At 42.0% G+C, this 144,179-nt stretch overlaps 4 protein-coding genes across 6 annotated transcripts; all 4 read right to left on the bottom strand.

Moving 5' to 3' along the window:
- Positions 1–3,601: 3,601 nt before the first annotated feature.
- LOC105018777 (gasdermin-E-like) lies at positions 3,602–18,509 on the bottom strand. 2 transcript variants are annotated; one of them, XM_010884482.3, is made up of 10 exons: positions 18,344–18,509; positions 16,955–17,215; positions 15,562–15,760; positions 13,064–13,244; positions 11,133–11,253; positions 8,471–8,575; positions 8,242–8,369; positions 4,936–5,104; positions 4,635–4,708; positions 3,602–4,422 (listed from the first exon to the last, which is right to left on the bottom strand). In XM_010884482.3, exons 2-10 carry the CDS (start codon positions 17,187–17,189, stop codon positions 4,195–4,197), a joined length of 1,440 nt encoding a protein of 479 aa, XP_010882784.2. In that variant the 5' UTR covers positions 17,190–17,215; positions 18,344–18,509; the 3' UTR covers positions 3,602–4,194. The 2 variants fall into 2 exon arrangements, with proteins under 2 accessions (XP_010882784.2, XP_019896711.2); XM_020041152.2 differs by lacking the exon at positions 8,471–8,575.
- A 12,267-nt stretch (positions 18,510–30,776) lies between these two features.
- Positions 30,777–47,896, bottom strand: LOC105009300 (gasdermin-E-like). The gene is made up of 10 exons (XM_020041153.2): positions 47,863–47,896; positions 46,967–47,227; positions 46,467–46,653; positions 44,538–44,718; positions 40,619–40,739; positions 33,413–33,529; positions 33,090–33,217; positions 31,727–31,886; positions 31,554–31,627; positions 30,777–31,344 (listed from the first exon to the last, which is right to left on the bottom strand). Exons 2-10 carry the CDS (start codon positions 47,196–47,198, stop codon positions 31,117–31,119), a joined length of 1,428 nt encoding a protein of 475 aa, XP_019896712.2. The 5' UTR covers positions 47,199–47,227; positions 47,863–47,896; the 3' UTR covers positions 30,777–31,116.
- A 13,299-nt stretch (positions 47,897–61,195) lies between these two features.
- On the bottom strand, positions 61,196–133,750 carry osbpl3b (oxysterol binding protein-like 3b). 2 transcript variants are annotated; one of them, XM_010884525.5, is made up of 24 exons: positions 133,546–133,750; positions 108,682–108,898; positions 99,516–99,632; positions 97,989–98,042; positions 97,184–97,297; positions 94,880–95,032; positions 94,256–94,382; positions 94,024–94,130; positions 91,985–92,080; positions 91,532–91,703; positions 90,425–90,543; positions 89,338–89,448; positions 88,244–88,381; positions 87,542–87,638; positions 87,240–87,364; positions 86,744–86,863; positions 85,627–85,764; positions 85,435–85,498; positions 85,219–85,297; positions 84,919–85,063; positions 65,218–65,362; positions 63,454–63,580; positions 62,937–63,059; positions 61,196–62,790 (listed from the first exon to the last, which is right to left on the bottom strand). In XM_010884525.5, exons 2-24 carry the CDS (start codon positions 108,775–108,777, stop codon positions 62,694–62,696), a joined length of 2,664 nt encoding a protein of 887 aa, XP_010882827.3. In that variant the 5' UTR covers positions 108,778–108,898; positions 133,546–133,750; the 3' UTR covers positions 61,196–62,693. The 2 variants fall into 2 exon arrangements, with proteins under 2 accessions (XP_010882827.3, XP_010882828.3); XM_010884526.5 differs by lacking the exon at positions 89,338–89,448.
- Positions 133,751–138,721: 4,971 nt separating this feature from the next.
- Positions 138,722–143,415, bottom strand: LOC114829734 (uncharacterized protein C7orf31 homolog). Its single transcript, XM_034288864.1, has 6 exons — positions 143,350–143,415; positions 142,934–142,963; positions 141,253–141,505; positions 140,148–140,328; positions 139,801–139,928; positions 138,722–139,612 (listed from the first exon to the last, which is right to left on the bottom strand). Exons 3-6 carry the CDS (start codon positions 141,496–141,498, stop codon positions 138,722–138,724), a joined length of 1,446 nt encoding a protein of 481 aa, XP_034144755.1. The 5' UTR covers positions 141,499–141,505; positions 142,934–142,963; positions 143,350–143,415.
- Between the last annotated feature and the right edge of the window lie 764 nt (positions 143,416–144,179).

Genomic DNA, 144,179 nt, shown 5'->3' with positions numbered 1-144,179 from the left:
ATAAGATGTCATTTGACACCATTTTTTAAGATGTTATTTGACACCAAGAGGTCAGGAAATGTCCAGGGTATGAAAAGGTTTATTGACAAAGACAAAAGCAAGCAAAACAGATACCAAAGCAAGCAGATAAGACATGTATGGAGAAAAATCTAGGGTGGTTCCATAATTTTTCCAAAACATACGTCCTTGTGAAGTATTGCCATAAGAACACAGAAGAGACACTTTTTCCTAGACCATGAAAACTATTCAACCACTCTATGAGACTCAATATTTTCTCAAAAGACATGATTACATTTTAGAACCAGGGCAGTCCCTCGGAATCCTGATCCCCCTGAAAATATATATGCTAGGGCCCCCTCTCTCAGGGATGACTCTGACATTATTACAGTCATGGGGCCTGGGGGTCATCCACCTTTCCCTGCGTTAGCACACAGGCGTTAGCCTAGAGTAGAACCTTGTACCAAAAACAAAAATTATGGAATATTTACAAAGAGGCACATATATGTTGTCATTGTGGTCAATTGCTCTGTTTATTGATATTAAAAATCATCATGACCCCCTCTGTCTAATCCTTTATTACATAAATGGCAATGGGAGCACAAAAATCTTTCGACCTAAGAGAGGCGAGCGTATTATCTGGCCAAAAAGCACAACTGGGCTTGCAGACCAGTGACCAGCCGCACAAAGTGGTGACAGAGTACAATGAGACAAGACAAACCTGTCTCACTGCCACACCCTGTCTCACTGCCATTCTGGGCAGCGCAGTGCCTAATCACACAGCCCTCTATTAGAGTCCCCGGCACGGTCAGTAATCAACGAACAAGATGTAAACAAGTGATCACAATGATGCCGCTCAGCTGCGGGGTAGTGACTCCCATTACAGAGTAATTCAGAAACTGTACATATTTTTAACTCCATAAACCTTTCAGATATAAAGACAATATATATTTTTGAGAATGATATAAAGAAAACCGTACATACAATATATGATTATATAATATACAGGTGCTGGTCATAACATTTTAATATCATCATAAAGTTGATTTATTTCAGTAATTCAATTCAAAAGGTGAAACTTGTATATTATATTAATTCATTACACACAGACTGATATATTTCAAGTGTTTATTTGTTTTAATTGTGACTGACAACTAATGAAAAACCCAAATTCAGTATCTCAGAAAATTTGAATATTACTTAAGACCAATACAAAAAAAAGATATTTTGAAATGTTGGCCAACTGAAAAGTATGAACCTGAAAAGTATGAGCATGTACAGCACTCAATACTTAGTTGGGGCTCCTTTTTCTATAGGGTTAAGGTCAATTAAGTTTGCTGGCCAATTACCTTAAACCAGGTACTGGTAGCTTTGGCACTGTGTGCAGGTGCCAAATCCTGTTGGAAAATGAAATCTGCATCTCCATAAATTTGGCCAGCAGCAGGAAGCATGAAGTGCTCTAAAACTTCCTGGTAGATGGCTGCGTTAACCTTGGACCTCAGAAAACACAGTGGACCAACACCAGCAGATGACATGGCACCCCAAACCATCACTGACTGAGGAAACTTTACACTGGACTTCTCTTCTTCCAGACTCTGGGACCTTGATTTCCAAAGGAAATGCAAAATCTGCTTTCATCAGAGAACATAACTCAGCAGCAGTCCAGTCCTTTTTGTCTTTAGCCCAGGCGAGACGCTTCTGACGCTGTGTCTTGTTCAAGAGTGGCTTGACACAAGGAATGCGACAACTGAAACCCATGTCTTGCATACGTCTGTGCGTGGTGGTTCTTGAAGCACTGACTCCAGCTGCAGTCCACTCTTTGTGAATCTCCTCCACATTTTTGAATGGGTTTTGTTTCACAATCCTCTCCAGGTGCGGTTATCCCTATTGCCTGTACACTTTTTTCTACCACATCTTTTCCTTCCCTTCGCCTCTCTACTAATATGCTTGGACACAGAGCTCTGTGAACAGCCAGCCTCTTTAGCTATGACCTTTTGTGTCTTGCCCTCCTTGTGCAAGTTGTCAGTGGTCGTCTTTTGGACAGCTGTCAAGTCAGCAGTCTTCCCCATGATTGTGTAGCCTACAGAACTAGACTGAGAGACCATTTAAAGGCCTTTGCAGGTGTTTTGGGTTAATTTGCTGATTAGATTGTGGCACCAGGTGTCTTCAATATTGAACCTTTTCACAATATTCAAATTTACTGAGATACTGAATTTGGGGTTTTCATTATTTGTCAGTTATAATCATCAAAATTAAAAGAAATAAACACTTGAAATATATCAGTCTGTGTGGAATGAATGTATACATTATACAAGTTTCACTTTTTGAATGGAATTACTGAAATAAATCAACTTTTTGATGATATTCTAATTTTATGACCAGTACCTGTACAGCTCTGAAAAAATTAAGAGACCAATACAAAATTATGTTTCTCTGGTTTTACTATTAATAGGTATGTGTTTGAGTAAAATTAACAGTTTTGTTTCATCCTATAAACTACTGACAACATTATTCCCAAATTCCCAAAAATATTGTCATTTAGATTATTTATAGAAAACAACAACTGGTCAAAATAACCCAAAAAAGATTCATTGTTTTCAGACCTCAAATAATGCAAAGAGAACAAATTCATATAACATTTTCAACAACAAAATACTAATGTTTTAACTTAGGAAGAGTTCAGAAATCAATATTTGGTGGAATAACCCTGATTTTTATTTACAGCTTTCATGCATCTTGGCATGCTCTGCACCAGTCTGTCACATTGCTGTTGGGGGACTTTATGCCACTCCTGGCACAAAACTTCAAGTAGCTCGGCTTTGTTTGATGGTTTTTGACCATCCATTTTCCTCTTGATGAAATTCCAGAGGTTTTTAATGGGGTTCAGGTCTGGAGATTGGGCTCGCCATGACAGGGTCTTGATCTAGTTGTCCACCATCCACACCTTGATTGAGCTGGCTATGTGGCATGGAGCATTGTCCTGCTGGAAAAAACAATTCTCAGAGCTGGGGAACATTGTCAGATCAGAAGGAAGCAGGTTTTCTTCCTGGATAACCTTGTACTTGGCTTGATTCATACGTCCTTCACAAAGACAAATCTGCCCAATTCCAGCCTTGCTGAAGCATCCGTCTAACCATTAGATGACCAGGTGTTTGGCAAAGCTGAACATTTTACGTGTCAGAGATGACCTTACTCCATTCCTCTACGGTCCAATCCTTGTGGTCTTTTGCTAACTTCAGCCTGGCTCTTCTTTGCTTCTCATTGATGAAGGGCTTTCTTCTAGCTTTGCACAACTTCAGCCCTGCCCCTAGGAGCCTGTTTCGAACTGTCCTTGCTGTGCACTTCACCCCAGCTGCCATTCTTTTTGTAACTCTTTTGTCATGCTGAATAGTAAAAATTAGTCAAATGACCTTTGAGGTACTACTTGCACTGTTTTTGCCATCCAATTGGTCCTAATACAAGAGGATAGTGATGACCACAGCAGTGGTTTTATACTTTTCCTCATTAAATTAACTAATCAGTACCTCATTAAGTAAAATGAGGTGTGCCTGTGTTGGTATTTAACAGACACTGGAATGGCATGGCTGCCATACATGTAGAGATCTGATTTAAGAAAAATTAGGAGTGGTCTCTTCTTTCCAGAGCTGTATAATACACTTTTTGTTTTTGATATAATATGTGACGAAATACCAAGTAAACCCCATCCCATCCCTTTCGGCCCTCCATTTGCATGTTCGTAAGGTAAATGAATGAGCATGTAGGGGCTGATTACATCCTCCAATGATCCCTTCAAGTGAGCGTTCATTTTTCTTTTTGAGCTATCACAATTTCACACAAAATAATAGGTAGGTGTGTGTAATTACTGTACATGACATTTATTCAGGTTTTAAAATTTGAAACCAATATAAGATTAAATAATGCCCTATATAAAAAGTATTAACTGTTACTAAGGTTGATTTCCTCTAAAAAAACAGAAGGTTGTACATTTAAATGTAATGCTTGTTCTAATATTTATAAGTGGACAATGAAATTCATTATTTAAATCATGATTTTGTGCTGAAGTTGATGGGTTAGTTGATCTCTGGATGTGATCATTTGAGTTTCTACAGCAACACGTGAAAATGGAGGGCACTCAGAGCAACTCAATAGGTGCTAGGGGCTGGTTAGGGATTCCCAGCCTAACATACTCTTTTCTCTCTACACTAAAGAGGCCAGACCTTTCACAGCAATACTCATAACAAGAGGAAGGTTTCCAGGCTGGTCCTTCATCTCTGTCTTCAGTGTGTCCTCCTCTCTCTTCAGTATCACGTTAGAGAGGTCAAAGAGACTCTGTGCTTTTCCATACACCTCCTCCTCAGTCAGAACAGTCAGACCTGCATCTGTCAGAGAGAGGGTCTCTCCACTCCCTGCTGCCACACACTGGACCTGGAGGACAAGAACAGGCAAAGTCTATGAAAGAACATTCCTTCCATGTGGAAACAGTATAAAACACAATAGATAAATCTTGAGATAAGTAATAAACAAGTAAGTCAACATTTTGAGAAACTATCTTAGCATTTTGAGATATCATTATTATTATTAACTTCTATAAAAGACTATGCAGGACTGGAGGCTCAATCAAGTTGGTGTGAACTAACCAGGATCTGTAGGGCCTCTAAGACTGGAGGACTGCAACAGGATTCCAACTCTGAGAGTCCTGCATCTGTCATTTCTAAGGGGTTAAGATTGCAAATATTTAATCACACTAGTGAACATACATCTCCGGAAAAAATTAAGAGACCACTCTCTTAATTTTAACTCTCCTATTCCTCACTTCCTTTTGACTTTTTTGGAAAGGAAAGAAGGTGCAGTGGGCTCTTAATCTTTTCCGGAGACGTACGTGTAAATAATAAAACTACGATGACTGTAGGATCCTGTGAAAAATGCTTCATATTATACCGTCCATGGCGCTGACAATGAGGTGGACGGCACTGAGAAGTGAGGATCTGAACTCTTTGTCATCCCCGACGATTTGATCCACAAGATCCACTACGGCCTGGACGGTCTTCCTCACTGACTCTCTCAGATCACCCAGGTCTGGAGTCTCACCGTCACACATCTGATCCAGCTGTGACAAGGACAGAAGGAGACAGAGGAAGTTCATTTAAGAATCCAACAGATAATCTGGGTGAAAGCCATGCATGAACAATTGGTATTTGGACACGTATTTAAATCAGCTAATATGATTAAAAACAAACGTATTAAAATCAGCTAATGTGTATCACGTCCAGGCGTGGAGGCGGAAGGCCAGAGCAGGGTCGAAGGGCTGAACAACAACCACCACTGAGCACCGTGTGCTGGAAATACAAGGAACCATAATACACTGAACGACAAAAAGACACATGCAGGAATGCAACAATATAACAATGATCGACAAGGACAAGGAGAAAAGGACTGAATAAAATACACAGACTAACGAGGAGAACAGAAACAGGTGAGGGCAGTACACAGGTGAGCAGAATATAACTAATTAACTTAAAAGGCTTTGCTATGGTTCAAGAATGATCTCCATAGTAGAACTCAGACTAATGACAGACGGTGTAAAATCGTAATCGCTAGGAAATACATTTAAACTCAGTGTTCTACTTTGGTACCTCCTCAGGTAAATATCAGGGAACTTGAAAAACCTGGAGAAAAATAGATTTTTATGCTGATGATACGGTAGGGTACTGCTCACTCAGTAAACTTGGCCACTACAGAAATCACTACTAGTGCAGAATGTGGTTTGGGATTGTCTTGCTGAAATAAGCAAGGCCTTCCCTGAAAAAGACGCTGTCTGGATGGCAGCATATGTTGCTCCAAACCTTTGTATAATGTTCAGCATTAATGATGCCTTCACAGATGTGTAAGTCACCCACGCCATGTGCACTAATGCACCCCCATACCATCACGGATGCTGGCTTTGGAACTGATTACAAGCAGGATGGTCCCTTTTCTTTTTAGCCCGGAGGACACAGCGTCCATGATTCCCCAAAATAATTTCTGTCAGGCCAGAGAACAGTTTCCCACTTTGCCTCAGTTCATCTTAAATGAGCTCAGGCCCAGGGAATGTGGCTGCATTTATGGATCTTGTTTATATGGTTTCTTCTTTGCATGGTAGAGTTTTAACTTGCATTTTTTTATGCAACGACAAACTGTGTTCACAGACAACAGTTTTCAGAAGTGTTCCTGAGCCCATGCAGTAATGTCCACTACAGAATAGTGTCTGTATTTAATGCAGTTCCCCCTTGAGGGCCTGAAAATCACGTCCATCTAATATTCGTTTTTGGCCTTGTCCCGTGTGTACAGAGAGTTCTCTGTGTTCTCTGAATCTTTTAATGGTATTATATACCATAGATTATGATCTCTAAACTCTATGCAATTTTACGTTGTGAAACATTATTCTTAAACATTATACTTACATTATTTGCCTGGTCAGTCTTTCACAGAAAGGTGAACCCCTTCCTATCTTTACCTCTGGAAGACTCGTCCTCTCTGGGATGGACCTGTTGCCAATTAACCTAATTAGTCGTGAGATGTTCCAGCAGATAATTTTGAATGTATGACACAACTTTCCGGTCTTTTGTAGGATGGGCCTCACTGTATGGAAGAAGACAAAATCTTATATTGTGTTCAGAGCCTTATGGATGAAACTACCATAGTTGCATGAGTGAAGGTGACTTCACTCATGCAACTTGAACCATGAATAACTCCTGTACTTCCACTTCACCTATGACTGTACACAGTTCCAACACCATCGCCAAGTTTACAGACGACACCACGGTGGTAGGCCTGATCAGTGACAATGACGAGTCAGCCCACAGGGAGGAGGTCAAGTGCCTGACGGCATGGTGCGCTGACAACAACCTTGCCCTCATTGTGCCCAAAGGATCTCATTGTGGATTACAGGTAAGTCTAGAGGCTCCATTCCAGAGTGTCCACAGCTGCGAAGACCTCTCCTGGACCCGCAACATCTACCTCAGCCCTGGTAAAAAAAAGGCACAGCAGCGGCAGCACTTTCTGAGGACACTGCTTAGTACCGCCTCTCAAGGACATCTGCACTACTCCCTTGTACTACTGGACGCTGACACTGCTATAAGTAAGTTCTCAGTTGTTTGAGAACCTAATTTCTCCTATCCCTGTGTTTCAGTTGTCCCTGCCACCTTGCACCTCCAAATTTCTCGATTGTACAGTCAGAATTGCCATTTGTACTTGCATTTGTCTCATCGCACATCTATTCATTTCCCACTTGTACATACATTTACTTTGCACTGTATTTGCCTTCATTGCACATCTACACATTCCACTTGTAACAAACACTTTACTTAATACTTGTACATTTCTGCCCTCTTCCATTTGCACTTCTGGTTAGATGCTAACTGCCTTTTGTTGTACTGTACTCATGCTGTTCAATGACAATAACGTTGAATCTAATAATCTAATCTAAAACAACAGTGAGTGCTTAATGCTGGATACACCCAGGGTGGCTTCAGAGCCAGGTAGAACTGCTTTTAGTTATTACGCCCCAGACAAGAGGATTGACCTGCAGGGAGTGCTCAAGTTTAAGAACCTTATGTCACTTTCAGAGACTGCTTGTGGTCTCTGTTTTTGATAGAGCAACATTTTTTTATTTGTTGTTAAACCACTGCTCCAGTCCTTTTCTCATTACTTCAGTGATTTTCTACTTTTACATCTTATGTTCAGGGCACACTGGCAATTTGGAATTCATTCACACTCAGTGTGTCTCCCTGAATAAATAAATCTGCCATTAGAGGTGTCTGCGTTGGTACATTGTATATTGCTGATTTTAATACATGAAAAATGAATACTTGAGGCACCTTGTAGTGCAATGATATTATCTCAGACCAGATATCCTTTGTTGTTTGTATACTTGAAGATGACAGTGACAAAGTTTATAGTTTTTAATGGTTGCGTAATAGAATACACAAGGCACATTACACAACAAACCACACACAATGCTACATGAGCAAACATCAAAATAATGACAAATGAGATTAGTGACAGAAAGAAGAGAACACTAAGAACAGTGCTAATTATAACCCTCATAATAATAATGACAACAGCAGGACATATTTAGTGTTCATAGTGTGTAAAAATAAATATTTAGTGTCGGTGTAATGTGTGTCTGTATGTTATGTGTGTATATGTGTTCTCAGTTAGTGTGATATCAACATATTAATGATTGTTTCTGTACATCTCACTCACCACACTCTCCAGAACACTGACTTCCTCTCTGTTCTTCATTGTGTTTCTGAGGAGCTGAAGCAGGTTGGAGCGTGTCTCAGTCGGCAGAACTGACAGCAGCTGGAAGTGATCACTCAGTTTCTCTAGTTCTAACAGAAAAACAAAAGACAAAACGTTGACAATGTCACCAGTGTGGTAGTTATACACTGGACAGATAAATGAAGACACTGCCCTCAACGGGTAATATTACCGTTGCTCAGATTCAAGGGGTTGTTAGCTCCCATAACTGCATCATGTTCAAATCCAGTATCTGACTCTTTTTCAAAGCCCCCTTTGTTAGATAAGAGGCACAGGACTGCAGGCAAGAGAAGCAATAATAAACAGTGAGTCACACGCAGGCAGATACAGTGGCTGTAAACGATACAGTACCGAACATATAAACTAGCAGGTTACTTTACTGGACTTGGTTTCTACCTTTAGTATGTCCCTTTAGTATTTCATTAAATTCCGTGTATGCATTACCAAACACAGCAGCAACACGTCCTGGGCTTCAGACAGTGCGTAAACCGGGAGGTCCCGGAACCTGAATTTGCCATGTGGTACGGATAATGTAACAGAGATTCGGGGAAGGTAACTACCTGGACAATATGATAAGCATGTTCTATTTTCAACAGGAATTAAATTGTTGTTTATTGTTATATATCTTTTCCTATTTTTGTGGTTTGCCTGCAGCTGACTGATGGTTTTTGGCTAATTCCACTTGCTGGCTTGCAAGCCATTGTACTACACTACTAAGGACATTACTCTTCTTTCATCAACTCCTCTGTGCTTGGAGGTGTGTAAATAATATCACAACATGTTCTCCTTTTGAAGTATAATTTGGCAAGTAGTACAGTACACTTTGATTGTCTAACTAGCCACAGTATAACACGAGGCCTATCATAGTTCTGTGCTGGGGCCAAACGTATACATCTGATAACTGAATCAGTGAGAAATACATATACCTTGTCAGCTATCCCAAGATTTGCTAATTAGCCATCACTTATATACAGCGGGGCAAAAAGGTATTTAGTCAGCCACCAATTGTGCAAGTTCTCCCACTTAAAAAGATGAGAGAGGCCTGTAATTTTCATCATAGGTACACTTCAACTATGAGAGACAAAATGAGAAGAAATACACATTGTAGGATTTTTAATGAATTTATTGGTAAATTAAGGTGGAAAATAAGTATTTGGTCATTAACAAAAGTTTATCTCAATACTTTGTTATATACCCTTTGTTGGCAATGACAGAGGTCAAAAGTTTTCTGTAAGTCTTCACAAGGTTTTCACACACTGTTGCTGGTATTTCGGCCCATTCCTCCATACAGATCTCCTCTAGAGCAGTGATGTTTTGGGGCTGTTGCTGGGCAACACAGACATTCAACTCCCTCCAAAGATGTTCTATGGGGTTGAGATCTGGTGACTGGCTAGGCCACTCCAGGACCTTGAAATGCTTCTTACGAAGCCACTCCTTCGTTGTCCGGGCGGTGTGTTTGGGATCATTGTCATGCTGAAAGACCCAGCCATGTTTCATCTTCAATGCCCTTGCTGATGGAAGGAGGTTTTCACTCAAAATCTCACGAAATATGGCCCCATTCATTCTTTCCTCTACACGGATCAGTCGTCCTGGTCCCTTTGCAGAAAAACAGCCCCAAAGCATGATTTTTCCACCCCCATGCTTCACAGTTGGTATGGTGTTCTTTGGATGCAACTCAGCATTCTTTCTCCTCCAAACACGACGAGTTGAGTTTTTACCAAAAAGTTCTATTTTGGTTTCATCTGACCATATGACATTCTCCCAATCCTCTTCTGGACCATCCAAAATGCTCTCTAGCAAACCTCAGAAGGGACTGGACATGTACTGGCTTAAGCAGGGGGACACGTCTGGCACTGCAGGATTTGAGTCCCTGGCGGCGTAGTGTGTTACTGATGGTAGCCTTTGTTACTATGGTCCCAGCTCTCTGCAGGTCATTCACTAGGTCCCCCCGTGTGGTTTTGGGATTTTTGCTCACCGTTCTTGAGATCATTTTGACCCCACGGGGTGAGATCTTTCGTGGAGCCCCAGATCGAGGGAGATTCTCAGTGGTCTTGTATGTCTTCCATTTTCTTATTATTGTTCCCACAGTTGATTTCTTCACACCAAGCTGCTTACCTATTGCAGATTCAGTCTTCCCAGCCTGGTGCAGGTCTACAATTTTGTTTCTGGTGTCCTTTGACAGCTCTTTGGTCTTGGCCATAGTGGAGTTTGGAGTGTGACTGTTTGAGGTTGTGGAAAGGTGTCTTTTATACTGATAACAAGTTCAAACAGGTGCCATTAATACAGGTAACGAGTGGAGGACAGAGGAGCCTCATAAAGAAGAAGTTACAGGTCTGTGAGAGCCAGAAATCTTTCTTGTTTGTAAGTGACCAAATATTTATTTTACATAGGAATTTACCAATAAATTCATTAAGAATCCTACAATGTGATTTTCTGGATATTTTTTCTCATTTTGTCTCTCATAGTTGAAGTTTACCAATGATGAAAATTACAGGCCTTTTTCATCTTTTTAAGTGGGAGAAGTTGCACAACTGGTGGCTGACTAAATACTTTTTTGCCCCACTCTATCTGAGGGAACTCCACAGGAGTCCCGAAATAAATATCATATTTTGATACAGAACATAAATAAGAAGTTCAGAACAAAGACAGAATTACAAATATAAAAAAATAGGTTATACCATTGGAATATTGTGTTCTCCTGTTATATTGTTTATTGCTGACAATGTCGTAGATTTGACCTTTTCAGTACGTGGCACAATTATTTTGTCTGAGCAAGCCCAGAAACCTTCTCAGCTAGACTGGAAAATAACATTGATAAACCGTGTTTTCCTCACCAAACTTTCCATTGCGTTGGACCTTGAGTTCAATCACACCAAAGGCAATGACAGTATGTTCAGGAATCTTCAGATCCACTTTTCCGTCTTTCTCCTTATGGACTTTCTGACTCATAGATGTCTGTGAAGAGAATTTACAATCAGTAAGGGAAGTCTGGCAGAAACAGCTTGTGTAACCAGTAAACCCTCATTTATTTTTTTAAGTATAAAATGAAAATGTTCCCGGCATGCTCTGTCTTCAGGTTGAACATTTGTATGTTTTTATTATCCTTTTTGAACATTAATTAATTAATCACATACATCATTAATTAATTTCAAAAATCATGTAGTAAAAAAATACTTTGCACTTGCTGAAATTATTGTTACAGTTAAATCACAAATCCATCTTGCTCAAAACATCATCCGGATTTCAATAACAATCACTCATTCCTTTGTTGGCAACTGCCTTGTGAAGGTGTGGCAAAATTCTGTTGAAGTTCTCCAGAAATCTCAGCAGAGGCAATTATTTATTTCTGAAGTATGGGAATTTTCTAAAGTTTATGGAAGTAATTCAACCATGACTTTGTGGCCAGTATATGTCCAGGATTTCCTTTATGTCCTGTATGTCCAATATGTCCTATATATCCTACATGTACAATGTGTCCTGCATGTCCTATATATCCAATATGTCCATGATGTTCAATATGTCCTTTGTCTGATATTTCCATTATGTCCAGTAGGACCAATATGTCCAATATGTCATATACAGTGGATATAAAAAGTCTACACACCCCTGTTAAAATGCCAGGTTTGTGTGATGTAAAAGATTGAGACAAAGATAAATCATGTCAGAACTTTTTCCACCTTTAATGTGACCTATAATGTCTCACTCTTTTACATCATAAGAACCTGGTATTTTAACAGACTTTTCATATCCACTGTATGTCCTGCATGTCCAGTATGTCCTGTATGGTTGAAGATTTGAGGTACTGCTACTACATGGTACTACATGCTATGCATTAAAACAGAGCATAAGCTATAGATTTACTGGCAGGGCCCTTACACTATTGTTTGTGTCATCCTCTGGTGTGGTCATCAATGCCAGGGTGTTTGGCCCAAGTGAAGGATTCAGCTGGCCACACCACCCTCTGAAGCTCCTGGCACTCGAGTGACAAAAATCTCAGTGAATGAGAGAAAACAACTGAAAGTTGTCCTTTCATTCTGACTGAAGCACTGTGCCAGCATCTTAAATATTAGATATTCATGTTTGGTGTTGTATGTATTTTGCTATTGCTCTGTTAAGATTGAGAAGCTATATGGAATCCTCATGCCTGTACAGACTTGCATACTTTCTCTGTTGAAGAATCACTTAAGTAGTCTCTGCATGTATGACAAATGAAGCATAATTTTGTTCATTTGCCAAGCGTTCTTGCATGAACCTTCCAGGTCGTAAATTACTGCAGAAACAGTGCAGTTTCTTATCTAAGGCTTCCATTATATAATTCTGAAATGTAGTTGTTTGTTGCAGTACTAGTGCCATAGTGCTATTTTATGTAACTAGAAACTCTAGAAAAAAAATGTACATAAAAATTCCATCATTGTTGTGGCCCACATGTACTGTAAGTCACCACACAAGAGATTCCAAAGTGACATTAAAATCTGCTTCAATACAAAGAAACACAATGGGCTTACTTAACACTTGTAGTTCACTGTAAAAATACATTATATATCTCAAATTATGATATTTCTAAAATAAAATACATTGGGGATACATATACACTGGAAACTACAACAATATATACAAAAATAAATAAATCTTTTTAGTTGATAAATAAAAACATTTTCTGATAAATAAAAACCTTCTTACTTAGAAATAAAGTAATCATGCCTGATCTGTCCTGTAGGACTTATTGCTCAGGTCTGCTTTAGTAGAACACAATCTTTGGTCCCACCTTCACAGTGGTGCTTGGGTTTGATGGGAGGCACTCTTTGGCTCCTATATCGCCGATTTTCTTAACATTGAATTTGAAGTGGCAAGCGTCTGTTGTCATAATCCTCTCTGTCAAGATGCATAAAACTGCTCTGGGCTTTGCACAGGCCTGCCGGATCCAAGGGTGGGTCATGTTCAGAAGTCTGCAAAAGAGCCAAATGAATGAGAAACTGTGGAGTGGGTAATATATATGCCCCAGTCCCAACACGTTTAAAAAAGGTTGGGACTGGGGCATGTTTATCATTGTGTTGCATCACCTCTTAACAATATTCTGTAAGTCTTTGGGAACTGAGGTGACCAATTGCTGTAGTTTTGAAAGTGAAATGTATTCCTAATCTTTCTTTGTACTACACTGAACAAACTTTTAAATGCAACACTCGTTTTTGCCCCCATTTATCATGAGCTGAACTCAAAGATCTAAGATCTAAGACTTGTACACAAAAGGCCTATTTCTCTCAAATATTGTTCACAAATCTGTCTAAATCTGTGTTAGTGAGCACTTCTTCTTTTGCCAAATTAATCCACCTCACACGTGTGGCATATCAAGATGCTGATTAAACAGCATGATTATTGCACAGGTGTGCCTTAGGCTGGCCACAATAAAAGGCCACTCTAAAATGTGCAGTTTCACTGCATTGGGGGGGGTCCGAAAACCAGTCTGTATCTGGTGTGACCATCATTTGGCTCACGCAGTGCAACACATCTCCTTCGCATAGAGTTGATCAGGTTGTTGATTGTGGCCTGTGGAATGTTGGTCCACTCCTCTTCAATGGCTGTGCGAAGTTGCTGGATATTGGCAGGATCTGGAACACGCTGTCGTATACGCCGATCCAGAGCATCCCAAACATGCTCAATGGGTGATATATCCAGTGAGTATGCTGGTGTGAGAAAGCATGTCTTTTTCCTGATATACTTTTGTTAGAGGACTCATCAGCATCTTGATATGCCACACCTGTGAGGTGGATGGATTATCTCGGCAAAGGAGAAGTGCTCACTAACACAGATTTAGACAGATTTGTGAACAATATTTGAGAGAAATAGGCCTTTTGTGTACATAGAAAAAGTATTAGATATTTGAGTTCAGCTCATGACAAATGGGGGCAAAAACAAAAGTGTTGCATTTATAATTTTGTTCAGTGTACCTTCTATTAAATATAGCGTTTAAACGATTTGCACATCATTGCATTTTGTTTTTATTTACATTATATGCAATGTCCCTTTTTTGGAAACAGGATTGTGTATAAACAGCTCTGGAAAAAATTAAGAGACCACTGCACCTTTTCTTTCCTTTCCAAAATGTTGAAAAGGAAAGTTTTCAGTGAGGAACAGAAGCATTCAATTTGTAGTGGTCTCTTAATTTGAACCCTTCTGTTCCTCACTTGTAACCTTCCTTTTCGACTTTTTGGAAAGGAAAGAAAAAGGTGCAGTGGTCTCTTAATCTTTTGTGTGTGTATATATATACAGTGAGGGATATTTTTTTTTTTTTTTCTTCTGATTTTGTACATTTGCCCACTGACAAAGAAATGGTCCCCCTGCTCAAGAAAGCACATGTACAGGCCTTGAACCAATGAACATCTGAACCCGAGAACACCATCCCCACCGTCAAACATGAAGGTGGAAACATTATGCTTTGGGGGTGTTTTTGTGCTATGAGGACAGGACAATTTCACAGCATCAAAGGGACGGTGGACGGGGCCATGAACACACGGCCAAGGCAACAAAGGAGTGGCCTAGCACATTAAGGTCCTGGAGTGGCCTAGCCAGTCTCCAGCCCTTAATCCCCTAGAAAATCTGTGGAGGGAGCTGAAGATTTGAGTTGCCAAACATCAGACTCAAAACCTTAATGACTTGCAGAAGATCTGCAAAGAGGAGTGGGACAAAATCCCTCCTGAGATGTGTGCAAACCTGGTGGCCAAATACAAGAAACGTCTGACCTCTGTGATTGCCAACAAGGGTTTTGCCACCAAGTACTAAGTCGTGATTTGCAGAGGGGTGGAATACTTATTTCACTCATTAAAATGCAAATCAATTTATAACATTTTTGACGGGTTTTTCTGGATTTCTTTGTTGTTAATCTGTTTCTCACTGTTCAAATAAACCTTCCATTAAAATTATAGACTGAATTTCTTTGTTGGCGGGCAAACGTACAAAATCAGCAGGGGATCAAATATATTTTTTCCTCACTATATATACACAGACTGTGTTAGGGTAAAGGAATAATGCTAAATGTTGCATAACACATTAAGTGATAAGAAAGCTAACATCTCATAGTTAATCTGTTGTAGGTGGATTGTTGTGTATTTGCTAAAACAGCATTTCAAAGCCTTTTCCCCACACTAGAAAAATGAAAATGTCTGAAAGCCACTGTAATTGAGTAATTACCACAGAACAAAAACAGGCAGCAGGAGCTGGTAAAGATTGCCATTGTATTTAATATGTGTATAGTCTAGGGCAACTCACTTGTCCTTTGAATGTTGTACTATCTTCTTCACCTCTACTTCTTCTTTCTTCAGTCTGCCAAAAGATGTCTCTCGTTCATAACAGCAGTCCACGCCCAGGTTAAAATTGAAACTGGCAACCAACCCATCCACCGTTCCGTCTGCTTTCATTTTGTCACCAAATATCCCTTTGTAATCCACAAAGTCAGTGTTCTTGAAAGCTGAGGGTAGGTGAATCATTATCAGTTATATCCCAAATATATCAATGCAAACACAAATACATTATGCAAACACAACTGTTGGACCCCTTGTTAACAACAAAAAGTCACATTTAGGAGCATGGTTAGAAAGGTAAATACATTCACAGAAGTTGCTAGATCTTGTGCATTTTGAATCTTGGGGTCACCAAGTCTATAACAATTAGACACTCCATGCCAACATATTTTAGTAGCATGAATAATATCCAACTGTCAGAAAGCAGAGAAACAATAAGCTAGAGTGTTTTTAATACAACCCTGTTTCCAACAATGTTGGAACCCTGAGTAAAATGCAAATAAAAACAGAATGCAATGATTTGCAAATCATTTAATCCCCATATTTAACTGAAAATAGTACAAAAACAACATATCAAAAATATATGCCCATTTAGAATTTGATGCCAGTAACACATTTTCAAGTTGGGTCAGGGGCATGTTTACCATTGTGTTCAATCTCCTCTTCTTTCATCAACATTCAGCTGCTCAACAGTTTAGGGTCTCCTTTCGTGTTTTTCATTTCATAATGCGCCAAATGTTTTCAATGTGTGACAGGTCTGGAATGCAGGCAGGCCAGTTTAGCACCCAGCCTCTTTTACTATGAAGCCATGCTATTGTAATACGTGCCCTGTGCCATGTGCACTAATGCACCACAAGACAGTTTTCCACTTCACCTAAGTCCATCTTGAATGAGCTCAGGCCCAGAGAAGGCAGTAGTGTTTCCGGATGCTCTGAATGTTTTAAATATATTATGTACCTGTAAATGATGAGATCCCTAAACTCTTTGCAATTTTACGCTGAGAAAAGTTCTTATATCGTTGTACCATTTGCCTGCACAGTCTTTCACAGAGTGGTGAACCCCTCCCCATCTTTGCTTCTGAAAGACTCATCCTCTCTGGGATGCTCTTTTTATATGCAATCGTGTTACTGACCAATTCACCTAATTGGGCATATATTTTTCAAGGAACAATTAGATTTTTTAGCTTCAATATCTGATATGTTGTCTTTGTACTTTTTTCTATTGAATATAGGGTTTAACTGATCTTTGAAATCTTTGCATTCTGTTTTTATTTCCATTTTACACAGCGTCCCACCTATTATGGAAATGTGGTTGTACAAAGAGAATACAAAGGTTTAATCAAAAGCTGGTTTGATGGTTACATGGGGTTAATGGTGGGTCTTCGGCGACTCCAGGTTCCAGCACATCACTGAGGGTAAAGCCTCTAGATCGGTATTTGGGTTTCTGCCAGAACCATTCCTTTCTGGGCCTGATCTTGACAATGACTGAGAGGAGACTCAGTTTGCCTGAGTTGTCATTCAGACTAGAAAGGGGTATCAGGCATCCCTCATTATCTGCCTCCTTCAACATGGATTTTATGGCCGTGGAAATCATCATTGAGAGGTTTTGGGAACTGTTCAGTGCTACAGAAGATGACAAAGAATACATACAAAAATATATTAAAACCAACAGAAGCTCCCCAGCTAATACAAAGTAGACAAACTATTATATGGCTATTAGAGGTGTAATGTTTCTTTAAAATACAGTACATACATTTGAAAAGTATAGTTTCACAAAATAAAACAATATAATTTTTTTATTGTTACAGCATTGAGCTTACAAAAGGGGTATTTCGAATCACATTAAATAATCATCTTAAAAAGCTTCTGTGATTCTTCATCTGGTGGACCAAAATGTATGCACTCACTATTATTATGTTACAGTACAGACCAGCTTCTATGTGGCAGGGGTCAGTGCATTTACAGTTTGGAAGGGCTTTGTGGTCAGGGATGGTGGATGGGTGGAAACATCTGCAAACCTCACTACAATGGTTGAAATCCATGGCGAGGAAAGTGCTTTAAAATGTAACTTTAACCTTAACCCCAGCACTGTGATGCCTAACCTTACCCCTTAGCTTAACTAAGCTTACAGTGTTTTTGGGGGAAATTTGCAAGTGATTACTAATTTCAATAGCATTTGTAACATAATATAATACGTTTTTGCTAATTTGTTACATATGCTATAGAGTCGCATTGTAATGTTCCCTAACATAACAGGACATTATACGAATTCAACTATCATAGATTGACGTATATAATATGTTACATATTCCGCTGATATTGGCCCACCCTTTTTAATAGCCTTTTTCTATGTTTGTTTGGTGGAAATCATTTGCACATTTAAAATGGAATATTGTATAAGGTAGACAGATTAGAAATAGAATAATTGCAAACAATGTTATTATAGTGGATTGAAAAATACTGTAGAATGTGTGAAACACTTAAAATAATATTACAGCGTTTGATTGTTAACTGTTACATTACCTAAAATAATTAAAAGATCAAAAAGCACACATTTTATGGAAACACCCACATGACCATTCTCAATCATTTAAAAAGCTTTCGAATTTTACATAGATATCACGTGGAAAGCTAAAATCAACAATGAAGACAAAATCATGTGAAGTTCACGATTTGACAAGTCAATCAGGAAGTTATTACAGCAAGTATTCAAGACCACATAATAAATTATTAACCTGGTTATTTGCTTACCTTTCTATTGGTAACAATCAGCAAAAGCATCAATGTCAGGTTCTTCTTCTTTCCCTGAGTGATCGTAGAGAAGTTCTTAAAAATGATTATACTATTATTTCCTGAATGCACTGGTAAAAGACCGAGGTGAAATATTTAACAATCGAGATGAACCTCCCCATGCTCCCTTCCGTATTTAGGGACTGGGGTAAAAGAGTGAACTGCCTGAGTGCTGAAAAGTCTGCTGATACGTGTATTATTATAATTTATTTTATAACCAAAACAAAATCGTCGTAGATCACGCTAATCTATAATATTCTATGACATTTGTTTGGTCAAAAGTTCTTAATTAATGAATAATCAATACATCTATTATATTCACTTTTATTATGTATATCTTAAATAATATTTTCAATAATTGTCATCCACACCCAAAACTTGATGCATGTCATTCTGTTAGATGGCTGTGTCTATTAACATTACTGAAAATGACATTGAAATTGTATGGATGAAAAACCGTGTTAATGATCAATTTGTGCAGGCCAAATTTATGGAGATAGAATTGCTTCTAAATTATTGCAAAGGTGCAGACCACAATTTACAAATGTGTATTACAATGTGTAAACAGAAAACCCAATTTACAAATGAATGTAACATCCACCAAAGAAGATTTCATGATCTGCAAATAAGACTTATTTGACCAAATTAGACCATCTATTATTTCATCAATATACATCCAATTCAAAGCATCTATTATCATTATTGAATTTCAATATTTAAATTATATAACTTAATATAATGAATATATTGATTATTAATGCATCAATAAAGGCCTTTTTGACCAAAAGAAAGGTTCTAGAAAATTTACCATGTGGATTCCTTAATATGTTAGGAAGCCTAAATTAGCATTCTGCTAGCAGCAGGATATTATGCTGGCAGCACTAACTAACTTTCTTTTCAAAAACATTCGTAAAAATAATTTTGAATTGTAGTCAAAAGCTAATTATATGTTATTGTTAAAGCAAAAGCATAATGATTAGAAACATTAGGCTTATTTTAGGGGTCTTTATATTAATATGAATTAGCCCCCCCTAAATAAGTCAGTATATCAGTCAATATATTTTCTCTGTGATTTCTTTTTTTCGTCAACATTTTCATCACATCTAAACTTCTTAACTTGACCCGTGTTGAATAGCGTGGTGGTTAGGGACGTGGGTTATAGAACAAGGGCCGCGTTCACCTCCCGTCACTGTTGAAACATATTATGCCTCAGGATGTGTTCAGGACAGACAATAGCTTTGCTAGCGACAACCTTCAGTAACTACGAATAGGATGCCTAAAATAAAACAGTTCTGGTGGATATTAGGATTTGTTCAGGATAGACAAACACTTCGCTGGCTACACGATTCTCTCGTCTTTTTACATGACGAAGAAGTCAGTTATTGTCCCCTAACTGCAGGATATTATGCTGGCAGTACACACATTTTCTTTATCACAATAAAAGCCATCATTGAAATGTTTAAGGCAATATACACTGAACAAAATTATAAACGCAACACTATTATTTTTGCCCCTATTTATCATGAGTTGAACTCAAAGATCTAAGACTTTCTCTATGTACACAAAAGGCCTATTTCTCTCAAATATTGTTCAAAAATCTGTCTAAATCTGTGTTAGTGAGCACTTCTTCTTTTGCCAAATTAATCCATCCACCTCACACGTGTGGCATATCAAGATGCTGATTAAACAGCATGATTATTGCACAGGTGTGCCTTAGGCTGGCCACAATAAAAGGCCACTCTAAAATGTGCAGTTTCACTGTATTGGGGGGGGTCCGAAAACCAGTCAGTATCTGGTGTGACCATCATTTGGCTCACGCAGTGCAACACATCTCCTTCGCATAGAGTTTATCAGGTTGTTGATTGTGGCCTGTGGAATGTTGGTCCACTCCTCTTCAATGGCTGTGCGAAGTTGCTGGATATTGGCAGGATCTGGAACACGCTGTCGTATACGCCGATCCAGAGCATCCCAAACATGCTCAATGGGTGATATATCCAGTGAGTATGCTGGTGTGAGAAAGCATGTCTTTTTCCTGATATACTTTTGTTAGAAGACACAACACAGAGTACTAACTTTGCAAGATATGTGCCATTTTCTTTCCTTGCATACATTCCTGTATGGGTCCAAGGAACAGAGGGAGGGTGGAACATACATTGCACTAATATGATTGGAAGATAGCCATTGTGCTATAGGTTTGTCTAGTATATATATGCTGTTAAAGACAAAGACATTTGGAGAAGCACAGAGACATCTGGAAAGACCACGAAGAGAGAGATCGGAAGAAGGCAGAACATCTAAGAAAGATATGTACTATATTTTGTGAATGAACAACAAGGAACGCTTCTCCCCCTGACTTGGATCCTTTATTGTTCTACAAAAGAGCCATAAGCCAACAGTTGGTGCCGAGAGTCCTAATATAGGCCACTGTTTAGTGCAAAGCTTCGTTATTCATCTAGGAGTCCTTGTTATTTGGATAGCAGGTTGACACGTGTGTAGTAATTGCAATAATAATCTTGTACAAGTAAGGTGAAGAGAAGAAATGACGTCTTTAATTGAAAAAACTACATTAGAAAAAAAGGGGACTGCAGCCCCGACTAATATTACAATTGAGGAAATCACTAAATCATTAGCTGATGACATAAAAAAAAAAGCCTGAAATTAGATGAGTGTCTCCAAGAGATATTGAAAAAATATGCTATTGTTCCAGGAAAAGATAATTTATGGAATCTTTCTGATATACAGAAAACATGGGGAAAAATTCAGAGAATGTCTGATGGATTACAAAAAACACGCTGGTCGTTGATTGTATTATCAGAGATAAGGAAAAGGAATGATACATTTCTTAAAGATAACCATGAAAAAGCTGTGAGAAAGGAGAAAGAAAATGTTAGGGCGTTGGCTGAACAGAAGCAGAAAAACGAGGAGGAACTGAACAAGCTGAAGGGAGAGAGAGTGGACAAAGTGGCTCCTCCCTCAGTTAAAATAACCCCCTCCTCATTGTACCCTCAAGCTGAAATGAAAAAAGCAGCCAAGGCATCAGGTATCTGGGATCCGACATGGAGTGACCTCCCTGGTTGGGACTCTTTAGACTCAGATGATGATTCTAATGATGACGAAATAAATGTCAGACCTCTGAAGTCCAAGTTAGTGAGACCAGACAAAGGGGGAAAGAAGGTTTTAATGACCTATCATAACCCTGCTGAACCAAAACAACTTGATGAATGGTCTAAACATTTAAAACATTCCCGTGAGGTGGGAATGAAGACATGGGATGCTATTAAACGCTACAAGACAATCTACAATTTGCATCCCATGGATGGAGTGCAACTCCTCGGGTTTGTTTTGACAAACCGTGAATCCATTCTGTTACAAGACAAGGTTGTTACTGTATTAGGTGAGGACGGCCAAGATAATAGAAGTGGATGGAAGGCAGTACAGGCATATGTCAAAGACTTGACCAATGTCACCACAAATTGGGGAGAGATAACCAGATGTGTTCAAAAGCCAAAGGAATCATTCTTAGATTTTGAAGAACGATTTAGGGCTGTTGTGATCAGACACAGTGGTTTACCTGGAGTGGAGGATGATGATGCGCTCACTGACATAAAAAACGGCGCTATTCTTCATCAATTGATGCAATCCATACATGAAGATCTGAGAAAAACATATGTTGCTACTACTAAAAACTGGGATAAAGCTACATATGGAGAAACAGCTGATGCTTTAGCAAGACTGGATAGAGACATGAATCAACACAATGTCACTGGGCCACCTGTCATCAGATTGATGCAGGTAGAAAACGCATCTAAAGCAATTAAAAACCGACCAAGTAAGATACAAGGGGCGTGTTACTACTGTGGAATCCCTGGCCACAGGGAACAGGATTGTTATAAGAAGAACAAAAGGGCCAAGGCCGGGTCAAACCAAGGTACTTGGAAAAAGGACAACAATCCTAATGACACAATGTTAATGCAAAAATTTAAAGAACTCTCTCATGAGCAACAGCAAAGGTTGCTGGAAGCGGTGGAGGGAAACTAACGGACCCCCTCTTACGGCTCATCTCTGCTGGAGTACACATGAAGTCTGATGGGATATATGTGAATATGCTGGTAAACAACTACCCAATTGATTTTTTAGTGGACACAGGAGCTGAAGTTACTGTGATGCCCACATCCTATGTAAAACACATACATCCTGTGTACAACGACAAGAAGATGAAAGCTACGGGTGTGTGTGTGGGGGGGGGGGGAACAGACATGCAACAAACTGAACCATTATCATTTTCTATTGGTCCAATGACGATTGATGCTGAGATATGGGTTGGTCCGTTTGATCAGCCTATCTTGGGCCTTGATGTTATCATGAAACTGGACTCCACATTGGACATCAATGAAGGAAAGGTGACATGGCGAATCAGAAAGGTTGAAACAACAAATTTGAAAGACCACCCTATATGGACCACCAAAAAGAATGAGTGTGGTAAATTGGATATGGACCCTGTACGCCTTACAGGTGAAGCACCGCCTTGCACAAAACAATACCCTATCAGTAAAGAAGCCATGGCTGCAACCAAGGTAGTTATTGGAGATTTACATAACATGGGTGTTGTGGAAAAGACACATTCTGCATCGAATAGCCCGGTCTGGCCGGTGAAAAAACCAACAGGTGCATGGCGTGTGACTGTAAACTACAGGAACGCAAATGAAACCATTTCCAAACTCACCCCACTGGTGGCAGACACATCTACTATTTTCACCTCACTGTCACCTGAACACTCTGTTTTTTCTGTGATTGACATGGCTAATGGCTTTTGGTCAGTACCATTACATCCTGATGTCAGACCGTGGCTTGCCTTTACTGTAGACGGTCAGCAGTATCAATGGACACGCCTACCGCAGGGTCTACACAATAGCCCCTCCATATACCATCAGGCGTTGCGGAAGCATCTACAAGACTTGCCTCCAATGTCCTCAGTTGTCATACAATATGTAGACGACATCCTACTGGCATCTGAAGATGAGATGACACATTCACAGGACCTCCGAACACTGCTGGACCATTTACATGCAAAAGGTCACAAGGCCAGCCCTGACAAAGCACAAATCATGCAGCCACAGGTCACCTATCTAGGGCAGCTAGTCTCACAGGGGAAGCGGGAAATGACTCAAAGTTGCACTGCGGCCATCCAAGCTGCAAAGGAACCCACTACCATTAAAGATGTACGTTCTTTCATGGGCCTGTGTAACTACAACAGATGTTGGGTGGATTCGTTTGCTGAAATAGCACAACCCCTCAATGATCTCCTGAAGGGTGACCCTGACTCATAAGATCCAGTTCAGTTCACGGAACAACAGAAAGATGCCTTTGTCAAACTCAAGATGGCACTGTTGTCAGTGCCTGCTCTGGGCATTCCTGACTCAGGACAGCCATTCACCCTTTTTGTGGCTGAAAAAGATGGCTACATGACATCAGTTCTGACACAAGACCATGGAGATCGCCAAAAGCCTGTGGGTTACTACTTTAAGAAATTGGATGATGTAGCCTTAGGCTGGGGTCCTTGTCTGAGAGCTATGCAGGCAACCTACATTGCTGTATCCCTGGTATCACCTCTTGTTCTTGACCAACAGCTTATCATCAAATGCCCACATGCTGTGCACACTCTCTTGACTATGAACCGAGCTGCACAAGTTACAGCTGCACACTGGAACAAATGGTCCACAGTCTTAGAGGCGCCTAATGTCAGCATACAGCATGGTACACCCTCTAATCCTGCCACCTTGATGCTCCAGCCTGATTCCACATTGAATGAACACGACTGTTGTGAGTTGGTTTTGGACCAGCTCTGTGATGAATTCACGAAAGTCCATCCTCTTGTGAATCCTGAACTTGTTTTCTATACTGACGGTTCCAGCATTGTGGAGGGGGGAGAGAGGAAGGCGGGATGGGCAGTTACTACATCAAATGATGTAGTGGCATCTGGTGTTTTACCAGCAGGAACATAAGCACAAGTGGAAGAGCTAGTGGCTCTGACAGAAGCATGTAAACAGGCTGAAGGGAAAACAGCGAACATCTACACTGATTCAAGGTATGCATTTGGCGTCACACATGATTTTGGAAAAATCTGGAAGAATAGAGGATTCATGACATCACTGGGGGCTCCCGTGAAGAATGGGCCAGAAGTAATGGCACTACTGGAAGCTCTCCAGTTACCAGTTCAAGTTGCAATCATGAAAACAAAAGCACATGGCAAGATTCTCACAGAAGAGAACAAAGGCAATGATCTGGCGGATAGGGCTGCGAAGGCAGCTGCCAAGCGGACACCACTATCACCCAGACTCATGAATAGATATACAGTGGACACTCTCCAACACATCAAAGAAATGCAGAACAATGCACCAAAAGATGAAGTATGGGAATGGATGTCTGCAGGATGCAAACTCAACAAAGAAGGTGTGTGGAAATACAACCTTAGGTGGGTAGCACCAAACGCACTCCTCCCATACCTAATAACTCAGATTCACTCTTTGGGACATGTTGGCGTTGACAAAATAATCTACCGTTTCGTTGGAAAATGGTGGAACACTGGTGTGCGGAAGGAAGCTGGAACTATCGTAGCAAACTACAACATCTGTATGGGAAACAATACAAAGGGAAAAGTGAAAGCTCAGACACGTCGGGCACCTGCCCCGCCAGGACCCTTCAGACACTTACAGCTTGACTACATCACTCTGCCTAAGAGTAAAGGATTTGAAGACGTGTTGGTAATTGTTGACCGTTTATCACAATGGGTGGAGGCTTATCCTACCAAGAAAGGGACAGCACAGCACACAGCAAAAGTTCTGATCCGTGAAATAATTCCCAGATGGGGATTACCGGAACAATTGGACTCTAATCAAGGAACTCACTTTACTGGGAAAGTGTGTCAGGAGGTAGCCCACCTCCTGGGCATAGACTGGCGACTACATTGCCCTTACCATCCACAATCAAGTGGTCATGTGGAACGCCAAAACCAGGTTGTGAAGAGCAGACAAGCAAAAATGCATCAAGAAGGGATAGCGTGGCCTGACGCGCTGCCTACCGTCTTGTGCAGTATAAGAGCTACACACAGCAAGACTACAGGGTTAAGTCCGTTTGAGGTTGTCACAGGCAGGCCTATGTCACTACCAGGCATGCTAGACCTGAGAAAAGCAGATATACACATCATGAGTGATACTATGCTTAATTACTGTATGCAACTGTCAGAATCAGTAGCAGAGGCAGACAAACAGGTCAAGGAAGCGTGGGGAACAACCCCCGAGGGAGGACATAATGTAGTGCCAGGACAATGGGTAATGATAAAGAAACACCTTACAGAGACATTAGGAGCTAAGTGGGAAGGCCCTTACCAAGTTTTACTTGTCACTAGATCAGCAGTGAAGGTACAGGGTAAACCAAGGTGGATACATGTTACTCATTGCAAAGTGGTACAACATGACGAAGAGCAGAGCCTTGAGACTACAGAACCAGTTGCAATAGGCAACCGGGGGCCCATCTCGGGTGAAGATGCATAGAAAGGGATCAGAATCTGATAAATTTTTATGCAACCACTGCAACCGTCATTTAGCAAAATTGAGGCTGATTATCTACCTTTTTCATAGAAACACCCATACTCTCACTTTCTCTCTTTGTTCTTTTTGTCTTTCCTGACTCTACACAGGTAAAGTGACATATGGGATCAGCATCAAGACCATCCTAATTGACCAACGGACAGGAAGAAGAATTCTTCACAATTGTTATGTGCCATATAGAACCATTGTGATTGATATTTGTGTTGGATTTAATACTAGTTAGGAATTAGTTAGCCACTAGGGAAGTAGATTCTTACACTACTGAGGTATATAGATCACGATGTTCATGTTAATTGTTTCTTTGTGTTTCCTGGTGGTACAGTGTGGTGGTGCTCTAGTCCCAAACATTGATGCACATAGACACGAGGATGGTCATCATGGTATTAATACATTTTTGGCCCTTTCCCTACAATTTGCCAGGACGATTAACCAGAGTAGTTGTTGGATTTAGGTTTTTCTACATGGTTGTCATCTAGTTTTGGTAAATTGGGAGGTTCTCTGCTGACCATGATTATGCCAGTGGTGGTTGCAGTGTTGGTCTTTTTTATCTTAATAACACTTGCCAAGTGTGCTGTCGACAGGTGTCTGTCACTCAAAGTAAGGCGCATGCTCCCACGGGACCTACACGAGTACAGGCCGTGTCCGTATCAGCTTCAGTGTGCCCAAGGTGACTGTGATACCTGTGCTGACCAACGACGTTCTCCCTCACAGGATTGTGTTGTAAAGGAAAAGAGTACCATCACTCCCACCGTCTCTCTCTAATTTTAATATGCATATATTGGTAACCGCAAGTGTACCTCTTACGTCATTAGGATGTGAGATGAATTAGCTCGCTTTATTATTTGTATTATTAGTAACTGTTTTTCTTCTCTTATTTTTACATGGGTAGTGTTCTTATTCTTTACAGACTTGTTGTTATGACATGTAAATGTAGTGCTTTAATGTCATAGGGGGGAATTGTGAGAAAGCATGTCTTTTTCCTGATATACTTTTTTTAGAGGACACAACACAGAGTACTAACTTTGCAAGATATGTGCCATTTTCTTTCCTTGCTTGGAAACTGTACAAAGGTCAATTGGTGGACATGTGGTGTTCATTATCCCACACATCCCCAAATGGTTTGTTCATACATTCCTGTATGGGTCCAAGGAACAGAGGGAGGGTGGAACATACATTGCACTAATATGATTGGAAGATAGCCATTGTGCTATAGGTTTGTCTAGTATATATATGCTGTTAAAGACAAAGACATTTGGAGAAGCACAGAGACATCTGGAAAGACCATGAAGAGAGAGATCGGAAGAAGGCAGAACATCTAAGAAAGACATGTACTATATTTTGTGAATGAACAACAAGGAACGCTTCTCCCCCTGACTTGGGTCCTTTATTGTTCTACAAAAGAGCCATAAGCCAACACTGGCCATGCAAGAACTGGGATTTTTTCAGCTTTCAGGAATTGTGTACAGATCCTTGCAACATGGGACCGTGCATTATCATGCTGCAACATGAGGTGATGGTAGTGGATGAATGGCACAACAATGGGCCTCAGGATCTCGTCACGGTATCTCTGTGCATTCAAAATGGCATCAATAAAATGCACCTGTGTTCGTTGTCCATGACACACGCCTGCCCATACCATAACCCCACTGCAACCATGGGCCACACATCAGCAAACTGCTCACCCACACGACCCCATCTGCCCTGTACACTGAAAACCGGGATTCATCCGTGAAGAGAACACCTCTCCAAAGTGCCAGACGCCATCGAATGTGAGCATTTGCCCACTCAAGTCGGTTACGATGACAAACTGCAGTCTGGTCGAGACCCCGATGAGGACGACGAGCATGCAGATGAGCTTCCCTGAGACGCTTTCTTACAGTTTGAGCAGAAATTCTTTGGTTATGCAAACCAACTGTTGCGGCAGTAGCTGTCCGGATGGCTGGTCTCAGACGATCTTGGAGGTGAAGATGCTGGATGTGGAGGTCCTGGGTTGGTGTGGTTACACGTGGTAAGCGGTTTTCAGGCCGGTTGGATGTACTGCCAAATTTCTGAAACAACTTTGGAGACAGCTTATGCTAGAGAAATTAACATTCAATTCACAGGCAACAGCTCTGGTGGACATTCCTGCAGTCAGCATGCCTATTACACGCTCCCTCAAAACTTGTGGCATTGTGCTGTGTGATGGAACTGCACATTTTAGAGTGGCCTGTAATTGTGGGCAGGCCAAGGCACACCTTTAAAAAATACAAAACTTCTTACTGACACGAAGTTCACGGTTCATTGGAAAAGTCAAACAGAATATATAAGCAGTGCTCCATTAAGATTATCTCAAGCAAATGTGACCCAATTCTTGAAGCTGAGTGTTGAAGCTGATTCTTGAAGGTAAATGAATGAGCATGTAGGGGCAGATTACATCCTCCAGTGATCCCTTCAAGTGAGCATTTAATGATGTAGCTTTCATTAAGGAAGTGAAATCCCACATTTTTCTTTTTGAGCTTTCACAATTCCACACAAAATAATAGGTAGGTGTGTAATTACTGTACATACCTCTTTACAGTGGATGCATTTTCATTGCATTTTCAGAAATGGCTTCTCAAACATACTTTAATCACCAAGTTTTTTGTAGTCTCTAAATGCAAATAGTAGCCCGGTAGTTTTAGCTACGGAAAAATACATAAATCTTCCTATCACCGGACATCCATTTTTAACAAATTTGTCCATAGACCACTTTCAGGAGTCTGAATGAATCTTTATAGGTATATACAATTGGACAACTACAGTTAGCTTTTACAACAGCATGGGTCCCATTGTGTTTGGGAAAAACATTTTGAATTATTAATCCCATATCATGGTGGTTGTAAAATGTGTTTCAGACTTCTTCCAGCCCACAACATCTTGCAATCATTGAAGGAATCCTTCATTCTGAATTCTAAAGGAAACATAATATAATCTATATGTGAGATTAACCTGAAACACACCTTGATTTTGAAGCAAGAAAATTATAAAAAAAATACACAAGCAAGTCTACAACAGAGTGGCTGACGATGAACCAATGCAACATTTTGGAATGGCCAAGGCAAGGTTCATATAACCGTTAGTTAATGCAAGCTTCTTGCCACTCAATAAAATATTAAGAATTTGTAATAAGAAAAGTATTATTGCTGATGCTTTAGTTACTCAAAAGGCTATGTAATGGCATCTTTGTGTTACTCATACAGACGTCTGTTTTACATAACGACGTATGCACTACATTTCAAATGACTTCATGTTCATGTCATTGCCTCACTATAGGTTTCTTGTGGCCTTTTCAATGAGGAGACTTATTTTCCCTGATCGTGTGGAATACACACAACATGCATACTGCTACTTTCCAAATTAAAAGTGCGTAAGCTTTTAAAATGTACCTTCCATTAAGGTCCCATTAAACATCAGCAGAAGCAGGAAGATGAATGAATGACATCTATTGTTTCAAGGTCATTTTTATGTTCTTTGTTGATGCCAAATTACTTGTATGTAGTAGTAGTATCCACTTGGACACGGTATAAGTTCCCATTCCAACCTTGAGATGTTTTGTCACATTTCTTTTAGTTAAGTCCAAGTTAAATTATCTCAAGTCTAAATACAATGCTTACAAAAATCATACATCATGTGGAAAAACTATGGAAGAATCAGTTAGGAAGGATAAGGCAAGAGTAATTGTCTGTGGCCACCACATGCAAAACCATTCCCTTTTTGGGGTTGTCTTGCTGTTGCCTCTACAGTGCACCTGTTGTCACTTTCAATTTGCACCAAAATAGGTGATTAGCGATAAGCGATTAACAATCGCTTATGCTTCCTAACTGGACAGATTGATATCCCTGAAGTTTACTTAACTTATTGTTAAACTGTGATGATTACATGTTCCCTTAATTGTTTTGAGCAGTGTATATATAAATATATATAGAGAGAGAGGGAGAGAGAGAGGGAGAGAGAGAGAAATGGCATTAATGGTTCACTATTAAAAAAATGCTCATATCTAATATACATGATTAACAACAGACATATAAGAAGAGAACACTTTTTGGATTATTGATGATATCCGGATATTTATGTCCTAGGACATTCATTTTGATGTTGGCTGCCTAGTTGATGTCATAGAAACTGCTTTAGTGTTGACAGATAATTAGAGAGACCTTGACAACAAACAATGTAACAAACTAATAGCCATAGGTGGTTAGTGAGAGGTGGTGTTTAGTGAGAGGTGGTTATTGAGGGGGGGTGTTTAGTGAGAGGTGGTTAGTGAGAGGTGGTTAGTGAGAGGGTATGTTTAGTTAGAGAGGGTGTTTAGTGAAAGGTGGTGTTTAGTGAGAGGTGGTTAGTGAGAGGGGGTGTTTAGCGAGAGGTGGTTAGTGAGAGGGGGTGTTTAGTGAGAGGTGGTTAGTGGGGGGTGTTTAGTGAGAGGTGGTGTTTAGTGAGAGGTGGTTAGTGAGGGGGTGTTTAGTGAGAGGGGGTGTTTAGTGAAAGGTGGTTACTGAGAGGGGATGTTTAGTGAGAGGTGGTTAGTGAGAGGGGGTGTTTAGTGAGAGATGGTTAGTGAGAGGTGGGTCTGCAGGGCTGTGGCTTGATGCATCTCCACCATTTGCATGTTCGTAAGGTAAATGAATGAGCATGTAGGGGCAGATTACATCCTCCAGTGATCCCTTCAAATGAGCGTTCAATGATGTAGCTTCCATTAAGGAAGTGGAATCCCATATTTTTCTTTTTGAGCTTTCACAATTTCACACAAAATAATAGGTAGGTGTGTGTAATTACTGTACATGACATTTATTCAGGTTTTAAAACCTGAAACCAATATAAGATTAAATAATGCCCTATATAAAAAGTATTAACTGTTACTAAAGTTGATTTCCTCTAAAAAAACAGAAGGTTGTACATTTAAATGTAATGCTTGTCCTAATATTTATAAGTGGACAATGAAATTCGGCATTTAAATCATCATTGTGTGCTGAAGTTGATGGGTTAGTTGATCTCTGGATGTGATCATTTGAGTTTCTACAGCAACACGTGAAAATGGAGGGCACTCAGAGCAACTCAATAGATGCAAGGGGCTGGTTAGGGATTACCAGCCTAAAATACTCTTTTCTCTCTCTACACTAAAGAGGCCAGACCTTTCACAGCAACACTCATGAAAAGAGGAAGGTATCCAGGCTGGTCCTTCATCTCTGCCTTCAGTGTGTCCTCCTCTCTCTTCAGTATCACGTTAGAGAGGTCAAAGAGACTCTGTGCCTTTCCATACACCTCCTCTTCGGTCAGTATAGTCAGACCTGCATCTGTCAGAGAGAGGGTCTCTCCACTCCCTGCTGCCACACACTGGACCTGGAGGACAAGAACAGGCAAAGTCTATGAAAGAACATTCCTTCCATGTGGAAACAGTATAAAACACAATAGATACATCTTGAGATAAGTAATAAATATGTAAGTAAACATTTTGAGAAACTATCTTAGCATTTTGAGATATCATTATTATTAACTTCAATAAAAGACTATTCAGGACTGGAGGCTTAATCAAGTTGGTTTGAACTAACCAGGATCTTTAGGGCCTTTAAGACTGGAGGACTGCAACAGGATTCCAACTCTGAGAGTCCCTCATCTGGTATTTCTGAGAATTTAGTATCCATACAACAAATCAAAAAAACACGTATGCAGTAGATAAAAGATCAAGACTGGAGGATCATGTGAAAACTGTTTTCTCTCTCACCATCCATGGCGCCAACAATGAGGTGGACGGCACTGAGAAGTGAGGATCTGAACTCTTTGTCGTCAGCATCCACAAGATCCACTATGGCCTGGACGGTCTTCCTCTCTGACTCTGTCAGATCACCCAGGTCTGGAGTCTCATCATCACACATCTGATTCAGCTGTGACAAAGGCAGAGGGAATGAAAGCACAATTTTTATTTGAGAATATTACAGAGATTCTGGGTGAACTCCATAAATGCAAAATTGGTTGTGGTAGGGGTTCTCTACAGTAGAACTCAGACTATAATGACAGATGGAGTAAAATATGAATCTCTTAAAATGCATCAAGGGGTAACTCAATGTTCTATATTGGGACCTCCTCTGCCAGAAAAATCGTTCTTGGATATTGAAAGATGCATGTCATCATCCTCTTTGTTAAATCTCTAAGTTTAACGTCACATCATGTCTTATATGAAGATATAGGATGGGCCTCTGTATGCAAGAAGACAACATCTTATATTGTGTTCAGAGCCCTATGGATGAAACTACCACCACCAGAGGGGACTTCACTAATACAACTTAAACCATGAATAACGGTTGAATAACAATGAGTGCTTAATGGTGGCTACACCCAGACTGGCATCAGAGCCAGGTAGAACTGCTTTTAGTTATTACGCCCCAGACAAGAGGATTGACCTGCAAGTTTTCCAACTTTAGAACATTGTCATTTTTACAGTTTAAATGAGCGCTTGTGGTGTTGTTGGTAGATGTATTTGTTGTTAAACCACTGCCCCAATTCCTTTCTCAATACTTCAATGTTCTTCAATGTCAGTCTATTTAAAAAATAAATCTTCTTTTAACATCTTTGTTCAGGGCACACTTGCAATTGGGAATTCATTCTCAGTGTGTCTCCCTGAATAAATAAATCTGCCATTAGAGGTGTCTGCGTTGGTACATTGTATATTGCTGATTTTAATATATGATAGTGAATACTTGAGGCACGTTGTAGTGCAATAATATTATCTCAGACCAGATATCCTCTGTTGTTTGTATACTTGAAGATGACAATGACAAAGTTTCTATTTTTTATTGGTTGCGTAATAGAATCTATGAGGCACACAACAAAACAAAAAACACACACAATGCTACATGAACAAACATCAAAATAATGACAAATGAGATTAGTGACAGAAAGAAGAGAACACTAAGAACAGTGCTAATTATAACCCTCATAATAATAATGACAACAGCAGGACATACTTAGCCTTAGTGTTCATAGTATACAATTTAATATTTAGTGTCTGTATGTTATGTGTGTATATGTGTGTCATCAGTTAGTGTGATATCAACATATTAATGATTGTTTCTGTACATCTCACTCACCACACTCTCCAGAACACTGACTTCCTCTCTGTTCTTCATTGTGTTTCTGAGGAGCTGAAGCAGGTTGGAGCGCGTCTCAGTCGGCAGAACTGACAGCACCTGGAAGTGATCACTCAGTTTCTCTAGTTCTAACAGAAAAACAAAAGACAAAACGTTGACAATGTCACCAGTGTGGTAGTTATATTTTACAATAAAAAAATATTTAAAAAGCGTGCTAGGTTTTTGCATATTAGCCAAAGAGAAATATTTAATATCCCATGCAGAGAACTAGGTCGACCACTGGACAGATAAATGAAGACACTGCCCTCTACTGGTAATATTACCGTTGCTCAGATTCAAGGGGATGTTGGGATCGTAGCCTCCTAAAACTGCATCATTTTCAAATCCAGTATCTGACTCCTTCTTTTCAAAGCCCCCTTTGTTGGATAAGAGGCACAGGTCTGATGGGCAAGAGAAGCAATAATAAACATTAAGTCACACACAGGCATTTAAACTATCAGTTTACTTTACTGGACTTGGTTTCTACCTTTAGCATGTCCCTTTAGTATTTCATTAAGATCTCTGTAGGTTTTACCAAACACAGCAGCAACACATCCTGGGCTCCAGACAAACCTAAAACATGACCGCTGTTACAGGTTTGATATGGCCGCTGCTGGGGGCGCCAAGATGGCATGAGTGATCGCATATTTATTATTATTAAACCTTTATTTCAAATAGGAACACAGACTGAGACCAAGGTTTCTTTTACGGCTGGGCCCTGTGTATACATGTTTAGGTTCAATGACTAAAACAAACAGAAAAAAAACCCAGAGAACAAACAGAACAAGACGCTCACTGGTAACACAAGACAAAGTACATTGCTTCAAACACCGGTGTTATTACCTCAGTGGCCTCAGGTTTTTAGTAGATATTGGGCCTGGCGAGATCTGCACTGTCACTTAGGTGTACTAAACAAACACAGTGCACTTGTTCTCCAAGCATACATGTATAAAATACATATCAAATACATGTAACACTCCTGATCATGTAATACTCTTGAGCTTTACATACAAGTCATGTAGAATCAGAGCATGTCTGACATACCACTCTGGAGGATTACATACGTTAGATACCCTAGCCCAGGGAACTACAGACCATGCACAAGCCCCTACAACGCATCAAAACATATATCTTCTTTTATGTTTTATACTTTTGTCAGTGCACAAAATCAAAAGACAGCTAGAACTAAATTAAAATCTGTTTAGGTAAAACACAAAACTCAAGAATCACAAACAGTTACAGGCAACACAAAAAAAAATCTGGTGAGGTAAAACCCAAAAATGTAAATCAGTTAAGGTAAAACGATCAGAGTTAACACAAAGATAGCAGCAGCTTATTACATTTACACAGAGGTTATTTCCCTGATGGCACAGACCTTGCAGTACCCAAACAATTACAAGCAACACAGAAACAAAAATTATCCAGTAAATGTTTAAAATGGACCCTTGTACTGTAGTATCCAAAAACCCATTTTCAGCTGCAGTAATGCTTGATCAGCCGTCAAAGCAGTAGAGTACATGAGTGTTGTCCGTGTATAGATTAATCTGACTCTTTCTAATCTCATCACCGATTTTGTTTATGTAGAGAGTGAAGTATAGAACCTTGTAGGGTCCCTTTAAACAACTCCAGTGGCTCCGACTGGATGCGTCTACTCTAACAGCCTGACTTCTTTCCTTACGATAGTCATCAAATCAACGACAGGCATGCAGTCCTAGTCCTATTAACGACTGCTTACTCAGAAGTATCGCATGGTCTACAGTGTCAAAGGCTTTAGACAAATCTACAAACATGGTGGCACAGCACTCGTTATTGTCTAAGGCGTTAGCAATATCATTTACAACTAGGGATGCAGCAGTGCAGTGGGCCCATGGTTCGGTTCGTACTGGGGTTTGTGGGTCACGGTAACAGTACGGTTTCAGTATGAAGGATGTCATCATGTTAGAAGTGTTTCCACTCAAGTAGCCGACAGTGGCAAAGTAATGCTTGCAGACTACTTTGTTTAAGGTCTTCTTACCCTCGTCATCATGTTGAATCAACAAGAATAGTGAAGAAAATATTTGTTAAATACCTATTTTTCAATTGCTCTCGACAAGACGATATAAATAGATCCAGAAAAAATAGTTTTTATTTTGGTTGACAGAAACGAAACAAGACAAATTGATCTTTGTGACGAATATTACTACGATAATTAGATAGGAGGATTTTGGAAAGGGAGCAAGTGTTTTGTTTTGGGCATTAACAGAATTGCAATGCTGTTATTGGTGGAAAAGAAATGTCAGTCCAGGTTATTCCAGAATCACCTCAGATTTTTCTCTAATCTGACCGCAACAGATTGATTGAGTTCATTGTGGCTAATTTACGGGTAGAAAAAAGGGCAGATATTTGGAGGCACTTTAAATTTGCATGCTGGTCTCATTGGAATACGTAGACTATTTTACGTAAATCCATGGCACCGGAAAACATATAACACATTATGTATTCCCTAAAATGTACCATACGTTACGAACACTATTAAAATGTGTCATATGTTATTTTACCTGTGTGTGTATACTGGCGCCCTGTTCTCTTCATAGGTGAGAGCAGGTTCACAATGAGCACATGTGACAGACGTGAAAGAGTCTGGAGACGCTGTGGTGAACATTGTGCTGCCTGCAACATCATCAAGCTTGACCGGTTTAGCAGTGGGTCAGTGATGGTCTTGGGAGGCATGTCCTTGGAGGGTCGCACAGACCTTCCACGTGCTAGCCAGTGGTACCGTGACTGCTGTTAGGTACCGGGATGAAATCCTCAGACCCATCGTCAGACCTTACACTGGTGCAGTGGGCCCTGGGTTCCTCCTGGTGCAGGACATCGTCCAGCCTCATGTGGTCAGAGTGTGTAGGCAGTTCCTGGATGATGAAGGCATTGATGCTTTTGACTGTCCCTTACATTCCCCAGACCTGAATCCAGTTGAGAACCTCTGGAATGTTATGTATCGGTCCATCCGCCACCGCCAAGTAGCATCATAAACTGTCCAGGAGCTCACTGATGCCCTGATCCAGGTCTGGGAGGAGATCCCCCAGGATCCCATCCATCGTCTCATCAGAAGCATGTCCAGATGTTGTCGGGAATGCATACAGGCACATGGGGGCCAGACACACTACTGAGTCACTATGAGTTGTCATGATGACATTCACGCTAGTTGGAAAAGCCAGTGATTTAAATTGCTTACTTTTATTTTCTGTGTGAGTTTGTTTCCAGCCCTCAATCAGTTGGCGATTTTGGTTGCCATTGACCGTACACTTGTTACGTCAATTTGTTCTCAAAAAATTACAGTGTACAGTAAAGATTCATTGAGCCAGATGTATTATTTAAGTGTTCCCTTAATTTATTTGAGCAGTGTACTTTAATCTTGGTTTCAACAGACCTGAAAATCATGTTTCTCATGGTCTGAGAGTCCTTCAGGCACACTCCAAGCTGTCTGTTACTGATTACTGTTATTTGCCTATTTGCCTTCCATCTGGCCACTTTATCTTAAATGCCTGCAAAGTGCTGCAGAGATGGTTGTCCTTCTGGAAGGTTCTCTAATCTCAACACAGGAACTCTGGAGCTCTGTCAAAGTGGCCATTAGTTTCTTGGTCACCTCCCTGATGGTGACAAGCACAACAACATTTGAGGGTTATGAATGCATTCTAAATGCACTGATGAGCAAAACATTTTCAAATCTTTGAATCTGTGATGCTGTATAGATAACTTAACAGAGTTTCTGGGAAACTAACTGCCTTGAACATTAAGATAAGCATGTTATGACTATTTTTCGTCAGGAAAATACATAGTTGTTCATTGTTACTTACCCTTTCCTATAGTTGTGGTTTGCCTGGTGTTAACTGATGGTTTTTGGCTAACTCCACTGTACTTCACTACTGCACTAGCGGTTCTGGGGGGCAGGGCAGGGGCGCCAGTGCCCCTGTGACAACAAGCTTGGACCCCCTTGTGGCCCCCCTAAATGTGGAGTCTGATATAAGTTTTACATAACACATTTTTTCTATTGTTCTTTTTTTACATCAGTAATTAGACAGTGGCAACGCGGAACACTAATGTAACCCACACATTTTCTAGAGGGACTGCTTTAGGCACAAGCCCTGAAAAGTGAAGCCAAAACGTCTCGATCGCCCCCAGGTGAGTGGTCCCAGTATAGGTCATAAACCCCGCCCTCCCCATGTTATACAATGGGACGCGAGACCAACTAAACAATTAAATTACCCTTCAAATATCTTTTTTCCGAAGCTGGTTTCTGTCATTTACTGTAGTTTGTATCACGCTAATGTAAATTCAAGAGTTTGTTTTTAAAATAAGTTGGTTTTTAGTTAGTTATTTAATGCTCTAAATACGGTGGTGTGATGTCGTGATTCACAGCTGTGATTGACAGCTATCTGAGCCGAGGATCAGGCTTTTTTCGCGATCTTCGGAGGACTGAGGAGATTGGAGCTTTACATTTAATCTCTAAATTTCTATAATTGATATAATTTCACACGGACATAATGGGTTGTTCTGCAGTACATTGTGCTAACCGATCTGGCATATCCAATCGATCTTTGAATTTTTTTTGGTAAGTTAAATTTATAAGCTATTTAATTAGTAAATAAATGTAATGGGTTAGCTAAAAGACAACAAGCCTCGTTAATAGCCATGTTAATAGCTAGCAGGTGATCGTTAGCTAGAAGTTACCAATTATTTTTGTATTAGGCCTATTCTAAATTAAGGTTAAACATGATGTAAGTTAGGCTATAACATATCGTCTAGGTTTAACAAGCAAAGGTTGTACTGTCCTTGTACTTGCGATTGATTACGGTATGCGCATTCTGCGAGGGAGAGTGAGGGCGGGGCACAGGGGTGGGGCCGTTGATTTTGCGGCTTTACTTCCTGCTCGCTACTGCGCAGAACTACTGCGCAGAACTACTGCGCAGAACTACTGCGCAGAACTACTGCGCAGAACTACTGCGCAGAACTACTGCGCAGAACTACTGCGCAGAACTACTGCGCAGAACTACTGCGCAGAACTACTGCGCAGAACTACTGCGCAGAACTGGTCCCAAGATCGCTATCTGCGCAGGCGCAAGTCCAAGATGTCAGCGCGGTATCGGGACACTGGTGGCTTCAGTTTTCACCAATGGAAAAGAGCGAAAGGGCGTCGTCCATTTTTTTTACAGTCTATGTATCGTACCACATGCATCTGCACGTTTTTTTCTATTCAGAAGTTGTAAGAAATGATGTGCGAATATTATAGTTCAATCAAAAAGAATAAAATATAGAGGTGAGTAAAATTGTTAATATGTTGTATTTGTATTAAATGCATTACAGAATTGTAATGTTAGATTGTAATGTTAGTCAGTTATGGTGTATAGAAATGAGTCGGTTTGTGATTTAAATTAGTTCTTATTTAACATGCTATTGGGCTTGTGATATAGATTTCTGATGGATTTCAGAATGGTTTGTTTAAAATTACCCAAATAGATACTTTTAATTCTATTTTTTCTTTGGCAGATATCAGCAAATCCCAAGAGGAACCACCGCTGCAGAACATATACTCAAGAACTCTGATGGGAGACCAGAGGAGGAGCTTCAAGGCAGTCTGGTAACATATCCACCCCTGGCTATAATATTAAAAAAAATCTGACTCTGTGTTCAGAGTCACTTTAAATGATGGCAGGAGTGTAATGATTTCTATTGAATATGATTGGTTAATTCTGGACACAGCCACATCCCCAGTTATAAGAGGGTGTGCACACTTATGCAACCAGGTTATTGTGAGTTTTTAATTTTTCCCCCTCAAAGATTTCAGTTTGTTTTTCAATAGAATTGTTCACATTATAGGTCACATTAAAGGTGTAAAAAGTTCTGACATGATTTAAAAGCTAAGCTCTCAATTTAATGTAGACTGTGTACTCAGTACAGTGGGTCAGAGTTCAGATTCAGAACGAGAAAAAGGCAGTTTTGGTACAACTCTTTCCTACCCTGTTTTTGATCATATGCTCAATGAGCATAAAAGAAGGTTCTCTAGCAAAAACTGTGAAATAATGACTGGCATCCAAACTCTAAACCCTACAATGTGTATGTGTGATGTGTTTCTCAAAGAGAAGTTTACATTTGCTAGAATGTATGAATCAAATATTGAACTACATGAACTACATCAGTTCAGAAGAATTATAAAAAGGAAAATACGGAGTGGCATGCAGAGACCCTCCAGCGTAGTAGAGCTGGCATTATTCATTGAGCCTTATAAAGAAGTTTTCTTTGAGCTCTTTAAACTGTGCAAGATAGCTGTTTAAATCCCTGATAGTACTGCTTTTTGTGAACAGAGTTTTTCTGCACTAAAGCTGGTGAAAACATATCTCACTTCCTCAGAGGACAAATTAAGCAATTTAGGTGTATTCCACATCGAGAGGGGTCAGCTGAGGTGGCTTGGGCATCTTTTTCGGATGCCTCCGGAACGCCTTCCTGGGAAGGTGTTCCGGTCCCGTCCCACCGGGAGGAGACCCCGGGGAAGACCTAGGACACGCTGGAGGGACTATGTCTCCCGGCTGGCCTGGGAACGCCTCGGTGTCCCCCCGGAAGAGCTGGAGGAAGTGTCTGGGGAGAGGGAAGTCTGGGCATCCCTGCTTAGACTGCTGCCCCCGCGACCCGGCCCCGGATAAGCGGAAGAAGATGGTATGGTATGGTAGGTGTATTAGGTATTGAGTCAAGGTGGACAAAGGCCTTGAATCTAGATGAATTTGCTGATCTTGTTGCAAAAAACACAAAAAACGTAGAATACAGTTGATGTGATTGATACTGAATATGTATTGCAAATGTAAAAAATATAACGGAAATGCAAATAAATAGTTGAATGACTACAAACATGGTATTTTGCCTGTTAATGCCTGCAGTGCAGTGAGGAAAAATGATATGACAACAATAACGTCTAATGTAACTGGCCCCTCTAACAGTACAACTGGCCCCAGCTTGGCCCCCCCCCAATTGAAATGGTCTAGAACCGCCACTGCACTACTGGGGTTAGATAAGGGACATTACTCTTATTTCACCATCTCCTTTAATTAGTGAGAAACACATATACCTTGTCAACTATGCAAGATTAGCTAATAGGCCATCTCTTATACATCTGAGGGAACTCTACTTATTACATTATCATTCCCATGCTCTACTCAAAGATAGAAATAACCCGTTTTTTTGTTTAGGATCCTACTTTAAGTATTGTAAATGAAAAACTGTTGTAACTTTGGTACAGGAATATCATATTTTGATACAGAACATAATTAAGAAGTTCAGAACAAATGTAGGACTACATATAGTAGGCTATACCACTGGAATAGTTTGCCCTACTGTTATATTGTTTATCGCTGACAATGTCCTAGATTTAACCTTTTCATTACACAATTGTTTTGTCTAAGCAAGTGCAGAAATCCTCTCAGCTATACTGGACATTAAAATTGATAAACCATATTTTTCCTTACCAAACTTTCCATTGCATCGGATCTTGAGTTCAAACACACCAAAGGCAACGACAGTATTTGGAGGAATCTCCAGATCCACTTTTTTGTCTATCTGCTTACGGACTTTCTGATGCATAGATGTCTGTAAAGAGAATATACAATTTGTAAGGGAAGGTTGGCAGACCATCTTGTGCAACCGTGCCATATAATGTACACTGTAAAACACAAATTATTTTTTTCAAGTTTGAAACAAAGATTTTCCCACTGTGGAATAATAAAATAATTCCAATAATATTGAATTATTTTATTATTCTTTTTGCATCTATAATGATTGATTAATACATTTTAGCTAAACAAACATCAATCACATACATTTAAAAAAAAAAAAAGTAGTTAAAAAATATTTTGCACTTGCTACTGATATTATTGTTACAAGGTAAATCACAAATCCATCTTGCTCAAAACATATCCTTTCTTTGTTGGCAACTGCCATGTGAAGGTGTGGCAAAATTTTGTTGATGTTCCCAGGTTTTCCAGAAATCTTAGCAGAGGCAATGATTTATTTCTAAAATAAGGGAATTTTCAAAAGGTTATGAAAGTAATTCAACCATGACTTTGTGGCCAGTATATGTCCAGTATTTCCTTTATTTCCTATATATCCTGCATGTGCATAATGTCCTAAATGTCATGTATGTCCATTATGTACAGTAGGACCATTATGTCCATTATGTCCAATAAGTCCTGCATGGTTGAAGATTTGAGGTACTGCTCCTACACGGTAATACATGTCTGCTATGCATTAGAACAGAGCATAAGTAATAGATTTATTGTCAGGACCCTTACACTATTGTTTGTGCCGTCCTCTGGTGTGATCATCAATGCCTGGGAGTTTTTAGATTAGATAAAATTCAACTTTATTGTCACTGAACAGCACGAGTACAGTACAACGAAATGCAGTAAGCATCTAACCAGAAGTGCAAAGAGGGCAGAAAATGTACAGGTATTTAAGTATTAAGTGTACGTATATTACAGGTGGAATGTGCAGATGTGCAACGAAGGCAAATGCAGTGGAAATGGCAATACTAAATGTGCAATTAAGGCAAATAGAGTACTAGGTATAATGTATGTTAAGTGGGATAACAGTAATAAAACAATAATCTAAGTGAATGAGAGAAAACAACTGAAGGTTGTCCTTTCACTCCAACTGAAGCACTGTGCCAGCACCTTCACTGGAGACAAGTTTCAAGTCGTCCATCATCACCCAGTCCCCAAGAAGCCAAGAATCACAGGACTTAATGACTACAGACCCGTCGCCCTGACCTCTGTGGTTATGAAGTCATTTAAGCACCTTGTGCTGTCCCACCTCAAGACCATCACCGACCCTCTACAAGACCCACAGCAGTTTACCTACAGAGCCAACAGGTCTGTGGACGACTCGGTCAACATGTTTCTCCACTTCTTCCTCCATCATCAGGACTCCCCCGGAAACTACGCCAAGGTCCTGTTCTGCATTCAACACCATAATTTCCGCTTTGCTTCAGGATCAGTTCTCCTAACTGGCAGTGCCCGAGTCCACATTCAGGTGGATCACAGCCTTCCTGTCCAACAGGAAGCAGCACATGAGGCTGGGGAAGCACCTATCCGAGCCCCTGACCATCAGCACCGGCTCCCATCAAGGCTGTGTCCTGTCACCCCTACTCTTCTCCCTGTACACCAACAGCTGCACCTCCAGTCACCACTCTGTCAAGCTCCTGAAGTTTGCGGATGACACCACCCTCATCTGACTTATTTTTGATGGAGACGAGTCCAGCTACAGGTGGATTGCAGCTAGACTCGTCCACCTGAAGCTGGTTGTCCTGGTGTATTCAGAACAGCTTGGAGCTCAACGCCCTAAAGACTGTGGAGATGATAATGGACTTCAGGAGAAACCCAAGATTTGAAACCTTTCCCCCCATCGCCCTGTGTGGCACCCCATTCAGCTCTGTGGAGTCCTTTCACTTTCTGGTCACCACCATCGCCCAGGACCTCAAGTGAGAGCTGAACATCACCTCTCTTACAAAAAAAGCATGGCAGAGGATGTACTTCCCGCGACAGTTGAAAAAGTTCAACCTGCCGACATCTATGATGGCGCATTTCTACCCTACGCTGCAGCCACTGCCGAAGACAAGGGCATCATCCGCTCTGCAGAGAGGGTGATTGTCTGCAATCTGCCATCTCTACATGACCTGCACACCTGCAGGATGCAGAGGTGAGCCACAAAGTTTGGGGCGGATCCCCCCTCACCCCGGAGATGGACTATTCAGTGGGTTCCCCTCTGGCAGAAGGCTGAGGTCTATTAGGACCAAAACCTTCCGCTACAAGAACAGTTTCTTTCCTACAGCAGTAGGCCTCATGAACATGCCCCAGGAACCAAATTGACTGTAGCCCGCTCCCCACATACACACACAACCCTCAACTGGACACATCTATAACCCCTCCCCACATACACACAACCCTCACCTGGACAAATATATTACCCCTCCCCACATACACACACAACCCTCAACTGGACACATCTATAACCCCTCCCCACATACACACAACCCTCACCTGGACAAATCTATTACCCCTCCCCACATACACACAACCCTCACCTGGACAAATATATTACCCCTCCCCACATACACACACAACCCTCAACTGGACACATCTATAACCCCTCCCCACATACACACAACCCTCAACTGGACAAATATATTACCCCTCCCCACATACACACAACCCTCACCTGGACAAATATATTACCCCTCCCCACATACACACACAACCCTCAACTGGACAAATCTATTACCCCTCCCCACATACACACACAACCCTCAACTGGACAAATCTATTACCCCTCCCCACATACACACACAACCTTCAACTGGACAAATCTATTACCCCTCCCCACATACACACACAAGCCTCAACTGGACAAAAGCTTGCACCTTGCATATACTTTTTAGTTATTTTTTGTAGTGTATTAATAGCACAGTCTACTATTTTTATGCTCAGTTTACTGTTCCTATTTGCTTTTACTTCCCTGTGTTGTATTAAGTGTTGTACCAATGGCCAGAACAAATTCCTTGTTTTTTGTGAAACTTACTTGGCAATAAAACTCTTTCGGATTCTAATTCTGATATATAGGTTTGGAAATCAGGTATTTTGCTTTTGCTCTGTTCATATTGAGAAGTTGTTTGGAAGCCTCATGCATGTGCAGGCATGCATAGTTTCTCTGTTAAAGAATCACATAAGTAATCACTCTCCATGTAAGACAAAACATGCATCATTTTGGTCATTTTCCAAGCATTCTTGCAAAAACATCCCAGCATATCTTAAATCACTACAGAAAGGGATAAGGGACCCATTGTTTGTTGCAGTTGTCCTCTGGAAAAAATGTAAACATAAAAATGCCATCGTTGTTGCGCACCAACATGTACTGCAAATGACATTGATTCCTAACAATGCCGTCCTACAACACTTTTAAAAAGAGTTGTTGCACCACTTACACAAATTATATTTTAGGTATCACATCAAAAAAGAATTAGTTCTCATTAAAATATAATGTACACCTAACTGTATAGGCTATTTAAATGGTTCAATACAATGAAACACAATGGCCTTACAAAACACTGTAAAAAACTTAATAGAATATCTGTGATAATTACATTTTAAAAATAAAATGTATTGGGGATAAATATACAATGGAAGCTACAACAATATACACAAAACTAAACCCATCTTTTTAGTTGATGATAAATTATAATAAACATTATATTATATTAAACAAGTAAAATAGTAACATGTGAATGAATAAAAACATTATCCTCTTACTTAGAAATAAAGTAATCATGCCTGATCTGTCCTGTAGGACTTATTGCTCAGGTCTGCTTTAGTAGAACACAATCTTTACTCCCACCTTCACAGCGGTGCTTGGGTTTGATGGGATGCACTGTTTGGCTCCTATATCGCCGCTTTTCTTAACATTGAAGTTGAAGTGGCAAGCGTCTGTTGTCATAATCCTCTCTTTCAAGATGCATAAAACTGCTCTGGGCTTCGCACAGGCCTGCCGGATCCAAGGGTGGTTCATGTCCAGAAGTCTGTATGAGAGACCCAAATAACTGACAAACTATGGACTGTATAAGTACATTCCCTATTGAAAATGTTTCAGGGTTAACATAAACATTTATGGAACATTAAAACAACCTGCAGTGGGCTGGCCCAATCAGAACCCCAACCTAATTGACAGTTTGTGGCAGTTTGTGACTTGAAGATTGCTGTCCAGTGGCTCTCCCTAAGGAACTTGACAGAGCCTGAAACCTTTTGTAAAGAATAATAATGCAAAATCTAGGTGTGCAGAGTTGGTAGAGACCTATCTAATCTGAGGTAAATAGTTGGTTTGGATTAGGGCTGTAAGTCCACCAGTATTACCTCATAAGGGTTGAGACTTATCCAATTATAATTTAATAATGGACACACACCTCAATTCACTCTGATGTAGTTACACTTTTCTATGCATTAGGCTGGGTAGTTATGGAACCAAGGATAAATTCCAGTGGGGCAAAAAAGTATTTAGTCAGCCACCAATTGTGCAAATTCACCCACTTAAAAAGATGCGAGAGGCCTGTAATTCTCATCATAGGTACACTTCAGCTGAGAGATAAAATGAGAAAATAAATCCAGAAAATCACATTGTAGGATTCTTAATGAATTTATTGGTAAATTCCTCTGTAAAAGAAATATTTGGTCACTTACAAACAAGCAAGATTTCTAGCTCTCACAGACCTGTAACTTCTTCTTTAAGAGGCTCCTCTGTCCTCCACTCATTACCTGTATTAATGGCACCTGTTTGAACTTGTTATCAGTATAAAATACACCTTTCCACAACCTCAAACAGTCACACTCCAAACTCCACTATGGCCAAGACCAAAGAGCTGTCAAAGGACACCAGAAACAAAATTGTAGACCTGCACCAGGCTGGGAAGACTGAATCTGCAATAGGTATGCAGCTTGGTGTGAAGAAATCAACTGTGGGAACAATAATAAGAAAATGGAAGACATACAAGACCACTGATAATCTCCCTCAATCCGTATATAACAAAGTATTGAGATAAACTTTTGTTATTGACCAAATACTTATTTTCTACCATAATTTACCAATAAATTCATTAAAAATCCTAAAATGTGATTTTCTGGATATTTTTTTCTCATTTTCTCTCATAGTTGAAGTGGAAGAATTTGCACAATTGGTGGCTGACTAAAAACGTTTTTGCCCCACTGTAACTTATTTGTGCGTCAATCATTTGTTGATCAGTCCACTCCGTTTATAATCAGTGTTGTGGACATTAACAACATTGCAAAAACAACAAGTTGGGAGCTGACAGGTAGTCAAAGTTGTGTTCTTTTTATCTCATGGGTTTCAATCAGACTCTAAAAAAGTGTATACATTTACTAAGGATAATATTTATAGCAGGAGTGTCAGACTACACCCATACCTATGCTGGTGACAGGTTTTAGTGACAAATATCGTATGGTAGCTAGAAACCAAAGAGAACAAACTGGTAGGACAATAGTCAGCTTCCAAACTATACCTAGAGTCAACATTTGTGTTATCAAATAGTGACACATTAAGCGATCAGAAAATCAGCATCTCAAAGTTAGTCTGTTATGGTTTGATTGTTGTGTATTTACTAAAACAGCATTACAAGGCATTTTCCCCACACTAGATAAATAACAACACATTTATTAAAAAAAAAAAATAATCTGCAAACTGCCATGTCTGAAAGCCAATGTAATTTAGGAATTTTAATCGTTGTATTTAATATGTGTATAGTATGGGGCAACTCACTTGTCTTTCAAATGGTTCAATAACTTCGTCACCTCAACTTCCTCTTTCTTCAGTCTTCCAAATGAAGCGTTGTAAGAGCAGTCCATGTCCAGGTTAAGATTTAAACCGGCAACCAACCCATCCACCGTTGTGTCTGCATTCATTTTGTCACCAACAACCGCTTCGTAATTCCCAATGTAAGTGCATTCTGGGGGAAAGTTAAGTATTATCATTATATCACAAATGTATAACAATTACACATACCCCATTGGTGGACCCCTTGGTAAAGATGAACAGAAAAAAGTCACATTTAGGAGCATGGTTAGAAAGGTAACTACATTCACAGAAATTGCCAGAACTTGTGCATTTTGAATCTAGGCGTCACTGAGTCTACAACAATTAAACTCCATGCCAACAGGTTTTAGTAGCATGAATAATATCCAACTGTCAGAAAGCAGAGAAACATCAAACTAGAGTGTTTTTAATACAAATAGAATACAAGGGTCGGTTTTGGTGCTTACTTGGGCTTAATGGTGTGTCTTCGGGAACTCCAGGTTCCAGCACATCACTGAGGGTAAAGCCATGGAATTGGTATTTGGGTTTCTTCCAGAACCAATCCTTTCTGGGCCTGATCTTGACAATAACTGAGAGGACATTCAGTTTGTCTGAGTTGTTATTCAGACTGGAAACTGGTATCAGGCATCCCTCACTATCCACCTCCTTCAACATGGTTTTTATGGCCGTGGAAATCATCTTAGAGATGTTTTGGGAACTGTTCAGGGCTACAGCAGATGACAAAGACACAAACACAAAATGTATTAAAACTGACAGAAGCTCCCCAGTTAATACAAAACAGAAAAAATATGATATGGCTATTAGAGGTGTAATGTTTCTTTAAAATACATAATTTTAGAAAAGTATAGTTTCACATAATAAAATGACCATTAATTAGCTACAACATTGAGCTTACAAAAGTTTTCATTATTGGAAATAATCCTCTTTAAAAACTCTAAATATTAATTTGGTAGATCCATTGCCAAAATGTATGCACTCAAGCTGAGATTAGTTTTTCAGGATTTTTTTGGTTCTTATTCTTTCTCTCACTGTTCAAATAAACCTACCATTAAAATTATAGACTGATCATTTCTTTGACAGTGGGCAAATGTACAAAATCAGCAGAAGATCAAGTACTTTTTTCCCTCACTGTACAGTTGTGCTCAAAAGTTTGCATACCCTTGGAGAATTGGTAATATATGTACCATTTGAAAATAAAACATGTGTGAGCAGGCAAAACACGTCTTTTATTTCTTATGGAATTCACATTCAACTGTAGGTCATAATAGAATGGCACAATCATAAAACAAAACATGTCAGCAAAGTAAAAAATGAACTGACTCCTGTTCAAAAGTCTGCTTACCTTTAGCTCTTAATACTGTGTTTTGGGGCTTTTGCTGGGCAATATGGACTTTCAGCTCCCTCCAAAGATTTTCTATTGGGTTCAGGTCTGGAGACTGGCTAGGCCACTCCAGGAGCTTGAGATGCTTCTTACGGAGCCACTCCTTAGTTGCCCTGGCTGTGTGTTTCGGGTCGTTGGAATGCTGGAAGACCCAGCCACGACCCATCTTCAATGCTCTTACTGAGGGAAGGAGGTTGTTGGCCAAGATCTCGCAATACATGGCCCCATCCATCTTCCCCTCAATACGGTGCAGTCGTCCTGTCCCCTTTGCTGAAAAGCATCCCCAAAAATGATGTTTCCACCTGCTTGCTTCACAGTAGGGATGGTGTTCTTGGGATTGTAATCCTTCTTCTTCCTCCAAACACGGCGAGTGGAGTTTAGACCAAAAAGCTCTGTTTATGTCTCATCAGACCACATGACCTTCTCCCATTCCTCCTCTGGATCATCCAGATGGTCATTGGCAAACTTCAGATGGTCCTGAACATGCCCTGGCTTGAGCAGGGGGACCTTACAATGGTTTTCTTTGAGACTGTGGTCCCAGCTCTCTTCAGGTCATTGACCAGGTCCAGCTGTGTAGTTCTGGGCTGATCCCTCACCTTCCTCATGATCATTGATGCCCCACGAGGTGAGATCTTGCATTGAGCCCCAGACCGAGGGAGATTGACTGTCATCCTTGTCATCCAACTTCTTCCATTTTCTAATCATTTCACCAACAGTTGTTGCCATCTTACCAAGCTGTTTGCCTATTGTCCTATAGCCCATCCCAGCCTTGTGCAGGTCTACAATTTTATCCCTGATGTCCTTACATAGCTCTCTGGTCTTGGCCATTGTGGAGAGGTTGGAGTCTGTTTGATTGAGTGTGGACAGGTGTCTTTTATGCAGGTAACGAGTTTAAACAGGTGCAGTTAATACAGGTAATGAGTGGAGAACAGGAGGGCTTCTTAAAGAAAAACTAACAGGTCTGTGAGTGCCCGGAATTCTAACGGTTGGTAGGTGATCAAATACTTATGTCATACAATAAAATGCAAATGTATTATTTAAAAATCATACAATGTGATTTTCTGGATTTATAGTTTTAGATTCCGTCTCTCGCAGTTGAAGTGTACATATGATAAAAATGACAGACTCTACATGCTTTGTAAGTAGGAAAACAGTGCAAAATCGGCAGTGTATCAAATACTTGTTCTCCCCACTGTATGTAACTAGGCTTTTTTGTGGCATTGGTGCAGTAAAGGCATCTTTCTGGCAACTCGACCATGGAGCTTATTTTGTTCAAGCATCGTCGTTGTAAGGAAAAAGAGTGGCTATTGTCACAAAACAAACAGCCTGCAAATGATTGTATACCAAAGCAAGAAGTAGTGCAGGTTTCATCCAAATTGACGGAAAAGGATTACCAGGATAAGGAAAGAGCACAAGTTTTGCAAACTGATGCAACAATTACTTTGGAAAAGCAGGGAAATGGGCACAATCAAATGCATCCACACAATGGACAAATATCATCAGGAGATGTTTTGGCTTTTATGCAGAAGCAGACTGAAATAACAGCAGCACTTGTTCACCAGCAGTGCTTGCTGTCTTTGCCAACAAGAGACATTCCCATATTTGAAGGAGATCCATTTCAATATAATGCTTGAGGATAATGCTAGTGGAGTTGACTGCTTGTACTACTTGAAACAATTCACAAGAGGACTGCCAAAGGAATTGGTTCGTAGCTGTCAACACATGGCTCCTGAACGTGGCTACATTGTGGGAAAGAGTCTTCTTAAAGAGTATTTTGGGAATGAGTACAAAATTGCTACTGCATATATAGAAAATGCTTTGTTATTGCCAACAATCAAGTCTGAGGATGTAAAAGCCCTCCACGCTTATGCATCATTCCTGCGGGGATGTAGTAATGTGATGGAAGAACTTCAGTTCATGCAAGAGTTGGATATACCAACTAACATGAAAGTTGTTATTTCCAAGTTGCCATTCAAGCTCAGGGAACGATGGAGAGCCAAAGCTCATGACATTTGGGAAGCCTCAAATGACAGAGCTCATTTCACAAACATGGTTGCATTTCTCGAGAGACATGTAAGAATCTTGTCAGACCCAAACTTTGGAGATATTGAGGGTGTAAACCTACCACAAAAGGCTATCGGCTTAAATGCTTCCAACAAGTTTAAACCACAGTCAACGAGCAGAATGAAAGGAAGCAGCAGTTTTGCTACTACAGTGACTCCAATTGAAAACAATGAGAACAAAACTCCAGAAAATTGCCTTAAAAAGGAGAGCTTGTCTTGTCATTGCTGTACATGTGCTCATCCTTTAGAGAAATGCCAACAATTTAAAGGTAAGAAGCACAGAGACAAGATCCATTTTCTGAAGGAAAAAGGCATTCGTTTTGGATGCTAATGTATTGGACACATAAGTAAGGATTGTGGTAATCGCTTGACCTGTGAAGTTTGTGATAAACAACATCCCACTGTGCTCCATATCTGGAAAACTAATGTGGGGTCAGAACATTCTTCTGAGCCACTTAGAGTTAAATCATCAACTACATCTCAGACATGTTGACATACAGGGGCCGGAAAGGACAGCTGTATTTTTTTCATTGTTCCAGTGCAGGTCAAGTCCACTAAAGGAAACAATGTCATACAGAAGTATTGGTTTTTGGACCCTAGGCTCAGCTACGTTCTGTTCAGAGGAGCTCATGGAAAGATTGAGCATTACAGGAAAAATGACTAATTTTCTCTTGAAAACAATGGGGCAGGAAAAGGTTGTTCCAGCATACTCTGTACATGGATTGGAGGTGTCTGGTTTGGAGGAAAACAACTTTTATCTTCTCCCAGAAGTCCTTACACCGAAGAAAATGCCAGTCACTACAGACAACATTGCTACTGCTGCAGATGTTAAAAGGTGGCCTCATTTGTCAAAGGTTTATATTCCTATCTTAAAGGCCAATGTTGACATGTTAATAGGAACCAATGCTCCCAGGTTATTGAAACCGTGGGATATTAGTTAGTAGTCCAGACCAATTACTGTAAGTATGCTTGTGTGGTGTTGGTTTGTGTATGCGTCCGTGTGTGGTGTACACGTGTGTATGTGGTCAAAAACTGTATGTGCTTCTGGGTTGCATCCTGAGGAACCAGAAATTGTTTCCTATTTATACAAAGAGCACTAATTGGCTCTTACAGTCGTATTGAAGCAACCACACTGTCTTTTTCCAGAGCAGCCTGTATTTCTCCTGAGGTCACCTGTGGGTTTTTCTTTGAATCCTGAAAAATTTATCTGGCAGTTTTGGCTGAAATCTTTCTTGGTCTACCTGACCTTGGCTTGGTATCAAGAGATGCCCAAAGTGATTGAACAGTACTTACTGGCATTTCCAAGGCTTTGGATATCTTTTTATATCCTTTTCCATCTTTATACATTTCCATTACCCTGTTATGCAGGTCTTCTGACTGTTATTTTCTGCTCCCCATGGCTCAGTACTTTTTCAGTCCACGCGAGAGCTAACAAACTCATCGACTATTGACAATTTAAAAAGTGTGGTCAATTCACAATTAATTTGAATTTTCACCTGTGTTTGTCACCTCGTGTGTCTATAACAAGGCCAAACATTCAAGGGTATGTAAACTTTTGATCAGAGCCATTTGGGTGATTTATGTTATCATAATGATTTAAAAAAGAGACAAACAACTAGGTGATAATAAATGTCTTCATATGATCACTATCCTAAAATAAATGACATTTACTTTGGGCTGATCAGTCATATATTCAATATCAATGCCAACATTTCACAATTTCTGTGTGTGGCTAACCCAAACCTTAACTCCAGCACTGTGATGCTTAACCTTACCCCTAAGCTTAACATGTATGTTTTTTTGTAAATTTGTAAGAAATGACACGTTTCAATAGCATTTGTAATATGCAATACATTTTTGTCAAAATTGTAACATATGTTATAGCGTCACATTGTAATGTACCCTAACATAATGGGACATTACACAAATTCGGCTATCACAGATTTATGTCTACTATGTTACATATTTACAAAGTACATAATCATTTATACTTTTACAATGGAATCTGTTACAAGGTAAACAAATTGAACATTATTATGAGTGGATTGGAAAACCGAATGTGTGAAACACTTAAAATAATATTTGAGCATTAGATTAAGTGTTACATAATCATTTATACTTTTACAATGGAATCTGTTACAAGGTAAACAAATTGAACATTATTATGAGTGGATTGGAAAACCGAATGTGTGAAACACTTAAAATAATATTTGAGCATTAGATTAAGTGATCTGAAAGGCTTTTAACATTCTATATTATTTACTTAAAATATCAAAAGGCACGCATTTCATGGAAACACGCACATGAACACTCTCAATCATTTAAAATGCCTTTGAAGTGCACTGTACATACATTTTGCACACATGGAAAGCTAGTAATAAAATCAACAATGAAAATGAAGCCATTGTAAAGGTCACATGATTTGACAAGTGAATCAAGAAACTATTACAGTACAAGAATTCAAAAACACATAATTAATGCTTGTTATTTGCTTACTTTTTCTATCGGAACAATCTCCAAAAGCTTCAATGCCAGGTTCTTCTTCTTTCTCTGACAGTTCGTAGATGTTCTATACTATGAATACACTGGTAAAAGTCAAGAGATTTGCGATACCAAAAACATTCACATGTGCACCTCCCCCAGGCTCCCTTCCATACTTAGGGACTGGGGTAAAAGTGTGAACTGTCTGAGTGCTGATAAATCTGCTGATACAGTTATATGATACAATATATGTATTATTATTATTCATTTTATAACCAAAACAAAATTGTCATAGACACGCCAATACACATGCTACATATTCTGTTACCTTCATTTGGTCAAAAGGTCTTGATGATTTATTAATAATCAATACATCTATTATATTATAATATTATATTTTATTATGTAGATCTTCTGTAACATTTTCAATAATTGTCATTCACACCTCAAACTGGATGCATTTTATTCTGATAATAGATGGCGGTGTCTATTAACGTTATTGTAAATGACATTGAAGATTTCTGGTTGTTAATGATTAATTGATTGCATATTAGTTTATAAAGATATTTTTGACCAAATCCAAGGTTGTACAAAGCATAATTTATTATTATTTATTACATTTATTAAAATGTTATTGAAGATTTAAAGAATAGAATTTAATATTATGAATTTATTGATTATAAATAAATCAGTGAAGACCTTTTTGACCATAAGAAAGGTTCTAGAAAATGTGGATGGCTGTCTCTCTTTTACCCTGGTTCTTAAATATGTTAGAAAGCCTAAGCAGAGGTACCAAAGCCTGTTGAATCTCAATTTCTGAATCTCAAATCGCATGCTTGTATACAGTATTCCAGATTAATTTGCAAAAAGATTAGTATGGCCCAAACCATAGTACGCTGAAAATAGTGTATCAAAAGTTCCTGGATGGTCTACTATTTGTGGTGTATTTTCTAAGTATGCATCCATATACATTGGCCTAATATATAGATCACAATCCCTTGCGCAGTAAGAAAGGAGTTCCTACGATTCTCTCGTCATTTTCCACTTGACGAAAAAGTCAGTTGTTGCCACATATGTTCATGGTTATTACATTATTGTCATTCACGTATGAAATAAAAACGGAAGTTGTTGTGCATGAAATTAAATACATTTGGCAGTGTAAAGTTCAAGGCAGGATTCTATACAGTGGCCTTTTAAATCTCAAACATTGAAACTAATTCCACCTCCGTAGCAAACGTTCATTATAAAATAGTATGAGTAACTTTTAACTTTGATCCTTTTGAGAAAACCGTGTTCTTAAACTAGCCCCCAGGGTTGGGCAGGTTACTTTTTAAATTAAATCTGTTACAGTTACAAGTTACCTGTCCACATTTGTAATTAGTAATGTAACTTTTTGATTATTCAAATTCAGTAATGTAATCTGATTTCTTTGAATTACTTTCATATTAAGTCATTAGAAAACAAATAGGAATAGCCTAACCAGTTGAATACCTTTTGCGGGATCAGTCAATGTTAGAGTTTACATAGTTCTTATATTTTAATTACTTGTATAATGTCCAGTTTGATAATATTTCTAAATTTGATCAGTTGATAGCTAGAACAAAATGTCAATGATTGGAGAAGGATAGAACTCTACTAGTGGGAAAAATACTGTTTATCATGGCTATTGCCTTTGAAGATCTACAGTTTCATCTGAGTTAGCTACATGAGATTTGCTACATGAGATTTTAATTTCTGTGCTGTTGACCAACTTGGGAGTGTGAGGTGGGTGATAAATAAAATATTTTTTAAATTACATAAATGTTCTGGTTTGTTGGTAAATGTATATACTTTTTTGCTACATATGGGGCTCTTGTATATTACAGGATATGTCATGTAATTTGCTAGGAGAAAATGTCTGGACTGATGACTGCTGAAATGTGTTGTGCACATACAGGTGCTGGTCATTTGAATATCATAAAAAAATTGATTTATGTCTGTAATTCAATTCAAAAAGTGAAACTTGTATATTATATTCATTCATTACACACAGACTGATATATTTCAAATGTTTATTTCTTTTAATTGTGATGATTATAACTGACAACTAATGAACATTCCCAATTCAGTATCTCAGAAAATTAGAATACTACTAAACTACTAAAATATTTTTAGAAATGTTGGCCAACTGAAAAGTATGAACATGAAAAGTATGACCATGTACAGCACTACTTAGTTGGGTCTGTGTGGAATGAATGTATACATTATACAAGTTTCACTTTTTGAATGGAATTACTGAAATAAATCAACTTTTTAATGATATTCTAATTTTATGACCAGGTTAAACACAAGGTTGGAGAAATCTGTCAAGAAGTTGCCTGGACAGAAACAAACATATTCTAACTGTACATATTGTTGAAGTCTAACACTTCCCCGAGTTGGTTTGTTGGAAAGGAGAATAAAACACCAGGAGTCAGGGCAAATACCGAATCATACGTCCATTTATTACAGAAGCTTCTGGAGACACGTGTCGCCGCACAATGTCTAAGGATCAACAGTCAAAACATCATTTTTATACTTCTACTACGCCCAAAAAGATAGAGGCATTAACTTACAAAGCAAGTGTGTCCTTGGCCCAATCCCAGTTCTATTCCTTATAGGATAACTGCAAGTACCCCTTGGCCCCCCTTGTGGTGTCTGTGTTGTTTGTCGACTATGTGTGTGTGTCTCTAACCTGTGTCCTGTTTCTCACAAAACAGACATACTAAATCTTTCTCTCCCCGGCAACCGCTTGAACAGGGTTTCCTATTCTCCTACTTGCTCCTTCAGTTTCAGCTCATATTACAAACAATTAATATTCTGCTTCATTGGTTACAACAGCTTATAACAGTTCACTAACTAATACAATCAATACATCTACAGTATGAATATAGAAAATGTAAGAGGAAAAGAGCAATGAATGGTCAACTGGATAGGATGCCTTGGATTCGCGATTACCAACCGACAAACTTAGAAATACCACGTTGCTACGACATGCTAGCGACCAACTGACAACGTCAATTAGTTGCCTCGTAGTGACCACACTTTTTTTTTTTTCTGGTTGTGAAAACTTAGCTGACAACGTTGCTGCTTAGCTGACTACGGAAATTTGTTAGCTGGGTCTATTGTTATGTATAGAAAAGTTATACTCGTTGATGAGAGTCGGATAGCTGCCTGTTTGACTAGAGAAATAAGATGCTAAAGTACGGTAAGGAGAGTCAGTTGGGTATTGTTGGGTCTTTTGCACCACTTTACCGGAAACACTCATCACCAAACCCCTAGACATGCGCTCCACTGTTTGGGGAGGAAAATAATGATGACAGAGAGGAAGGAGCTGTTTCCAATGTTGATGTTTTAAAAGCTATCATGGTGTTGTCAACTTACTTTACAGCCCCTGAAATTATTGCTATCCAGGATAAGAGGCAATTTTCAGCATATGTGAAGAGCTGAAGGAGTTAATATTAAAACAGGGAACAGTCAAGAAAACACCAAGTGGTCACAGAAGAGAGAATGGAGGAGGCTGAAAGATACCTAGTAGAGTTGATCTCTCTATAAGAAAGAGGAAAAACCTGAATTCCTGGTGGAAGCTGATAGGGTTGAATATCTCAGAAACAACAAAACAATACGGCCTGTCATAATACAGTTCAACCTGATTACATTCAGAAACAAGATATGAAAAGCATACTTTACTCAGAACTCCAGGAAGAGAGACAGCCCTGTGTGAAACGAGATCTGACACGAGATCTGTCAGGAGCGGAAACTAAGGTTATTAAGGCATGAAAGGAAAGGAAAATGTCCATATTAAAAGTCAACATTTTGGAATTTGAAAGCAACACAGGATGCCGTAGAAGGAGTGGCTATGGCTTTTTGTTTTGGTTCATATGTGGTGCTTTATATTGTTGAGACTAATATGTCTGAAGGTGACTTTAAGTTCAAGAGCCTAAGGTTTAGAAGAAGATGAAAGTAAACATCTACTCCAGCAAAAAAAAAGTCTGATTGCCTTAACATCAAAACCAGATAAGAATGATCTATTGGTTGAAGATTTGAGACCCTTCTAAACATAGATTGAGATATTCTCTTAGGAAATTAGGCATGAGAATCAAACTGGCTTCATGGTTAGTGGACATATTAGTTCAAATATCAAGTAGATTTTTGACCATGTTGACTATTCTGACAGTGTGAAATCTGACACTAATTGTATTTCTTGACTTCTATAAGCATGTGATACAACAGATAATCAGTTCATGCTCTTCAGGTCTCTGGGTTTAGAGAGTGGATTTAATGTCCACTGTAACAATGTTTTATAAAGATATGACAGCATGGTATTGGTTTTGGGTTACTGTATTTTCTTGACATGAATAATAGCGTTAGGATTAAGTGGTTAAAATATTTTATACAATCTCCAGAATCTTTGTAAAATTTTTAAGTTATTTGGTGGCTTACAACTTCTAGATTGAGTCATCATATCTTGTTACTTCCATTTCTAAGAGCTCCAGGTTTTTTGTGGAGCTCACGCCGTACAGTTTTTGTTGAGACTGGGTCAGAGAGGTGCTGATTTAATTCTGTGGCCATTTTTGAGTATGTGCTTTTTGGGCATTAAGCAACTATCTTGTTAAGTTTCCATCAACTTGTGAACACTTTTCCTCTTTGCCGATGCCATTTGTGGATATGCTGTCATGATTTTTGAGAAAGTCTTGCAGTTTTTGTGACGCACCTGGAATTCAGTCACCCACTATTTGGCCTCTCCGGAATTTGTTAGTTTCCTTATGTTGTTTTGAAAACTCAGATATCAAAGTACTAATTGTCAGACCAATTTTATGGCTGATACGTGTACTAATCATCAATCAACCTAATGTGACCTCTGCATCTTTTCCATGTGATGATTCTGTAATTTTGTCCACCTCCTGTAAGATCTTACATAGCACACATTTCTCCAAGACTAATCACAAGAAAATATTCCCTGACAACTTCCCCACAAATGTCCATGAACAGAGAGAACACTGCTTCACACTATTGCACTATGCCCTAACCTATGCAATGTCTAATTGGGATCTTTGGGATCTTTTCTGAAGTCCTGGAGGTTCCAATAGACACAGAACTCCAGCTGATTATTCTGAGACTTGCAGGTTCTGAAATGGCTTACCATGCCCCAGCCACATTTGAAATCTCATCTCTTTTCTGCAAAATGTTTTATCTCCATTTTTTTCAAAGAAATATTAAAGGTTGCCGCCACTTATACCATGCCCAATACCATGCCACTTGTCTGGATTTTAAGGAGAAATGGTGAAGAGAAGAGGTTTTGAAATTAAATTAAAATGCACATGGCTGCTGGTGATTAGACAGACAGTATACACTGCTTTCAGTATACACTGCTTTACAATCAGTTACATTTAAGCAATCACACTCCTCATCAGACACCTGAGGAAAAAACATTGCAATGCAGTAGAACAGGAATTGTTGGATTAAGGAAAAGCATTGACTATGGCTTAAAGAAAGTGTGGAATAAGTCTTAAAGGGCACTGTGTAGAATCCTCAAGAGATGTCAAGACAAGTCAATGCAACCTGCGAGACAGACCCGCGAGAAGATTTGAACTTAACTTAAAACTTCAGGTGCCTACTTCCTTATGTTGGATATGTGATGTGATGGATAACAAGTGATTTTAGACCAAAATCTCAATGTCCTCTGCCAGGAGGCTAAAACAGGTTTGTAATTGGGTTTTTCCAAATAGCCTCATATTACCTTTACATATGTGTAGTGTAGTGTATTTCTTTTAACAACGTCTCACAGGGTTTTGTGCAAAAGTGGTCTATTATGTTTGTTTCGGGTGGTAGAACATAAGGCATCTGAGACCAGTTACTGGATTGTCGTTGGACCTTCCAGCAGGACAACAATCTGAACCAAAAATGTGTCACTGACCACAAAAAATTTATTTTGCAATGGCCTTCCCAGTCTCCTGACATAAACCCAAATAGAAAATATGTCAGGTAAGCTAAAGAAGAAAATCCACAAACAAGGACCAAGGACTGTCAAGGGTGTTTAGAGATTCTGCATTGACTAATGGTCTCAGTTGCCTTGCCGGGTTCTCCCACCTCTACAAACATTATAGGAGAAGACTTAGTGCTTTTATCTTGGCATGAGGATGCAGGTGTGCCAATACGTGTGACAAGTATTTTAGGAAATACTAATTTACTGTACATTATTAAAAACATGTAATTTATTTGAATTTCTTTTTTAGCATAGCATAGCATAGCATAGCATCATCTTCCGCTTATCCGGAGCCGGGTCGCGGGGGCAGCAGTCTAAGCAGGGATGCCCAGACTTCCCTCTCCCCAGACACTTCCTCCAGCTCTTCCGGGGGGACACCGAGGCGTTCCCAGGCCAGCCGGGAGACATAGTCCCTCCAGCGTGTCCTAGGTCTTCCCCGGGGTCTCTTCCCGGTGGGACGGGACCGGAACACCTTCCCAGGAAGGCGTTCCGGAGGCATCCGAAACAGATGCCCAAGCCACCTCAGCTGACCCCTCTCGATGTGGAGGAGCAGCGGCTCTACTCTGAGCTCCTCCCGGGTGACCGAGCTTCTCACCCTATCTCTAAGGGATCGCCCAGCCACCCTGCGGAGAAAGCTCATTTCGGCCGCCTGTATCCGGGATCTTGTCCTTTCGGTCATGACCCAAAGCTCATGACCATAGGTGAGAGTAGGAACGTAGATTGACCGGTAAATCGAGAGCTTCGCCTTGCGGCTCAGCTCTTTCTTCCGTTCCATCCTCACTCGTGAACAGGACCCCTAGATACTTAAACTCCTCCACTTGAGGCAGGCACTCTCCACCATGGACCATGGCCTCGGATTTGGAGGTACTGATTTTCATCCCCACCGCTTCACACTCGGCTGCAAACCGTCCAAGTGCATGCTGAAGGTCCTGGCTTGAAGGGGCCAACACGACAACATCATCCGCAAAGAGCAGAGACGAAATTGTGTGGTCCCCAAACCTGACACCCTCCGGCCCCTGGCAAATAAAGGATTATTTGTCTCTCATATTTTGAGTGTATGATTTAAACATCAGTAGAGGCAGGAAGTAGAATAAACAACACCTACTGTTTCAAGGTAATTTATGTCCTTTGTTGAAGCCAAGTTATGTTGAATTAACTCTAGTCAAAATAATTAGGTAGTAGTTTAAGGACACTATTTCCACTGTACATATTCGAAAGAATAAATTAGCATATTGTTCCATGCTACCAAGATTACTGACGGACTCCACACAAGTGTCTCCACTTAGATATTTTATTAAAGCTCACGGAGCATTCAGCATACAAGCTAGTTAAAGATGCAGTCTGGGACTTTTGCAAATAACAAATAATTTTTTAAAACCTCCCAGCTGTGTAATATGTTGTGTATATGTGCATAATATATAAGTACAATCACTATCATACGTCAGACAGCCATGACATTTCACATTTGAAAGTGAGGGTTTTTTGATGACACGAGTTGCATGTACATGCACATATATGACATTGTACACCGACTCCTGGGGCACATTTTGGATTGACAGCACCACTTCCAAAACCAGTGGCCAAAAATCCCTGAACACTTCTTTAAGGCTCCATTACGGTTATCTGAAATAATGACTCTCCTTAAGACAAAGCTTGACTGTCTGGTTGTAAATAATGTTTGTCTACACCCCACATACCCCTAGATACCCTATACATGTAAGTATTGCACTACTTTAAATAACGGCTCATAGGGCTTCTGGGCAAAAGGGGCTTATCATTTAGAAAATAGGACGCCATTTGGGATGTAGGCTTTGTTCCAAATGCTGTATCTTCTGTATCTCACTGATATATAATGGAGGGGATAATAAAAAGATTTGTGTACACTTTCTTATACTGGATAGATGATAATGACCCAATTCCATTTGTCTTAATTACTACAATATAATTAAAAAAGAAAAATCCTTCTCTGAAAAACACACATGCAATAAAAAAACAACAACTTTTGTTTAACACTGAAATTATAATAAAATGCTGTGTACAGTCTTAGCCAAATGTGTTATCACCTTTGCACTTTCTTCAAAAAACTCAAATTGTCTTAAAAAAAAGCAGATATTGGCCAACGTATTTGTCCTCCACATTTTTATATTTAGCTGTTAACATTATATTGTCTTTGTTTTTAATCCAGAACCTAAAATATAATTTTAAATAATAATAATAAACCTTGAAACACTGAGAAAATCATAAGTATTTTGTAACACAGCCAAAATAACTGCAATCAATTGGCCATCTTTCATGGTGGTTGCAGTTGGTGGGTATCCCTGTAGCTGATGCTTGGCAAAGTGGGTAGAGTGATTTCCTGCCTGTTGGGCCCTGTCCGGGGCCTCCCCCAGATAAGGCCACAGTGTCACTGGACCCCCGTCTCAGCCCAAAGGTTTTACGCTGCTATATTATTGTGCTGGGGGAGTATGGTCAGTTCTCCTCCACTGTAAATCCTTTACAAATCTAAGGAAAGTGCTCTCTGAATTTCCTTGTCTCCTGCTCCTTTTCAATTTAGGAGGACATGAGGTCTTGGACCACACCTCAGGAGTACCAGGCTTGAAAGACCCGTAGCTGTCCCTGGTCCTCCTGGTTGTGTTGCAGATCAAGATACCTGATGATTCCAGCTGCCACTCTGCTGACCATTCCTCCCCCTGGGTTGTCCCTGTACTTGTCCATCTGGTCATGCTTTTGAGTTGGATTATGTTTTACAGACTCTGGACACAGCCCACATGCATTTATCAAATATTACAATTTCAGCCAGAAGAGGACTGGCCACCCCTTAGAGCCTGGTTTCTCTATAGGTTTCTACCTAAGTTTCGGCCCTTCATATTGAGGTTTTCCTAGACACTGCATCAACACTGTTGTTGCTTGCTCTTTGGGGTTTCAGGCCAGGTGTTTTGTAAAACACTTTGTGACTACTGATGTAAAAAGGGCTTTATGAAATAAATGTGATTGATTGAAGTGCTTCCTATAGCTGTGGATTAGCTTCCTGCTGCTTCTTGTCAGTGACGGATGGTGCAAGTTGAAACGGTTGGTCATTGTGTCCGAAGGTCAGCTTGAATCAGCGTGGGAGTTGAATAAGGTCACCATTCCAACCATCTTTACACCAAAGAAATGCATAAGTGGACGGCAAAAGATTTCCGAATTTCAACAGTTTGGTAGAAGAGATGGTGCAGTATTTGACTAAAGTGCAAGGGTGCCAATGCCTTTGGCCATGACTGTAGTTCCACCATTAAGGCATTAAATAGGTGCAGAATATATACAGTATCTGACTTGTACTAACTATTAAAAGTTTTGCAAGTACCATGTAATTTATTCTCAGAGGTAGAAAACTACAGGTTTTAAAGGAATAGTTTGGGATTTAGGCCCTTTATCTACAGTACATCCCTAGAGTGAGATAAACTTGATATCATATGCTCTTGTGGTTATCAAGTTTCATGGTATCCACGTTTCTCTGACTCTGAGAATATATATAAACAAACTATCCTTTTAAGACTGCATTGTACTGGAAGAAGCTTTGCTAATGTAGACTATGTTACTAAGTTAGCATGGAGCAGTAATATTGAAAGAGAATTTTTCACAACCAACGAGGGTAGATATTCATTCCTTAGGACCTTGATGAAGCAGACAGTATTTCTTCTGTGCTCGTGTTTTGCCCATTTAGACACCACAGGTGAAAATACGGGATGCTGTCTTGCATAATTGTCTCTATGTCTGAAGTGTATGCTTCCATAAAGATGCTACAATACATTACTTGGATAAAATGTGTCTGTTAAGGCAATAAACTTGACAAACTGTCGAATTAAAAATGAAAAACGCAACCAAAGATAAACCAGCAACAAGCGTACAAGGGGAATGATGGCTAGTAGATGGGCAGAATCTTAGATGGTGTCTGTGCCCCAAATGTTGCTCCTCTGGATTACCCTCACAGTATGGTGCTCTACGTGGACCCATAGCATCCAGTGATACAGTAGAGCAGTTGGTCTCCAGTACCCAGAGCCGGCCTGGGTTACAGGAGTTACAGGAAGTCCAAACTTTGTCTTCCATCATTAGCGCAACGTAGTGAATGTTGGTTATGCAGGAGAAAACGAACACAAGGGTCACTTATCCAACTGGAAGTTGATTTGTAGCTTCTCATTTGGTTCATACTAATGAATGCAAAACAGGCGCCAAAGTCACATTATCTAGTGAGGTTTAAATGGAGGTCACCACAACATGGGGCAGTCCATGTGGACGAAGCCTGGGGTCCTCCTCAGGTCCCAGTAGGTGTTGTTGCTAACCCATGTGTCCTCTTTTGATTTCCTGCGGAAGACAGAACAAGAAATTCTCTGCCTGAACTGAAAAATAACATTAAATTGCAAAGAGTTATCCTGCTGTAGCTCCAAAAAATACATTTTCACCGATCACTTTTGTGACAGCACTGGCTCTATCCAACTCTACGACTTTACCTGAAGAATCTGGGCTGATGGGCCTTGCCATTTTCGTCCAGGACTTTGCGTCGGTCTCGCTGCTGATGTTCGATCTTCTGTTTTTGCTCCTCCGCGGCCTCTAAGTTGCCCTCCTCCAGCAGCCTTGCACACACACGCGCACACACACATACACATACTTCGGTCACTTGAGCTTTGTGTAGGGGAGTATTCCCCAAATATATGGTATGTCTGCATTAATCCATCAAAGCATATCTCTATATCATATTTTACAACACACACTCCACAACCCCACCACGACCGTACTACCCCACCACGACCGTACTATCCCACCATGACCGTACTACCCCACCACGACCTTACTACCCCACCACAACCGTACTACCACACCACGACCGTACTACCCCACCACGACCGTACTACCCCACCACATACTACCCCACCACGACCATAGAAGGCAGAGTTGTCCCACTCATCCCACGTGAGATGATGGTGTGCTACAGTGACATTTGTCTCTTGTAATCTCTCGGCATCTCACCTCTGGTCTAGCCGTAGCCGTGTGTCTGTGGGAGGCAGCAGTAGTTTCAGCGACGGGTCCAGCTCGTTGAGCTCCATGGCAAACTTTGTGAAGCCGTAGTACTGCTCGTGGTCAGCCGGCATGGCATCTGAAAGCCCATGGACAATCAAAGGGGATCGTTGGCATCCGAGGGAAGAGTAATTCTACAGGCAAGCAGGTTGTTGTCCGCATACTCTGGTTTCATAACAAATACTTAAGAAAAAAAGATACTAAAAAGGTATATACTGGAACCCAGATACCCACATATCCTAGATGCACTCACCTAAAGGATTATTAGGAACACCATACTAATACTGTGTTTGACCCCCTTTCGCCTTCAGAACTGCTTTAATTCTACGTGGCATTGATTCAACAAGGTGCTGAAAGCATTCTTTAGAAATGTTGGCCCACAATGATAGGATAGCATCTTGCAGTGGATGGAGATTTGTGGGATGCACATCCAGGGCACGAAGCTCCCGTTCCACCACATCCCAAAGATGCTCTATTGGGTTGAGATCTGGTGACTGTGGGGGCAGTTTCAGTACAGTGAACTCATTGTCATGTTCAAGAAACCAATTTGAAATGATTCAAGCTTTGTGACATTATCCTGCTGGAAGTAGCCATCAGAGGATGGGTACATGGTGGTCATAAAGGGATGGACATGGTCAGAAAAATGCTCAGGTAGGCCGTGGCATTTAAACGATGCCCAATTGGCACTAAGGGGCCTAAAGTGTGCCAAGAAAACATCCCCCACACCATTACACCACCACCACCAACCTGCACAGTGGTAACAAGGCATGATGGATCCATGTTCTCATTCTGTTTACGCCAAATTCTGACTCTACCATCTGAATGTCTTAACAGAAATGGGGACTCATCAGACCAGGCAACATTCTTCCAGTCTTCAACTGTCCAATTTTGGTGAGCTCGTGCAAATTGTAGCCTCTTTTTCCTATTTGTAGTGGAGATGATTGGTACCCGGTGGGGTCTTCTGCTGTTGTAGCCCATCTGCCTCAAGGTTGTGCGTGTTGTGGCTTCAGAAATGCTTTGCTGCATACCTCGGTTGTAACGAGTGGTTATTTCAGTCAAAGTTGCTCTTCTATCAGCTTGAATCAGTCGGCCCATTCTCCTCTGACCTCTAGCATCAACAAGGCATTTTCACCCACAGGACTGCCGCATACTGGATGTTTTTCCCTTTTCACACCATTCTTTGTAAACCCTAGAAATGGTTGTGCGTGAAAATCCCAGTAACTGAGCAGATTGTGAAATACTCAGACCAGCCCGTCTGGCACCAACAACCATGCCACGCTCAAAATTGCTTAAATCACCTTTCTTTCCCATTCTGACATTCAGTTTGGAGTTCAGGAGATTGTCTTGACCAGGACCACACCCCTAAATGCATTGAAGCAACTGCCATGTGATTGGTTGATTATATAATTGCATTAATGAAAAATTTAACAGGTGTTCCTAATAATCCTTTAGGTGAGTGTATATTGGCGACAGAAATAGATGTGGAGTTACATTTTGGTAGAAACTAAGAAAAAGGAATGTATGAATAATAACAGGCTTGCAAGGCTATTCCTTTCATGGTTTCTAGGCATCCTTGGATAGCTTGGTCCTAGCTAGAGAGAGATACCAGGCTGACTAGGTGAGGTTCACCCATTATTAGAGCAACTCAAACTGTCCTGGTTCATGTTTAGGTAGAGACACCAGGCTGACTAGGTGAGTTTTTAGTGTGACTCCTACTTGCTCTCCAGATGCAGGTGGCAGAGGGCGGGTCTCCACAGTACATCCCCTCGTTCCACTTCCCAAACAGTCGGTGGATGACTTTGCCCTTGTGGTCTGTGATGGAGCCCTCCACCTCGTTCACACTGGAGTTCCAGTACTTGGCCTGTAGATGGGGATTATACCGTTTTTGTATATGCTTTGGTACTATTCACACAAGTATGTGGTAATATTGTGACACCCTTATTACAAAAAAACATCCGGAAAGGCATGTTTCACATTGAAATACAAAGTACATGGATAACTTTTGATATTAATTTCTTCTCTATTGTTATAATAACTTTAACTATCACTATGCTCATTATGCCTAATTGATCATCACTCAACCATTTGGTGAAGATACTGTATGTATTTTACATTGTTTTGCCTACTATGTTCAGATTGAAAAGTACAGAATCATCCCTCTAAGGCCATTGATTTGTAGGTGACCTCTGTGGGATTCAAACCCACAAATTTGGTGTTGTCAGTGTGAGCCACAAAAGACCACTGCATCGCCTATATACAATACTATCAAACAGCACATGATTGCCATCCAATAAACCACAACTGATAAGCATATAACCATATAATTCATGTGAACACTGGTTTCAACATGGAGCAGGATGGACAGCAAGGCAGGGGAATAAATCAGATTGCCCCAGAAGAGGGCCAAAACTACAAACTGAACTGCTGTGAACCATCACAAGTACATCTCTGTTGATGTACACCAGCAGTTGCACCTCCAGTCACCACCCTGTCAAGCTCCTGAAGTCTGCAGATGACACCACCCTCACCCGCTCCCCACATACACACACAACCCTCAACTAGACAAATGTAGGACTCCTCCCCACATACACACACAACCCTCAACTAGACAAATGTAGGACTCCTCCCCACATACACACACAACCCTCAACTAGACAAATGTAGGACTCCTCCCCACATACACACAACCCTTAACTGGACAATTCTTGCAATGGTTTTTAGTATATTTTTTGTAATTTATTAATGCACAGTCTAATGTTTTTATGCTCAGCCCACTATTCCTATTTGTTTTTATTTATTTTGTAAAAAATTGCTGCACCAACAGACCAGAACAAATTTGTGAAGTTGTGAAACTTACTTGGTAATAAAACTCTTTCTGATTCTGATACAGCAAGCTTCTACCGGGCCAAAACTCGACAGTGTCGGCGCAACATCATTGGCCAATGAGCAACTGTCTATGTGCCTGGACAACATGGGGAAACATATTTCTGTGTGTAACCATATCTGAAGACGGGGTGGTGGGACATAAGACACTTTACCAGGGTCTTGAACACTATGTGACTGCACACCTGATTGATTACTCGCTGAAATTGTGCGTGATAATGTTAGGTTCCACCATTCAAAGGTGATTCTGGAATGGTTATGGGCCAATCCCTGTTTCCTGACCCTTGACCTGTCCCATAATCTCCTTCTGATTATGGAGGTGGAAGGTCTATGACAGCCTTCCCCATGAGCATGTCAGTCTCCTTCAGCTCGAGGAGTCATGACATTACTGTCATGGTACGGTGAGCAGCAGCGCCATACACTCTCAGTTTCCAATACATACGAACACATCCCGGACTGTCACGTGTCTTTAATCATTCACACCAGGTCCCAATTGATATCGTTTGTATGCATTTAAATGTTTCCCCTCTGCTCCCCACATTGTGGATCACTGTTATTGTCAAGTTTGCCTGCTTTCGTTTTGCTGCTTTAGTTCAGCCCTTTTCTTTTGTTGTGTTTTGTTTACTCTGTGTTTATTTCGATGAAAATATCAACACCGACTACCCCTGCCCGCACCTGGTTCCTTGCTCCGCAACACTACACCAAATCGTTTCAATTACTTGGTGACCAGCGTCAGGTTTGGATGCATTTTGTAATGGGCAATGTACAGTCACAGTTTTGCCTAATGTGAAAACAATGAAACAAACTGTAGACTTCCTTCAGCACTTCAAAGAGTAACTTTGAAACAGGTGTCTTACATTGTTTAGCCTTGGAGTAACTATCGGTAACTACCAATGACTAAACTTAAACAATTGCACTGTATTAGACTACAGTATATGGCCAAACATAAATGGACGCCCAACCATCACACCTATATGAGCTTGTTGGACATCCCATTCCAAAACCATGGGCATTAATCTGGAGATGCCCCCTTTATCATCAATGACAGTATACAGTCTTTTGTAATAGTTGTCTATGAGGCCCAGGATCCTTGCAGGTGGTATAGTTGCCCATTCATCTTGGAGAAATGCCTCCAGGTCATGCAAACGTGCGGTTCATGCAAAGTTGCATGAGCCGCACGTTTGAGATCTCCCAAGAGTGGCTCGATGATATTAAGGTCAGGCGACTGTGATGGCTCAACTTTTTCTCGCCATCAATTTTACAAGATTCCCTGTGCCTTTAGAGCTCACACAGCCCCAAAACATCAATGAGCCACCACCACGCTTCACAGTGGGGATGGTATTCTGTTCACTATAGGCCTTGTTGACCCGTCTCCAAACATAGCGCTTATGGTTGTGACCATAAAGCACATTTTTGGTCTCCTCACTCCAAATTACAGTGTGCCAGAAGCTGTGAGGCGTGTCAAGGTGTTGTCGGGCATATTGTAACCTGGCTTTTTTGTGGCATTGGCGCAGTAAAGGCTTGTTTGTGAAAAAAAGGCAAGGCAAGGAGGCCAACCACTCCTTCATTGGTTGTGAGAGCAAAGACAAACCACCAGAATGGCATTAGTAGTGGCAAGTAACACAGAAAGGTCAACAGGGTCAGATATGAAGTAACATTATACTCATTTTTATGTTTGTTCTTTAAGTCCCTAGCCATCGAGATCCAAGTTCCAGGCCATACCAGATCACAGGCCAGACCAGACCCTCATCTGAAAGGAATTAACTTAAATAGACATGGTGATTAACCTACCAGAACACAGGTGTGCACAGTGAACATACACATGCCACGATCCAAGGCTGCTTGGAAACCAGAGCATGGCACATGGACTGTGACACAGCTTGACCACTATTTTCATATCTTCTATTTGTGTCCCAACAGCGAGCTGGAGGCCAGGAGTGGAGGTCCAACGTACAACTTCAAGTGAAATGGAAGAAAGTAACACTCTTGGAAGTAGGTTGAATGAGTGTAAGACAAAACAACAGTCCTGTAGTCCTGTTAAACATTCAATGTTACTCAGCCCTGTCCTTGTCTCACAGGGCGGTGAACAACATGTCCCACCAAACTCTACAGGTACTTGTTGTTTAACATTATAAATAAAATGACTGGAGGGTCCCTTGGAAATGCTTTTAAAAACTTGGCACCTACTTCAAACACCTGATTCAACTCAAATGTTAGAGTAGTATGATAGATACAGTATCTATCAGTATACCCGAAGGCCAAGTGTTTAAGGCTGGTGTGACTGATCAAATGGTTTTTAATGCCAGTTTATAACAATAAAGAAAATAACACATGATGAATTTAAACAATACATACACAGCACCAGGACAATTTCCTCAACTATTATTTGCATATGCCAGCTCAAATAAAAATGTCTTTAGCCTCACTTTAAAAATGCCAAGGGTTAGTGCAGCTCTGATTTCAACAGGGAGGCTATTCCACAGTTTAGGAGCAGCAATGGAGAAAGCTCGGTCTCCTCTGGTCTTAAGTTTTGTTCTAGGGACCACCAGAAGGCCTTGGTTTGCAGACCTAAGAGCTCTTGGTGGTTGATGAACAGTCAGTAAGTCCTTGAGGTAGGATGGAGCCATCCCATGTAGTGATTTAAAAACTAGTAATAAAACTTTAAAAGTAATTCTATGGCAGACTGGTAGCCAGTGAAGTGCCTTGAGGACAGGAGTTATGTGATCTCTTTTCCGCGTTCCCGTCAGAGCTCTTGCAGCGGCATTCTGGACTATTTGAAGACGGTTCATGGATGATTCATTGATCCCCAGATAAAGTGAATTACAATAGTCTAGCCTTGTGGTGATAAAAGCATGTATAATTTTTTCAAAGTTAGAATTAGATAGTATAGATTAAATTTTTACCAGGGTTCGTAGCTGGTAGAAGCATGATTTCACAACTTGATTGATCTGTCTATCAAGCTTTAGGGCACTATCTAGTACCACTCCCAGGTTTCTTACATATGGCCTCACATATGGTGTCAGTGTACCAAGATTTATATTTGTTGTGTTATGTAGACTGGAAGATGTAAACACCATAACCTCAGTCTTTTTCTCATTCAGACTAAGAAAATTTTGCGACATCCATGCTTTCACCTCCTCAAGGCAAGCAGCGATCTGTGTTTGATTATTATTAAGAGGAAAATATATTTGTGTGTCGTCTGCGTAACAATGATAATTCAAGTCATATTTTTTAAAAATAGTACTCAGAGGAAGCATGTATAGAAAAAATAACATCGGAGCCAGTGTGGAACCTTGCGGAATTCCACACATTAATTTTGCTGAGGAAGATCGGTGGTTACTAATGTTAACTGAAAAACTCCTATTGGTAAGATAAGACTGAAACCAATTTAAAACTGTGCCTTTAATGCCCACTATGTGTTCTAAACGAGATAATAAAACGTTGTGGTCTACCGTATCAAAGGCAGCACTTAAATCCAGGAGTATCAGTGCTACTGAGTTTCCAGAGTCAGTGGCTATAAAAATGTCATTTAGCACTTTTACAAGCGCCGTTTCAGTAGAGTGAAATTGTTTAAAACCGGATTGAAATATATCAAAAATTTTGTTTTTGTTTAAAAAAGTTTGGAGCTGACTTAGAACTACTTTATCTAAAATTTTTGTTACAAATGGTAGATGTGAAATAGGTCTGAAATTTGATAGGTCAAATGGGTCTAAATTTGGCCTCTTTAGTATGGGTTGCACTGACGCATGTTTTAAGCACTCAGGGATGACTCCCAACTCAAGGCATTTATTTACCAAATGTAGAAGTGTTGTACCCACTACATTAAACACTTTTTTTAATAATCGTGCCGGGATAGTGTCTAATGGTGATCCTGTAGGTTTTAGCTGCCTGACAGTGTCATTTAAAGAAGTCATAGTAATTGGTGTAAACTTATTTAGCCTGCCGGTGAAATTCAACTGGCCTGCCGGGGTGCCAGTGATCACATGCATGTTATTTCTAATTTCAGCTATCTTGGCTATGAAAAATTTGCAAAACCGCTCACACATAGCCACTGACTCACTCGGGTAGATGGACACAACTGGATTTGTGACATTATTAATCATCTTAAAAAGAACTCTAGGATTGTTGCAGTTCTTATCTATGAGAGTAGAGAAGTATTTTGATTTGGCCATTCTCAACTCATTTTGATACTTAAAAAGAGAATCTTTAAGCATCTCGTAAGAGATCTGTAATTTGTCTCTTTTCCATTTCCTCTCGGCCCTTCTGCATATCTGTCTCAGGGTTCGGGTGGTATTATTTACCCATGGTTCAGAGGATGTTTTTTGATTTTTTGTTTTTAACGGTGCTATATCATCTAAAATTATACTACAAATGGAATTAAAATTATATAATAGTTCGTCCGGGTTCAGATCTGGTGAAGCAAATTCAGGGTAGTTTGAGAGCTCCTCAAAAGCTTCAGCAAAAGTAGTAGAAGTAGCGTCAGTGATTCTACGTGTCTTCAAGACAGTTTTATGTAGATTTATAGGGTTAAGTGCTAGCGGCATATTGAATGTGATAGGGTTATGATCAGAGAAACTATGTTCGCATATCTCAATTTCACTCAGCAGTATCCCATGAGAAAAAATAAGGTCAAGGGTGTGCCCCTTTATATGTGTTGGTCTACTCACCAGCTGCACTAGGTCAAAATCTTCAGTTAAATTAATAAATTCTTTAGCAATTGAATTTTGGGGACAACATATATGAATATTAAAATCCCCCATAATTAAAATTTTCTCAAAGTTTGACATAATACCTCCTACGAGGTCAGCAAACTCATTTAAAAAGTCTTTATGTGGCTTTGGGGGCCTATAGACCACAGCAACAGCAATAGGAGAACTAGAGTCTAGGACAAGCAGCTGTACTTCAAAGCTGTTGTAGGCCGATTTTTTTATAGTCCGACATTTAAAACAGTCTTTAAAAATTGTAGCCAACCCGCCCCCCCTCTTTACAGAGCGTGGGGTATTTTGGTATTTACATTTGGGCGGCAACAGTTCCGAAAACGGGGATAAGTCTCCACTTGGAAGCCATGTTTCAGTAATAAATAGGAAATCTAGTGCTCGAGCAGTGAAGAAGTCTCTGATAATAAAAGTCTTGTTTACCACCGACCTCGCGTTAATGAGAGCCATCCTTAGCTGTACAGGATCTTCTGCCTGTCGCAATGTCCTGCGTAGCGGTCGGATCAGATGAGCCGAAACGCCGTGACGGCGATGGTGAGGCGAGCGCTGTCCAGCAGAGATCCACCGATCTCCCACGCTTGTTAGAACAGGTATATTCCAAGAATAGTCGTCCCCGCCCGCACACGACGTGTAGGAGCGGCCATCCCCATCTTCCTCAGGTCGATCAATCCCAGTGATCCGCTTACTGCTTGTCCGCAGAAGGAACCTGAGCCTGACGGTCAGGCCGCCACGCTTACCCCGTCTCTTCCGACGTCTGTTTACCGGGGCATAGTATGGTGGTACCCGATATATCCCCACCGGTAGCTCCGTCAGGAAGGGGGGAGGTGAGTAACGTGCAGGTGTTTGATTCCATCTTGCTTCGGTGGATATGCGTAAATTTAAAAGTGTTTGCCGGTCATATGCTAACAAAGTTGATGCAATTTGTCCCCATACCAACAGCAACCACATGGATATGAACGTACTATAATATACAGGCGTCAGCAGACGGCTTGCCATATACACCGGCGCCATCTTGCTCGTCTACCTGCTTTCAAATGCTAACAAGAGTTATAACAAAATGGACAAACAACTTGCACCAAAAATTTTAAAGATCATCAAAGCAACAATGGGTATGATTCTGGAAAACGTTGTTGGGGCTATTCTACACAAAGCATGCATCGGATGCGAAGTGGACCACCCGAGCCAGACAAGACATTCATGTCTCGAACCGCCTGAGTATTTTTTTGAGGCCCATTATGATGACATTGTGGCGACAGTTTTAACACTGCGACTGAAACATGTGTTGGTCAAGGCTTTGAACGCATCTGGTTTTCACACACCGATGACTGATGTTCACGAGGCCGCTGAGAACTTTCTGCACAAGCTCAAGTTGGAGCCGAACATCACACAGAGACTGAGTGAGAACAGGGATTAGTACATGGATGAATTTAATGAGGATGTTGTATGCGACGCAGCGAGGTCATGGTTTGATGAAAGCAAAGAGTCTGTAGTCTAAGGCCGGGGTAGCTTCAGTTCTCATGTTCACATGTATATAAAGAAAGACTATGAGAAATCTGAATGTTTGTGTAACTTTTCTGAATATATTGGTTGTGTAATTTCGAAAACTCAAATAAAACATTGTTAAACATGTATTAATTCTCATTATTGCTCGAACACTCTACGATGTCTGAACAGGTTATGAAAAGTATTTACTATGACCCGGCAAACCCTGGTGCTTATGTGGGTAGAGAGGGTTTGAAAAGAGCATACTTGGAAAAAACCGGGGAGATCCTCAAAAATGGTGAGGCCGATGACTGGCTGCTTGCCCAGGATACATACACGCTACACAGGCCTGTAGCTATACATTTCAAAAGAAATAGAGTTATTGTTCATGATATAAATTCACAATTTCAGCTGGATTTGGTTGACATGAGTGCTTACAGTGTGGAAAACGATAACATGAAATTTATGTTAACATGCATAGATGTATTAAGCAAATACGCATGGATTCGCGTGCTGAGAAATAAAAGCGCTATAGAGGTAAAGCGAGCATTTGAAGACATATTAAAAGAAGGAAGAACACCACAAAAAGTCCAAACGGACAAGGGGAAGGAGTTTTTTAATTCACATTTTGAAATGTTGATGAAGAAGTACAACATAAAACATTTTGCTACAGGAAATTATGTCAAAGCGAGTATCGTTGAGAGGTTTAATAAAACAATTAAATCACGAATGTGGAGGTATCTGACAGCAGCCAACACTCACCGCTATGTTGAGGTTATTCAAGATTTAGTTCGTGGGTACAACCATAGCTACCATCGGTCTATTAAGATGAAGCCTGCTGACGTTTGTGAAGAAAATGTTAGATTAGTTCTCAAGAACCTGTATGGCACAACATTAACGAGAAATGGTAATCAAAGCTACAAGTTCCAGGTTGGGGATACTGTGAGACTCTCAAAGCTGAGAGGTGCGTTTACAAAAGGCTATGAAAAAGGGTACACAGATGAATATTTTACAATAACAGAATGCATTCCTCGGGTACCTCCTGTATATAGAATAAAAGATTACGATGGTGATGTGATAGTTGGGACCTTTTATGAACAGGAATTGCTGAAAATAATCGTGGCCAAGGATAAAACTTTTAAAGTGGAAGCAGTTTTGAATGAGAAAGTACAGAAAGGAAAGGGAGGAAAATGTGTCTTGTGAAGTGGCTTGGTTGGCCTGAGAAATTCAACAGCTGGATACCATCGGAACAAGTGGTTGACCTAGAAACTGGATAAAACTCCAGGGTTTACAGGATCACGTCATTTACATTGACTGCGATCAGCATGGGTGACGGTGGCTTCTACATAACGCTGCCCAGTAACTCATCGAGACATGTCTATCCAAGCAACACAAGTTCGTGCTATACCACTAAATTTGCCAAAGGTATAGATTTGAAAGGCGATTGGGAAGTATCTTTGATAGAGTTCCAATACCCGCATACGTGGAATACTTTTACACGGGGCGAAAACGCATTTGAACTACATGACTTGAAAAATGACAAAACTTGGAAATATGCACTCGACACCGGTTATTACAGCAGCATATTAAAACTAGTGATAGAGCTCAACAGTCATATAAAAACACATGGTTTATCGGTGGGGTACGATGAATTTAAAAATAGAGTGTTTCTAAAAGGTGAACCACAGTTTAGTTTGAAATTTAGCGCAAAACTGGAACAGATATTGGGGTTAAAACCAGGCGAGCGGTGGCCCGCCACATGGTACGGAACATACCCCACAGATATTCTGGCGGGGTTTAACACCCTATACATCTACACAGATATAATTGATTATCAATGTGTTGGTGACAGTCATGTCCCACTGCTGCGAACTGTACATATTACAGGGAGAAAGAATGAAGTTGTCACAGTGACGTACGACAAGCCACACTACGTACCTCTTAGTAAGCGACAATTTGATGAGATCTGTATTGAAGTAAAATCTGATCAAAACCAGCTGGTTTCATTTGTAGTGGGGAAGGTGATTGCAAAATTACACTTCAGACCCGTCAAACAATCTTTTAGAGTTTAAGATGCAGCCGCAGAAGCTCTATGATGATCCTCAAAGGTATGTTGAATACTACACAACACAGGCCGGTAACGGTTTACCAGGGTATCATGGTAGCTCAGCAATGTATGGGGCCGGTCTAGGTGGCCTTTTCCGAGGGCTTTTCCGGATGGCAATACCTTTGTTGAAGCGCGGGTTCTCCATAGCAAAACCACATCTGAAGAGTGCGGCTAGGAATATAGTCGGCGATGTTGTCAACAGTGTTATGTCACGACAAACAAAACAGCAGGATGGTTCTGGATTAATGGTTATGTCTCGAGGTGTTAGAAAAAGACCACCTGGTAGGCGGAGCCTACCCAAGAGTAAAAAACGCAAGAATGAGACAAAAACAAGAGCCAAGGTTAAAAGAGGACATACACCCCGGAGGACACTCAAAGGGAACACGACAAAGCTGATTAAGAATATATTTTAGAGAGATGGCACTCCTACACCGTATGTCTGGCGAATGTATGAAGACAGAGTTGGATTTATTCACAGTTCCATTCACACAGACATCTATCGAGAAAAATACATACATTGAAATACCGACCCTATCAGCAATATCTGACGCAGCCCCTCTGGAGTTCTTTATTGCCGGGAATGGCGAAGACTACGTTGATCTAAACAATACTTTGCTGTACCTACGTGTAAAAGTCACTAAACCGGACGGAACCAATATTGATGCCGGAGCCCGTGTTGGGGTTATCAACTATCCGATAGCCACCCTATTTTCACAAGTGGATGTCTCCTTGGGTGATCATTTACTTAGCCAGAGTAGCAACACATACCCCTACAGAGCCGTTATAGAGAGCATTCTGAATTATGGATGTGATACATTAAAGACACAGTTTTCAGCTGGGTTGTTTTACAAGGATGCCGCAGGTCACATGGATGTTACGGACCCTGCAGGCGAGAACGATGGACTTACGAAAAGGGCAGCCTATTCGGCGGATAGCACAACATTTGAAATGATCGGCCCTGTTCATAGCGATATCTTCTTTCAAGAGAAACTTATGTTAAACGGCGTTGACATAAAGGTTAGGATGGTGCGCGGTAAAGATGAGTTCTGCCTTATGGGGGTCGGGGATGTGCGTTATCGTTTGCATATACTATCAGCATCACTATTTGTCAAGAAAGTGTCTGTTTCGCCAGCTGTGAAACTTGGACACGCTCAAGCGCTACTCTCAACCAATGCCAAGTACCCAATTGAAAGAGTGTGTATGAAGACATTTAGTTTACCGGCTGGGGGTCGTGTTTGTAACCAGGAAAACCTATTTTTAGGACCTCTGCCAAAATGTATTGTAATCGGATTGGTGGACAATGACAGTTTTACCGGAAGTTACACAAAGAATCCATTTAATTTCAAACATTATAATTTGGAGTTTATGGCTATGTATGTGGATGGTCAGCAATTTCCTAGCAAACCATTCCAACCAAATTACACAACAGGGTCAGCAGTGCATGAATTTTACCAATTGGCCTTAGCTTCAGGAAAACACCTAAAGGACCAAGCCTTGGCTATTGACAGGTCGGACTTCTTACACGGCTATGCCCTTTATGCATTCAACTGCGCACCAGACGAGGAATGTGGTCAGCACATATCCTTGATCAAGTCAGGGAATGTACGACTTGAGATGAGGTTCAGACAACCACTACCCCAAACAATTAATTTAGTTGTTTATTCAATCTTTGACTCCATTATCGAAGTGTCAAACCGGCGACAAGTCATGGTTGACTACTATTAGGAGAACTGTGTGGAAATGAATACCGCAGAGTTGACCAGTGTGGTGAACCAATTTTCATGTAGGACCCATTTCTATGGTGTGCTGGCAAGTGACCAACTACCTAGGGTGCCTGTCCGAGATGTTGCATCAATGATGATTGTTAATACACACCCGAGCAATCAACCTGGGGAGCACTGGCTTGCTATTTACATAACGGATGATGGCATTGGAAGGTTTTATGACAGTTTTGGAAACCCCCCGGATTTTACATATTTTCCCAAGTCAATCAAGGCCTTTCTGAAAACCTGTGAGAATGTGGAATACAGTTCAAAACAAGTACAGGACCTGGTTTCAACCACGTGTGGACAGCATTGTTTGTTCTTTCTCTTTCTAATGACAAAAGGTCTGAGTTATAAAGATTTTATGTCTTTTTATGCTGATGATTTACGAGAAAATGATGCCCTAGTCTCAAAGTTTGTAGCTAAGATGTACCAGAGTAAGCGTGATAAGCAAATGTTTAATTGCATACAACATGCTCAATCTTGTGAAACGTTTAATTTGTGCCATGGTTGTTGAAGAAATAGAAAAGCCAATCACGTGTATGTCAAATTTATTATTAAAAAATAAAAACAAAAATAAAAACCACATCAATGTTTACATATTATTTTTCATACAACATTTATTCAAGATAAAACAAACATACAATGTATCACAAATAAAATAAAAACACATTAAAATGGAAGCCATTTTGCGGGGTCCGTGGTATGAGGTTCAAAGAAAGCTTTGGTTGTTTGAAAACCAGTTGCTGGTGGTGTGGCTGAACCATCCATTGTGTCACCAGACTTTTGTTTCTACAAATTGATTTTACGTCTTACATGCGCATTTGGAATAGTTGTAAAAGGCATGTTGGGACATGCCATGGCCTCTAAAAACACACCCCACCCCAACGGTCTTCTATCGTCAGCAATTTTATTGGTAGCTGTCACACTTTTAACAAGATCCAATAGGTGCGAGCCCTTGATTATCTCTCCTTTGAAAACAAATTCACCATTTGAATTCCATGAAGTCAAATCTTTAGACCTGTGCATTCTATTAAGAATATATTCAACATTCTTTCTACGCTTCACAGGCACATTATCCAAAATTTCATCAACAAGGTCAACATTTCGGTCAACAGTTTGCTTATTCTCAGTCACGTTTACTACAGCAGACCCGGTCTCAGACCCAGGTAGACTTAAAGTCAGGGTGTTTGTATCAAGCTCCCCCTGGCGCACAACAGTCAAAAATCTTTGTAAAATGGCAGAGTATCTTTTAGCTTTCTCATGTAAATCCATATCAGGCTTCAACAGTATATTGCGAATTGATGAGTCCAAATCATTCTCAACAGATTGTCTTACATCGGTGCTAGTCGTTTTGGATTCTCGCAGTTTTTCCAACTAATGTTGTGGCACCAGAAACATTTTCTGAGCATGCTCCATGTTGTTTAACCCTGTCTCGATGCAATTAGACTGGTTAAGAACGGAACTGCAACACTTAGTAACGGCAGTAGAAAACCTCCAGATTGGTTGATGGTTTTTCTTTTCCGTGCAACTGAAGTGTTCTTTCTAGACATGTATATAATTTTGGCTTTTTGTCTCTTTACTTTTCGGAGCTGCGACTCGGTTAAGGGTATATTACCGCGCCTTAGATTAAGCGCTATTTCACAGAGTGATAGAATGAGGTCGGTGGATGCTGATTCTAAAATAACTTTTCGTTGACTTGCCGGTGCCTTAAATATTTTCAGAAGTGGTAAATTTCTACGAATGCGTTTAGACATGATCAAACTTTCTTAGGAACGTACACGACAGGCCAATCCCCTGAAAATAACCCTGTTCTCAGACGGTAGTCTTCTGGTGTTGTAGCTTTAAAGTCAATAAGTAAATAACCAAAAGGCGGATGTGTTGCATCTTTAAAACTCTCCATGAAGAATCGAGAAAGACCGGGGTATATCTGTCTGCCTAAAATACTGATCTGCTGATTGTCGCGGGGGTTTTTAAACAAGATGAGGTAGTTTGTGTTCAAGTTAATAGTTCTACTAGATTTGCCTTTAACAAACATGTTTTGGACGAGGTAAATTGCACTCAGGTTACGGTGGTGTGAATATTGTGTGAAAACTCGCTCCATCTCCAAACTCTCTGATGCACTTTTCATTAAATCGTCAATAATTAAAAGGTTGTTTTTCTGAATCGGTAGCAGATTGTCATCACACAGCGATGTTGGTAGACCTTCTATGAAATGTATCTCCCTTACTTTCAACAGTTCGTCATACAGCGGTTGCCAACATGAATAAACCCAGACGATATTTTGAATTTCTTTGGAGAATACAACCTCTGCATTATCCAACAACATCTTCACATCTTCACCTTTTGCTTTGAGACAGGTCAGACCTTTAACGGTTTTGTAACCATATGTCTTTGGCCCACCACTAACAAATTGATCGGTCAAGTCACCCAAGAACGGGCCCAGTGGGGGGACCCAATCCCCATGGCGTGTGACAAAGATCACGGAATCAGTGTCTGTGTAGAGTACACGTCTATCCAACTTTTCTAAGAGTGAATACAACTCGAGTCTAGCATAAGCTGTTGTGAACGCGGCAATAAATATGTTGCCGTTACGTGGTTTGATTGGTGTCTGTTTTGTGTAACGCCACTGTACCATCGCAACAGTGTCTGAGATGAACGAGAAATAACCAACATCTATTTCACTGGAAAAAAGGTAGTGGCTAAACTCCTCCGGATCTGTAATTAACATTGTGTTCATAAGGTTAGTCCGCTCACCCATCTTACCCCAAAGACTATTCATTGCCAATTTAGCTAAAGATCGCCTAGCACTGTTTACAACAATGTTTTCCTTGTCAAGCTGCACACCCTCCTTTTCATGATATTCACGGATATACCGGTCTTTAGCCTCATCGTCAACCACAGATGGTGGGAAGCCACTAGCTTCCTGCTTGTGCTTCAGGAATGTTCTCATGTAATCTGCAAAAAGATCATCTGATGTCCTGGTGAAATCCCAGACTTCAAATATTTCCACAATGCGATAACCTTTCTCAACAGCTCAATAGAAACCCAGGTACCGGTTAAAGATCTTTCTGAATCAGTATGTGAACAATCATTTACCTGGTTTTCAGACTCTGCACATAATCTACACAATGGAAAGAACAGCTTACCACCAACCCTGTGTGGTAAAACGGGGTGATAAAGGCCTTTCGGTGGACACACTGTAGCCTTAACAATACCAAAGTAAGTGTCTAGGGGTTTGAAATCTCGAAAGATTACGTCTGGATGCCCAATTGGATAAGTCTTTGTCTTGTTGCAGAATGGGTAAAGACTACAGACATCGTTATACTGAATAGTCTCCCCTTCTCGAGCCGTAAACTTCAGATGAATCGCATTAGTACGACCACCAAAAAGAGCATCCCGAGGGTCAAGGCGCTCTGGAGAACCAAAGGTCTTCAAGAAAGCTTTGACATCTGCGGATGTGTTTTTAAGCCGGTTCCACTCACACTCCCATATGTATTGAACATGTACGTTGTGTTGTTCTTTCAAAGCCTCTAGCTTTGTCAACCATTGCTGGTGCATCAACCCATACTGAATCTTTGTCATTGGATTGATGCTGGTTGAACAATGACACTTTGGGTGACCGTGCCAGAAACAACCTAGAAATTCATAGACCGTGCTAAAACCATCGCGTTCAGCATAACCATCAACGTAGTAGGGACCAATTTTCACTTCACCCCTGTTCAGGGCGTGCTGTATTGATATATTCTTATCGGAGGCCACATATTCAAGCCACTGTATTGAGCTGTTTGAGAATGTCTTCTGACAACGGTTGTAGTTGTCTGAGGGGACCAATGCAATGGTGTCCTTGGTGAGGAATCTGTTGCAAAAGACTTTCATGCAAGCCGAAGCAATCGTAATTGACCGGAATGGGTCAACACCACCACACTCCAGGAACTCGAGTCTGTAGCGCATACAACCCTCTCTCAATATGACCACATCATTCACGCAGTAAGCCTTTATTTCATCCTGCATGACAAAGGGGTCTGCGGAAACAGTTGCATACCATTGCAAAAACTCATCTTTTTCTTTAGCCATCATGGTATTCACACCATAGTAATGCGGTTCCGGATGGGGGCCAACATAGTTCTCATTCTCCTTGATGTTAAATTTGTAAGGAAAGTAGCCTTTTTTCGAATCCTTAAAACCCATAGCACGTGGCAAGGCTGATAGCTTCATAGGTAGAAAGCAATGACTCTCAATGTATCTCTGATTGAATGTGCTGTCTGTAAAAATCATGAGCTTGCTACCATTAGCAATAAGATTCATGATACCGTAGAAATGGTTATCGTGTAAGTACATAAAGACAGTTCTAGGGTGGGTTTCCTCGCTGTTTTGAAACTTGGAAGGTGACCATCCCGTGTTCGGTGAAAGACAACAATTTTACACCCTGTCATTTCTTCAAACCGAACAATATCTGTGAATGACACACATTCATCTAACGCTAAACCAGCCCCCTTATGTAGCTCACGACCACTAACCAGGGGCTCAGGATATGTGTACTGCGGGTTCAACATACCCATCAAACAAACAGAAAAACACGTAGAATCATTATTCACAGCCACATATAAATGTCTTATTTTTTTATTGATAATCTGATCTATCAACAATGTTTGAGCTTTACGTCGCGGGGCACCACCCTCACGGTTTTTGACAATTTGTACCACCAGTTCTAGTGATTCATCAATCATAATCTCGGCATTACTCTGCATAACACTTTCAAGTAAATTACCAAACGTGCATTCATTATATTCATCCGCTCTCATGGTCACATGTACGGGATCTATCAGAGATTCACCAATCAACTCAATCTGCAGACGATCACCAGGCCCTTGTACAAAGTCTGAGGCTCTAACAATCAAAGTATCCAAGCCTGCCATAATACTTGCGTAGAATGTGCAAAAATCACCAACTTCACCAGTATTTTGTAAATTTATCAACTGTCGTAATTCAACATTGTCAAACGCATTACGCTGTATAACTCTAACATCGCCATCACTGCACTGAGTTTGCATCAGAGAGCTCGAAGGAGTGTCAACTAGATCGTGTGAAAAATGGGGGCTACTAAGCTCGGTTAACAAGCCTTGTATCTGAGGATTATTGTGCGCATCGCTGTGTAACAAACTTCATTTGTATTATGGGGTATGGTCGATTGATTATTTGTAGAGGTTGTTGGCTGTTCCGTGTCTGGACTGTCGTTAGCATTATCTTTCGCCATTTCTCTGGTTTAACGTGTAAATAACAATCCACTTTTCAGATTTGAATATTCTAACTCAAACATACATTTACATACAGCACAGTTTTGAAGAGTTGGCTGTATTACCTTCAGCTTTCAAGCCTGAAAGAAAACCCCCTCACGCTGTGCAGCCACAAGGAAGGGTGTCCGTAACTGACCCCATTGTGGTAATGTACTTTGTCTCATCACCCGGCTGTCCTCAATCTGTTGGAATATAGAATGTTGTACCAAGGGTCAGTATGCATAGTCATAATTGTTAATAACACTTTAGAACATGACTAAAAATGTCTGTAAATAATTAAACTTACACAAAGTATCTGCTCAGGTTGTGTAAGATCACAGTCTGACCACCCAGTCCAACTGACGCAGATGCCGGTCACTTGAACTAAATACAAATAGGATTAACAAGCGTATACAGGTAATTAAAGCTGATTAACAATAATGTCAAAAGTCTACTTACCAAGATTTGGAGGTCCAAAAATGTGTTTACCAAACACGGTCAGTGTTCAAATCCGCTCAACCTAAACCGGAGATTTAAACATGCAATATGAAAGACAGCTAAAAATGAATGGATTGCGCAATTGTAAAATTGATTTACAAATTCTTAAAAAGTTGCATCACAATTCAAATAAATTACTTCAAATAAAATAACTTGTACTTACATCAGAAACGATATACTCCACGCTTGAAACACCAGCTGTCTTTTGCGGATGCTGCGGGGTTTAATTACTGTCTTCACATCGCAGCCGGGGCTCCTCCAGCAAGTCACGCCTCTTAACTTTGTCATTGGTTACATGTCATCGTTCTTCACGTTAGATTCAAATTGTGTTAGAACTATACATGCTGCAATGATACAAATTCAGGATAAAACTTAACTATTTAGTTCTTTTTGTAGCCACTTGGCAACCAAATATATTGCTATATCACGTCTGGTAGAACAGCCGTTCTCGTTAATTTTCACGGCTCAGCCGTGACATCACGTCATTGAATTGTATATATTAACGATAAACTCATCTGCTTACATATAAACGCTTGCTATTGTCACCATATCGCCATTAATCAGTTCAGCATTTAACAAACACAGGACCATAATACAGCAATACAAAATCAGATTTCACGAGTTGTTCATTAAGAGAATGCAGCACATCTTCACCCGGAAGTGACAGCATAACCCCATACTAACACAAATACTATAGTATTTTTTTTTTTAACCAACGTTGCCTATTATTAAACATTTCTATCAATGTGTAGAAAACAATCTTGCGTTGATCTCTGTTGTACAATTTCAAAAGACGCCTTTACGAATGTTTTAATTACCTGAAATAACCTATCCTTACCTGTCAACGATTCGCCGTTGTTCATGCAAATTTATACGCGACCTTGCTGGTAACTTTGTGACGTTTTGCCTTATAATGCAACTTAGAAGTTAATGCTGACTTAACCATTTGTATTACAAAACTCACCATTGCTCATACATACACTTGTTTTTATTTATAACAATATTTTAAAACCCCCCCAACCGCTACACAATCTACCTTTGCGAAATGTGTGGTTGGCCCTGGGCCGTGGATGCTCCTTCAAAATAAAAGCGTTGCTCATGCGATGTTAACTTGCTGTAGTGCTGTGTTGGACTACAAACCGTGAGACACGGGACGGTTTCTAACCTGAATGTACTACAGTTTGTATTAGTGGTTATTTAGGGACCATTACTACTGGGCAGATATAACCTTGAAGCCCATCTCTTGTTAAAATGAATATTGGGCTGAAAACTATCCGAACTCGTAAGTCCCGTCCCATCCCTTTCTTTATATCTTACAGAAAAACATGTCTCTCACGTGTAACTCCGTGTTTGTGGAAAAACACCACATTGCAAAACATGGAAGTTTACATCTGTACCACAAGGCATTGGAACCCTGGCCCCCTTTTGTTTAACACCAAACACCTTACCGCTGACACAACACTTATTTACTGCCTGGGAATTTAACATTCCGGAACCCTAAACCCCATTTGTTAATCATCAAACATAACCCACCTGTTATAACACTAGTCTGTTTTGCTCATCAGGCCTTGTAAAACATCAAACACTGACACATCAATGTAATCATAAATCACAAAGTCACCGGACATGCATACGTCACTCCTGAAGTCCCACCCTAACATACGTCATACCGGAAGTCCCACCCTAACATACGTCATAACGGAAGTCCCACCCATGCAAACCGGATGTCCCCCCACCTGTCACATCAATATGGAAGTCCCGCCCCCCAGGGCCATAAATCACCATTCTGACACAATATACCCTACACTAACTACTACTGTGTTATGAGCTGCTATGTGATCTGGCATTCTAATGTACTGCTTCAGGCCTTTCAACTTGTCAGATGCTACCACCAATTAGGCCTCTGCTTTCGGGAATTGCCCCAAGGTTTTATGCTGCTATATTATTTTATAGGGTCAGTTCTCCTTCCTCATTATATATCCTTGTTAATTTAAAGAATGCGCTCCCTACATTTTCCTTGTTTCCTGCTCCTTTTCAACTTAGATTAGGTCTTATAGACTCTGGACACACACCACATGATTTATTAATTACTACAATTTGTACTTTTAAAATGTTCATCCGGCACAGCCAGAAGAGGTCTGGTCACCCCTCCGAGCCTGGTTTCTCTCTAGGTTTCAACCTAAGCTTCGGCCCCTTTTAGGGAGGTTTTCCTCGCCACTGTGCTTCAACAATGTTGTTGCATGCTCTTTGGGGTTTCAGGCTGGGTGTTTTGTAAAGGCACTTTGTGAGAACTGCTGATGTAAAAAGGGCTTTATGAAATACATTTGATTGATTGGAAAGTTCAACTCCAGAATGCAGAAATGCATTGCTGTTTACTCAAGGGAAATGTTGTGTGTGTGTGTATGTATGTGTGAGTCAAAACTGAAGCACAACTCAAAACAAAACAACCTTTTGTATAATAATGGAACGTCTGCCGGGAACTCAGAAATACCGGTACAAAATACCGGATGTGTGTAAATAACATTTTGTTATTTTGTAAATTGTTTCAATTGGTCTTTAAGAACAGAGAGGTTCAAGACATTCGACGAATGTCCTGTACCTCCTTGATTTTTTACGGCTGTACGTTACCCAATAGTTCTAAAACACACGCACACTCGTGCCCCAGATCCCCACACGCTCATATTGCCCCTCACCTTGACGAAGGTGACTTTACACTGGCAGATATCCGAGCCGGAGTTCTTGATGGAGATCTCTCCGTAGTGTTCGATCCAGCGCTGGCCACTCAGGATGTTGTGGATACAGGACGTTACCTTGTTCCATTCATAGTGGTCCCCAAACCTGCAGAGCAGGACATGTTGGTGTGGAACGTTGTTTTTGGTAAGTGTGTGTGTGTGTGTAACGTATGGACATCGAGGACCTGGTGTGACCACAGACATGGTGACCACTCAGTCTGGGAGTGTTATGGCAGTCAGAAGCAGGAGCACAGCACTCACCCAGGCAGAATCACATGTGTTGTGCCAACGGGGACGATCTCCATCGACTTCCCCCAGAACTTGTTCTTCCACCTCATGTCTAAATGAAACACGGGTAAGATCACAGCTCAAGTAGTTGCTGTATGGGAAGGACGCTTTTGTGCCGACAAGTTCTAATGCTAGCATGCTCGTCGAAGGAAGGGTAATCGTCTCTAAAGGACCGTGGTGTTAACTCACCTTGCCAGAATATGAAGTTCTTCGAGTCGGCATGACATGCTGAAATAGGGGGGTGATGGCTGACCTGTGAACACAGAAAAATGCACCGGCTGTGATGACAAACGGCGTCGGGCGTGTACCGGCGGGACCACACCATGTAAACCATTCACTCCTTAATCGAACACACAGGGCAGGTGGATCTGTGCACAGTACCTGTTCTGCTACAAAGCGGAAGCCTTTGTCGGGGCGGTCGCACTCGTAGGTCTCCCCGAGGACGGGGTTGAAGGGCTTCCCCCCTGACCGGTGGTAGCTGGACGCATACCCCGAAACGGCAAACGTGGCTATGTACACCTACAGACAGTAAACACCCCAGCGCACCTCATTACTCCTCTGTTGGAGGAACTGTGATCAGCACATCTTCAAGGAACACTTGAGCACATACCCACAGAGGAATGCAAAAACACAAAAAGACACAACCCAAAGTCAAACACAGAGGTTCAACTGAAGGAAAGGTTCAATTCAGTTGTCTACCACTAGATTAGTGTCAATCACGGGCTGATAACAAGAAGACGGGGGGGGAAGACAACACACATGGCACCCTAAAGAGTAGTGCAATACTGTGACCAGAGCCATGTGGATCAGAGCCCTACTGGCCATCTGAAGAGTATTCACTATACTAAAGAAGGACATGTTAACACTGCGGAAAAGTCTGATGTGGTATAGGGCTTTGTAATCTCTGGAACACAGATGTAAAATCTTGCATGAATTCGGTGAGCTGCACCCTGAAATGGAAAACGTGAAGCTTTGACAAAAGGGCTGCAGAAAAACTGGTCCGCAAACCACAAGCACCGTCAGACACAAGAGTCCGTGAATCATGATTGTGCTTTAGAAACCACAGACATCTGCTAGCAGAATACCAGGGAAACAAAATAAGTTATTTACAAAACCAAAAGAGCCAGAGGCATATAACCGTCAAACAGCAAAAGGCTCAAACCAGGGCGGTGCCAGTAGTAATCAAACGCATTCCTCTAGAAATATCCTCCGGGTTTCATAAAAATACTATAGTCTGTATTGTTTTTGCGTGTGTCTGTTTTTGCGTGTGTCTGTTTTTGTGCTTCTATATTTTTTTGTGTGTATGTTTTGGTTTGTTTCTGGTTTTGTGTGTCTGTTAGTGTGTGTGTCTGTCAGTTTTTTTGTGTCTGTATGTTTTGGTGTGTGTCTGTTAGTCTGCGTGTGTCTGTTTGCAAGTGTGTCTGTTTTTGTGCATTTCTTTGTGTGTGTGTGTGTGTGTGTGTGTGTGGGTGCTCTGTGTGTCCTTATCCCCTCTCACCATGCGCTCAAAAGGGTCCTGTGTGTTAGCCGCTCTGTCCAGCAGCTCGCTGTACTCCAGCTCCTCACAGAGTCTCTGGAGTGTGTTGAGAGGCTCGTTCAACTCAACAGGCATGGCCACCTAAAGGGAAACCCACACAGAATAACAACAGAGAACGAACGGCAACACTGTATTAACCAGAACTTAAATGATGAATTGGGCTTGAATGAGTTATATGATAACGTTTTCATTTCTACAGCTCTTTCTCAGTAGCAAAGGTTTTAACAGAGGCAGAATATACACACACAAACGAACAAATACGGGCTACAAACAGTCCCTGTGACTAGGACACCGCTGTTGTGGCCAGCCATCAGCTGCACCCCCAAAGCCCAGCAGAGGGAGCAACTTGTAAAGCTATCGGGAAAGCAGCATCCAACCCCCCCCTCGGGCAAAAAATTCTTTAGGATATAGACAGTACCATGGAATATTTCCCCAACATGTCTGTTTGACTAGGTACCTTGGAAAGGTCTTTCCCTATGTTGTTCCTCAGGATGTTCCACAGGCTGATGTTGCTGGTGTTGGGACTGGGTGACGGGAGGCGAGCCCTGCGTCTCCCCACAGAGATCCCGTTCTCCACACAGCCTGGGAGTGGGGGGCGGGATTAACGTTACAATGTCACTTACGTAACCAAAGAAACGTGTCCCAAACGGCACTCACTTTTTATTATTATATACGCGTGTGATCCCAGGTCAAAAGAAAAGCACCTAATTAGAAAATAGGGTGCCGCTTGGAACGCAAGCAAGTAGAACTGTCCATCACCTGAGTTCGGCCTGTCTCTGTCCGCCTCGTTGTTGAAGTTGTCCATGGATACGCTGTCACTGACGTTGTCGCTGATGTATGAGTCATCTTCAGAGGCCTGGAAGACAGGACAACACACGGATCATTGGTGACAGGTAAAATACACCTTTTCAGCGCCCACCTCAGGGAGAGGGGATCTCAGAGGCAAGAGGCTTTCAGGTCTCCTTCACTGTCCTGTCACAACAGAGGGGGTTGGGGAACGGACGGGGGAGGGAGAACACAGAGGAGGAGGGGACAGACAGGTGAGTCAGGTGCTTCCAAAGAACACACGCTAACAGATGCATACCTCATCTCACCTATACATTTAAATGTTCAGACGTAGGTAATTAACTTCCATGTAAAAACGTTTTCCCCATGCAGCCGCCTAAATGCCTAAAGCAAAAGGAGTAGGAAGAGAAGGGGGGGATTTCAATCGCCATCTCTCTGCCCTTCTTCTTTGGTCTTGACACTTCAGCCCCCACCCCCCACAGACCATGTTCTGTAGCTCAGAGCTCTGACTGGAGGTGTCTCATTAAGTCTGATGCCAGACGTGTCCCAGCTGTCTGTTTCTCTCTCCCCTTCCTCACGGACACTACCTAATAACCACCTCTCAAACGGGCCTTTCCTCCTTCCCCCTACTGTATCGACATGTTTCAACTGGGGAGAGGAAGCTCCTTCACCAACCTCGTTTTCCGAGGAACTGGCGGACAGCAGAACTTCCTGAGCATCGAAGAATTCCGACAGAGACTCAGTGATAGATGTTCTGCTCTCATTGGATACCTGGTGAACCAGGGGGTGGGATCCATCTTTGGAGTCTTGCTTCTGATAGAAGGAAGGTGCAGTCAGTCAGGTTAAAGCGTTCACAAATTCAGAAACAAGACTCAAATGAAGCTTGTGCTGAAACTTTCAAAATAAATGTTGCTTACAGAAACAAACACAGCAAACCACGAATAAACACACACATTTCCAAAGAAAAGCAATTATACTAAATGTACCGGTAGTCATACTGTGACTGTGTACACACCGTGACAGCCTTCTCAGAAGGAAAGTACTATGAAAGTAATAGATGATCAGTGTTTTTTTGTGTATATGTTTTGGATGTGTCTTTATGAACTGTGTGCGCACTTATGTCTTTATGACATTACCAGATCTGATTCAGTAAATGTATACTGGGTCAGTTCTTAAAGACCCCAACCATTTGGGATTCACTGTGAGTGGGTCTCCTAAGGACAGATGCCAACGGACCCTGAAGGTTTAAAGCTTCTATCCAAACAACTAACAGACCTTGTAGTAGTCTCATCTATAAACAGGTTAGTTCCTCGACAGAGCTTTATATCTGTTAAAGGGATTCTAAAAGTCTGATGGAGAAAACACTGCTATTACTCTGCAGTTCTGATGTTTCATTCGATGAGACGGATGAGAGGACTCAGTGGGACACCCCTGGTGCGTTGGGACTAAGACCAGTGGATTATCAAACAAACTCCAGGGTTACCAAAATGTGGACCATTCTGAGAAATGCAAGGTTTTTCGAGAAATCCTGGTCGAAATAGTTCAAGAATCAAGAGGCAAGATATGGAAACCCTACGCGTGTTAAGCCCCTCCGACACGACAGTGGATAACAACGGCCGTGATGATGACGAGGAAAGGGAGGTGGCCATGCATGTCTATGTCCCAAATGGCACCATATTCCCCAGCGGGGGAACTACTTTCGACCGCTGAAGCAGCAGGGATAGGGTGCCATCCAGGACCCCGGGTCATCATGCAGGTTCCACACCCACCTGCAGGGGACCAGAGAGGTTTACGAGCCCAGGGGAAGCCTCTGTGACGCAGCACGACTCTGTGTGAATGTTGCCCAGTCGCTCTCTCAGTTCAGAGTTCTGGGCTATAGCCTGGATGGGACAGACAACCAGTGTTGTGTTTCAGCAGACAGCTGGGTGGTATTTATTAGTGCAAACTGTGGGGGGAAGAAAAGGATTGCAGCAAAGAAATAACTAAAAGCTTTTATTTATTAATTTTGGACAATGCCTCCCTGATTTTGTGCCTGCAACCTTCTGTTTGGCGCTCAGGAAAAACGACTCTGGAAAAACCAAAATACCAGCGATTGTCTCCAGGTGCGGTTTCATTTGATACTTTTACATTTCCAAATCAAACATTTCCTTTCACAAACGCTTGAAACAGTATTCTGCAAAACCCATATTTTAAATGCATTTTTCTTGTAATGAAAACAGGCGCTGTATGGACCGAACACAAAGCTGCAGGAATGGTGTGACGAGAGATGCCTGCTGGGAAATCGGAAATATCCGATATTCACAAGGAAACGAACAGGAAAATGAAACATGTGATGTTAGTCACCACTTCGTAGTCATCTGAGGCCCTGTATAAATAACCAATAGGGTGAAACACAGGAAGCACTATCTGGTAGCCAGGGTAAAATGCCACGGCAGACACTGGCAGACCAGCCTGACCAGCGGACAGCAGCGCCTGGCTGAGAGACCATGTCACCTTGCTGAACACAGACACCAGATCCGTCCTAAATGGTATCCTGTTCTTAATCCCTATGGAGTGTGCTACATTCAACGATTAGGTCTGGTCTCTATAGAGAATAAGGCGTCATTTGGGACTTGCCAATAGAAACAGATGGTGGACACACACATACAAAACACACACACACACACACAGGTGTGGGAGAACAGCGTAACAGGAAGACAAGTCAAACAGAGAGATTTGCGACAGTGTGAGACACAAGCTATGACACATCGGTTCTCCTGGACCGAAAACCCCACGGTGCAGCTGCAGAGTGTGTTCCTTGTTCTGGTCGGCTCTTAACGACCAGGAGAGTTTTGGTTACCGTGCCGCCGGACTCACCGAGGACAGAGCGTTCTTCAAGCCCATGACCTGAGGCGTGTCTGGGTGGTCCATCACCTGTCGCATCCTCTCCTTCTCCGACGTCAGGGAGCCCAGGGCAGTCTTCATGGACTCATGAACTGACAGGGAGAGAGAGTGTAAGAGAGACAGGACGGACGGGGGGCGGGCGGGGGGCGGGCGGGGGTGGAGATACCGAAGAAAGATAAGGTTACTCCTGTCATGCACGTCAGCATTCTGGTGTTGGGCTGAAAATGCCACCCTAATCCGGATGGCTGTGGTCAGAAAGGATGGGTGGCTGATGTGTTTGACAGTAACCAATATTACCGTTCTGGGCAGCACTTTATTTTGCAGTGCGGACGTAATTAGGTAATAACTAGGTTATTGGCAGGAAACAACACAGATACAAAGAGGGAACAACTTGGCAACAATGTGATGACCACACATCAATGGTAAGCACGTTTCTGTGGTAATTATTAGGTAACTGCTAGGAACGTTGTGGTGGAAAAGTGTTTTTACTGAGATGGCCACACTATGTAAGAACATGCTAGTAAACCCATTAATCGTTTGTTTGTTTACGCTGAAATAACACAGAATGAGAACCGCCATATTACCTAATTATTTCTATCCTGCAAAATTAAGTGCTAACGCATTTTGTAGAGGATGTCCCCGTGGCTATTTAGGGAGAGAGAGATGATGACGTACCATTTGAACCATCAGGACATAACTAGGGGTTTATCACAAAGCACCCTATTCAATATTGTGCAATTATTTTTCCCAGAATGCATAGGGATTTTATACAGAGAGTAAAGGTGCCATTTGGTTAGCATCAAGACAACCAAAGTGTTGAGAATAGTTTTCCCAAATACTTTTTTTTAACTAGTGCTTACTGTTATGATTGCTTACTGTTATGATTTATTAGTTGTTCATGACAGGCCTTACACGCCTGCTGTTGTATGCACAGAGTTCAAGAAAACTAGCTGTCACCGTTAAGACAACCCACCGAGCTCTGAACAAAGAAGAGAGAAATAATGTGTCGCTAGCTCCACTAACGTCTAGGTCTCTATTGGTTGTTAGTTACGGAGAGAGAGACAAGTGGGGGCTACGTACGGTTGTTAGCGATGCGGTAGAAATCCTCTTGTAGTTTGGCTACATCTACCGGGGAGGGGGAGTCCATGTAGGGGGGTTCAGGGTAGGTCTTCTCGTTGCCCAGGGCTGCGGTGGAAAGGTTGGGGTTGGAGGCGTGGAGACGGATGGAGCCAACAGAGACAAAGCCAGGAACCTGAAGGAAGCAGACAAAAACATTGTATCTGTTATTTGAACTTTAATGGGTATATGCCCTTTTGTTTTTTTTGTTTTTTTTAAACACATAAGCTGAGTGCACTAACACAAATTTCAAGGCCTTCTTCCCTGTATCATAGAATACCTCACACCTAATATCGGGCAATGGTTTGAGCTGCTTCCTTCCAGGAGGAAATAAAGTGAGTTGCAAGTGACATCCTGTAAATAACGTTCTGAACCACTTTCATCAACCTGCCTGTACAGCAGCCTGGGTCTCTATACCTGCAGTGTGGTTTTGGCGTCTTTTCCATCATTTTTAGAACCTCTCCATTTCCTCAGGGGTCTTTTGTCCTTCTTGGGACTGTCATACGTAGAAGCCTAAATAACAGAACAGAGGTTGAAGGAGAGAGACAGCGAGAGAAGGAGAGAGACAGCGAGAGAGGGAGAGAGACAGCGAGAGAGGGAGAGAGACAGCGAGAGAGGGAGAGAGACAGCGAGAGAGGGAGAGAGACAGAAGAGGAGAGAGAGACCGAAAGAGAGAGCGGGAGACACAAAGAACGATGCTCATATTAAGGGCTGACAATAATTATGACTTGTTCTATATTAGGGAGAGAAATGGAAAGACACAAGATAATAAAAAAAACTTCAGAGAAATCAAAAGACAGTCGGAGAAATCATCTGCATCCCAAATGGCACCTTATTCCTTATAGAGTCACTTCTCTTTTCTTAAAATAGAACAAGTCCTCATCATCATCAATGTCCTGTCAGGACCCCTCCTGTCATAAATCATTCGTTAATATCAACAGTGTTCCTCTCCATCTTTCTCATTGCTCTATAAATGGAATTAAGTGTCATTTGAGATGCACATTTACATCCTCAACTCATTCCAGTAATACTTTCATCCACCAAGTGCTCTTACAGCAAAATAAAGAAATGCCAAAGATCTGCTGTGTTGAAAAAGGTTTCAATGCTGCCTGTGAAAGAAATCGTTAACATGTCTACTACTGCATATTTACTCATTTAGCAAATGTCACTCATCCGCATATTGAAGACTAAGGCTTTAGCCTTAAAAAACAGAAGACAAATATCAGACATAACGTAAGTCCTAACTTCAGTCTAAAATGTAACCATGTTGGAGAGCAGGACTAGTCTCGTTCCAAGACACTGCTGTAAGGTTTTCTCCCCATTGTATTGCCCCATTCAGTTCCTTGTTTTACCAGGTATTTTTGTTTTTCTTCCTAGTGTTGTTCGTGAACACAGCTCACCTCCCGTGTCCCGATACATTCAGTGGTTGCACCTGTGTTTTTTCACAACTGCCCTCATTAGCATAGTATTTAGTTCTGGCCATTTGTGTTAGTGCTTTGTGAGGTATTGTTTAGTTTTGTCGATTCTACTGAGCCTGTTTTTGGATTTCAAATTAGTATTGTTCTAGTCTTCTGTGAGCTGACCCTTCTTGCCTGTGTTTTCTCACCATCGATTAGCCTCTCTCTTCTGTACCGTCGCCAGTTATCTGACCGTCTGCCTGTTCTGGAATACGCTTTTTGCCTGACCCCTTTGGATTTTCTGCTAACTCTGACTAACCCGCGTTACCGACGATTTGCCTGTACCTGGACCACGAGAACTCCTGCTCCTACTGTGTTTTAGTAAAACATTGGCAGCGGTCTGAGCTTGAAACATAAACTCTGCCTGCCCTGTGTCGTATTCCTTACAACTGCCACCCAAATATGTGGAAAGCCCGGTTGAAAAATGTGTCAACTTGACTCTCCGTTAGCCAATAACAAAGTCAAGAGAAATGTGTTTCATCACAGTTACCGGCTTGATCGACCAATCTGAATCAATCTCCAGCAGAACACCTCCCCCCTGTCTCTTATACAACCACACATATCTTGTTTCTATGTTGCTCAAAGGAGCTTGTTGCAATTTCCTACTTCTAGTGTGACATCCTCTCCCCTCCCCTCTGGCTCTCTGATCCAATGGGTTTTGAAAAGCACCGGCAGGCCCACCCCCTTAATGCCTGCAGCCATCGCTCCTCCACACTGATGCTGTTAAGAGGTAGCATGGTTGACTTTAAGGTCCCCCCTGGCGCCTGACTAACTTCATCCCCCTTCACACAGTGGGTGGACGTCACGGTACCTGCTGTTATACTACAGGACATGTATACAATTCATTCCATACGATACATCCAGAAGAAGGTTGATGATGATGATGACCAAAGACTGATCTACTGTCTCAGATGGTGGTCACAGGATTCCTCTCCTCTCTCTCTGGCGCAGATACACACACATACACATACACACAAACACACACACACAGTGTGTAACCTGCAGTAGCGCGTGGATTGTGGGTGCTGAGTAGGTTCGATGGAGGACCTCCATGCTCTGGAGCAGGTGATTCAGTTCCAGTAGGTAGGACTCACACACTGACAGATCTGCCCAGGCGGAAGAGAGGGACAACAAAAGACGACAAAAGAGAGAGAAAAAAGAGCAGTAGAGAGTTCAAGGTATTGTGAGGGGATATAACAATGAAACCGTGCGTGTGTGTGTGTGTGTGTACCTTTGGAGCACTTGTCCATGTCGTCTGAGGACTGCAGCCAGGCTGCGACCTTGGCTTGACTGGTGCAGGTCACAGGGAAGCTGCCTGCGGCGCTGACCGATGCCTGTCTGGCCAGTGAAACATGGCGCTGGAGGACACACAGACCCAGGAAAACAGACAGGCAGAATCCACCTCCTTAAACACACATCTTAAACAACCTCCTTGCGTGTTCTGACATGTGTTGAGTAACAGCGTATTTTGGAAACAGAATAAGAGATCACACTGTAGCCACTTCTTTCTACTGTCAATTTAAACACATAGGTCTTACGTAGCCTGTAAACTACTGACATGTTTCAGAGTGAAGTGTGTGTGTGTGTTGTGAGTGAGTGAATGTACAGCTATACTTGTCATGTCCGGATGTCCTCGCTAGTATAGCAAACAATCAAAAATCATGACTAGGGATATAACTTTGCCAGTCCTCATGAATTGCTTTTTTTGGGCTTGGGATTTGGGTTATAATGAGGTTTTAGTTTTTATGGTGAGGGTTAGGGGTTAGAAAGGATATAATTATGAATAGAAATCCCAAAACAAGCATGCGTGTGTGTTTGTATGTATGACTTTGAGTGTGTGTGTGTGCTGTAATACCTGTCTCTCAGCTATACTAGGAGAGCCTGGTGAGGAGAAGTGAGAGTGGTACAAGGCCTTCTCATTGGGGAACATGGTGATCTCGTTCTGACGATAGAGGCGGTGGTGTCTCAGCTTAGACACCCATTCATCAAACAGATCCTGAGACTTGATCTACAGCATCGGACAAAAACAGAGGGAGGATGGAGTGAAGGAAAAAAGAGAGGGAGCGAGAGATGGGGGTTAGAGAGAGAGAGAGAGACAGAGAGAGAGATGGAGGGGTTAGAGAGAGAGAGAGAGATGGAGGGGTTAGAGAGAGAGAGAGATGGAGGGGTTAGAGAGAGAGAGAGAGATGGAGGGGTTAGAGAGAGAGAGACAAAGAGAGAGATGGAGGGGTTAGAGAGAGAGAGATGGAGGGGTTAGAGAGAGAGAGAGATGGAGGGGTTAGAGAGAGAGAGAGATGGAGGGGTTAGAGAGAGAGAGACAGAGATGGAGGGGTTAGAGAGAGAGAGAGAGATGGAGGGGTTAGAGAGAGAGAGAGATGGAGGGGTTAGAGAGAGAGAGAGAGAGAGAGAGAGAGAGAGAGAGATGGAGGGGTAAGAGAGAGATAGAGAGAGAGATGGAGGGGTTAGAGAGAGAGAGAGAGATGGAGGGGTTAGAGAGGGGGAGGGAGATAACAGGAGTTAAAGAGATGATGCTTTCAGAGGGCAGCACAGCAGGTGCATGTACAGGGAGGAACAATACGCCTACAGTACGCACAGCAGGACTGATCCTGTAGTTTAACATGCCTACAGTACGCACAGTAGGACTGATCCTGTAGTTTAACATGCCTACAGTACGCACAGTAGGACTGATCCTGTAGTTTAACATGCCTACAGTATGCACAGCAGGACTGATCCTGTAGTTTAACATGCCTACAGTACGCACAGCAGGACTGATCCTGTAGTTTAACATGCCTACAGTACGCACAGCAGGACTGATCCTGTAGTTTAACATGCCTACAGTACGCACAGCAGGAATGATCCTGTAGTTTAATACGCCGACAGTACGCACAGCAGGACTGATCCTGTAGTTTAACACGCCTACAGTACGCACAGCAGGACTGATCCTGTAGTTTAATACGCCGACAGTACGCACAGCAGGACTGATCCTGTAGTTTAATATGCCTACAGTAGGCACAGCAGGACTGATCCTGTAGTTTAATATGCCTACAGTATGCACAGCAGGACTGATCCTGTAGTTTAATATGCCTACAGTAGGCACAGCAGGACTGATCCTGTAGTTTAATATGCCTACAGTACGCACAGCAGGACTGATCCTGTAGTTTAATATGCCGACAGTACGCACAGTAGGACTGATCCTGTAGTTTAATATTCCTACAGTACGCACAGCAGGACTGATCCTGTAGTTTAATATGCCTACAGTACGCACAGCAGGACTGATCCTGTAGTTTAATATGCCTACAGTACGCACAGCAGGACTGATCCTGTAGTTTAATATGCCTACAGTAGGCACAGCAGGACTGATCCTGTAGTTTAATATGCCTACAGTACGCACAGCAGGACTAATCCTGTAGTTTAATATGCCTACAGTAGGCACAGCAGGACTGATCCTGTAGTTTAATATGCCTACAGTACGCAGAGCAGGACCGATCCTGTAGTTTAATACGCCTACAGTACGCACAGCAGGACTGATCCTGTAGTTTAATATGCCTACAGTAGGCACAGCAGGACTGATCCTGTAGTTTAATATGCCAACAGTACGCACAGCAGGACTGATCCTGTAGTTTAATATGCCTACAGTACGCACAGCAGGACTGATCCTGTAGTTTAATATGCCTACAGTACGCACAGCAGGACTGATCCTGTAGTTTAATACGCCGTCATTTAGGAAGATATGGGGTTCCCGGAGTCAGAAGTTGAACTCCGTCCCAAACGGCCATAACCTGGTTCATTGATCACTGACTGGTTCACTTTAGGGTATTTATTTGCACTGAAGACCACAATGCAGATAAATCCCCAGGCTGCATTGTGTCTTTATCCTAAATGATTGTTAAAGTCTGTAATGTCTCCTGGTGGAGAAGCCTACTTTTTCTAATCATGTATTTAATTTATCCATGTATACTGTACCAACTGTAGGCTCAAGGGACTTGGTCCAAAGTGGTGCCCTAACATTATAGTGAATAATCCATGTAGTTAATTTGTCCTCTATGAACCGCCCCTCCCCCCCAAAACACCACACACACACACACACACACACACACACACACCAGCCTGTGATGTACAGCGCGCTGCCTTTCACTTCATTGCTCCAGCTGTCATTTACCTTCAGGTGATAGATGTTTTCCTCTGCATCCAGATCAATGCACTTGGACTTCTTCTTTATTGCCATGACGGAGAGGCCCACGTCAATGCGTCCGTGCAACTTCCCCTTGTCCACCTGAGAGGAGCAGAACCAAGCCTGACTGATGTCATGATAAATGCAGCGCTATTCCCTACCAAGTGCAGGGCAGTCCATTGGGAATGGGGTGGAATTCGGGGGACAGGTGATGTATGGTACGCAAACATTGACAGAAACGTGTCCGTGTGGATGGATAGGTCGACCCGGGGACATTTGTCTGTATGGTCTTCATTTTTCCTGTATACTGACGTTCAGGTGCGAGACTTTGACATGTGGGGAGATGTGATTTATTGCAGCTGCACAAACCTCCCACAGGGCCAGTACCCGATCAGCCACCCATGCAGTATCTTACGAACTAACAACAACACCCGAAACTAGACCCTGGAAGTTGGGTAAGAGGTGGTGCTGTGATATGAACCTCTCTTCCAGTCAGTGTCTCACTGTGACATCCTTCCTCACTTTGTTTTAAGTCCCCTGATGTTATCTGATGGCTCCCCTTTATCAACAAAGATTTTTTCTGTGATTTTTTTTCGTGCCTCGTTCAAGCCATATTTAAATATTCCCTTAGTAATGTAACATGGGAGCCCAGACGTCTGCCGTAAAATGTTGACGTGCCATGAACAGGCCTCCTAATGCAGAAACCCAGTTCTCTAAATATAGCCCGTCTTAGACTGCCTGTGATAGATGTTTGTGTACTAGCAGACAGGGGGGCACAGCCCTTGGTACTCACGTCAGCACAACACTTGGCATACTTCAGGATGCCCTTGTCCAGGTGGAAGTATCTCTGCGGGGGGGGGGGGGGGGGGGGGGGGGGGGGGGGGGGGTGGTAGATTGAGAGGCATGGTCAGAACACATCATCCTGGGGGCAGAAGTTAAAGCTGGCTGTGATGAGAGCAGTGGACTCAGCACCACTGGGTTGTCAAGACAGATGTTTCTCATCCATGCAAGTCGTCCTGTCTCCTGTCCTTCTTCTCCCTATGTACCTGCCTATTCCTCTCTCTCTCTCTCTCTCTCTCTCTCTCTCTCTCTCTCTCTCTCTCTCTCTCTCTCTCTCTCTCTCTCTCTCTCTCTCTCTCTCTCTCTCTCTCTCTCTCTCTCTCTCTCTCTCTCTCTCTCTCTCTCTCTCTCTCTCTCTCTCTCTCTCTCTCTCTCTCTCTCTCTCTCTCTCTCTCTCTCTCTCTCTCTCTCTCTCTCTCTCTCTCTCTCTCTCTCTCTCTCTCTCTCTCTCTCTCTCTCTCTCTCTCTCTCTCTCTCTCTCTCTCTCTCTCTCTCTCTCTCTCTCTCTCTCTCTCTCTCTCTCTCTCTCTCTCTCTCTCTCTCTCTCTCTCTCTCTCTCTCTCTCTCTCTCTCTCTCTCTCTCTCTCTCTCTCTGTGTGTGTGTGTGTGTGTGTGTGTGTGTGTAAGGCATTGTTGGCTGCTGCCTCTGGCTATGCCCCAAATTGCTGTCTACTTTCTGTATATTCCCATAGGTCTCTGGTCAAAAGTAGTGCACTACGTAGGACAAAGTGTCCCATTTGGGACATATTCTGCCTGGTCAGGCGCCATTCAGCATCTCTGACATCATTAAAATGAGACTGCTGAAAACCCTCCTCAAGGCCTCCACAGCTATACTCTCTTCCTCTGGTCACTCAGCCTAATTGGTGTGTGTCCTGAATGGTGCCCTATTCCCTTGATCGAACATAGTTTCCCATAATGAAAACACGGTACGGTTTTGGATGTAGATGTGTTGTAGTCACTCCAGGCAGCAGGTCATCAGCTAATGGAACAGAACTGAACACTGAGATCTGCCTTCCTCTAGTCAATGTCATCAAATGTAAAAAGCCAACCTTTTAGAGAGGGAGAGACAGAAGAATAGAGAGAGAGAGAGGGAGAGAGAGATGGAGAGATTGAGGGAGAGATGGAGGGAGGGCAACGGGAAGAGAGATAGGGGGTATACTGAAAGACATGACCTCCAGGGACATGGAGCTCCAGTTCAGGAAGAGGGCAATTTCATATATCAAGTGATTCAATTAACTAAAAACAAAAAGGCGTGATGTCATCGGCCTTCTGATGAAGAGGGGCTGAGGCAAGGTCAGGCAATAGTTTTGCACTGCTGCATGGGAATATTCATCACACACACATTAGTCAGTTTCCCAGAAAATAGTATTACAGGAAAAGGTAGAATCTATTTACAGAGGTAGTAGGATGGAACTGATGGGATTGGTGTGTGTGACGTGTTAGTTTGTGACTGTATGCGTGTGTGTGTTTTTAAGCCCACCTTGTGCCAGCCCTTCATGGGCCATTTCCTCCTCTTCAACATGTATCCTTCCTGTTTCTGGGGCTCCTGGACGTTACTGTGACCTCCACGCAGTCCCTCAACAATCTCCCAAATGTCCTGTAGAAATACACACACGAACAACGAAAAACAATGCAAGCAACAATGTTTAACAACGCCGGGTTTGAGTTGCTGGCACTGGTGTGGTGTAATTTAAAAACATGTTTTGGAAGGTTTGTGAAGTAGCCGTGTGGTCTAGCGTCTCTGCACAGTGGGACATCCTAATCTCACACCAACGAGCCTGTTTGCTCACTAAAAGGAGCGGACATTCAAGGTCGGGGCCAAGGTTGCCCCACCACTTAGACGAACCAGGTGCGAAGACGGACAAATCAGCAAAGTTGAAATATGACATTTGTTGGATTTATTTTCACTGTTTAAGCCAAGGTGAAGTTATCCTGTTATAGACGCAACGGGGGGGGGGGGGGGGTTTGGAATGGATCTGTCTGGGTGTGATGAACAGTGTTTTACTTGGTTCTTGGAGTCTATCATTAACAGATGCTCCTAGCACATGTTTGTGCTATAGTGTGTTTTACATACTTACGGTAAACTTAGTCGAATTTTATACAGTTTGGGAGGACAATGAATATTGCTGGTATGTAACCATGTTTGGTATTGTAACTTTAATACTTGATTGGAATACATTTAATTACTTGGGGTTAACAAAATACTTGCTGTGTTATGAGTAATGATTAGTAATGTTATATGCTGGTGACTGACACTGACTATGCAATACCTGACTATGTAATTATACGATATCCCAGTAAATGTCTGCCTTCTGGGCAAGTGGCCAACACATGACAGTTCAATCAAAGGACTTATCTTAAAGAAACTTAACACCTTACTTTCAACAGGAAATTTATAAGTAATGTAACTAGTTACTTTATGGGAACTGTTACTACTAATAGTAATTAATTATTAAAGGGAATGTTCCACAACACTGTTGGGAGTGTTTCTAAATATATATATATATATATATATAAATGTTACTTTAGACAGTTAAACATGTCCCAACCAGTGTGACTGCTCTGTTACATCAGACAGTAAAACATGTCCCCCCCAGTGTGACTGTTCTGTTACTTCAGACAGTAAAACATGCCCCCCCACCCAGTGTGACTGTTCTGTTACTTCAGACAGTAAAACATGCCCCCCCACCCAGTGTGACTGTTCTGTTACTTCAGACAGTAAAACATGCCCCCCCACCCAGTGTGACTGTTCTGTTACTTCAGACAGTAAAACATGCCCCCCCACCCAGTGTGACTGTTCTGTTACTTCAGACAGTAAAACATGCCCCCCCACCCAGTGTGACTGTTCTGTTACTTCAGACAGTAAAACATGCCCCCCCACCCAGTGTGACTGTTCCGTTACTTCAGACGGTAAAACATGTCCCCCTCAGTGTGACTGTTCTGTTAACAAGCCCTGTCTGTTCAATGTGCTTCTGGAGAAAACATGCAGACTCACACAGTAATGTCATTGTTGTCTCATTGAATGTTATTAATAGCCCCTACTTTCATTTTAATAAGAAATCTAATCCTGCTGATATCTCAGGGATTCTGCAGAAATGGAGGAGCTTTAGTGAAGCTGCTGGGAACCGTGTGGTGCTTTGTCTCTGTCTGTCTGTCTGTCTCTATCTCTATGTCTGTCTGTCTGTCTCTCTATCTGTCTCTGCTGTATTTCTGTCTGTCTGTCTGTCTCTACTGTATGTCTGTCTGTCTCTGTCTGTCTGTCTCTCTGTCTGACTTCCTTTCGGTCTCTCTGCCCCTGTCTCTCTCTAACTCTTTTTGCCTGTCTCTCTCTCTGTCCTCTGTGCCAGTCACAACAGAGGTTACACAGGCCAAACACACACACACAGCAGTCTCATCACAGTGACTACACCATTCCTGCAATAACTAAACAAACCCATCCGGACGCGGTGTTCAGGGAGGGATGGCCCAGAGTAATGAGCTTGATATTACGGTGAAATCAAATGAGATTAGAGATTATCATCTCCTATCCAGGTCAGTGTTACCTCCCTCAGAGATTAACACCAACACACACAGCAGGTTGTAGCCTTCACTGTGCTGCTAGTTGAGGAGTGGCTGGGAAGCCCCTCATCTCGCTCCAGCCACTCCTTCAAGTAGCACGCGTGTCTGCAAAGGACACAGAGGTCTGGGGTCAGTGAGTGTGTCTGCAAAGGACACAGATGTCTGGGGTCAGTGAGTGTGTCTGCAAAGGACACAGAGGTCTGGGGTCAGTGAGTGTGTCTGCAAAGGACACACAGGTCTGGGGTCAGTGAGCGTGTCTGCAAAGGACACAGAGGTCTGGGGTCAGTGAGCGTGTCTGCAAAGGACACAGAGGTCTGGGGTCAGTGAGGGTCTGAGGACATTGGGCAACTCATTGGCTAATCACTGAGCTTTGGATTAGTTGAGTCAGGGCCACGTTTGACCGTTTCTGCCATAAAATCCTTGGGCGGCCATCTAAGCATTTTCTCTGAATGCCAAAATACTAGAGAAATCAGTGTTACAGTTTTTTCCAGTCGCTTTGATACATTTCTCAGATAAAAATTTGAATTCTCAAAACATTTTGTTGAATCAATTGCACAAGCATGCAATTGATTATGTACGTTTCTCAATTGATTATGTCATGTTGGTCAAAATAGATTATGCTGGTGCTCTGGTGAGTAGTCTGACCACACAAAACATCTAGGCAGAAGTTCATTGAATAAGTGTTTCAATGCAAAATGGTTGAACTTGTCATCATAATCTGTCAAGCAAGTTTTTGGTACATTACAATCTTTTGTCCAGAGTTTTGTTACAGTACTTCATCGTGAATTCATGAATTGCTTTATGGTGTATCTTGACTTTCACTAATGAAGGGGAGGGTGTGACGCATTAGATTATCAACCAGTTCTCTAAAAGAGCTTAGAGGTGCATCTAACGAACCTTCAACTCGCAGGCATATCTAAACAGAGCACAAGGCTGTGGTACAGTTTCTGACAACAAGGTAATGAAACAGGATTCAACAGCCGGGAAGAAGAGGAGTAAGGAGGCGTGGTGGAAGAGCAGGGAGGCCAAACAGAGGAGGAGGTGGATGAAGCCGAGGAGACAGGCGTGTTTCACATGAAATGTTGTGGACCTTGTTCTCAAACATGGCCTTACAATGGCTGAGGCTGGTCGAAGGGTGCAAACGAATGTTGGCAGAACAACCGTGTCCCTCAATCATTCAAATGTTTTGAAGACTGATATGTAATCCAACAATGTGCACTGCACTGTAATACTATATACAGTACTTACTGTAATGCTTCATATACAGTAACAGTAGTCCACTTGCATTTTACAGTAAGAGTAAATATACCTTACAGATGCATACCTGTATTGTAACACAGAAACACAAATATATACATACATAAACTGTGTGTACTGTATCTACACTTGCAAAGTTAACGGTAACATCTTCCACTATCTTGTGTTTGGCATTCGCTGTAGTTCTCCCACATAGGACTGCAAGACTATCACACAAGGGGTGGCAGAGGGCCCTTTTTCACACCTAAACAGGAGGAGGCCATTTGCACCATGTTCAGAGGAAACAGTGCCATTAGACTTAGGGAGATACAGAGTGCCATTATAACTGTTAGCATCTCTACCATCAATAGGGTGCTACATAGAAACCACATAAGCTTGAAACAGCTGTACCATGTACCATTTGAAATGGACGGTCTACTAAAGACTAATCTCTACAGCATGGTCTATGATTAGGTGTAGCCTGGCCCAGGGGGGTGAAGGTGACCAGAAAGGCTTGATACTGTCCACCCTTGCTGTCTTGCCAGGTGGGCTCTCATCGACATTGGGATGCCCTCCCTCCAATGCCTTTCGGGGGCGAAATCACTGGCTTGTTGTTGTCTCTCTGTTGGCCACTTGTGCAGTTGGGCTGTACTCTGCTGGCAATACTTGGCCCTCTTTCAGGGTGGTTGGGGTTGGTGGGTGTCCCTTTGGTTGATGCCTGGCAATGTGGGTTGATTGATTTCCTGCCTGTTGGGCCCTGTCCAGGGCCTCCCCCAGATAGGGCCACAGTGTCGCCGGACCCCCCGTCCCAGTCCCAAGGTCTTAAGCTGCTATATTATTGTGCTGGGGGAGTAGGGTCAGTTTGCCTTCTCCACTAAGATCTCCTTCTCCACTATAAATCCTTGTTGATATGAGGAATGCACTTTCTGAATTTTCCCAGTCTCCTCCCGTTTTGAACATAGGAGGGCATGAGGTCCTGGCCCACATCTGCGGAGTACCTGGCTTGGGGGACCTGTTGCTGTCCCTGTCCAGAGTCCTCCTGGTTGTGTTGCAGATCGAGACAATGCTTGATGATTTCAGCTGCCACTGTGCTTACACCTCCCCCTCCCGTGTTGTCCCTGTCCTTGTCCATCAGGTCATGCTTCTGACCTGGACTACTTTAAATAGACTGTAGACTCAGCCCACACGCATTGATTAATTATTATAATTGTAATCTTAATATGTTCACCTGGCACAGCCAGAACAGTACTGGTCACCCCTCTGAGCCTGGGTCCTCTCTAGGTTTCGTCCTAAATTTTTCCCAGCCACTGAAACTCAACACTACTGTTGTTTGCTCCTTGGGGTTTAAGGCCAGGTGTTTTGTAAAAGCACTTAGCGACAACTGCTGATGTAAAAAGGGCTTTATAAATACATTTTATTGATTGAAGTAAAATATGTGCAACCAGTAACTTCTTTACAGTAAGTGTGAGCTGTATACATTTGCCATGGCTGTAGAAATGAACATGCAATATGTGTATATCTGACGTCACTGTATCTCATCCAAAATGAAAATACATGTAGTTCATAAAACTAATGTAGCATCTTCTGGGATATAGCGTATGGTGGAACTAGAAGCAAGTGAACCACCTCACAACTTCACATACCTGGAATAAGCTGGCTTAAACCTGAACAAATTCAGAAGGCGTGGGCGAAATGTCATTGGACACAGAGCTACTGTGGATGTGTCAGGACAACGAGGAGGGAACATCACTATATGCGCTGCTTTGTCAGAGAATGGTGTGGTAACGCGTATCCCCCTTATAGAGCCATACCACACACAGTGTCTCCTCACCTTCTCAGACACCCTATACAGGGGTCTCATACCTGCAGATGAGAGGTCAGGTTCGTGATGGGTTACCAATGTATGTGGTACTTTGGGATAATGTGAGTTTCCATCGCTCAGACACCATCAGGCAGTGGTTTGTGACCCACCACAGGATGATAATGGAATTCCTCCCAGCCTATTCCCCATTCCTTAACACAGGTGAATTCTCAGCACGGAGGTGGAAGGTCTACGAGCGCCAGCCACATACCCAAATGACCCTGCCGGCTGCCATGATTGCAGCATGCGAGGACATCACAGCCGACGCCTGCAGAGGCTGTATAAGACAAGCAAAAAGATTCTTTCCTCACTGCATCGCAAGAGACGATGTCCGTGACGATGTTGATGAGAATCTTTGGCCCGACAGACTGGAACGTCTGAATGTACAGAAGTGCTTCCTATGTTCACCTGTCCTTTGTTTACATTGTACATGTTCCTTTGTGTTATAGAAGTGGTGTTGTTTTCCTTTCTGAATCCCAATGATGCTGTAATTTGTTGATAGACCAAAAGTATACGCATAAATGTAAAAAAAAGTATTTGATCCCCTGCTGATTTTGTATGTTTGCCCAATGACAAAGAAATGATCAGTCTATAATTTTAATGGTAGGTTTATTTGAACAGTGAGAGACAGAATAACAACAAAGAAATCCAGAAAAACTAAAAATTTGTATAAATTCATTTGCATTTTAATGAGTGAAATAAGTATTTGATCCCCTCTCAATCAGAAAGATTTCGGGCTCCCAGGAGTCTTTTGTACAAGTAACAAGCTGAGATTAGGAGCACACTCTTAAAGGGAGCGCTCCTAATCTCATTTTGTCACCTGTATAAAAGACACCGGTCCACAGAACTGACTGTCAAATCATTCCAATAAACTAGGAGTTCATAGATTTTTCTAATAATGTTTGAGCAAAGGAACACAGAATGAGCCACGAATAGAACTACAGGAGATGGGGGCCTAAAACAATTACTCTCAAATTCAGGCGCAGAGCGGTCGGCTGTGGGTGTGTGTGTGTGTGTGTATACTGTAGTGTGTATGTTTGTTTGTGTGTCACTCCACAGTGATTGCTTCAGAAGAAATACTGTTCAAAAAGCCTTTTCAGACAGCCAGTGGAGAATCGTAATGGAATTGCTGTCGCGGACCACAAGGTGATGTTCTACCGTTCCACTGTGATTGGCCAACAAGGACCACGCCACATCAGAAGTACAGCAGATTTAATATGTTCTCTCTTTGACCCGGCCAAGTCACTGCAATGTGCATGAGCACAAAGGACCTCGTTGCGTGGATGGAAATGAACCCCTGGTCACTGAGTGTGAGCACCTCAACCGAACTTCACTGTAAGCGCTAGCAGAAGAAAATGGTTTCATCAAATGGGTATGGTTTCCTAAGTGATCCTAATTGACTGCAGCAGCAGTTATCTACGCTAACAATCACCCTTCTAACAATTGAGTGCACTACCTTTGAAGGCCCAGAGGTCAAAGGTGCAGTAGCCTAAATAGGCAATAGCCCACACACAATAATGATGTGTATACAGCAATCAGCCATAACATTATGACCACCTGCCGGATATTGTGTAGGTCCCCCTTTTGCCGCCAAAACAGCCCTGACCCGTCGAGGCCTGGACTCCACTAGATCTCGGGAAGGTGTGCTGTGGTTTCTGGCACCAAGACTTTAGCAGCATCCTTCAAGTCCTGTAAGTTGTGAGGTGGGGCCTCCATGGATCAGACCTGTTTGTCCAGCACATCCTACAGATGCTTGATTGGATTGAGATCTGGGGACACCTTGAACTCGTTGTTGTGTTCCTCAAACAATTCCTGAACCATTTTTGTTTTGTGGCATGGTGCATTATCCTGCTGAAAAAGACAAATGCCATCAGGGAATACAATTGCCATGAAAGGGTACACATGGTCTGCAACAATCCTTAGGTAGGTGGTACGTGTCAAAGTAACAACCACATGAATGACAGGAAGCAAGGTTTCCCAGCAGAACATTGCCCAAAGCATCACACTACCTCCGCTGGCTTGCCTTCTTTCCATAGTGCATCCTGGTGCCATGTGTTCTCCAGGAAAGCGACGCGCACACACACCTGGCCATCCACATGATGTAAAAGTAAATGTGATTCATCAGACCAGGCCACCTTCTTCCATTGCTCCGTGGTCCAGTTCTGATGCTCACGTGCCCATTGTAGGTGCTTTCAGAAGTGGGCAGGAGTCATCATGGGCACCCTGACTGGTCTGCGGTTACCCAGCCCCATACACAACAAACTGGGATGCACTGTGTGTTCTGACACCTTTCTATCAGTACCAGCATTAACTTTTTCAGCAATCTGAGCTACAGTAGCTTTCCTTCCTTAGACCACTTCTGATAGGTACTGAGCACTGCAGATCAGGAGCACCCCACAAGGGATGCAGTGTTGGAGATGCTCTGACCCAGTCGTCTAGCCATCACAATTTGGCCCTTGTCAAAGTCACTCAGATACGAATGTTTGCCCATTGTCAACAACTTTGAGGACAGAATGCTCACTTGCTGCCTAATATATCCCACCCACTGACAGGTGCCATGATAATGATATAATAAGTGTTATTCACTTCACCATGTTATGGCTGATCGGTGTATATATATATATATATATATATATATATATATATATACTCACCTAAAGGATTATTAGAAACACCATACTAATACTGTGTTTGACCCCCTTTTGCCTTCAGAACTGCCTTAATTCTACGTGGCATTGATTCAACAAGGTGCTGAAAGCATTCTTTAGAAATGTTGGCCCATATTAATATGGAGATTTGTGGGATGCACATCCAGGGCACGAAGCTCCCGTTCCACCACATCCCAAAGATGCTCTATTGGGTTGGGATCTGGTGACTGTGGGGGCCATTTCAGTACAGTGAACTCACTGTCACGTTCAAGAAACCAATTTGAATTGATTCGAGCTTTGTGACATGGTGCATTATCCTGCTGGAAGTAGCCATCAGAGGATGGGTACATGGTGGTCATAAAGGGATGGACATGGTCAGAAACAATGCTCAGGTAGGCCGTGGCATTTAAACGATGCCCAATTGGCACTAAGGGGCCTAAAGTGTGCCAAGAAAACATCCCCCACACCATTACACCACCTGCACCAGCCTGCACCGTGGTAACAAGGCATGATGGATCCATGTTCTCATTCTGTTTACGCCAAATTCTGATTCTTTATGTAGGACATTTTCACTTAGGGGTGTACTCACTTTTGCTGCCAGTGTGTTGAGTTATTTTGAGGGGACAGCAAATTTACATTGTTATACAAGCTGTACCCTCACTACTTTACATTGTAGCAAAGTGTCATTTCTTCAGTTTTGTCACATGAAAAGGTATACTAAAAAATTTACAAAAATGTGAGGGGTGTACTCACTTTTGTGAGATACTGTATACAGATAAATAAATATACAGATATTTAGAAGGAAAAAATTATATTTACATATACACCAAAAAATATTTCAGTTGTATCTAAATATATTTCCATAAACTAGTTTTGCATATGGGAGGATGAAACTTGGCATAGCCAGTTAGACCTCCAGGTCCTCTGTGGCCAGGCTTGTCATTTTAGTTTGCATGTGAATAACTTATTATGCCACTTTTTATGTTGCGAAAAGGCAGGACATCCATGCTGTTGTTAGGTGGGTTTCCTCCATCTCGTAGAAAAGACAAATTCATTATTACTGTACACTTAATAATATTAATAATATGAAAAGGTTGCTGAAAGAGCACTGTACTTTAACCAGCACTGCAGCAGTACATGTGAACTGGAGGCAGCAGCTAAGACCACTGTACCAAACTAGGACCCTTTATACTATGAACTCAACCAGAACTCAACTGTGGATTACCAGAGTGGTTCTCTCCCTGTGTAATTCATACTTCAGTGTGTGTTCGTATGTGTGTGTGTGTGTGTGTGCGTGTACCTTGTGTGTTAGTATGTGTGTCACTGTGTGTGGTCACTGTTACCTGACGACTGTCGTGTTTGGAGGAGGAGCTGCTGTTGCTGCGTGAAGGGGAGGAGATCTTGTGAGACATGACTGAGTTCCTCTCCTCTGAGCCCATCTTGCCCCTGGATGCCAGGCTGTCCACTTAGGTAGGGCTTCACTCTACTGGCCGTCACTGCTGGGGTCACCGCTGGGGTCAGTGAGGTGCAGCAGCTGTATCCACCGGGAACATCCCCTCACTGAAAGACAGAAAGGGAGGGAGTGAGGAGAAGGAGAGTGGGAGGGAGAACAGAGAGAGGGAAAAGGGAGAGTGAAGACGGGAGAGGAAAAGTGTGGGAGAGAGAGAAATGGTGATCTGACAGATTGGAGAAAGAACTCATTTGAACCGTTCAAACTGCTTAGTACCCCTGGGAACCACCAACACACAGACACCAGATTCACCAAATGGAACCCTATTCCCTGCATACTTCAGACCAGAGGGTCAAAAGTGAACAGGATGCCATTTGGAAAGAACTCTGTACTGGTGAGTCATAGTTAACACACAACAAGTGTAAAGTACACATTACTGACAGCCCTATATACAAGTGTGTGTTTGTGTGTAATAGGATGTACATCCCAGGGCATCAGATACAAGCAGAACTTGGCTGTTAGAATCAGAAACCCCAACAGTCCTCTGATTGACAGAACATGGGCTAGTGGTTTCAAGAGAGTTACACATGCATGCACGCACACACGCTCACACACAAACAAAACACACGCACAGACTCAAACCGCTTCATGTTGACGTTTCTGCTCATCAGCCTTTCTCATCTCTAAACTATATAACTATTCTGTCCCCCACAATAACACTGGGGAGAACTAACCCAGTATCGGTCTCCATAGATACATGCTCAGTCATGATCGCTCAGACACGACTGGCCTGATTTTGACTGATAGCGGGGTGAATGAGGAATCTTTGACAGGTAACTACACTGATTGGCCCAGGGAGAGACACATGGTTTGCTGGAGAGGACGTTTTCACTGTTGCCTTGTGTTTCATCCCAGCACCGGTTCTCCTCATCTGATATTCAATTGACCAAAGGCTGTGATTCACCAATATGTCAAATGGTATCAGGTTATGATCCAGCGACCGATATGTCAAATGCTATCAGATTATGATCCAGTGACCGATATGTCAAATGCTATCAGATTATGATCCAGTGACCGATATGTCAAATGGTATCAGATTATGATCCAGTGACCGATATGTCAAATGGTATCAGATTATGATCCAGTGACCGATATGTCAAATGCTATCAGATTATGATCCAGTGACCGATATGTCAAATGGTATCAGATTATGATCCAGTGCTCAACTGCACTGAAGAACTATCAGTTCACTGGCAGATAACATGCAGTTTGAACACAACGAATACGATTGAGGGTGTTTATTCATCTCTCTCAGAAGATCCATAAGTCATAAAGACGTCAGATGGATTAATAAACGTTAACGAGCCACACACAACATCAATCATCATGTAGTGTCCTATAGTAAAGGGTTATTTTCACTGTGTGTGTGTGTGTGTGTGTCTCATTTATCCGTTGATTAAAAACCAGCGGTAGCTCCATTATTTTTACAGATCCATTACATGTTACAGTTTCAAAGACCACATGGTGCAGGTCATTGAGCAGCAACATGCTTCACTGACCAGATCCAGCAAATAGTGAACCAGATCCCCGCCGACAGAGACAGACAACATGGCCCTGAACCCACTGATCAGCCAGACTGAAAAACTATCTGTCCAGATATGATCTATTACACAGCCATCCCTAACATTAAAGATGCAGTCTTGGACTTCTGCTATGCACAGAATATTGCTTTTAAAACTCCCATTCTGGGCTGGATGTGTAATATGTTGTTTATATGTGCATAATAATAAATGGGGAAAATTGATGTCACTTTCTTGAGTGTAATGGAGTTGACGTGTGACTATGACATGAATATATATCACTCATGGCATCTGAAGGGGAAATAATGTTTTCTGTCACTACGGCTTGAAATCACGCTTGGCTCCACTGAATTCCACGGGGAAGGATTACTTCTGCGCCCACGATGCTCCAGCAGCCCTGCTGTCTTTCACCACAAGGACTGATCCAACAAGTGAAGTCCAGAGAGATAACTTCTGCAAAACTGGGATGTGGTGTCAGTCTGTATGTCTCTGTACAGTCAGGGACCATGCACAACTCCCCAAATGTCACCCAATTCTCTAAACACTTCCTGCATTCTGACCGCTTTTGTTAACCACTCCTTCCCCCAATTAATTCGAATCTCGTATTAACGCGGCATCCTGGAGCAGGCTGGACAGAGAGTCAGAGATCATACGCAGACAAGCATCCACAGAGAAGCACGCCCCCATTGCGTTCAGGATCTATCCACACAGCTCAATTAACCAGGAAGTTAACCACAATAAGCTTGCACGCATCGCCACCATCGCCACCGCCCAAGACTAGGGATATTTTCCCTGTTGTTTGTGGCTGGTGTGTGAGTCGACTTCCATGTGACCTCTCAGAGTACAGCAGAGATCCGTCCCATATGCAGCGTCTAAGCGTCTAAACTCTGTGGGTGCTGTTCTTCGTGAGGCTTACTCCGTTACACGGTATCTCCTCACATCCCCGGACCAGCGGAGTCTAGTTTCAAACCAGCCAGACGAACCTAGCACCAGCCAGTTCAGTCCAGCTTCAACCCAGCCAGACGAACCTAGCACCAGCCAGTTCAGTCCAGCTTCAACCCAGCCAGACGAAACTAGCACCAGCCAGTTCAGTTCAGCTTCAACCCAGCCAGAAGAACCTAGCACAAGCGCCAGTTCAGCCCAGCTTCAACACAGCAAGACTAACCTAGCACCAGCCAGTTCAGCCCAGCTTCAATCCAGCCAGACTAACCTAGCACCAGCCAGTTCAGCCCAGCTTCAACCCAGCCAGAAGAACCTAGCACAAGCGCCAGTTCAGCCCAGCTCCAGTCCAGTTTAACTAAGACAGTCCAGCCCAGCCTGCTCTCCGGTCACAAAGTAGAAGCCTGAATGCCACTCCAATATACACGTCAAGATTAATCCCATTAAAACACCAATACTCTGCCTTCTCCCTCTGCTCCTTAATGGCTCCTACATTCTACTCGGTGATTCTGTGGTTTCAGAGAAAATGGGCCTGCCGGTCATCTGAAACCTCCTTCTCCATCCTTCTCCACCTTTCTCCACCCCGTCGGATCAAATGTTCTCCGGGCGTTATTCATTCGTTTAAAGGCTTTAGGGAGCCGAAAGGTCATTATATGAACTCAAATTAAATAAATAATCCTGCTTTTAGTCGTTACACAAAGTTGTGTCTATGAGTTGCAGCTGAAGAACAGCAGCCGGCGATAGGGGTTAATGTGGAGGGTTTGATGCCACGCGTGGCTCTGTGTTCCCCGTGTGCTGGAGTTACTTGGCAACAGATGGTCCCGTGTATCTCAGCTGTTTAAAGGTGCTGTTCAATTCCCCTAACCCAGTATGAGAACAGTGTGTGGACCTACAGTGTGCAAGTCACTCTGGAAAAGGGTGTCTGCTGAGTGGAGCTTTGATCTACCAGTCAGTGCGTAGTGGTGTCTTTATGTTTAGGTCTGTCTGAGTGGGTTGCCTCCTCCTCCACTGTGTAAGGAACAGGAAGGCTAGTCTACCACATGGAGGTGATATTTTAACCCTGCCACGCCTACACTGAGTGATACCGACATAACGCTGTCACTGTGAACGCATCTCATCTACTTAACGCTCGCCAGTCGTGTCGGGTGTCTAACCCAGACGTTCACCTCTGACCTCGGAGTGCGTGACGCCTGTGACGTTCGGTCTACACATGGGTCCAGGTTTACCACCGGATGAAAGGCCTGTTTGAAGGTAAACAAGGGCAGCTGCCTCTCTCCCCTCTCTCATTCAGGCCTAGTTATCATTCATTTACCCCACAATCCACTCATCCTGCCTCTCCTCCAGTCACACTTCATTACTGCTTTATTGCTTCACGGTAAGAGGAGGTGCAAAAGGGAATAGGGTGCCATTTGGGATGCAGGAGGTCCCTCTCCACCGCACCTCCTCCTGTCAGACAACAGGCTATGTCACTCCCCCATCAGGGTCAGAAGAGGATCAGATCAGTGTTTTGCCGCTCTGTAAATATACTTTAAGTGTGAATAGGACAGCTGAATAGGACATGTAAACAGTGTCTGTATGGCTGCCTGTCTTTTTGTCTGTCCGCCCACCTGCCAGTCTCTTCTGTAAACATGGTAACAATGAAGGTTGGGGGGATGGGAGTGAAGAGGAAGGGCAATAAAGAGGGAAAGATGGGAGGATAGAAGAGGGAGGATGGGAGACGATATCAGGGAGGGTGAGGGTTTATGGGAAAGAGAGGATGGATAAGACAGGGCAAGGACTGGGAAGAAAAGTGGAAACTGGGAGGGAGGGATGGGTTAGGGGGAGATAGGGAAGAGGGAGGGAGGGAGGGATGGGTTAGGGGGAGATAGTGGGGAGTGAGGAATGGTTTAGGGGGAGATAGGAAAGAGGGAGGGAGGGATGGGTTAGGGGGAGATAGGAAAGAGGGAAGGAGGGAGGGGTTAGGGGGAGATAAAGAAGAGGGAGGGAGGGATGGGTTAGGGGGAGATAGAGAAGAGGGAGGGAGGGATGGGTTAGGGGGAGATAGAGAAGAGGGAGGGATGGGTTAGGGGGAGATAGGGAAGAGGGAGGGATTGGTTAGGGGGAGATAGGGAAGAGGGAGGGAGGGATGGGTTAGGGGGAGATAGGGGGGAGTGTGGAATGGTTTAGGGGGAGATAGGAAAGAGGGAGGGAGGGATGGGTTAGGGGGAGATAGAGGGGAGTGTGGAATGGTTTAGGGGGAGATAGGGAAGAGGGAGGGAGTAAGGGATTTCAATGAGTTGGGGGGGGTCTTTATATGTACACTTCCAGTTAGGATGGATGATTAATAGGGCAACGTTTACTCATCCACAAGATTGGCCCCCTGAGACAGAAAGACAGACCTACAGACAGACCCACACACACACACACACACACTGACACACGGTGAGCTGAATAGCAATTAGTCATGGCCTGAACTCCATCCTCCAGAGTGGAAAGAATGAACCACCAGATGACAGTATCACCTGACGAGCTCTCTGCTCTCCCAGACCCTGAAGAGTAGCTAGGTTACTTATTCATATTACAAACTCACTAACTCCACTCAAGGCATTTTACTGAAATCATGTATCCATGATTATACATTTTACTTCTGCTTTCATAAATAACCACACAACTCACAGCCAAACAAAGTGTGGAGGAAGGTGGCTAATGTGTGGTGAGAATTCAAGTAAAACAAGGCAGGAATATTACCAGGCTTATGTCGAAGTGAGGTGAGATCACGCACACGCACACACACAGACACACACAGACACACACAGACACACACAGACACACACAGACACACACACTCCCCAACCCTGCTATAGTGTGACAGATGAATTATGTGCAAGCCCTACATGACCAATAAAGAAGCCTTGCTATGGTGTGAATCAATAAAAGGATATTGCAGAAGAAGAGCAAGAAAGAAGGAAACATATTTCATGGCCAAAATAGGTGCCAGCATGAAGGAAACACTAACACAACTAGTGTCTGGCCATCACGAGCTGCCGTGACAGCGTGTGTCAGTGTGTCTTCGCACACATTCTACAAGTGTGGAATGTGACACCCTTCCACAACCAGATCTATAGTCTTGTGTGTCTTTGCCGTGATGGAAAATGCTGTCCAGAACCACCAGGTCTGGTGACTGAGGTGGGCGTGGCATATGGTTTACACTGCTTCCCTGACCAACAGACCGTGTAGTGGAGACTAGTCCCTCAGTCATCCCGAAAGACCCAATCAGGATCGAAGTGCGTCCCATAGGTTGAAGGCAGTCACTCAGAACTGCTGCGCATTTATTAGTGTTCTGACTCATCCCAAACAAACTACAGCAGACTAATTCAAATACTGTTTAACATGATTTTTACTATGGGCTTTGTTGAGCTGGCCTAGTTCAATGGAACCGATAAAACATTTATTAAATGTTAGTACCACACCATCTGCCACTCTGGGAAGTCTCAGGCAAGAGATCAAAGTATTTGAAGGATTTCAACTAGCATTTCATCTGGTCTGCTGGCAAAGTACAGCCACACAACAGGCGTAAATACTGTTGAAAGGACAGCATATTGAGAGGAACAACAACAGCACAAAGATGATCAATGTGAAATCACAGCATATTGGGAAGAACAGCACAGGAAGATCAATGTGAGATCACAGCATATTGGGAAGAACAGCACAGGAAGATCAATGTGAGATCACAGCATATTGGGAAGAACAGCACAGGATGATCAATGTGAAATTAAAGCATATTGGGAAGAACAGCACAGGATGATCAATATGAAATCAAAGCATATTGAGTGAAACAGCAACAGCACAAGATTATTAATGTGATATCAAAGCATGTTGATCTGTTCGGCACACAATGGTTAATGTGGAATCAGCCGGTAAGCTTAATAAAGGGGATGCTAGATTGGTGGATGTGTGGAGGGAGGCAGAACCACTGAAACAGCATACACAAAAGAACCTGAAAGAACGAACGGAACCGACAGAAGCTTGTCAGTCAATGCCTCCATTTTGTTTTATGGCAACAACAAAAATCTTATGCGCTTGTCAGTGAGCAGTAGCTCTCACCAAAAGTGATGTCCATTAGTAATTGCATACATGTTATCAGCCGTGGTACTTTACAACCGGTACAGGGCTGAGGATGAATGAGCCAAGCCGGTTATGATCAGAAGGCCATATTAGTATGAGGGCCAGACTCCCCAGGACACCAGGGGTTAACACCACTGCTCCTACCATAAGTGCTGTGGGATCTCTAGAGATAACAGTCAAGACACTTCTTTGACATCTCATCAGAAAGACAGAACACAACGCAGAGCGAGGTCCTTAATCACAGCCCTCAGGCATTGGGATCTCATTAAACCAGAGGAAAGGGGATCTCTGGCTGACCCTGTCTAACAGCACTTCCAGCAGCGTCTGGTCTATCGTGCAGACAGAGACCGGGAGAGATCCTGAAGGGTGTGCTCCCAACAAACATAAAAGCATTGGAGTGGTGTACACATACTGTTGGCTGCAGGGAAATCTGTGAGGCTAATTGAACAGGGGCACACTTTAGAGGAAAAGAGAGAAAATCCATGAGGGTAATTGAACAAGTGCACACTTAAGAAGAAATGAGAAAGAAATCCATGAGGTCAAATGAACAAGTGCACAATTTGGGATAAAGGAGAGATTACTGGGGTATAATGTCTCATGAAAGTCTGTCGGATGACTAGCTCTTTGTGTTAGAGAGGGGCATTTTACAGGTTCTTTACCAGGATTTCCAAGTATTCTAAAAGACCAACGTAACAGCACACACTTTCAAAAGACATTCAAACAGAAAACTCCTTTCAAGTCAAACCTTAATGCACTGAGAAATGAGAGACGTGATGCAACTTATCAAAACACTGACCAGCCTTCCTCATCAGTGCCCATTACAGTGTTAATGCCAGCCCTAAACTCATTCGGAGAGACAGGCTTGGGCGATTTCATGCCATTTTGAGGTTTGTTTCCGGGCGGAAGGGCCCGTGAACTGGAAAGCTTTTTTAAAATCGATGTCAACAAAACACAGTAACGAGATCATAGGTGACAGCTTCTATTTGTATGCCGGGCAGCGACACTGTATACACGGACTCAGCAATCAGGTCAGCTGTGCGTTTCAATGGATATGGATCCAGATGGTCAGGTTTCTGTTTTGAGTCAATAACCTTTAGGTTCTTATGTGCACATCAGGAATGGCAAAGGGTGAAAAATAAAAACAAAAACATGTCTTACTTCAGTATTAACAAATTCACAATTACCTGAGTTTGATGACATTTCTTTTTGTTTTAAGAAAAAACAGAATACAGAGTCTGTGATGAAATGGAGAGCAAAGACTGGGGCCTGAGTCTTACAGATGAATGGTTTCTTTTCCCCCTAAAAATAGCCTGTCCCACATGTTTAGCAAGGTTGGTTTAGTTGAGTCCCAAATAAAACACCTTTTCCTATATAGCTCACTACTTAGTTTAAGATGGCATACTTTATAGGTATTAGTGTGTTATTTTGGACAAATCCAATCTTATGTAAGGACACCTGGTGTTGTTGGCCAAGGACCCACAGAACAATCAAGAGTCCCTCTACCCTGACACAAAACTACACACTCAACATCAAACTTGATGATTTAGAACAGAAGTAACAGGTAAATTCATTTTCAAGTAAATTCATCATGTGCTAAAAACTTGGTTTTAGTCAAGCCACGACAACCTGTGAACATTTTTTGAATTTTCTTCCAGAGCACACGTCATTGTGGGGGAATTCCTCTCAGTTTGTTCTCAGTGTTACTATGTGTAGGCTACAGTCCATTCATCCTGGCATGTCTATAAGGTGGGTTGTGGTGGCCTAGTGTGCAGTAGTCAGCACACTCAGCAGCCTATGACTCACAAAATAATCCACAAAGAGCGTTGTTGGAGAACAAATTGGTGTTTACAGAAATGACAGTGCTTGAGCTTGGATGTTAAATGCAACAGTTAAAAGATCAAACACAAAATCTCTAAGCCTCCCACAGTGATTCCCACACAGAGAAGTGATAGATACATTGAGGTCAATTTTGGGAACTTTGAGGTAAAAACATTCAAAAATGAAACTCACTTTCAAAACACACATTTCCAGGGGTTCTGACACAGTAATTGAGAACTGATTTATAGAGAGAGACACAGAAAATGAGACAGAAAGACTTTTAGTAGGAGAGATACATAGACAGAAAGAGCTCAACCTTGACAGAAAGAGCTCAACCTTGACAAGCTCAACATCAACAAGACAGAGCTGCTCTTCCTCTTGGGTAGGCCAGAATACCACAGACTCGTCAAATCCTATCTGGACCACTGCATCTCTCTCTGGTGGCTGGTATTCCTATTTGGGGCATCAAACCCCTGCAACTTATCTAGAACATGACAGACTGTCTGCTGTTCAACATTCCAGAATTCCTCCATGTCACTCCACTCCATTTTACACTCCACTGGATTCCAGTTGATGCTTGCGTGAACTCCAAGACCATGATGTTAGCCTGGAGTGGATAAGGGACTGGCTCTTCCTTACATTCAGGCTATGCTGAAACCCTACTCCCCCGACGTAAGCTTTTCGTTCGGCCACCTCCGGTCTCCTGGTCATCCCACCCGTACCGGAGAGTAGCTCCCACAGTCAAAGCTGTTCTCTGTCCTGGCACCCCACCAATAGAGCTACCTTCTCCCTGTTTTATGGACAGCAGAGCCCATTTGCAGATCATGCTAATTTAGACATATAAGTCTTATACAAACCCCTATAACAACGAGAACATGCCACAAATGCATAACATGCCAATGGGACAAAGAGAGTGAGATAGAGGAGCTAGCTACTGATCATGAACTGACCATGTACGTCTCTTGCAAAGTGACAAGGTTTTCATACCCACGTCACGTGCGGCTTAGTTTGAACGCTGGCTTTCCAACCATTTTGGTCCTTAAGCTTGATCGGGCCATAAATTACGAGAAGGAAACAAAAAAGGGAACTCTGGCCCGACATTTTCCAGTCATGTAAGACTAAATCTCACAAGCCTGAACAGCCAAGCCTACAAGAATATCCTGGTTTCAGGACGCGGTGGGGGAAAGGAAAGCACAGGGATAAAAAATGGATGAGCTGCCTACAAAACCTCTAGGAGAGTATTTCCGTTGTAAACTTGACTGCATTATTTAAACACCACACTCACACAGCTCGTCTGAAAGATGGGTTTTCCATCCGCCATGTATGAAGCTGACATTCCAATGCAGCTAGGATACATTCTAAATCTCAGCCTATTTCCTATATTGCGCTACTAGACCTGGCTCTTTCATAAACTGAGTGACAATGAGAGCAAAAACTGTGAAGAATTAGGCACTATCTAGAGAATATGGTGCAATTTCAGATGCAACAGTGCCGTATTAAAATTTCACCCGCCGTGGACAGAATATAATTAAAACTATCTGGGCTTGGAAACCAGTTAACCTTCTTTTCCTGGTAGCTCAGGGTGAGACAAAGGAGAAAGGTTGTGGCTTGACTGTTAATGAGTTCAAAATCACCAGAATCCACAGATAATTGTCCACAGGGGAACAAACTTAAGGAGCTTATGTGCTCCATACAAGGTGTGAATAATTTTTCCTGGACCGAGATTTAATAAAATGGCATTGTGAAAACGAAAGGTATTCGATATTAAATTGAATCTGCCTCACCGGAGGACAACCAGCCATCCCTATTTTCTATACAGTCTTGTGTTTGGTTTGATGAGGAAGTTTTAAAAAGGTAGCAACGTGGGTGGCTGGCAGGCTGCAGTCTTTACCAAGGCTGAGAGACACCCCCTTATAACACCTCAGGTACCATCCCAAATGGCACACTTCCCTATAATGGGTACCGCAGTTTTATGGTTTAGGGCACAAAATAGGGAATAGGCTGCTCCTATTTGTTATGTGTTATCTCTGTAGTCCGGCCTCTGTGTCGAATAGCCAATTTGTCTTCTCACAAAGCTGTAGGGTCGGAGGAATACAGGACTGCCTCAGACCACGATTTGTGTCTGCATAGCAACCTGCCTGAAAAAGGCTGTCTAAACACAGCCGTAATTGGACTGGTAGCAGAGACAAAGGACCCAGGTCACCGTGATGTCACACACACCTAACTGAAGGGACTCGATCTGAGGAAAGGAACAACGGCAGGTCATACATCATGTTGCAAAGGCCCCACTAGGTCCAGGGCACTAATTATGTACTTCAGAAGAGTAAATGGGTGCACATTCATAGAACAGCCAAGACCGAGGCCATGATCCAGAACACAGATGGCGTGCGTCTCTTTGATGAGAGTCTGCGTGCATTTGACTTCGCAATGTATCACCAAACATCGTCATTGGAAATACTTCTCTCCCAGGAATAGCTCCATCTCTCTAGCTACCCATCTGAATGGATAACCCGCCCGGCTAACATGGTACACAGAGTAAAGGGACAAGACAGAGCCTAGATCACCCCTGTGACCTGACACGTTTCCCTTAAATACATGAGTGGTGGGCCACTGGAAAACTGTCTATTGAAAAACAATAGGTTTTGACATGGTCCTTGGGACATTCCTGGAACACCAAAATGTTGTGTCAAGGTCCCTTGGATGTCCCTAGAACATCATAATGTTGTGTCAAGGTCCCTGGAACATCATAATGTTGTGTCAAGGTCCCTTGGAGGTCCCTGGAACATCAAAATGTAAGATGAGGGAGGAGAGGCTGCCCAGGATTTGGCCACTGCGTGTTGGATGTTGCCTGAGTACCTGGTGGACAGTGAACCTGATGCACTGGGTTCATCCCAAATTATGCCCTATTCCCTATTGACCAAAGCCAAATGGGTCGAAAAGGATGCAAAGTGTTTCTAAATAAGTCATTTTGGAACATACTTGTACCCATCTAGAGATGTCGGCATGAAATATTGACAGAAGGGTTTGGACTTCTGCATTTTAGCACAGAACTCTGGGCAGAGGAATGGATGAAATGCCGTCCAAATACCAAGTGTTGTCTTCCGTTGGGACACAAATTAGCATCTCATAGTTTCCACTAAAACAACACTAATGGTATTCCTACAGCATTACAGTGCAGAGAGAATGCTGACGTTTTATTATGTTCAAAGGAAGGTTGAAAGTAAGTGTGTGTGTGTGTGTGTGTGTGTGTTTGTCATTTCACAGCGGGTGTCTGTCCTTCCATGAAGCTGTTAATGCAGACAAACAGGGTGAGAGGCAGAGAGGGTGAGAGTGAGAGAGGGAGATGGGGGAGAGAGGGTCAGGGCTTTTACGTAGACAGAGTTATCCTTGAGTGTGTTGCTGTATAAAACATTACCACCAACTCAAAGCAAAGGAACATCAGACAGGGCAGTGATCAGGCCAAAAAGTCAGGACACAACTGCCTTGTCCAGGTCCTTCTATGAAAGTAACTTATTCATTTTACATACAGTAAAATACTAAGGTCCGCATCCAATAAGGTCTGAAGCTCTTATGTTCTGGAAGCCTGTTTCCCGTTTCCTGACCTTCCATCTTTGAGTCCATCTGAATCCCAAATGTCAATCTATTCCCTATGCCTCCTTACAAATATACTGCTTACAGCACGTCCAAAAGTAGAGAATGTAACGCAGTACCGTGCACAGACCTCCCGAGGGGCATGTGCTGAAACTGAATAAGTGGGTGGAGTTGTTGGCTCACACAGATGGACGATGAGTTGGAGTCAGCGACACGGATAGAAAAAGAAGCAAAGCATGCCCGTCGACGCAAAGCACGCATGTCACCAATGCGGACGGGGACATGTCAACTGGAAAGGGCACTAGTTAGCAAAGGGGCATGTGCTCTGCAAAGGTTGAGCCTTACCTGTGCACATGCCTGATGTAATGGTAGGACAGACCGGAGCAGCTGACAAGAGTGGGGCTGACAAGAGATCGACGGGTATCGTATTGTGATTGAGAAACAGCAACCAGATAAATCCAAAAAGAACTTCTCTGCAGCCCAGCCCAGCTGGTGATCCACCCAATGTGATTACTGAGGAAGACAAGAGCTAGCTGCTACAGGCTGCAATCTGTCAAACAACTCCCAACCCATGCATGCACTATGCTGTGAGAGGAAGGCCTCACCCTCTGACTAATGTGCACTGAAGAAAGCATTCTGTATCTGAAATCTATCTAAATTGTTTAATATCCCTTGTCCTCCAACAAAAGCACTAGAAGTTGGAATAAGCGCAGAAGGGAGTAAAGAATCTCCCTCTGGCCCCACTGTGGGTGAGGAGAGGGGGTGAAAACACACATGCATACACATACTAGGACAGTACAGCACGGCGACAGCCTCAAGTGGATATCCAATCTGCCAGGCCCCATTGTGGGATCCTGCATTCTTCATTAGAACATATTCATGACCAGGGGGATAATGGCAGTTGAGTCCGCTGGCCTATGATTGTGTGTGTGTGTGTGTGTATGTGTGTATTTACTAAAGTCAGTTGCTCTGGATCAAATTGTCCGCTGTAATTATAAAAAAATATAAATGTGTGTGGCTGGGTGTCTTTGTGAGACACAGAGAGGGAGATACAAAGACAGTGTGTGTGTGGGTGTGTGTGTGTGTGAGAGAGAGAGAGAGAGAGAGAGAGAGAGAGTTAAAAAAAAAAAAGCCTCCACAAGTGGGAGTTGCTCCTCATGAGCCTTTTGACGCTCAGCATGTGGACACAGCCCTCCCAGTCTAAATCAGACCAGGCTATGGTTGGAGAGCTCAGTGCGGAAGCAGCCTTCGCTTTCACATTTGAGCAGTTTGAAATGAAGGTTTTCAATGGGGTTGGAAGGTATCTTCTGCCCAGAGATGGAGACCCTCAGAGCCCTACCGCTCCGTCTCTGGATCACTTGAAACAGGGTCGAGGGAGGTTGACAGAGACCAAGGGTTTGTCTCCTCATTTAAGCCTAACAGGCTACAGTTAGATGCACGATGGTTGGCCACGTCGTACTGGCTGACAATAGACAGTTTATTCACATCCTGTCAATTACCCACATCCTCCTCAGCCCCGCATTTTTCTCTTCCTCTATCTCAATTCATTAAATGTCGTCATTGGTGTGTAAACACTTGTTAAAATTGCCAAAGTAATAATGCAAATTCCAAGCATATCACACTCAGTGTTGGGGAACATTACTTTTAAAAGTGATTAATTACAGTTAGTAGTCACAGTTTCCCATAAAGTTAATAGTAACATTACTTAGTTACTTCTATATTCACGTGTTGCTCACTTTTAATGGGTTATCGTATCATTACATAGGCAGGTATACCATAGTTAGTGTCAGTTGCCAGCATATAACATTATCAATATCAATCATTAATCATTATAAAGCATGAGTGACCAATCCTATCATCAACTAGTCATATACCATAATCAGAAACAATCTTCAATCAAGAATCTCTTAAAAGTCCAGAAACTATTTTGTATTGCAAGTGCCTACACATTTTCAGGCCAGGCTTATTCAACAGCCTATATGTACAGACTTCAATACTAAATAGATCCATTGCAGTGAAAAATGAGGAACAAAAATAACAGCTGTAGTATTGTACACTAATAAACATACCTTCTCAAAAAAGAAAAATTGTTGGGTCTGGTGTATCGCATCTACCTCTTCACAATACCCCATCGATTTTCTATAGGGTTAAGGTCAGGCGAGTTTGCTGGCCAATTAAGAACAGGGATACCATGGTCCTTAAACCAGGTACTGGTAGCTTTGGCACTGTGTGCAGGTGCCATGTCCTGTTGGAAAATGAAATCTGCATCTCCATAAAGTTGGTCAGCAGCAGGAAGCATGAAGTGCTCTAAAACTTCCTGGTAGATGGCTGCGTTGACCTTGGACCTCAGAAAACACAGTGGACCAACACCAGCAGATGACATGGCACCCCAAAGCATCACTGAGTGTGGAAACTTTACACTGGACTTGAAGCAACGTGGATTCTGTGCCTTTCCTCTCTTCCTCCAGACTCTGGGACCTTGATTTCCAAAGGAAATGCAAAATTTACTTTCATCAGAGAACATAACTCAGCAGCAGTCCAGTCCCTTTTGTCTTTAGCCCAGGCAAGACCCTTCTGACGCTGTGTCTTGTTCAAGAGTGGCTTGACACAAGGAATGCGACAGCTGAAACCCATGTCTTGCATACGTCTGTGCGTGATGGTTCTTGAAGCACTGACTCCAGCTGCAGTCCACTCTTTGTGAATCTCCCCCACATTTTTGAATGGGTTTTGTTTCACAGTCCTCTCCAGGGTGCGGTTATCCCTATTGCTTGTACACTTTTTTCTACCACATCTTTTCCTTCCCTTTGCCTCTCTATTAATGTGCTTGGACACAGAGCTCTGTGAACATCCAGCCTCTTTAGCTATGACCTTTTGTGTCTTGCCCTCCTTGTGCAAGGTGTCAAATGTCAAGTCAGCAGTCTTCCCCATGATTGTGTAGCCTACAGAACTAGACTGAGAGACCATTTAAAGGCCTTTGCAGGTGTTTTGGGTTAATTAGCTGATTAGAGTGTGGCACCAGGTGTCTTCAATTTTGAACCTTATCACAATATTCACATTTTCTGAGATACTGAATATGTTGTTTTCATTAGTTGTCAGTTATAATCATCACAATTAAAAGAAAAAAACACTTGAAATATATCAGTCTGTGTGGATTGAATGTATACATTATACAAGTTTCACTTTTTGAATGGAATTACTGAAATAAATCAACTTTTTAATGATATTCTAAATTTATGACCAGCACCTGTATATAACATACACACATTTATTGCATACACACATTCTATCTCCACCTCCATCTCTGTCTCCACCTCCATGCATGTCTCCACCTCCATGCATGTCTCCACCTCCATGCATGTCTCCACCTCTATGCATGTCTCCACCTCTATGCATGTCTCCACCTGCCATTTCTGTCTCCACCTCCATGCATGTCTCCACCTCTATGCATGTCTCCACCTCCATGCATGTCTCCACCTCCATGCATGTCTCCACCTCCATGCATGTCTCCACCTCCATGCATGTCTCCACCTGCCATTTCTGTCTCCACCTCCATGCATGTCTCCACCTGCCATTTCTGTCTCCACCTCCATGCATGTCTCCACCTGCCATTTCTGTCTCCACCTCCATGCATGTCTCCACCTGCCATCTCTATTTCCACCTCCATCTCTATTTCCACCTCTGCAGCTGTGCAGTGGCCACATACATTCTCTTCTGTGGGTAGCTATAGTTATATATTTTTATAGCTTCCCTTTTCTATGGTCGGTCACTGATATTTCTCCCTATCTCCCCTCTCTCTGAAAAGGATCTGACTGCAGACGGGCACTCCCAGACCCAAGCACTGTGAAGCCTGGGCCTCTGTGGAGCATGTTTTTTTTCTGCTCTCTTTCTCTCTTGCTCAGACACAGTTGGATGGAATTCCTCCATCCCTCGTTAGATTCTGGGTTGCAGTTGAGCCTGACAGTCATATGGACACTGAATTGTAATAGATTCACTTTCACGCACTAACCGAACGAAGACAGAACACATCAACTTGAACAGACACTTTAGTAGTTGTGTTGTGTTCTGTTTGCTGTTTTGTTCCACTTAGGAGGAAGCAAATGCTCCCAGGAATATGCCACTACAGCAGTCATTACGTTTTTAGCCAGTCCTTTTGTGTCATTCTAGTAGTAGTTAACAGCATGAATATATATTTATATATAAAACATGATTATGACTTACAGCTGGCGCTTTTTGCCTTCCATTTGTATTAAGAATCTGCTGAGCCATGAGAGACAATGGAGAAGAGCACTGGGATCCATGGATTCATCCCAAATGACACCATATGTCCTACACAATGTACTGCATTTTACTACTGAACAACGCATGCTACACTACTACTACTACTACTACTACTACTACTACTACTATTAATAATGCATGCTACTGATACTACTGTTACTACTGATAATAAAGCATGCTACTGATACTACTGTTACTACTGTTAATATTCCATACAACTACTACTACTACTACTACTATTAGTACTGTTAATAATGCATACCTGGTTTGGGGGGACCGTTGCTGTTCCTGTCCTTGTCCACCTGGTCATACTTCTGACCTAGTCTAAAATCGAATATACTCTGGATTTAGCCAAGAGAAATGTATTTATTATTCCAATTGGACTCTTAATATCTCACCCGGCACAGCCAGAAGAGGACTGGTCACCCCTCTGAGCCTGGGTCCTCTCTAGGTTTCTTCCTAAAATTCGACCTTCTTAGGGAGTTTTTCCTAGCCACTGAAATTCAACACTGCTGTTGTTTGCTCCTTGGGGTTTAAGGCCGGGTGTCTCTGTAAAGCACTTTGTGACAACTGCTGTTGTAAAAAGCGCTTTATAAATAAATTTTGATTGATTGATTGATTGAATGCATACTACTGCTACTAATACGACTACTGTTACTACTATTAATAATATATTCTACTGCTACTAATGCTACTACTGTTAAAGATAAATGCTACTACAACTAATGTTAATAATGCATACTACTGCTGCTGCGACTACTACTATAACTAATGTTAATAATGCATACTACTGCTACTACTACTACTACTACTAGTACTGTTAATAATGCATGCTACTGCTACTAATATGACTACTGTTACTACTATTAATAATATATTCTACTGCTACTACTGTTAAAAATAAATGCTACAACAACTAATGTTAATAATGCATACTACTGCTGCTGCTACTACTACTGCTGCTGCTACTACTACTACTACTGCTGCTACTAATATTAATACTACTGCTGCTACTACTACTAAAACTACTGCTGCTACTACTACTAAAACCACTGCTACTACTGTTAATAATGCATGCTACTGCTACTACTACTACTAAAACTACTGCTATTACTGTTAATTATATATGCTACTGATACTACTTCTACTAATACTACTGTAACTACTGATAACAACGCATGCTACTACTTCTGTTACTACTGTTAATAATGCATGCTACTACTACTACTACTGTAAAAATAATTCCTACTACTGTTCACTAAATCGCTCACTGAAAAAAAAAATGCCACAAATGGACATATTCACATGGAAAGATATCTAAACTAGGATGGAAGATGGTATAAATGGCATATGGCATATGTAAAGCTACCAAATGCTCTTAAGTACTATAGGCAAGTGGTGATGAAAGTAACATAACTACCATCCATTTCTTTTTCCAGTTTACGGACAGTTAGGGACAGTTATATGCACAACATACGACCAGAATCTCTCAACCAACTCGTCAAGGCTTTGGCTAAAAGTAACCAACAGATGTTTTTCTGCAATGAAATATTCAAATGTTGTGACAGAGCTCTGTTACTGACTAGCCCCAAAAGTCACCATGTTAGAACAAAGCAAGGATGGGGAGGGAGACCTTTATTCAGCCTGCAGACCACTCTGCATTTACCGTAGGTTTGCTATAGGTGGTCCGCTACATCCACAAAACTTTTTACTAAAACAATAGGCCATTGGGAGGTGACGTCCCTCCCTGTTTTCTAGGACAAGAATCTTGTGAATTATTAAAAGGCTCCATTTAAAGAATGCCAGATCTCCAGTTCTTTAATAATGCACGTTTTTTTTATGTCCATTATAAATCCATTTTCAAACTTTTGTAGCAAGTATGTATTGTAGAGCTTTTTTTTTTTAACTGCACTGAATCCTGGCTTGACAACTTAGTACTTACTGGAACAAAATATTTTGAAGTGAATATTCGCTGATCCGCCTGGAACAAAATCAAAACTGAAATACAGGAAGCAAGTATTTATAAGGTAGTATTTTTAATTGTTATAGTTGTTGATATAAGTACATTTTACATTTATATCTACCTGTGAAAAAAATTATAGTCTTTTCACATGAATCCTCCCTTTGTCCAAATAAATGACCTATAAAAGCTACTTAAGCTTCAGGTTGTGAAGCGACCAACATCTCCCACCACCTTCAGTGCAGTAGATGTTTAGAAGCTTCTTGAGTTGGGCATCTTTATCATCTCTTCATACTGAGGTCAATTGTAAGTCCCAAAAGGCAAGTCCCAAAAGGCAACCTATTCCCTATATAACGCCCTACTTCTGACCAGAGGGGTAGGATCAGTGGTGTACTACATAGGGAGTCAGGTGTCATTTGAGAAAAGGGGCGTTTCAGCACATGAAATGGAGAGAGAAATAATGACATTGGGTCTACAAAGAGAAATGCCAAAGCATGCTGCTTCAAAGGGCTGTGGGTGAGAGATGGGATTTGATCACTACCTGAAAAGCAATTAAACTGCTGGAAACAGAATGACAAACATCCCAGAGAGAAACCAAGTCTGTGTCCCAAATTGAACTATTCACTATTGATTTCATTAATGAGAGCTCCCGACAACTTGTGTCGTTAAACGAGTTAAACGTCTATGGTTAACGGGTGTTCCTAGCACCCGTTTGTGCTAGTGTGTTTGTGCTAGTGTGTTTGTGCTAGTGTGTTTGCGCTAGTGTGTTTGCGCTGGTGTGTTTGCGCTGGTGTGTTTGCGCTGGTGTGTTTGCGCTGGTGTGTTTGCGCTGGTGTGTTTGCTCTGGTGTGTTTGCTCTGGTGTGTTTGCTCTGGTGTGTTTTAGACACTTATGGCGTAATAGAACATTTGATGGACTACCTGGATATTATGATCACGTATGCATACGTGTTTTTTACAAACAATATGGACTCAGAATTTTAGATATTAAATTATCATGTAGCTTATAATATCCCCACAGTAATATTCTAGGTAGTAAACCTTTACCCATTGCTACACTACAGGTTTCTGCAGCTCCAGAATGAATGCACATAGATGAGTTTACTATGGATGCACACTGTAGATTTAGCAAAGTTAGCAATGTAGAGTGGGCCACGCGGCGATTCATTCTATTAATGGGTTAGGGTTAGGTCAACAGCCATAGTTGATTGGAACGACATCGCAAAGTCAAAAACAATAGTCATCCATATTTTTTCAGTAAGCTTCATGACATTATCTGCACAACAATAAGTGATTTATTTGTTAAACAAAACAAACAACACCCACCAAATGTCACAAGATCCTCTGAGATGTAGGCAAATATACCAGGCCACACATGGCAATTGGAGGCAAAGTTAGTATCTTATTTGTGAATAACAAAATAAATATAACGTACAGTACTACTGTACTACTCTTTGTTTTTGTATCTCTGCAGAATATCCATAGCGACAAACGTAGCTTGTGAGCCCTACCCACCAAGAGGAGTCGCTTGAGCACAACGAGGGTAAAGCCACCCAGTCCAAGTGCTCCAGTGACGGAGACGCCCAGTTTTACTGAAAATATCCAAGCAACGCAAAAAGTATTCATTTCGTGAAATAGCCCAATCACAAAATGCAGAAACCTAACAGATCGGAGTACCAAAATAAACCCACCCCCAGTTAGGCTGTTGTTACCCACGTCTGAAATCGCTCCCGTTAACGGCTGAACCCAAACATGGTAGCCTATTCCCCACATAGTACAGAACTTGTTACCAGAGCAGAGCCGGGTGCTGTAGTAGTGTACTATGTAGGGGGTAGGGGGCCTTTGAATTTAGACTCCATTTCTGACCGGCATGTATTATGCAGGCACCCGCCCTCGCAGAAGAAGGCAACAGCTGCATGGGTGCATTATGGGTGTTGTCAACAGCTGCTCTGCTCATCCACGTGCCTGCACATCGGTCACCTACTTTCACAAATGTCCTGTCTGTCTCTTTAAAAACACACTATAGGTCATAGAGTAACACTAAGCTTGTCACAAACGTGGTTTGTTATTGGATATATCCATGCTAGGTACTGTAGATCCACACTGGAAGTAAATCGATGTGGAATACCACACACCATCCACACACAAGCACTTTACCAGGGATGACACTGAATTCACACATTAGAATCCATTGTAACTTGCCTACTGTAACTATGACATCGTCATTGTACTGCCCATATGTTCCCAAAACTGCATATTGGGAACATATACCACTGTTGTATGGGTTTGACTCTGGCCTAGAGCTTTTTCAGAACACTTTCTGCTCTACCTTTCCCACAATCTATTCTCTGTTAATAAAGCATAAAATGCCCAAACATTAAGCTTTGGCATTTTGTCTAGGGAGGTGGTACTTTTTGAATAAACTACAATTTTATTTTGATTTAACAAGTGACATACATTTGTACATTTCTAAATACTGTATGTTAATCGGCAAATTCTCTATTTACAGAATATGTATTTCTTATTTTAGTTTTATGTATAATGTTTTCATTCTGGGTGCGGCTGATATCCTGATCTATGGTTATGACTGTCTCATAGATGACACCTTATTGTCTACATAGTGCACATAGCACTCTGGTCAAAAGCAGTCCACAATATAGGGATTTGGGTGCTATTGGACCCCTGAGTAGGTTGTAGGAAACATCTGTTGCAGCGAGGTCAATGCAGCAGAATGCAGACAGACAGGGAGCAGCTAGCTGACCTGGAAAATTGCAGTAGTCATCTAGCCTCCAGGGGTCAAACATACTAGACTGATGCAGCATCTGCTTCTGGGAAGAACATGGAACTGAGGGGTAAAGACAGACGCTGCTGTTGGAAAGAACATGGAACTTAGGGATCGACAGAGGCAGCTGATGCTGGGAAGAGCAAAAATGCATAATTTCTTGCTAAAATACTACATTTAAATACACTATATGGCCAAAAGTATGCGGACACCCAACCATCACACCTGTATGAGCTTGGTGGACGTCCCATTCCAAAACCATGGGCATCTCAAAGGTGTTCAGTGGGGTTCAGGTCAGGGGTCTGTGCAGGCCACACGAGTTCCTTCACACCAACCTCGTCGAACAACAGCCCCAGACCATTATCCCTCCTCCACCAAACTTTACAGTGGGCACTATGCATTCTGGTAGGTAGTGTTCTCCTGGCAACTGCCCCATCCGGACTCGTCCATCAGACTGCCAGATAGTGAAGTGATCACTCCAGAGAACGTGTTTGCACTGAGTCCAGGCGGCAGCGTGCCTTACTCCACCCCAGCTGGCGCTTGGCATTGCGCACGTTGATATGAGGCTTGTATACAGCCGCTCAGCCATGGAAACCTATTTTGTGCAGCACCCAACCCAAGTGTTTGTGCTAATGTTGTTTCCAGAGGCAATTTGGAATTGTGTGGCGATTGATGCAACAGATCATAGGCGTTTTTCACACACTGCACGCATCAGCACTCAGCGGCCCGCCTCTGAGTTGGCATGGTCTACCACTTGGCTGGGCTGTTGTTACTCCTAGGCACTTCCACTTCACAAATATACCACTTACAGTTGACAGGGGCAGATCTAATAGGGCAGACATTTCACAAACTGACTCATGGCAGAGGTGGTGTCCTACGACTGCGCCATGTTTAAAGTCACTTAGCTCTTCAGTACGACCCATTGTCCCTCCAGTGTTGGTCTATGGAGATATCATGGCTATGTGATGGATTTTATACACTTGTGAGCAATAGGTGTGGCTGGAACACCTGAACAGGATATTTAGTAGGGGTGTCCTCATACTTTTGGCCATATAGTGTATCTCATGTACATAGGTATTCATACCCTATATTCAGTACTTTGTAGAAGCACCTTTGGGTCTGCTTTGGTCTGCGGGGTTGTGGCTTTACAATCGTCGCACACCTGATTTTGAGAGAATCTTTTTCCTCATGCTATCAGTCCTTCAGGCGGCATGTCATGGTGGCTTTTCCTCAGGAATGACTTCTGTCCAGCCACTCAAACATAAAGGCCTGATTGATGGAATATTACAGATATGTTTGTCCTTCTGTTCTGACAGCTTCTCCCATCTCTGCAGAGGAACTCGTGAAGTCTGTCAGTTGCCTCTGGGTTCTTGTTTTGCTACCTTTGGTCCTGGTTACTTATTTTGACAGCCAGCTCTAGGACAACCGTTGGTGGTTCCAAACTTCTTCCATTTTACAACGACGGAGCCTACTCTGCTCCATTTCATGCTTCAGCAATTTCTTCATAACTCTCCCCCAGAACTACACTTCAACAACATTCGCTCTGGGATGTTGAAGGATAATGTTTTGGGCTTCATTGCTTGGTTTTTGCTCTGACATGCACTGTGAACTGTGGGACCTCATGTGTGCCTCTATTCAATTAACTGAATTCGCCACAGGGAGACTCTAATCAAGTTTTATAGGCATCTCAAGGATGATCAAAGGACACAATTTGGTGTGTCGTGGCAAAGGGTCTGAATACTTACTTATATGACATCATTCAGTTTTTCATATTCAATAGGTTTGCAGACATTTATAGGAACAGGTTTTCTCTTTGTCATTATGGGGTATTGTCTGTAGATTGATGGCAAAGCAAATATATTCAATCAATTATAAAATGCGGTTGTGTCTATGACACAACAAAATGGGGAGATAGTGAAATGTACTGAATACCTTCCAAGGACACTGTGTTATTATAATCACAACCTATGGATTCCATGTCTGTGAAGGATTATTGTAGAGGACAAGGGTGAACTAAAGCTGTTCAGGGGGCGTAAACAGTGAAGGTGACCTCAAGCGCTGAGCTCCACTGCATCGCAGTCTCTCACAGTTTTGTGTGTCTAGGATATTGGTGATTTTCAGGTCTAGAGGCGGCTATATGAGAAGTGTGCTGTAGGTTTCCTCATTAGGGTCCAGAGAGCATGCTTGCGCAAACATAGACACACTTAAAATGTATCTGAGCTAAACAGTGTTGCGAAAAAATGTTAAGGTCACCGAAGGAAGATCAGGAGCTGGGAGCAAAACTAGCAAAGGAACCATACAAAACACCTACATACCCACGAGGCCATTGAAAATGAGTTCCTATTCCCTACATAGGGCCGTCATTTTGACCAGAGCCCTGTAAAGGACATTCTTCCATTCAGGATGCCCCCCCCCTCCCTCCGCCAACAAACCAATGAGCAGTTTATGCTGCCCTCGCTGAATGACACTTTGTTCAAACAAACTGAATGTATAGCCGCATTCAATCAGTTATCCCACTTTCCAAAATAACGCATACCGCATCGGAAATAAAGGCCACATTGTTGAAGTGACTGACCTGACCAGCATTGGAGAGGCTGGCCGGATCTCTCCCTCAGTTACAGCAGTAACTCTTATCTGCCTGAGCAGAGTGCTGTTACATGTTCTGTCCACGTTATGTGTTGAATTTTAATGTAGCCTACCACAATCTACAATCAAGTGCTTTCTCAGGTCTGAGACATGGCAATTTACAATGCATGAATGCTTTCATTCATGTAGATTTCCAGTTAGTATAATGATGACAAGGAGCCACTGACAAGTACAGTATACCACCGAAATCAATGATCTATTATGATCACAGTCTGAAATCCCAAGCACTGCACTGAAATCCCAATGCACATACACCCAGAGGCAAAAAAACATACACACACACACACACACACACACACAACACAACACAACACACAACACACAACACACAACACACTGACAGTGTGCTGGAGGGTTTATGTCAGTACTAATAAAGGCACACTGCACTATTGAAACCTTGGGATCTCAGTGACAGATTTGTTGCTTCGATTTGGTCCCTGATGACTGTAATATTTAAGTTATTATGTGTACAGTAACGATGGGTGGAATATATGTATCATGCACTAACAGTCTGTTCCATTTAAGAAGTTTCCATGGAAACAGTACAGGAATCACGGCACGGGGAATCCTGATGAAAATCTGTAAGTATTAAAAAGCAACTATACTTATAGTCTCACAACTCCACAGTCAAGTTTTCATAACAGTTCTAAGAGAGGTCTCTCCCAAGCAGTTTAAAACATGAATGTCACTGTCACGAAGGCATATCGCAACCAAATGAAAACAGTAAAGGTATTCTATTCAGCCGAGCAGTATCAATATTGAGGTCAGTAGTTTTCGAGTATGCAAATCATAAGGCCACCTGTCACAAGAGTACAACCTATTCTACCGTGCAATGCAGCCAGTAGGAAAGATGAAGTAGTCGCTTCACAGCAAGATATAGTCTTCTGTGAGACAAACTGAAGATATGTGGAAGTAGCACGAACAAAACGAAAAGTGTAACAGCGGTTAAAAGACTGTCGGTTGTCTAAAATAATAGGTCACTACTTAACAACGATAGAGTAGAGGCTACACATAGCGTTACATTAGCAATGATAAACACAAACGCAATCATGAGACTCACCTTCGCAAAGTTTCTCTTGAGACGTAGATTTCCTAAGAGATGACAGCAAAACCTTTGCACTGAACTAATAATGGTTATAAAGAAGCTAATGAAATAACGTATATTTCGTATGTATATATAAATTATGTAAAAAGATAGATCATCTAAAAACCCTACATGAAACTACAATATGGAGTTCTCTTTCAGACTGACATCATTAATTGAATGTTTCCGAAGTGCGTGTAGCGGCAAGCTGCCGCCTTCTCTGCTAAGCGGTTTATTGTAGGGCGGGGAGATGCGTGAATGACAAGAACGGTCTCCAATCACAACGCTTAACTTTGGTGTACGTCACCTTGATGTCCGTTTAGAATCGGGATTGGGTACGGTTGATGGATTTTGTTTTAGTACCTTTGACAGCATCTTCACCAGAAGCATCACCGATGTGTAGCAGGCAGTAGCGTCGTTAGGCCTTGGGGTGCGGGGCTATAGCACCGGTTCTTTTATGAGTAGCCCCGGATCTCAAATTGACCCCAAAAAAATTCAAATAAAATCTAATTTCCCATGATCTATTCATCTATAATTCCGATCGCGCATTATGACAATGTAGACATGTAGGCCGCTAGAGTGTACATCGAAATGTTCCGCATGTACATTCCAAACCTTGTACTTTCTGTCCCGGGCGGGGCAGGTGGGTGGGCTAAGCCCCGAATGTACTGTGATCCTAGCGACGCCTCTGGTAGCAGGTATGCTCTTTAAAGATGGCTCAGTCACAGGTAAACGTGTACACGTAATGAAATTAAATGTCATGCAGTTTTTGTTGTATTACATCCGTAGTCTATAAAGTAGGCTACCATATGTGTCTCAATGGCACACCTGTTTTCACAGTATTAAGGTGCCATTTGGGACGTAGACTACGTTATGTCTTTGACCTCTAACAGGGACTGTTTGCACATGCCTGCAATCCAAATGACACCATTGTATGAAATTGTGATATTTGAAGCCAACAGCATTCCTCAAGACCATCCCCAGGAGTTGCGAAACATTGCGCAATACGCGAGGTTATCTTCCACAGTCACCATGACTACACGTAGCCTACACATGAGTATGATGCACGCGTGTGGCCTTTCCTGTCTGTTTTCTGCCAATTATTTCAAAACACAGATGCCTATAGGTAATTCTGGGCACGTATGAATTAATTTGTGGAAGTCAACATAATAAGTGTTGGTCACCTGTATAGTAAATAAAGTCCTGATCCTTCCTCATTAGCTAACCTCACCACAGTCCTGTTAGAGTAGCTATTTCTACATTTCAGCTCTGAATCACAGCACTGGAGTATCCAATTATCATGCATGGATGCATATTTGGACACTGGCCCCATATTTAATCCTGGTTAGATTGTTTAAAACTATCAGAAGAGAATTAACAGTTCACCGATTACTGTTATTTTATAAACTGGTGATGCTGGGTTGCAACTACTTTCATATATGAGTATCTGTATTATCATCTAGCAAATTTTTGTGTGTTCATCAGAAGTTATGTCATTTGCGTATTTGTGCAACGATGTTGGTGTGTAGACAGTTGTTTAGACACTGGAGCCATCATCGTTTCTTGACACTGACTGCCTGTTGTCGACCCAGATAAATAGAAATGGAATAGGGTGCCATTTGGGACTCCGCCCCCGACTGGCTCACCCCCAGCAGGTCTCCATGTCCTCTGAATGTCCTTTAAGCCACGCCCACAGACATTTGCCTCTTTTTTGCAAGGAGTCAAGACACCTTGGTCTGGATCTGCAACCAATCAGATACTGGGACCTCAATGTCTCCCCATCACAAAAAGTTTGTAATTGGTCCCAGAAACTGGTGGGCTCTGTATTATTGGTCCCAGAAAAAGGATTGGATGGGATGGAATGAACCAACTCATTGTGTGTTCAACCGGGTTTAGTAAAGGACTGCAGACAACAGTCGACTGGCTGATCTTCCAATCACCTTTTATCATATTGTCTGTGTTCTTTAACAGAACACTCTGTTTATGTTTATATAGCTCCCCTGAAGTGCAGTACCTTGCTGGTCTTTTGACAGGAGTATCAAAGCCATTGACCACTGACATTTTAAATGTTCATTTTCTCAATAAGCATAGAAAATCAATAAAAATATATCTTAATGACTCTACAAAATATTACAGTGTATTCCATAAGTATTTGGTCAGTTGTTGGTGTCAGTTTCAAGTATGGCTTAAATTTTGGGTATTTTAATCGATATCTGATGAAACATTTAGAAATAACAGCAAGTTTTATGCATAGGCCTCCCATTTAAAGGTACAATTGGCTTCATAGCTGTCTTTTTATAGACCGGTGGGTTTGAATTATAAGTACATGCACAAGATAGCTGTCAATGGCTACTGTTGATTCTAGGATTTGTATTTGGAGTCAGTTGCTGATGTCTGACAACAGAATGACCCAAGTGTTGAGGCTGGACTGCATTGGGCAAAAACACTAGTTAGGCTGAAAAACAGGATGTCCTAACATTAACAAAAACAGCCTGCATAGTTCTGGAAAAAAGGTTTGTGAACGGGCATCAAAGGACAGATCAGACAAACATCAACAGAGTGATGGCTAGGGTAAAGTGTGGAGAAAAAAGAGGAACAGGCATACCAACTTACCTGTGAATCTCCCTGGGTCTCACAATGTACGACCGATATACATCAAAATGTTTCTTACCGATGCCTGGTGTGTCAGTTTATACCCAATCTTTTGTGGGCCATTAATATTACTGTGCAAATGTATGTGTGTGTGTGTGTACTGTGTGTGTTGCAGGTTCTAGTCAGGTTCTTGAGGTTTTTACATTAACCCGTGAATTGGGTTGTGCTGGCAGAAACATTGAGTCATACATACTCTATCACGTGCGACTAGGCACATGTAATTCTGTAGGCATTTTACAGTGAGTGTTCTTCATCTGTCAATGAGTCCCATTAGTGCAGCTGGGATTTATGGCTCTCTTATCTCTTCCCAGCCCACAGGCGTCTCTCTGCCTGTAAGCATTTGCTTCTCTGCTTCCGCCTTAGGGCCTTTAACGTGGTAGCAACACCACATACAGTTCGTCACTGTTGTACCGCGTTGTGAAAATCCGATAGCAGTGTGACGCTGCGCCGTTAAGCCCTGTGTATATTGTCATCGCATGTCGAACGTCAAAATTAACCGTCATCTGTACGTCTCCCTCCCTGTACTGTAAAACCAGAAGCGTGTGTGCTGAAATGTGTGATGGTGATGAGGACGAATGAAGCCGCACACGGAGAAGCGCCTGTGCTGTCCTTGCTTGGCAGTGCCAGTAGAGGGTCAGATCTACAGTACATCAGAATTAGCTCTAGATAGGGGCATCACAGCTGGGTACTCTCGCAGGCCATTTCTATATATGTGTGGGTTTTCTGGCATATATTGTGAAAGATTCTACAATCAGCACTTTTCATCCTCTGTATATTTTATTGGGAGAGGGATGAGCAATCTGGCCTTTATGGACATAAACTTTGGTAATAACCAGCAGGCAGAGCCAAAAGAGGGCCAGCCACCCCTCGAAGACCAGCGCTTATATTACATATACTTCTCAGTGAATTAGCTGACCCACCCACCCAGAGCGAACAAAATGATTATTACTTTCTGTGCTTGTTTTGTTAAGGAGCGGGGGAAGAATGGATGAACGAGCCAGTTGGAAGAGGCTGGGCGTGGACTTGATGGCATGAAGTCTTTGGAAATCGGGCCAGCACACAGGGTTGACACTGCTAATCATGCAATAATTACCATGTTACCTATTTAGTGGCCAGAGTCTGTAGCCCTGTTTAAAGTCACTCGTGAACCCTGCACAGACCGCTGGGACATCTTTAGACCGGAGGAAAGAGTGCCTCCTACTGGCCCTTGTGTCTATCCAACACCACTCAATTCTAGTTTTCTTCATAGCTTCCTGCATTTTTCATCTGTTCATGCACTTTTTGACAACAATATTATGTCATTCCTTTGACTGGTTGATTGTTTGAAGGAAACAGCAGATAACAAGGGGATAATCATGGGTACCTTAAGCATGTGGTCTCGGGCAGAAATGCTAACCTGCACTGCCCCCTAGTGGACAGATAGTGTTATACCCACTGACATCTGTTACTTTTATTGGAGGAAATTACAGTCACAAATATTCTGTGTGAATAAAGCTGATGTACACAGTGAGTTGTCGCTAAACATTTAGCCTCTGATAGAGCTAAAAGATAATCAAGAGCATTTGAGTTGTTTAAACAATTACTTTAGAAAAATATCATTATGGCTTTGAAGAGGATGAACGTCCATTTTTGATCATATCAAGTAGAATGGTTCATGTAGAACCGTCTCATGCAGTGAGCGACATTTCTTAGAGATACATAAAGAGTGTCTTTCTGAGAGAAGAGATACATAATGCTGTAGAGCGCTCAAGGACGTTCCACTCCAGCATGACTCACTGGCATAGACCAGTCTTTCCTGACAAGCTGTAAAGTCAGTCTGTCTGACTGGCAACACGGTTTTGGAGGTGGGCACGTTTGTTTCTCCCTCAGTTGCAGCTGGATGGAAGGTCAATGCAGTGTTTGACTCGTGAAATGTATGGATTCTGTATGTTGCTACACATCATAGTGTTTTCTCTGAGGTAGGCTCTTTCACCCCAGGTAACATTTTTACATAGTGCACATATTATTTAGCTGTACATCTTTTGATTTAACAATTACATTATGAGTGAGTTTGTGGAAAAGCTTGAGGAATTTAAAGATTTTATATGCATTAACATAACATTTAAAAAAAAAAAAGTAATCCAGTAACAAATTATTTGGGTAAACATTCTAAAAATGAGCTGTATTTTTGTATAAAGGAAACCAGAAGGCATGACCAGGTGTTTTCTTTTGATGAGTGTGTTCAGATCACAGATGTTGGGAGGCTAATGCCCTGCTGAGCGTTCGTAATGCGACACGTAGATTTGTGTGTCAGGGAAAATTAATTTCTTATAGCAACGTTTTGAACAAAAAGTATAAGTTGTGAAGTACAGATCACTCCATTCTCTCATCATGGTAAGATTTATGTACCATGAAGGGCTAACAATGTAGTCCTTAGACAGATCCTAAAGAAAATGACCACAGGGTGCTCTCTCGTATGTTGGGGTTAGATTGCTACAGGTGTAGTATAGTTCTCAGATTCTCAGTCATGGAAGTAGTAAGAGTTGAAGCCATAGAAATGGTGCTTTCTCCCGGCGTGGACGTTGTCCTGAAGGTTCACTGGGCCCCCCTGGAGGGAGCTGCGGAAACGACGATGGACCTCCGACTTACTGAAGGAGTCCTGGAGCTCCAGCAGGCTGGACTGGTGCCGACAGTTTGGGGCATTTCCACCCCCAGCTAGAACCCCTCCACCCTCCCCTGGCTGGGTGGAGGGCAGAACAGGAGGACGGGGTTGGATGCAGGGGTTGGAGATACTACAAGGGATCTCTGTGATCTCTCTGTTCTGCCTTTTCTGATCCTGTATTTCTGAAGTCTGATTAGCAGTATTCTCAAAATTGACAACTAAATTCTCGCTCAAAGGGACGTTCTGGGCATTGGGAGATATCCGATAAACCGCAGGCACGTCTGTCTCCAATCCTGTTATCCGAGCGGTTCTGTTTTCGGTACCTACTCTGTAGCTATCATTCTTTCTGCAAGGAATGTCCCCGTGACACAACTCATTTTGGGTATCCATTTTGGTGACCTCTGCCGGTTCTTTAGGGTGAGGAGGCAGCAGCTTGCGGCCGATGTCTAGGCTCGGCTCTGTGTGGTTCTGGCTGTTGTTGGGGAGACGGTAGTCCTGGGTAAAGTCGTTTACCAGTGTCTCATTGTAACCGTAACCTCCCAGAGGTCCGGAGCGGTTGTGGTGGGTCAGCGCTCCCAGAGGTCCGGAGCGGCCGTGGTGGGAGGTCAGCGCTGCGGGCTGTGACTCAGCAGCAGAATTGACAGTAGGAGGCGGGTCGGTGCTCTGAAGGACACGGCGCTCCTGACCAATCCTGGCCTTGCGCCCGTCGCCTGGCTTAGGAGGCAGCAGGATGGGGTGGGATCGCTCCCGCTGGAAAACGCGGATTTGTTAGAACGAGGTTTGACTGCTTAAACTACTAAAGGGTAGATTTCCTGATGGAAAAAATGGGTGCTTGCTTTTGATGTCTTTTTATTTGTGGTGGAATTGGACATTTTTATTCTAGCGGAAAGGTTAAATATATATAAGTATTTTTAACCCATTAGTATACTCTTGCATACTTTATTCATGAGATTTGTAGTCACTGTACATACCAGCTGTGCTGTGTAGGGGGTCATCTTCCCAGTGATCATGGCAATGGTTTTCTCATGGAAGTCGTCCATCCTCAAAGGATTACTAGGCCCGCTGCCTGGAGAAAAGAGATGAAGTCCTTGTTTTCAAACGTCTGTTGACACTGTTTCCCAACCATTGGGTCTAGCTAGTCTGAAAAATGTCTCCATTGGCCTCTATTTACATCCCAAATGATGCCCTCTTGCCTAGACAGTGCCCTGTGCTTGACTGGAGCCCTGGGGCAGCGAGAGATGCCATTTGGGATGCGGCTTGTGTGTTGGAGGCCTGCACTGTGCACCTGTGAAGTCAAGCTGGTAGGAGGTGGCCCACAGGGACTTCTCTAAGTTGTGGAGCGTGTTGGCGGTGCGTTCAGACAGAGTGACACCCCAGTCACGGAGGCTTGGGTTGGGGAACACTGACTTCAGAGCCATGGGGTAGAACACCTGGGTCTCAGCGTCACCCGTCACTGGCCTGGGGTGCTGGGAGAGAGGAGATACGTGAGACACAGGTGTTGGCAACAGATGTAGGGGAGTGTGGGTTTGACCTGATTCCTTTGTTTGTTTCCCACATGGCACCCTGTTGCCTTAAGAGAGCACTATCATAGCCAGGACCTTGGAATTGGGCACAATGTCATACCTAATAATTCCCTTTGGTGAGAACCTACCTGGACAATAATAGGAATACCCTGTACACTATTTAGACAATAATAGGTCAACTCTATACCCTACCTGGACAATAATAGGTCAACTCTATACCCTACCTGGACAATAATAGGTCAACTCTATACCCTACCTGGACAATAATAGGTCAACTCTATACCCTACCTGGACAATAATAGGTCAACTCTATACCCTACCTAGACAATAATAGGTCAACTCTATACCCTACCTGGACAATAATAGGTCAACTCTATACCCTACCTGGACAATAATAGGTCAACTCTATACCCTACCTGGACAATAATAGGTCAACTCTATACCCTATCTGGACAATAATAGGTCAACTCTATACCCTACCTGGACAATAATAGGTCAACTCTATACCCTACCTGGACAATAATAGGTCAACTCTATACCCTGTCTAGACAATAAGAGGCTGACCCTATACCCTACAGAGACAATAAAAGGGAAACCTTATACCCTGCCTAGACATTAATAGGAATACCCTGTACATTATTTAGACAGTAATAGGGAAACCCTATACCCTACCTAGACAATAAGAGGAAGGTGACTGGAAATACTCACGTCCAAAAAGCCATGTTGTCCTGGCCATGTGATGGTTGACTTCCTCATTGCCTTGGGTGCCTGCAGTACCTCATGACGGTAAGGACCCCCTGAGATTCAAGACAATTCATCACTTCATATATCCATGCACATTCAGGGCGAACATGCTGGTAAAGGCACGCAAACCCAGACAGACTTACAAACACACTGAATCTCAACGCACGCACACAAACACACGCTACCTTTTGTCTTTCTCAGCACAGTGACCTGTGGAGCAGAGGCCGGGACGAGAGGGTTCAGGGGTCGCTGTGACGCAGCCCTCACGCCTGTGTCGGGGTCGTCTGGCGAGCGGAACGTTGGGAACAGGGCGAAGCGGGAGATGTGGGACTGATATGGATGTTCCTTTGGAATTGGAACCCTAATCATTCTCTCGCTGTGGGAGAACAGACAACCCATCTTAACTGTAGAATGGGATCACTTCCTTACTGCATTGTTTCTGTATCATTACGGCATCATCACTGTATCGTTTCTGTATCGTTACTGAATCATTACTGTATCGTTTCTGTATCGTTACTGAATCATTACTGTATCGTTTCTGTATCGTTACTGAATCATTACTGTATCGTTTCTGTATCGTTACTGAATCATTACTGTATCGTTTCTGTATCGTTACGGCAACATCACTGTATTGTTTCTGTACCATTACGGTATCATCACTGTGTTGTTTCTGTACCATTACGGTATCATCACTGTATTGTTTCTGTATCGGTACTGCATCAACACTGTATTGTTTCTGTATCGTTACTGCATCAACACTGTATTGTTTCTGTATCATTACGGTATCATCACTGTATTGTTTCTGTATCGTTACGGCATCAACACTGTATTGTTTCTGTATCATTAAGGTATCATCACTGTATTGTTTCTGTACCATTACGGTATCATCACTGTATTGTTTCTGTATCATTACGGTATCATCACTGTATCGTTTCTGTATCGTTACGGCATCATCACTGTATTGTTTCTGTATCATTACGGTATCATCACTGTATCGTTTCTGTATCGTTACGGCATCATCACTGTATTGTTTCTGTATCGTTACTGCATCATTACTGTATCGTTTCTGTATCGTTACGGCAACATCACTGTGTTGTTTCTGTACCATTACGGTATCATCACTGTATTGTTTCTGTATCGTTACTGCATCAACACTGTATTGTTTCTGTATCATTACGGTATCATCACTGTATTGTTTCTGTATCATTACGGTATCATCACTGTATTGTTTCTGTATCGTTACTGCATCATTACTGTATCGTTTCTGTATCGTTACGGCAACATCACTGTGTTGTTTCTGTATCGTTACTGCATCAACACTGTATTGTTTCTGTATCATTACGGTATCATCACTGTATTGTTTCTGTATCATTATGGCATCATCACTTTATTTTTTCTGTATCATGACTGTGATATTTAATGTATTACATCACTACTGAAAATAGTATAATTGTCTTACTGTTGAGAGGGAAATGCATTAAGCTGCCTGAAGTCAAACTTTTTAAAAGCACTTAGCTGCTGCCGTAATGAGGTTACTAGCTTTTAGCAGTGAAAACTTCATCATTCTCTCTTGGCTAGGACAGCAAAGCAATAAGAGACACATAGATAAACCTATATTATAGACCAAGTAATGGCAAGAGAAGTCATCCTATACATTCCATAATGACATTACTATTTGAAGGGAGGGCATAGCAGCCCAAAAAAGGAATCGGACACCAACTTTGTATCAGCAGTTAATGTAGGAGCATGTCACAGTTGTACTGTAAGTAACAATCAGAAACTGAATTTTGATCAGTGTACTTACGCAATATTGATGTTGGTTGGGTTGGGTATGCTGAAAAGAGATGGATGAAAACAAGTGAGGATATCCAGTAAAATTAAGATTATAGTTGTGTATGACTGCCATGGTCAACTGATGAACTATAGCAGTATGTCCCAAATGGAACCCTATTCTATTTACAATGCATTACCATTGACGATGGCCATATGAGCCCAGGTCATATGTAGAGTAGTGCAACAGGTAGGGAATAGGGCGCCATTTGGGATACACTTTTTTTTGTCAATGGTTGCCTGGAAATAGAAAATACACCAACACCAACATGATCAGTTTGGTGTAACAAGTTGAACTGTACATTTATCAACACAAAGCGAAAAAAGTACTTTACATGATGTAAACAACAGGTCATACACAATATAGTTAGTATGTAAAAGGCAACTTACAGCTGGTCGTTGAGACGGACATTGCTTTTCTTGGTAGGCGTTAAGTTATAATACTGCTGAATAGTAATGTTCCTGTAAAATACAGACTGGGTTAGAGGAACCATTTATTTTAGATGGCACACTATTAACAACCTTGTGTGCTAGTGGTCAGAAGTAGTGGAATACTACTGAATGCTGAATGCATTGAGGGCGTGGAATATTTGAGAGGATGTGTTTCTATCCTTTACATTAGACATTAAAAAGTTACATTAATCTTACTCAGGAAGAATGGCTCCTCCGTAGCTAAAGTGGCGATGGCCCTTGATGGTGGCTGGGGTGTGTTCCCTCGGCTGGGAGGAGGACCCCATCTAGTAGCTGGAGAGACGACAAAGTTCAACAAACTTCGACCTGTGATGGCAGTGGCACACTGCAGCTGGGAAGTCCGGGTAGGGAGGAACTCTGGTGCCCTATTCCCTTTATGTCAAGGTCACCAAATCAAAAGTACATTGCACTTCATTTTGAAGGTTCTTTTTGCTTTGGTAGCTGGATCCCACCTAACTGGATCTATTGTTTCTTTACACTATCATCAAGAAAATAAATATCACTCCATGCCGGGATACATGTTAATGAGCTACATTTTTTAAAATGACAAATAGTTGACAAATAAATAGAATGATATGGTCACTCTGACTAAGGTTGTTTTTGCAGGATTAAATATACTGTGTGCAACCAAGACATGTTTTCCTTTTACCCAGTAACCATATCGTGGACTGGCAAATGAATGGAAGGCACTCAAACAGAATTAAATCAGAATGTTGTCTTACCTGGGCAGATGGCTCAGAAGGAGCCTG

The sequence above is a fragment of the Esox lucius genome, chromosome 20 (genome assembly GCF_011004845.1).
Source record: "Esox lucius isolate fEsoLuc1 chromosome 20, fEsoLuc1.pri, whole genome shotgun sequence".
NCBI lineage: Eukaryota > Metazoa > Chordata > Actinopteri > Esociformes > Esocidae > Esox > Esox lucius.
This window is presented reverse-complemented; position numbering and strand designations above follow the sequence as displayed.

Bases quoted from the DNA above. Each gene is read 5' to 3' on its own strand.
- LOC105018777 (XM_010884482.3), bottom strand. From the start codon at position 17,189: ATGATGATTTCCACGGCCATAAAATCCATGTTGAAGGAGGCAGATAAT. The intron at 8,576-11,132 runs GTGAGGAAAACA...TCTTGCCTGCAG, and splicing joins CCAACGCAATGGAAAGTTTG to TCCTGTGCCTCTTATCTAAC. The intron at 8,370-8,470 runs GTAATATTACCC...TTTTTCTGTTAG, and splicing joins CCCCTTGAATCTGAGCAACG to AACTAGAGAAACTGAGTGAT.
- LOC105009300 (XM_020041153.2), bottom strand. From the start codon at position 47,198: ATGATTTCCACGGCCATAAAAACCATGTTGAAGGAGGTGGATAGTGAG. The intron at 40,740-44,537 runs GTGGGAGTAAAG...TTCTCTTTACAG, and splicing joins ACCCAAGCACCGCTGTGAAG to ACATCTATGCATCAGAAAGT. The intron at 31,887-33,089 runs GTGAGTGAGATG...CCTTTGTCACAG, and splicing joins TCAGTGTTCTGGAGAGTGTG to CTGAATCAGATGTGTGATGA.
- osbpl3b (XM_010884525.5), bottom strand. From the start codon at position 108,777: ATGGGCTCAGAGGAGAGGAACTCAGTCATGTCTCACAAGATCTCCTCC. The intron at 92,081-94,023 runs GTTACACACTGT...TCTGTTATTTAG, and splicing joins CAATCCACGCGCTACTGCAG to GCTTCTACGTATGACAGTCC. The intron at 85,499-85,626 runs GTACTGTGCACA...CTGTGTTCACAG, and splicing joins TCCGCTTTGTAGCAGAACAG to GTCAGCCATCACCCCCCTAT.
- LOC114829734 (XM_034288864.1), bottom strand. From the start codon at position 141,498: ATGATTAGGGTTCCAATTCCAAAGGAACATCCATATCAGTCCCACATC. The intron at 139,929-140,147 runs GTGCACAGTGCA...TCTTTTCTCCAG, and splicing joins CTACCAGCTTGACTTCACAG to GCAGCGGGCCTAGTAATCCT. The intron at 139,613-139,800 runs GTATGCAAGAGT...CGCGTTTTCCAG, and splicing joins CTACAAATCTCATGAATAAA to CGGGAGCGATCCCACCCCAT.